The sequence below is a fragment of the Gordionus sp. m RMFG-2023 genome, chromosome 1 (assembly GCF_954871325.1).
Source record: "Gordionus sp. m RMFG-2023 chromosome 1, tfGorSpeb1-WG-v2, whole genome shotgun sequence".
Taxonomy (NCBI): Eukaryota; Metazoa; Nematomorpha; class Gordioida; order Chordodea; family Parachordodidae; genus Gordionus; species Gordionus sp. m RMFG-2023.
The window spans coordinates 40,527,606-40,671,784 of NC_088775.1; the positions used below are offsets into that span (position 1 = coordinate 40,527,606).

The window sequence follows — 144,179 nt, forward strand, 5'->3', positions numbered from 1 at the left end:
GTTTTAATATATATTTCAATTAATCTATTTTTGAAGACAATGATTTAAATTTTTAATATATTTATAAAAACTTCATGGAAAATGAATTATTAATAATTTGTGTAAAAATAAATATTTTTTTATAATAATATTTTTTTTAAATTAAAATTTGATTTTCAATAATAATATCTAATAGTAGCTGATAGGATTTAATTTCGTTGATTTTCTCGAAAATTTAACATATTTTATTTAGGGATTTTTTTTCCTACTTTGTTAATTTTCTAAAAATAATTTAATATTTTATAAGGAACAAAAACTAAGGGAATTTTTTCCGGGGAATAATTTTTTAAGAATTATTTTCCTGTGATTTTTTTGGGGGGAATTATTTTACGCAACCTCTGCTTGCGCTATAATTATCGAATGTATATTACAAATAGTAAATAACTAACAAAAATAAATTTATATAATATACAACTATAATAACGAAAAAGAAATTTAGAAACAAAAAAATATATATATTGACAATAGGTACGTCGTTTACTTTTGCATAGAAATATTTGTATTTGTGCCCAAGTCTGGTGCTTAAAAAATTTAAGGCTGGGGTTCGTCCCGATGTATTAGTGTAATTACTATATATATTTACATTATTTATATTTTATGTAATATATCACGACTTTATTATAATACAGGAACACAAAAACATTGATATATGAAATATTTACTATTTTAATATGATTTTAAAAAATATTTTTACATTATCCTTAGGAAAAATTCTCCGAGATTATGTCGTCAGACTCAAGTGACGACGGCGAAGATAATGTCAAAGTAAAAAAGGATATATTTGAAATTTCTATGACAGGGGAAGAATGGAATCAAATATATCCGAATGCGGATAACCCAAATCGGTTAAAAATGGGTTGGACCCATGTGCTTGAAAAAATAATTTCTAGTCAATTGAAAATACCCTGTTTATGGGTATTTTCTAATAATTATGTACCTCTAAATTCAATATATTTAATAAAAATTAAGGCTTTTTGTAAACAATGTTCAGCTGTGTTATTAATTAAAAAATTAAATACTTTAAATAATATATATATAAAATTTATATGTGAAATATATAATTATAAAACAGAATTGCATAATAATATTTATAAAAGACCATTAAGTGGGATAAAAAGGGAAGAGGTTGCTAATGAATTACAAAAAGATTTAGCCATAAACTGGCGTGAAAAAAGCAAATGAAACCATGGAATATGGTGAATTGGAACCTAGAACTTTATATTCCTTGGATGTCCTACGTAAATGCAAACAATCCATTTCTAATAAATATAACATTAAATCGGATAGCGTAATCAATCAGTTATTATATCTAAAATATACTCAACCATATTTACCCAGTATAATCAATATATCCTGTGACAAATTTTTTATGCACTACTGGTTACCAGAACAAATGATAATTTTAATAAATATTGCCAAGATACTAACGTATCCACACTACAAATAGATGCCACAGGGACCTTAGTAAAAAAATTAAGTCGACCTTATGATCAAACATCTGGGCATATTTTTCTATACATAGGAGTAATCGATTTAAAAGTAAAATCTGGGCAAATACCAGTAGTTCAGATGTTATCAGAAGCCCATGATATTAACCACATTTCACACTGGCTGAATGTATGGGTGCATAGAGGTGCTAAAATATCTAAAATTGTTGTAACTGATCATTCATTAGCTTTATTGGGGGCTGTTGCCAGATCGCTAGCAAATTTTATTGATCTTAAGTCATATATTGAATATTCATTTAATATAATATTAGGTCAAAAATTGCTGACCCCTAGGATATTTATTAGAATAGATTATGCTCATTGTATCAAACTAATAAGTAGATGGCCTAGTTTATATAAAAAGCCTCGTTTATTTAGAGAATTTTATATACGTTCCGTTGCAATGCTAATAAAATCCGCTTCCTTTAAAGAGGCGGAAATATTAATAGAATCCATCCTCATTGTATGTAATAGTGAATTTTGTGGGATCGAAACTTGTCCTGACATTACGCTGAATGCTAAAAAATATCTAAAAAATATAATCTCTGGAATAGAAGATATAGACATTAATATATTAGATGAACTCGAGGATGAAATATTCATTGACTTAAATGTATCTAGTAATATAAATTACTGGATAGAAAGTATTAAAAATAAAGCCATATCTAAATGTATCATATCATATAAAGAAGAAAATTATTTCTATAACCCAGAAATAACTATAAATTTATGTAATTTTTTAAAGACCTATCCTTTATGGTCTAGTATTATGCAACCACATTATAATTATGGACAAGTTACATCTTCTACATCAAATGTTGAAAGTTATTTTAATAATTTGAAAAATAGAACATTTAAATCCGTAATGTTACCTATTATTATTGATAAATTTTTCTGTAAACATTTTGATGAGATAAGAGGATTGCTTACTATAGCTGAAGCGTCCCGAATCTCTAATATAATTAAGGAAAAGGATACTGTAGAAATTATTATACCACAAGAAACAGACAATTCACAAATTTCTAAATTTAGTAGTTTAAATGAGGGAGAGTGTCTGATGATGAATATCAGTTAATTGAAAATTGGAAAGGTTTAGTAGATCAACCATCCATAAAAAAGAAACGTACTTCATATTATGGAGCACATTGCCCTGAAATATTACATGTAATTGAAGGGACCAAGATTAAATTAGGCATGTTGAAAAATGGGAATCCTACCACAATAAAGAGACCTTTAAAACTTGGATCTAATAGATATATAATCAGTAATACATGCCCTATTGATATTTTATCACAAGCAGTAGCAGTAGCCTACTGCGATAGCAAATTATATAAAGCTTTTTTTGACAATTTAGAAAATAGTATATTTAAAGAGTTTATAGAATATTTTGTTTCGCATGGGGCCAATAATAATACATATAAGATAAGGTGTGATTTATTATTAAAATTATTCGATAAAACTAAGATTAGTAATAGTTTCTATAGATTGTCTTGCGAATCAACAATATATTATATTATAGAAAAATGCTATAAAGATATATATAGTGTAACCGATATTTTTAAATGTAATAATAAAGAATGTTTACGACCGGAAAATTTCTTAGAAATAATATGTTTACCAATAAATTTAAATATAATAAATAATACAGGTTTTGAAAGTTTGGATATTGCAATCCAAGATGCTTTACCTCTTTTAACATACTGTAAATCCTGTAAAATGCCGGACCCTTTATCTTTAGTCCATAAGTACCAATTTCATGAACAAGTTATAATTGACACTAGCTGTCAAAGTTCTAAATTAAATAATTTCCCTAGATTTATAAATTTAGGAGATACATTATATTTTTTAAGAGCTCTTATAGTATTTATACCTCCTGCTGTTTCTTCAGGGATTGGTCATTATATATGTTATTCCAAGCGGTTAGATGGAACATGGGAAATATATAATGATCTCTCAAAATCAATTATATATAAAAATAATGATTGCCAAGATGATGTTATATGTCATGCTATTTTATATACCATATGAATCATTCATAACATATCATCCATTGTTGGCATTCATTACTAATATATTTATCATGTTAAATTTAACCTTCTGGAATAACATATTTAATGACCTATTTGTGATGAAGCAGGAAATATAAAAAATTAAACAACTAGATATCCCGTTAATTTATTTAATTTTGAACTTCCATCACACCTACTATTTTTATTTATAACTTATGTATTAGGGATATGGGATACAGCATTTTAAGTAATTTACACAATTCTGAGATTATGCATCTTGAATTAAATATTCAATCTTTATAAACATCACATTGGTAAGAATATGATTTATAAGAAATTCTCCAGTCGTTAAATTTAAAAAATCGGTACAGTATAAGTATGTTTATAATATAATTCTATAATATTGTTGATTCATAAGACAATATAAATAAATCATTACTCCTTAGGTTTATCAAACAATTTTACTATTAAATCACAATTTTGCGAAAAATAATATTCTATCTTTGAATATATTATTTCCTAAATTATCAATAAACATTTTATATGATTTGCTACAGCAGGCAATTGCTTCTGCTTGTTATTAACTATTAATAGGACATGTATTGATGATTATATCTATGATTTGTGGTAAGATTTTTATTTTCAACAAATTAATTTAATCTTGGTACCTTTAATTAAACGTAATATTTAAGAACAATATGCACTTAGGTTTTTTTATGGATTAATTATCTGCCAACCCTTCCCATTTTTTATTAATACAAATTCATCGACACCTTTATCCTGAATAAAATTTCATTGCTATATTTAAAAATTTGTAATATTTCTATTTCTTGTGGTACATATTTTTTCTATCTCCTTAATTATATAAGAGATGCGAGATGTCTCAGCGACAGTAAAAATCCCTATTATTTAATCTAACGGTTAATTTTATCAATTGTCATGCATAAGCAACAATTATGAATTTAAATCATCTAATTTTAAAATTAATAATAACTTCCAGCATTTGATGGCTGTAGTTTCTTCTTAATAATAATGTGATTGCATTATCTGGATCAAGGACAGATCTTTAAAAAATTACATAAAATACGAGGTTATAGAAATATATTTCTTCTTTTCATATGATACATTTAAATATAGCTTTATTTTTAATAAATCAATTATTCTTTCATCATCAGGTTCATCTAATATATTAAAGTCTCCAGAGATTACATTTTTAAAATATTTATTAGCATTCAGTCAGGACAAATCTTAATATAACAAAATTCACTATTCAATAAGGAAAGATTCTATTAACATCCTTAAGTTTAGCAACGTAAAATTCTCTAATTAAATATTACTTTTTATATAAATAGGGTAATATATTTATTAATTTGATACATCGAGATTTTTTTATCTAATAAAAATCCTAGGAGTATGTTGTCATAATATTATATTTTATAAATATACACTATATGACTTTAGATCAATAAAATTTTCTGGAGGTCTAGAGACAATCTCCAATAAAGTTAAAGGATCATCAGTTCAATTTTTTGTAATTTACCTCCAAAATGTACCCTTTCATTCAGCTTTTTGGAAGTATGGTTATTATCATGGCTTTTGATAATACTTGCACTGTGGCACATGCCCTGATTTTTATTTTAAATCTATTATATATATGTATACGAAAATATTCCTAGATGTTTAATAATATGGTCAATTTATTTTTACTAAGGTATAAGAAATCTATTTGTATGAGCAATATTTATTTAAAGTTATCATCTGTTTTTGTAACCAATAATATATAAATAATTTATCATAGCAAAAATTGATTATAATGGGTAAATATAGTTTGTGTATATTTTAGATATAATAATTGGTATAATTGTAATCCGATTTAATGATAGTTTTGCCTGCGTATTCATATGACTTCTAAGAAATATAGATTACTGGTTTCGAATTCAATATTTCATGGTTTGATTTGTTTAACACATCAGTTTCGAATTAAATCTGACTTAGCACTTAGTTCATTTTTATCTCAATAAGCGGTCTATTATAACGATAATTATGCAACATTTTAAAACAATAATTCACACATAAATTATATATATACAGTATAAATTTTTTTAATCCTTAACACCTCTGAACTGAACACTGTTTACAAAAAAGTTTTAAAAAAAGCAAAAAAATAAGCAAATAAAAAAAAGCAAAAAAAAATAAGCAAAAAAAAAAAAAGCAAAAAAAAAAAGCAAAAAAAAAAGCAAAAAAAAAATCAAAAAAAAAAGCAAAAAAAAGCAAAAAAAAAAATCAAAAAAAAGCAAAAAAAAATAATAAAAAAGCAAAAAAAATAAAACAAAAAAGATAAAAAAATTATAAAAAATACGAAAATAAAACCACTAAATCGCCAAATTTAAAATCGCCAAAACATCATTCACACCTTGCAGATTCGCCCTCAGATAGCCTGTTTGCTGACAACTGAGGGTAAATAAATTATTCATAATAAATCATTTTATTTTAAATTTTCAAGCTGCAACAATACCAAATCTAACTTCCTATTCCATTATAATGTAATTAAATAATTTTTTGGAAGCAATTTAATTTTTTTATAGCCGATCCCATTTACACCATGCAGATTCGCCCTTAGATAGGGTCAAGGCCTGTTTGCTGACAACTGAGGGTAAATAAATTATTCATAATAAATCATTTTATTTTAAATTTTCAAGCTGCAACAATACCAAATCTAACTTCCTATTCCATTAAAATGTAATTAAATAATTTTTTGGAAGCAATTAAATTTTTGGTTATTACATAAAGGGGTATATTATTTTTTTTTATTTTATTTTTTTTGTTATTTTTTTTATTTATTTGGTGATAATGTATTTTTTCTTTTAAGATATTTTAAAATATTTTTTTCTTTTTTAAAAATATTTCTTAATTCCTAGGGGAGGGGAGGAGGGTAGAAGAATTGTGATGAGTCAATTTTATTCATTAAATTGAAATATAGTCTGATAATCTAAGCAATTTTAGGAAAATTAGCATAAAATCTTAAATTTTGTATTTATTAGGGGTAAAATAGACCCCATCTTTAAATTCTAAGTGATTTTTTTAACCTTTGTTGGGAAGGGTTAATTCGAAATAAATTGAAATATATTATTGAAATTTATACAAAATAAAAATATCGAAATATAGTAATAAACGAGTCAATTTTATTCATTAAATTGAAAAATTGTATTAAAATGTATACAGTCATTTATAAATAGAATAAAAAGATCAAAGCGATTTAATAATTTATGTTTTCTAAAATATCTATATTCAAGTAAATATTCATGAATATTCTCTCGATCCCCATGTCTTTTATAGTTTTCCTTAAGATCCCGCCACAGTCTTTCGACTTTTTGGGTGTGAATGAGTATGGAAGGAATCATATTATATATATACATAATCTAATAATAATCGGAACTACGAATTATTTCTTTAAAAAAACAATTTTTTAAAAAAATATGTAGACACAATTCTTTTACCTACCTCCCCTCCCTAGGAATTAAGAAATATTTTTAAAAAAGAAAAATGTATTTTAAAATATCTTAAAAGAAAAAATATATATTAATTTATAAATTTATCACCAAATAATAAAAATATGCTACATTATTTTAAAAATTTATCACAAAAAAAAATTATCACTAAATAATAAAAATATGCAACAATATTTTAAAAATTTATCACAAAAAAAATTATCACCAAATAATACTATATTAATTTAAAATAACATTTAAAAAAAACATAAAAAAAATAACATAAAAAAAATAACAAAAAAAATAACATAAAAAAAATAACAAAAAAAAATATACCCCTCGACTTAAGCAATAACCAAATTTTTTTATAGCCGATCTCTCATTTACACCTAGCACGTTTGCCCTCAGAACATATTAAAAAATTGATAAAACAAAAAAGAAAAAAACAAATAAAAAAACACAAAAAGAAAAAAAATGATAAAAAAATAACAAATGAAAAAAGAAAAAATGATAGAAATAAATGATAAATCAAAAAAAGAAAAATATGAAAAAAAGGGAAAAAAAAATATAGAAATAAACAAAAAAAGAAAAAAAATTAAAAAGAAAATACAAAAAAATACATTATGATAAATGGAAAACAAAACTGAAAATGAAAACGTAAGCTTCCTAGATGATTTTAAACACGGAATGAGAATTTAAGAATAAAGTATTATATAGTTAAAATAATTTATAATCTTTTTAGATAGCTTTCTAACGGATATTACACAATATCTGTAAATCGAAATGAATAACCAGGGATATTACACAATATCTGTACATCGAATTGAATAACTGAGAACCAAGTATTATATAGTTAAAATAATTTATAATCTTTATAGATAGCTTTCTAACGGATATTACACAATATCTGTAAATCGAAATGAATAACCAGGGATATTACACAATATCTGTACATCAAATTGAATAACTGAAAACCAAGTATTATATAGTTAAAATAATTTATAATCTTTATGGATAGCTTTCTAACGGATATTACACAATATCTGTAAATCGAATTGAATAACCAGGGATATTACACAATATCTGTACATCGAATTTAATAACTGAGAACCAAGTATTATATAGTTAAAATAATTTATAATCTTTATAGATAGCTTTCTAACGGATATTACACAATATCTGTAAATCGAAATGAATAACCAGGGATATTACACAATATCTGTACATCAAATTGAATAACTGAAAACCAAGTATTATATAGTTAAAATAATTTATAATCTTTATGGATAGCTTTCTAACGGATATTACACAATATCTGTAAATCGAATTGAATAACCAGGGATATTACACAATATCTGTACATCGAATTGAATAACTGAGAACCAAGTATTATATAATTAAAATAATTTATAATCTTTATAGATAGCTTTCTCAGGGATATTAGATAATGTTATTTCCCTGATCTCGGGCCTGCCCGTACCTACAACAACAAATTGACTATTGGATGAAATCTCAATCAATTCCACATATCTCCTATGAAATATCCAAGGGTACTCAAGCCGAATAATTTAAACAACATTAATTAGAACACAACGCCCCCACGCTTATAATAAATATATATCGTGATTATAACAAATTATACTGTTGTTGCGTTTTCTGATTAATATATTACTATTCGTACATAATATTATTCACCATTCCTTCCCTTATATTATATAAAAAATCTTCGACTTAGATTAAAATATAACGACAAGTACAAAAGCCATAAAGGCCGATATACTTGGCTAAATTAAATAATACATAATTCTTCTAGATAGCTACTTGTAATTCAAGTTTATTGATACATTCTTCTAATATTTTTTAAAATAGTTAAGATCTATCAATAAAAAAGGAATATACTTTTATAAGAGTAATATAATAGGCTTTCGAGCTTTATCATTGGCCTTTTAAACGATAAAATTTAATAGGACAGTGCATATATAATTTCAGTGGAATAAATTTGACCTTGAAACATTTAGTAAGCTCATAAAAAAATTTACAATGATTAAATAATGGCAAAATTAATAGAATGTCTGTCGCTGCACTAGATTTTGTTTTAGTGTACCGTAATTTGTTTTTATTAATTTTGTTATTAACTTTTACATTTTAATTTCGGCTATTAAACTTCTTAAGGATTTGTTATCAACGGAGAACTAAAAAATGATATAAGTTTCATATCCATAATTTGTCAGGTCGAAATTTGACCTTGAAATATTTATTGTTGATAAACTCACTTTCCTTTAATTTTTTTGACATTCCGTTTGAAGAATACGGAGGATCAATTAAGGTACTAAATATTGGCTATAACTAAAAAAATGCAAATTTTTAATTTTGGCAAGGTGCCAAAACCTTTCTATTTTGCTTATAACTCAAGAACGGTTCATTCTGTTGATATGCGGTTTAAAGATTCTGGAGGATCAATTAACGCACCACACTTTGGCATAATTTTTGGTAATTGATCCTCACTTTTTAAAAAAATTCTTACAACTTCACGCTATAAAAACAGGTCATAACTCAGTTGCGGTTAGTGATATCGATATCCGGTTTAGATATTATTAACGCACAAATTAAAGCCTAAATAATTGCCAAGTTTCAGATCGTGATCTTTTTTATTTTCGGTTTTGGCAAAGTGCCAATACTTTTTTGTTTTGCTTATGCTTATAACTCACGAACGGTTCATTCTGTTGATATGCGGTTTAAAGATTCTGGAGGATCAATTAACGCACCACACTTTGGCATATATTTTGGTAATTGATCCTCACTTTTTAAAAAAATTCTTACGCTATAAAAACAGGTCATAACTCAGTTGCGGTTAGTGATATCGATATCCGGTTTGGATATTATTAACGCACAAATTAAAGCTTAAATAATTGCCAAGTTTCAGATCGTGATCTTTTATATTTTCGGTTTTGGCAAAATGCCAACACTTTCTTATTTTGCTCATAACTCAGTAACGGTTTATTCCGCTGCTTTCCGGATAGAAGATCAATTAGGATCAATTAACGGGCTATACAATGATATAAGTTTCGGTAATTGATCCTCAAATCATTCTTACAGCTACAAATCTTCGCACTTTCATTATTTTGCTTATAACTCAATAGCCTTTAATTTTTTTGACATTCCGTTTAAATAATATGGAGGATCAATTAAGGTACTAAATATTGGCTATAACTAAAAAAATGATTGCTCAAATTCTTAATTTTGGCAAGGTGTCAAAACCTTTCTATTTTGCTTATAACTCACGAACGGTTCATTCTGTTGATATGCGGTTTAAAGATTCTGGAGGATCAATTAACGCACCACACTTTGGCATAATTTTTGGTAATTGATCCTCACTTTTTAAAAAAATTCTTACAACTTCATGCTATAAAAATAGGTCATAACTCAGTTGCGGTTAATGATATCGATATCCGGTTTGGATATTATTAACGCACAAATTAAAGCCTAAATAATTGCCAAGTTTCAGATCGTGATCTTTTATATTTTCGGTTTTGGCAAAGTGCCAATACTTTCTTATTTTGCTCATAACTCAGTAACGGTTCATTCCGCTGCTTTCCGGATAGAAGATCAATTAGGATCAATTAACGGGCTATACAATGATATAAGTTTCGGTAATTGATCCTCAAATCATTCTTACAGCTGCAAATCTTCGCACTTTCATTATTTTGCTTATAACCCAATAACCTTTAATTCTGCTTATGTCTGGTTTGAAGATCAATTAGGATCAATTAAGACTCTAAATATTGGCATAGGTTTTGTTAATTGATCCTTACATCGTTCTTACAACTTCACGGACCTATTTTGCTATGCCCAACAAATTTTAATTTAAAGTGAGTAATAATCATAAAAAAAAATAACTTATAATAATCAAAAGTTGGTTCCAAAGCTAATATGTCATCTATGATTATTAGCCTAGGTTTCTCAATATTAATTTTAAACATCTATCATATATTGGTAAAAAAATATTGCCAACACAATTTTGATTTTTTCACTTTGAAGGATATCGACTTAAATTTATAGTTTTAAAAAAAAACATTTATATTTTAATCTATAATTTTAATATGTTTATTAATTATAAAATATATCATTTATAATTAAGGCAATATAATATTTATAAGTAAAGCAATATAATATTTATAATTAAATCAATATAATATTTATATTTTAAATAATCGCTTTTTATTTGTAAATAACTTCTAAAAGTATATTAAATTGAAACGTATATCAATAAAATTATGTCAATGTGTTATTTTAATTAAAATTAGTGGTTAATGGCTCAATTTTAGCCGATATAGCTAACTCGATATATTAGCCAGAAAATTATGTAAGCCCGCTCATGGAGATACAAGTTTTATACTATTCGTAAAATCTCTAGGCTTGAACAATATTTTTTGGCTAAAATATTCAGTTAGCTGTTTATAAAAATCAGCTCAAGTCGAGCCGTTTAACAACACTGTTGTAATTGTTAAACCAAATTACAAAGCCGAAGAATATTCAAATCTACTCAAGAAAAAAGAATTAAATTTCGAATGCAAATGATTTAAAGAAAGATGAATAAAAAAGAATGATTATTCAAATTAAAGAAAGTTCAAGATTTTTTTCAGTTTGTTTGTAAAACATTATGTAAATGAATTATAGAAAAGTATATATATATTCGAGGATATTTGTATAAGGAGAGATCATGATTTTACGAACTTAATTATAATTTTAATTTTTTTATATTATTTTAATTTTTTTAAATTAATTTAGTTTGATTATTTTTTATCATATTATTTAATAAAGATTTAGTATCATTTTAGTTCTAACGTTTATTATTGGACGAATATTATAGAAAAGTATATATAATCGAGGATATTAGTCTGATTTAGTATCATTTTAGTTATAACGAGGATATTAGTCTGATTTAGTATCATTTTATTCTAACCTTTCTTTATTTGACAACGGTTCTAATCTCTCAATCTTATTCTAATTCTTCAAAATGTTACAATGATGTTGGAGAGTGGAGGCGACAGGGCAATTTCAACAATTCAGTCTAATTAACTCTCCCACTAGCCTCAGCAATATAAATATCAATACCATATTGGTTCAGTGGTGTCTTACAGCGATTGATCCAGGCTTTAGAAGATCAAAAGTCAGTCTAATTAACTCTGAAAAGAGATTCTAAATAAAGGGGGAAGGGGATGTATGAGATGACTATCGACACTAAGACAAAGAATGAGAGCAATAAAACAATGGTATCATATCAATATTAATGGTCGTATTTCGGAGAATTAGTCGTTTAGCTAAAAAGAATGCGGCACAAGAGATCGTTATACGTACAAGTGATCGATGTAGCTAAAAGAATGTCGTTATAAATTTTTATTAAAGATATACGGTTGACTGTTATTTAAGTTGATAATATTTAGCAAAATATCAGGTTGTTGATTAACCAAAAAATCTTCATAAAGAGAAACGGCTTTTCGTCATTAGAAAATTTATGCCGCAATCGAGCTCAATTAGAGATCGGATTTTTATTTTGGATCAAAAGATACAAGAAATCATTATCGTATAAGAGATCTTAAGGCAAAGTGGATATATTGACAAGAAGACCAGGATGCTATCGTTAATCATTGACAAATTATAGCCAATTGCTTATCAAAAATTTAGTATAGGATAAAAAATCGAACAAGAAGTCGTGGAAACCATCGTTACTCGCAGACAAATTATCGTCAGAGATTTACCGTCATTAGTTACTAGAAACCGTTAGAAACAAGCAAAGACTAGGTTAATGTGGGAGTAAAACGAGATATAATTAAAAGAGCTAGAATCGGGAACCATGCCTATACTCGCAGAATGGTGGGACTAATCTAAGTGGAAGGGTGTTGTAATTGTTAAACCAAATTACAAAGCCGAAGGATATTCAAATCTACTCAAGAAAAAAGAATTAAATTTCGAATGCAAATGATTTAAAGAAAGATGAATAAAAAAGAATGATTATTCAAATTAAAGAAAGTTTAAGATTTTTTTCAGTTTGTTTGTAAAACATTATGTAAATGAATTATAGAAAAGTATATATATATTCGAGGATATTTGTATAAGGAGAGATCATGATTTTACGAACTTAATTATAATTTTTAATTTTAATTTTTTTATATTATTTTAATTTTTTTTAATTAATTTAGTTTGATTATATTTTTATCATATTATTTAATAAAGATTTAGTATCATTTAAAAAAAAAAAAATTCGAGGATATTTGTATATGGAGAGATCATGATTTTACAAACTTAATTATAATTTTTAATTTTAATTTTTTATTATTTTAATTTTTTTTTAATTAATTTAGATTGATTATATTTTTAACTTATTATTTAATAAAGAGTTAGTATCATTTTAGTTCTAACTTTTCTGATTTGACGAATATTATAGAAAAATATATATAATCGAGGATATTAGTCTGATTTAGTATCATTTTAGTTCTAACGAGGATATTAGTCTGATTTAGTATCATTTTTTTCTAACCTTTCTTATTTGACAACGATTATAATCTTCCAATTCTTATTCTAATTTTTCAAAATGTTACAAACACTAATTAAAATAATTAATAATTCTAGGACTTTTATATTATAAGAAAAACCAATATGATTTTTAAGATAAACCCCGAAGGCCCGTTAAAGGGGGTCTGGGGGGCGAAGCCCCCAGGCTTTTATATGTGGACCTCCTCTAAGGAAAATTCCTAGATAATCCATTGCCTCCTTGTTAAGGATTCCTTTAATTTTGGCAATGTCACCGGTTACCCCGGCAACAAAATACCCCCACACCATAACAGATTCTCCCCCTAATTTGACTGTAGGAATAATGCAGTTTTCGCTCTTTAGCTGAGCTGCGGATATATTGCCTTCTTTTAGAACCGAAGATTTCGAATTTTGACTCATCACTCCATAATACCTGGTACCAGTTGGCAGATGTTCAAAATTGATATTTTCGTGTCTAGTCTAATCGCTTGAGTTTATTTTTTTTGCTCAAGAGTGACTTTTTGACCGCTATCCTAATATAAAGTTCAAAGCTCTTAAGGCGCCTCTTCACAGTTGTGACACTTATTAGGTTTTCCCGAGTCAGATTAATCTCCGCAGCTATCTCTGAGGCGATAAGGAGTCGATTACGTTTACTGATTCTTGTTATATACCTATCATCGCTTAAAGTCGTTTTGCGGGGCCTTCCAGGCCTCTTTGGATTCGATATTGTATTATTGTTGCGTAATCATTTAAGCATAAGATCGACTGTTTGTCGAGCTAGGGAATTCTCTGGCAATTCGGCGAGATTACTTTTACCCAGAGTTGTACAAAAGATCTTCTTTGAAGATTTTTGAGCGAGATCTAGCTCAAAAATTTGAGCAAGATCTTTGAAGATCGTAAAATTTGAAGATCTTTTATTTATAAAAAAATTTGAGCAACGATCTTAAAAGATCTAGATCTTTAAAGATCGTAAAATTTGAAGATCCTTTATTTTTTAAAAATTTTATGATATTTATTTTTTTACCCCTTTATCCAGATGTTTTTCAATTTTATTAATATAATATTTCTTTTATGTTTTATACCTCTTCTCCTGCCTTGATGAAAGAAAAAAATAAATTTTTTTAAAAAAAAAATATTGACACAGCATGTTTCTAAAATTTTTGATGGCTTTATTATTAGATTGCAAAATATTAAAAAAAGAGTGCCTACAAGAATATTTATTTTGATTGATATAAGAGTTTTTAATATTATCATTGAAAAGTGAAATAATTTTTTAAAAATATTTAAAAATTTATTGAAAAGCTTCCTTTTCTTCCGAAATTTAAAAAAAAAAATAAAATTATAACTGTTTCCAATGAGAGTGTAGGTAGTGTTGCATATTATATAATAGTAAAGATGTGCTAAACCCATATTTTAAAAAAATAGGGTTTGGGCTTTGTCGGTTCTAAAAAAAATTTTAAAAATTCCGGCCAGGTCGGGTAGTGCCTTGGAAATTTTTTAAAATAAATATATGAATAATTATAAAAAATTAATTTTTGCTGGCTGTGCTGGTAAAATTTTTTTAATCGGGTTCGAGCCGGAAAACATTTTTTAAAAATTTTGGGTTGAGCTTGATAAATTAGGCCTTATGCAGATCACTATAATACATTATTATAATATATTTTCCTCTCGCTAATTAATAAGTAATTACTATGTTTAAGATAACACATTTGCATTAATAAATTTTTATTTCATTTTTTTTTAAATCAAAATATAAATCTTTTTTTTTTGTGAGTTTTAAAAATAATTTCCGGTATTGAAAAAAAGGAATAAAAAAAACAGACCGGTCTATGGGTCTTGGAAACTTTCTTAGAAAGTGTGTCAGCATACCCTGGCTTAATAAATTAGTATCGCTATGCCAATTCCCCTTACTACTAGTTCAGAATGAGGTACTAACTTTCTTTTAATTTCATCGCTATTTTTTAATATTGATTTTTTAAATAATTTTAGAAATGTATCTATTGGACATATATATTTGATAACATTAGTTCCTAAATTTGATTGAGATAATTAGAATACTTTTGGATATTCGTATTATTTAAGGGGGGGGGGGATGTGCCTATTCTAAAGTCAAAATATAGTATAATTTATAATATCAATTTATACTTTTTATCTTTTATTAATTAATAAAGTTTAATAATTATTATTAAGGATAATTTATCTTAATGAGGGTCTGAACCCCGGGTCTGTGCTCAGAGCTGGTTTGGTCGATTTTTTAGACCCAAACCCCGGGTCTGGTTTTATACAACCAACCAATTAACAACACTTTAATATTAAGTAAAAGTCATGCTTTTACTATTTACAACGATATAAAATAGCAAGTTGCTATTTTAAAAATAAAAGTAAAACAAAATTAACACTTTCCCAAGATGTCTAGGAAATGTCATAAAACCACCAATAAAATCAGAATGATATAATATATTTGTCATTAGTTATTTTTTAAAATAATTTACCAAAGAATTTTTTCTTCTAAGAGATATACTTCAAAATTTATGAATAATTTACCTCTTATTTGATAATTAATTTTTTTTACTTTATATACTCTAACTCAATACATTTTTAAATCTTTCTATTTCTTTTAAAAATATTTTAAAAACGGCAAATCCAGTCAATTATATAGATGGCACAAAAGTTTGGACATCTATCAGCGAATTGGCGAGGTTTAGGTTAGGTTATATTAATAATAGCATGCCGAGCCAAAGTGTTTATCAAATTCGTATATACTATAATTATATTTTTTGTGTATTATATTTTGATGTTTATAAAATGAGATTATTGTACATTTTTAAAAAATTTTAATAAAATTTGAATATTAGATTGAAGAAATAATTTAAATATTTTTTATAAGCATTTCTAATTCTAAAATCGGACGTTTTTGGCCAATTTGTTTGGATAGCGTTATATGAAATCACTAGGTTATATTTCGTTTATTTTCTGTAAATTGTTATATGCTAATGAAAATTAGTTTCCTTAAAAGTGTCATCTTGAAACATTATATCTGTTTATAATTTTTTTTGCAAAAAATTATATATTTTTTTTATAAGCTTTAGCAAAATTTTCGAATCGAATCGAAACGAATAATGATTTTATTATTCGTACGAATACTAATAACGCAATTATTCGATTCGTATTTTCGAATCGAATACGAATAATAGTATTATTCGATTCGTATTTTCGATCGAATACGAATTCAATTTGTTTTTTGTAGGCCTACTTAAAACAAGTATGTGTCTAAAGTAAAATTAATTTTGATTTTTTTCAGTATTTCAAAAGTTTTGGTTAAGCCTTACATCCTATATATATAAATATTTTATTTTGTGTTTAAATTAATTGTCATTTTAAAATTAGTATCCCTTCACCTTTTTTTTTATTTTTTCAAATAACAAATAAGACATGATATAATATTTTTAATTACAAATATTCAAATAAATATTTTATATAAATAAAAATTAAAATATAACGTTGTTTAATAAATTTTTATTAAGCTTGATTAATAAAATATCGTTTAAAGTAGATTTGTCCAATCTGGTTCGTAAAGGCGTTACGATCAATCCTAGGGCACTGAAGGATCTTTCAACCGACACTTGAGAACAAGGAGCAGCTAGAACTACTCGAGAGAGGGTATATAATTCAGGATCTTGATATTTTTTGGATTGCCAATACTGCAAAATATTTTGATCAGATGGCAATTTTTGGCCATATATTAAACCATTTATTTTGGTCTTCATATCGATACTTTCAATATTTTGGTATATTGGAGCATTCGCGCTTTCTCGCTCCAAATATAAATCCAGCCTGGTTTTTTTAGAACATAGGAATAACAGGAGAGCCAATCAGAGATTGATTGTCTTTTGGCTTATTAAAGATTTGAATTTGTCTCCACGTAGACATCAGATGGTCCTAAAATAAATTTTTTTATATTTAATTTAAAGTCAAATATTATAAATTTACCCTAGCCTGTAATTTATCGTATTCAGATGGATAGATTCCATTTTGATAATTAAATCTGGGATCCACGTAGATCCCACTTCTAAATACATTATTATCGAATAAATATTTCTGACGGTTATCCAAACATTTTATCAAATCATTAGAGAATTCGTTATTGATTTCCTCTAAATCTAATTTGCATTCCAGCCAGAGTTTAAAAAAATCCCCTATGGTACAAGATTTTTCTTGTAATTTTATTGTACATGTATTAGCCGGCGATAATACTGTGAGATATGTTTCATTTCTATCCCACAGTCGCGAATTAATAAATGTTTCAGAATATATTTGCCCCATTTTAATGTAAAAAATTATATTATCATTCAAATTTTTTAGCATTCTATAGGTGCTATTCCCCCTAGTGACAGTGTCCAACACTGGTTTATTAACTTTTTCTAGTGTATATAAATTTTTATATTTTTGTGATTTAAATAATTTAAGAATCGATCTTATTTCATCTAGGTCCTCCTTAATAAATTTTTTTATAAAATCATTAACCCCTAATTGAATTGTATGGGCACAACAACGCACACAAATCAGCCCAAATGATTTTCTTAGATCATTTATTAAATTTTCCAAGTCATCATTTATTTCATCTTCATCATCGTGTTGAAGATCATCTTGATTTTGATTATGTATAATATACTCCTCAGACGAATCACTATCATTTATATTTGAAATAGGGCTGTCATTTGCCTGGGCGATCTCTTTATCATTTAGAGAATCGTTAATTATTTGCGATGAAGACTCATTATCATTCATTTGGGACAAAGGCATCTTCATAAAGATCAAGATGAGTAATTAGCCTTTCTTCGGCTATCATTTCAACGGTTTTAACCATATTAGCACCATTGTCAACTGTTATACTGTATATTTGGCTCAAACATATATTATACTGTTTTAATAAATTATCTATTTCTTCCTTTAAATTAGACGCCGTGTGCGCCTTTACAATTTCTAACATACCCAAAGTTCGAATTTCGATCTTATCATCCATAAAAAATTGGGCATTAACCCCCAACACTGATTTTTGAAATCTTGTGGCAGTATCTATCTTCAAAGAAATGAGCTTATTTTTTAGTTGTTGCATTATCTGGCATCTTATTTCTGACGCAGCATATTTTATTTTATCAATTACGATATGTTTGTTTATAGTCATATTCAACGATTGGACTATTGGATCTAATAATAGCCTGAATGATTCATATGTTACTAAATTAATTGGCATGTTGTTAATGGCAATTAATCCCACAACCGATTCGTAAGCCTAATTTATTTTTTAAAAAAATAATAAAATATTTAAAATTAATAATTATTTTAGAACCCTGCAAAATTCAACTTTCAGGTCAAATCAGATTCAAAAATACCTTTTATATTTTATTTGGTAATCAATCAGATAGATTTTTATAGAATAGATGAAAATTATAGGTTTAATTTAATTTAAAATTGAAAAAAAAAGTGAAAACAAATTTTTTCCTAGAAAGAGGGATATTATATCCATAATCTACTTTTTATCTAGATTTCAATAATTAATATTAATTAACCATATTATAATTACCAGAGACCTGCAGGCCCGGCCCTAAGCTTGGGCCGTATTTTAATTTTTTTAAATATACTCGGGCCGGGCCAGAAATTTTTTTTTTAAAAAAAACCCAAATATATATTATCGCCATTATTAGCCATAAAAATCAAAAATAAATAGAATATATTTTTAAAAAATAAGGGCCAGGCTGAAAATTTTTTTTTAAACAAAGCCGGTCCAGGCAGGGTCTGAAAATATAAAATCCGGGCCGGGCCATGCCGAAAATAATTTCTGAAAAAAAATCCGGGCCGGGCCGAAAATTTTTTTAAAATAAAATCCGGGCTGGACCTGGCCGTACAAATGGCACCTCTGCAGGTCTCTAATATTTACCATGAAGAGGGGGGGGTATTTCTAACCTAAACGCCACTAAGGTAAAAATGATTTATATACCATTAAATAAGAATAACAGAATACTATTCTGTTCCGTACGTTTATATCAGTCTGAATCCCGGTTAAAAATAACAAAATGGATGTTTTTTATGTTAATTTAATACAATACTATTGATTTTAAAATTTATATCTGATTATAAATTTTTAAAAAAGTATATATCCAAATAAATGATTACAAGGGCTTATTTTAAAAATGGTTTTTTTCCGGTGATTTTTTTTACTATTTTGTTAATTTTCTAAAAATAATTTAATATTATATAGGAATCAAAAAATGGAAATTATTTTCCGGATTTTCTGTGGGATTTTTTTTTCAGGGGAATTATTTTCATAGGGAATTTTTTTCAGGGGAGTAATCTTCCGGAGATTTTTCTTCACAGGGAATTATTTTCCTAGATTCCTTAAAAATAAATTAAACCCGAGTTAAAAATTATTTTAAAAAATTAAATTCTACGGTTTAACAACAAAAAGTTGATTATATTATAATGATTTATTGTTTAATGTATGTAATAAAATACTTTCGATTTGCTCATGACGATTTTAATTGTTTGGGTTGTCTTCTCGTTTGACTGCGAACTTGCTGTTGACGTATCACAAATGTTAACTTCATCTGATTTCAAATTAGCTGCAATATTAGGATCTTGACTTAAAATATGTCTTTTAAGATTAGCTGTAAAATGCAAATATATTTGAATTATAAGGTTATTAAATCATTTTTAAACTAGGTAGGCTGTGTAAAAATAAAACAATTGGAGGTTGTTATAAAAGTATATATATTCGGTATCGGATTAATTTTAATTTCGCTATAAATCATTTGTTAACTAGGTTTGGTGAATGACTATAAAAATAGAAGAAAAATTATAAGCCTCTTTTTAATTGTCCTTTAATTCATAAGATTTTGTTGGATTAACTAATGAGAGTTGGGCGAAAACAACGGACTAGGAAAAAAAAATTACTTGTGAAGATATTTTTCTACAGGTATAGCCAGAAATTTGAAAAAATTTTTAATTGGCCAAAGTCTTTTAGCTTAAATATAAATTACGTTACACACCCTAATTGTTCTAAAATTTAAATGACGAAAATATAAAAATTTGGTAGTTGTAACTTTAAAAAGAAGAACCAATAATAAAAATAAAATATATTTAAAATATCTTACATGGAATTGATTTGAGCTTTTTATGGCATGAGCTGCATGTCGCAAAAATATTGTCGTTGTCAAATAAAAAAAAATTAGAATTTACAGAATTTTTTTTCATAATTATAATTTAAAAAATTTATTTTATTTAATAAAGAAAAAAATTTAATTAATGATTAAGTTTACGTGTTTTAATCTTTAAAAAAGTATATATCCAAAAATAAAAAAACGAAACGAAATAATTTTTTTTTCTTTCAGGCAGGGCAGGGGAGGTATAAAAGAAAAGAAATTATAAAAATTGAAAACTATTTGGGCTTTTAATAAAGGGGGATATATTTGAATCAAGGAATGATTTGATTTGAAATATTTATATACGTGGGTTGAATTATAAAAGATGAGGTACAAAAAAGGTATATGCGCAAGAATTTATTATAATTATATTGAGATGAATTGTAAAATCAGAGATACAAAGAGGTATTTGAAATTTGCGTAAAAGTTTAATATATTGGGATGAAGAAGTATGAGTTGAATTTTAAAAGGAGAGATACTAAAGAGAATATAGGATAATTAATTTGATGTTAATATTGAACTATTTCCCTAAGTTTAAAATAAAGAATCATAATTACAACTGTATTTCGCGACTCGAGTTGGTAGAGTAAAATTAAAATATATAAAATATTTTCAGAATAAAAAAACCAGAATTGACCCATTTTAATTAGTTGGGTCTAGAATTTAACAACCCATAATTATATCAGAAACATGGATAGGGTATAGACCTAAATATATATTTTCTAGCGGGCCTAGGCCGGGTTTGGGTTCTTTAGAAATTTTATGCAATATGACTTGGGCTGGGCTTGGGCTTATTTTTTTTATTAAAATTTAGCTTATTTTAAGGATATATAATATGACAAATATATCATATCATTCTGATTTTATTGGTGGTTTTTATGACATTTCCTAGACATCTTGGGAAAGTGTTAATTTTGTTTTACTTTTATTTTTAAAATCGCAACTTGCTATTTTATATCGTTGTAAATAGTAAAAGCATGACTTTTACTTAATATTAAAGTGTTGTTAATTGGTTAGTTGTATAAAACCAGACCCGAGGTTTGGGTCTAAAAAATCGACCAAACCAGCTCTGAGCACAGACCCGGAGTCCAGACCCTGAGTCCAGACCCGGGGTTCAGACCCTCATTAAGATAAATTATCCTTAATAATAATTATTAAACTTTATTAATTAATAAAAGATAAAAAGTATAAATTGATATTATAAATTATACTATATTTTGACTTTAGAATAGGCACATCCCCCCCCCCCCTTAAATAATACGAATATCCAAAAGTATTCTAATTATCTCAATCAAATTTAGGAACTAATGTTATCAAATATATATGTCCAATAGATACATTTCTAAAATTATTTAAAAAATCAATATTAAAAAATAGCGATGAAATTAAAAGAAAGTTAGCACCTCATTCTGAACTAGTAGTAAGGGGAATTGGCATAGCGATACTAATTTATTAAGCCAGGGTATGCTGACACACTTTCTAAGAAAGTTTCCAAGACCCATAGACCGGTCTGTTTTTTTTATTCCTTTTTTTCAATACCGGAAATTATTTTTAAAACTCACAAAAAAAAAAGATTTATATTTTGATTTAAAAAAAAATGAAATAAAAATTTATTAATGCAAATGTGTTATCTTAAACATAGTAATTACTTATTAATTAGCGAGAGGAAAATATATTATAATAATGTATTATAGTGATCTGCATAAGGCCTAATTTTTCAAGCTCAACCCAAAATTTTTAAAAAATGTTTTCCGGCTCGAACCCGATTAAAAAAATTTTACCAGCACAGCCAGCAAAAATTAATTTTTTATAATTATTCATATATTTATATTTATTTTAAAAAATTTCCAAGGCACTACCCGACCTGGCCGGAATTTAAAAAATTTTTTTTTAGAACCGACAAAGCCCAAACCCAATTTTTTAAAATATGGGTTTAGCACATCTTTACTATTATATAATATGTAACACTACCTACACTCTCATTGGAAACAAATAAAATTTTATTATTTTTAAAAAATTTCGGAAGAAAAGGAAGCTTTTCAATAAATTTTTAAATATTTTTTTTACAATTCAAATAAATAAAAATTATTTCACTTTTCAATGATAATATTAAAAACTCTCATATCAATCAAAAAAAATATTCTTGTAGGCACTCTTTTTTTAATATTTTGCAATCTAATAATAAAACCATCAAAAATTATGCTGTGTCAATATTTTTTTTTAAAAAAAAATTAATTTTTTTCTTTCATCAAGGCAGGAGGAGAGGTATAAAACATAAAAGAAATATTATATTAATAAAATTGAAAAACATCTGGATAAAGGGGTAAAAAAATAAATATCATGAAGATCGTTACACAAAATTTTTAAAAAATGATCTTCAAATTTTACGAGATCCTCAAATTTTTTTATAAATAAAAGATCTTCAAATTTTACGATATTCAAAGATCTATTTATTTTGAGCAAATGTACAACTCTGCTTTTACCACTATGCGTAAATTAATTATTTAGCATATAGTTGGAATAGAAATTTATTTTCTTTTAATCATCTTGGTCGAATGTTCGTTAAGATTTATAAAGACTAAAAGTTTCTTTAAACAATAATTTAAAACAAAAAAAATCTAGGAATTTTTTTTAAAATAATTAAAAATGGGTATTAATAAGCAGGTTAGAATGTGATTAATGACTTTCTTCCAAAAAACAATGGGCAACTTAAAATTGTTGCTGAAATAAACTAATCAACCCTATTTTAACAAATACGTCATTGACATGTTGTTTTCAAAAGCTAAAATTTCATAGAAAAATTTATAGAAATTCCGAGTTTTTTATTTCTAAAAGACATCTTAAATTAATTAATCAATTTGCTTATACTCAAATAAGTTGAAAAGTTTTAAGTTATTAATATGTAAAAATTTAAGGTGGCCAGTCATTTATGGCCAGTAGCATATATATATTATAATATATTAACTGGAAAGATGTAAAAAAATAATTTAAAAAAATTTTATTCTTTTGAAAAAGCAGAATTAATCACGCATGCATTTATATTATTGCTAGGCGGTTTGAATTTAAATGTTTAAAAAAGAACGTAATCAGGTTAATAAATATGCAAATTCTATATGCTTATACTTATATTTAGTATAAAGGTGTGCATAGCAAACACAAATATATTAAATCAACTAGTATTCATTTAAATAAAAATGGCAAATCCCAAATTCAAAAAGTCAAAGAGTCAATATCAACATTTATTAAAAATTGTGGAAATGTCACTTCTTTTACAAAAGTTAGTAATATTTTAAGTTTATGTTTTAGAGCGTAATATAAACGAACAGGATTTTGAATGAAACTAAATAAATATGATTTAAGGATAAAATAAAACAAGTAGCTAGAAATATTTAACATCAAATAAAAGTTATTTATATTGAATTATTTATTTAACATTTAGCACAATGATCATGTAATTGTTAACAAAGATAATTTTGACAAATATGCTAAAAAGCCATTATTGCTACGAGAAATAGTAATATAAAATTTCTAAATTTTGTTTGATGTTTTTAATATAGTTAAAATGTAATATTGTTCTTGATACAAATATATTGCTGTCAAACTTTGGATCATCCTTATGTTCATTTCTATCTCCATTAATAACTCAATATGACAAGGGGAAAGAACTTGAGACTGGCATTACACATGGTAATTTTTTTTTATATATCACAATTTCATGGGCATAACCAGGCCTTAGCTAAGACTCATGGTAGGTCAAGGTGAATAAAGTTGATTGCCCTTTAAAATAATTTACTTAAACTCTAGAAAAAAATCCAAATCAAAATTAACCAAAAAAGAATTCATATCAAAATTAGTAATAAGAAGCAATTCAAATTAGAATAAATAGATAATTAAACTAAAAATTAGTATAAAAAAATAATTTAAAATAAGATTGAAAAAATTGAAATCAAAATCAATATAAAAGAACCAATAATTTATGAATCCAAATATTGTATAATTTTGGTGCCCACCCCACTACTGCCCACTTTTTCCACTTTCACCAGCCTGTGCATTACTGCCACCATTTAAAAAATGAAGTTCTTGTAAATATTATTTTAAGCTAATATAAAATTACCCCCCCCCCCCCCCACCCCCCTTACTATACACACCTCTCTACCAAAAGTTAATGTTGTTAAATGGCTCATTTTGAGCTGATTTTTAAAAACGGCTAACTCAATATTTTATTAAGAAATATATTATGCAAGCCTTAAGATTTTGCTCATAGGTGGCACAAAGGTTTGAACATCTATTAACAAAATCTCGAGGCTTAGACAATATTTTTTTGGCTAAAATATTGAGTTAGCTATTTTTAAAAATGGTTTTATACCAAAAATGAATGAATAAATAATTTTCTAAAATAATGAGTAAAATTAAAAATTTTTAGAAAAAAAGTATTTTAATTAAAAATGGCATAAAATCAAAATTATTTAAAAAATATTTAACTTAAACAAAGGCCTGAAAAATAATAAGTCAAACACCCTACAATAAATGCATGGGGAGAAAGTCATCATAAATTGCCCTATCAAAATCCTGACTATGCCTATCAGATTCACCATATCATCTTATTCTATTAATGGAAATTATTTATATTGTTATCTTATATTATAAAAAAGAATGCAAATTATATTATCTAATATTTAGAGATATCATTTATTATACCTTGGATTGTGATGCAAGAATTGAATGATATAAAAGAAAGTAGAACTGGGAAACATGCTTTGGAAGTTTATACCTTACTTCATTATATAATTGCTTTAATTTTTTTATAATCAGATTGTTTTATATGCTCCATAACCCTGCCCCCCCCTACCCCATTGAGTAAGACCTTCCCATTGAAGCTTCATCCTTAAATATCCATTTTCCACCAATTTACATATAAAATACAAAAATCAATTGTAAAAGATCAATGTTGGATGATATTAATTAGGTAATTTTTTTTTAGTTAAAATCTTGAGGTCACAACACTTATTATTAAATATATCATATGATTATTGTCACACACTCTTATACAATGAAACAATACTACTAATCAGTTATATTATGTGTGTCTGCTAAATACACCTTAATGCATCTGTCTTAATCCTAAAAAAAACGAATATAACAAAAAATACAGACATTTCTAGTAGTAAAATCTGGCAAAGAACAGTTAAAATGACAATCATTTACTCATTTTAGGGGACAATTTTTATAAGTATCTACATCTGACATTTCGATTTTTATTTCATCATAAATTCTGACCTAATAAAAAAGAAAATACTTTAGCATAAAATGTTTTGTCAATGAGAGTACTAAAACAACTTAAAATATGATGAAATGTTTGCAAACGCTACCTTCTCAAGCAATACGTTTTACATCATTGAAATTCCTTATTAATAAAAAAAACAATTGATATATATTTTGGAAATTTTGGGATGATAGTTCTATTTAATCCACATATCTCAGTTTTTAAAATAAACACATGATAGCTCAGCATCATCATGAGCAGTTGTCCTTACATTTTCTGAGCTATGGAAGCAGAATACTTCCTGAAAAGTACCTCCATTCCCTCCAAATAATAATTTTTTGACACCGTTTTGGCAAAATTGATAAATTAGAGCAGAAAATTTTTAAAATAAACGATATGGTATAAACTAACAATTTTCCAATCTGAATCATAAGTCTCAGAATCATTATCATCATCAGAAGAAGTTAAATAATGTATTAATATATATATTTTATTAAAATAAACTTACAATTCTTAGTATCTGACAAATCTTTAGAATCTTCTCCAGGTCATGTATAATAATTACACCACTCGTTTTTGCCAGAATATAAATATTTCGAAACTTGGACATTTTTTCAAAAACTTGACTTGAATTTAAATGGTAAAATTCACAGATATTCTCAATATCATCCTTATCAAATGCCTATTTTGCTATTCTTTTTGGTGTAAAAAAATAATGTTTGATATAAAAATTTCATAGATTCGTCATTGAATCTTAAATTAAACTGCATATAATGTCAAATCAAGTGCAGCATAAACTTGCTTTATAGACAAAATAAAATATTTTATTTATTAAAAGTATATATACGTCTCCTTTTTGGATTGTAATTCAAAATCAAAAGACAGATTTCTACCCTTCATAAAATCTTGTGCCATTAAAAAAACATGCACAAATTCAATTTTTATTATCTATGGATTAAAAAATAATACAAGACAATAATTTAAATAAAACTTCTCAAATTAATCAGGCAATCTTTTGCCAATTAAATTTGATTTATTGCAAACCTTATATCCTTCGAAATGGTTTGAAATTTTGTACAAGCCAAACTTGTTATCAACAATATTTTATCCAAAACACAAAGATATAAAATAAAATAAATTTTTTTCTATTCTAAAGACTATAGCACTAGCCATAGTGGAATGGCGATCTTCAGAATCCTTTAAATTTGTTAAAGCCGCCCTCAAGGCATAATAAAGTAGAAAAAATTTACAATAGCTTTATATGACGATAGTCAGCTTCTATCTAAAACAAATAAGATAATATTACCGAGTGGTTCTTGATGCGGAAATTTTGCTATTTTGTCAGTGCATTACTCTGACATGCTTTGAGCACCTCATATCTTTTAACACCATTAAAAAATATATAAATCTAGTCCAATATTCAAAAACATTTCGCAATTCATTTATTGATTGACATAATTGAACAATGATTAAATTTAATCGATGACAATAGCACCAAATAAAAGCTACCTTTGGCGCTTCCGCTCTAATCAAAGCCTGCACTCCATTGATTCTTACACTCATGTTTGAGACGCCATCATAGCTTTGCTCAATTAGGAATTCAAGAGGTAAATTCATGGAGCCAAGTTTGAATATTATGTTCTTTTTAATATCGAGACCAGTTGTGTTCCCATACAATATATGTCTATCAGTCCTTCAATGGGCTTAGGAGTCTCAATATTTTTAACATATCTTACTATCAAAGCTATTGCTTTTGATTTCGAAACATCATATGTGCCATCAACTATGATTGAAAAGCACCTGTTAAATTCAATCTCATTTTGATTTTTTTTTATAACCATATTTTTCATAGTTTAATGAGAATATTTATGTTATTATATGTTAATAGATTTGCATATAATTTCGTTTTTAATCCCTTATTGTTTTTCTCCCAGTACAGGTTCAGAATCTGCAATGAGTTTAATAAGGCCCATCATATTACCTTCAGTTCCCCCATTTAAATTTAACAATTGCTTCGACCCCCCCCCCCCCCGTTATAGCGGTCACTGATCATGAGAAGGAGCAATTTGCTTCCAATCCAATTTTTTTTAAAGGGGAATAGTGGTAAGCATCTAAAGGACGTATGAGGTAGGTACCTAAAGGGGTTGGGTAAATTTATTGGGGTGGGGGGATTACTAATTAAATTTTAGATGAAATAGGGCATAATATTTTGCTGTAAAAATTTATTTAGTACTTTTATTAGACTTTTTAATACATATACATAGATTTCTAAACGTCCTCAAATCGATATATTTCATACAATACAATCTTTAGTCATTGAATTTACAAAAAAACTTATTTTTGGATAATTTTCTGCCATATTTTTAAATGTACTTTAAAAGGGAGCTTAAATTTATGCCAAATAATACATCATCGTATATGATTAGAAGGTTTTAAATTAATTCATATTCTGAATTATAACTCTTTTGAATTCACAATTTTTTGATAGTTTTTAGTAGTGATAATTTTAGATGATTATCTCTGAAAGCACCTATCGTTGAATGAGTAGTTTGGATTTATCCAAGAGAAATAAGAGATAATATCTTAAATGAATTTTGTATAAAAAATTAAAAAAATTTAAATATACTTAAGCCGTTAGCTATAATAAGGGGTTAATAGATTTTTACCCAAGTAAAAAATAAGAACCATCTTTATAAGGGTATATTATTCAATAAATTTTGTGATATAATAAAGGAACTAATTTCTGCAGTGTGATATTCAAACCATTTAGTTATTATATTTATGATAATTTTTCCATATGAAAGTGATATCTTGATAAGCATATTTTATGAAATATGGTATAATCGATAAACATTAATCAGATATGTCGATATCAGGCTGGTGGAAGGGATTTTGCAGGTGGCAAAGTCATTGTAACCTTCTAAGTTCAACTTTTTTTAAAAAATGAAGTTCTTTTAGAGTATAATATTCATAAAAAGAACCGAAATCGGTTAAAAACTCTGACTATGGGAAATTAATTATAAAATAAATAACATGATTTTATAAAAATTTAAAAGTAAATAAAAATAACTCGGTTGAATCTGCAAAAGACTACAACAGAGTAAATGGAACATTAGTTTTAGAATAAATCTAGCAAATATCATTAAATTTAATTATATCCATTAATTTATGAACATATTTTATATATTTACTAAATAGTAAATATTATATTATACTAAATAGAGTTATAATCGTCATAAAAAGTCAAATATTGGTCAATTCGTCAAATTATATTTGAACCCAACTATAAATTTACTCGATTTATTACATATTAACATTAAGTTTATGAAGATAACTAAGAAATATTTCTTACCTATTGATCTTTTTTTTCTTATTTTTAAAAATTTATTTATTTTGAACTTACAATTTTGTTTTATATTAGAATATCTAGCATTTATTATTTAAAATAAATCTTCAATAATATTTAAAAGAGGGGCCTAATTTTTTTATCCAAGAGTTTACACACTTCATGGCTTTATTTTATTATTAGAAGCCCCTTTCTTTTTTTATGACAAAATCTTCTACGTTGGAAAATATTTGTTTTGTTACTCTGGGTATAGTTGTTGCTTGTTTTGAGCCATAAATAATTTTTCTTGATAAACTTTTAAGTTTCATGGAGAAATATATGAATGAGAGTTACCCTAAAAAAGAAATTAAGAATAAATATTAAAAATAATAATTTGTAAATGCTAAACGCTATTACGGTCGATATTTAATTATTTAATGAGTTAGTTAAAATATTTATAGAAAGATTGGCCCGGACTGGACTGCTACCAGAATCCAGACTTTTACCATCATTATAATCAAGCAATAAAGAAAGAATAAGGAGGAAATATAACATCAATATTTATATAGTTGAGCCTATATTTTATTGACGATGTTATTCTCGAGCCAGGCTGACGAGTCATCCCTGCTAGTCTTTAATTACATTGGAATAAAAAAACGAATTAATTTAACACCCTTCATCCTTTTAAATTTATTCATTATTCGTTACCTTATATTTTAATCATTTTTATTTTATTTTATTATTTTATATTTAGATTTAAATTTAATATATCGTCGGCCTAGAATTGGACTGCTCCACTTGCGCAAATGTTTAAATTGCTCAATTTAATTAAAAATTTCAGAGATAATTTATCATTTTGTTAGTTAATTATAGCCTAAAAATTTTTGCTCAAAAAATTTAAATATAAAATTTATTTAATAAAATCAAAATGCAAGTGGAGCAAATATAACACTTTATGATTTTTTTTAATGTTCAAAATGCTCTATTTACATTTTATTAATGTAATTTAATAAATAAATTAACTATATCTTTTTTTTCTTTTCTATTTTATTCATACAATAAATAAAAATTAATATAAAATAAAATTAATATTTAATTAATTTTTTCCATATATTCTCTATCAGCTCTGGGCATAAACTCTAACATTGTTCTAATATCTTTTTTAGTCTCATCGTTAATTTTACCATTCGTTCTCGGGATCAATTTAATATTTGAAAAATTTATTGTAACTAATTCTTGGTCAAAATTTGATCTACGTGTTTTCGAATCCTGTAAAATGATACTTTAATCATATTATTGGATTTAAATGACAATCTATATTGCAAATAAAAAGGTTCAGTTTTTGAGATTTTTATTGACTTTAATTTAGTGAATGGTGTATGGTTAAATTTTAATTTTTTTGATAAAGAATGGAAATCGAAATAATTATTTGGGGTCATTTCAATCACCTCAAATGGGTTTTTGCGATTTGCACCTCTTATTAATCTATAAAGAGTTAGAGGGCTATGGATTTCATGTTTTCTTAAACATCTTTCAATTTGACTATGTATTGAATCGACCTCTTATAAAATCGAATGGCCAGGAGCACCATATTTGATTTGAATTGTTTTGATTTGACTTGTCATATTATTAGCTAAATAATGTTTTAAAGCATAAATGGAATTTTTATTTTGGGCCACACAGGAATCAGCCCATAGAATTAGATGAGGGATAGTTGGAAATTTTTTTAATATCACGTCTACTAATGTTATCACACTGCAAGCAATATCATTACCAGTTCTTCCAGTTTGGCCTTGATGCCAAATAGCACAATACCCACATTAATCTTGACTACAATATGCAGTTTCATTATAAACAGACAATTTTCTTTTATAATATGAAGATGCAACCTCAGATCTTGGTAATGTTATAACATTTTGAAGGTTAAATGATATGACTAAAATTTTTTTTGACTTACCTATAATTCTATCCATACCTCTTTCAATACTAGTTTCAACATAATCTACATGATGTTTATTGTAATTACAAATATCCTGTTCATTCATATATTCTTTATTAATTAAATATCGTTCACATTTATCACATTTATCTTTAACTGGTTTAGCAAATCCAATATTAAAATTATTTTTAAATTTGTTGTGTAATAATGAGCTTTAACAGGAATTCTTGATAATTCCTCACATTTTTTAGAATATAAATCATAAAGTATTTTATAATTGACACTTCTTTTAAAGTATTCCTTTGAAGAATCTTTTCGCCTATAATGCAAATGCACCTTTGGAATGGTATTTATGTGATCAATGATGAAATCTTTATCCTGATCAGAAATAACTTTTTTTAGTATTTTTACCTTTTCTAGGAGCCAAATAAGTTCCAGTATTTTGGTATAAATGTTTAAAAAAATAACTAATTCGTTTATTACTTATATCAAGTGTTTGTAAAAAAAATTGTCTGCAAACTCTAACTTTAACATTCTCCACTTCAAAAAAATATAAATATGAATAGTTTTTATAATTTAAAGAATCTTTTACCCTTCTTTTACATGGAGACCTAACAATAAATTTGCTATAGAAAGATCCCTTAGCTCAGTTAAGCTCCAAAAAACTTCATGAATAATTTTTCTCTGATCTGCATTAACTTTTAGATGACATTGAAAAATACATTTATTAGAATGATCATTCTGAACCATCCTTGCTCTTTTCAAATCACCTTTGATATTGATATAGGCCTCACCACATTCCCTTAGTCTTTTTCTTTCATTTGCTTTGCTTCTAGAATATTAAAAAATTGTTAAACTTCATTATAAATATTAAAATTTTCAATTTTTATGAGCAAGTAATGCTTAATAATTTATTTAAATTATGAAAGTAAATTATTAAAAAATTGTTAAATTTCATTATAAAGATTGTATTTTCAATTTTTATATGAGCAAGTAATGCTTAATAATTTATTTAAATAATGAAAGTAAATTATTAAAAAATTGTTAAATTTCATTATAAAGATTTTATTTTTAATTTTTATATGAGCAAGTAATGCTTAATAATTTATTTAAATTATGAAAGTAAATTATTAAAAAATTGTTAAATTTCATTATAAAGATTGTATTTTCAATTTTTATATGAGCAAGTAATGCTTAATAATTTATTTAAATTATGAAAGTAAATTATTAAAAAATTGTTAAATTTCATTATAAAGATTGTATTTTTAATTTTTATATGAGCAAGAAATGCTTAATAATTTATTTAAATTATGAGCAAGTTAATTATTAAAAAATTGTTAAATTTCATTAAAATTTAATTTTCAATTTTTATATGAGCATGTAATGCATAATAATTTACTTAAATTATAAGCATAATTTAAAAAATTGTTTAATTTCATTATTGTATATAATAAAAAATTTACTTGACATTAAATTTGGAATAGAGATATGGAATGAAAATATTTTATGATTCAATATAGAAAAAAAAATAAAAATAGGAGGGAAAACAACACGTGATTAAATAACATAATAGGATAGGCCATGAAGCAAAAAATACATCGTTATATGCAAATAGCGCAAAATTGACAGAGCTATAACTTTGGCAAAAATTAAGATTTTTTAATCTAGTTTTTATTTTTATATATATTGGGAATAAATTAGTAAATATCTTCTAACTCAAAAGTTTTGAAAATGTCGAGTGGAGTACTCCAATTCTAGACCGACGATATATTAGAGTACCGATACTACATTTTGAAGGCCAATTCGATTCTATCCGATATTATGTTGATATCGGACGATTACCTATCCTATATCATTAATCTGATTTTGTTATACATATTATATTTTGATTCTTCAATGTACTATCTACTTTTTAAAAATAATACATTACCATCTATGTCTATTCCATAACCATAACATAAGTCATTTAAATTATACTAATGATATTCTCAAATTTTATTTAACCTATTATTTTAGGCAATTCAGTAAATGAATATTTAGTTTTAAAATCATGGACATTTTTATAAAAATTAATAATGTATTTTTATTATTTTTTAAACTATTTTTAATTATTAAGTTCGTTTTTTAAATTTATTACTTCAACTATATTAGAATGTTCTAAACTTAATTATATTTCTTTATTAAAAATTTAATATCAATGTTAAATTTTTAAATTAAGATACTTATATAATCGTAAATTTAATAATATCGGCCGATAGCCAATATTTAATAAAAGACGAATTCGACTCGATCCCATATAAAAAATATTGGTACATCCCTAATATTTATATAAGGCTATATCAAAAATGTTATTCGAAAAACGAAAAATAAGCCCTTTTTAAAAGAAAAATATAGCCAAAATATATTTGCGAATTTTTGAAAACTTTATCATTAGGTTTTAGTTTTATAACTTAAAATTTTCAAACAAATGTTGGGCGCAACCTAAAAATTTTATAAATATTACACGTATCTCATTTTTCTTTATGCTCATATTTTTATTGGTATATTAGATGTTTTCAATTATATTAGAGGGCTAGCAGTGTTTTTAACCGGTACTTTTGAAAGGAGCTCGTTTTCGCGCTACTTGACAAATAAGTTGCATGCTATTAGCTACCTTTTTAAAATACTTTTTATTTAGCTAATCTATGTTCATAAATTGACATTTCAAATTCGAAAATGAAAAAAATATTGGTATAAAAATATGACTTAAACTTAAAATAAAATATATATTATATTTTTGTTGCCCCCCTAATTTTAGGGTGATGATCAGAAAGTATAAGCTTTGCCTACTAGATACAACACTAGCACTTGAAGACAGTGCAGTATTTAATTTTATATCCATATTTTTAATATAAATGAGTTTTTTTAGATTAAAATAAGTTTCTAGAGGATTTTTTAATGTATATAAGATTATTTATTGATACCATTAGCCTATATAGTTATCTTTTGGATCCTGTAAAATTAATATAAAAACAATTCAACTTAAAATTAGGGAGAATAATGGCAGCTAGCACGTTATCATCATCAACTTAGTTCTTTTAAAAATATGAATGTCTAAAATAATATTTGCAATTGCATCATATATAGGTAACCATTTATACATTTTAGAGCTAATACAGCAGATTTTCGTTTCAGTGTCTTAGATTCTAATTTTTTAAAAAATTAATATTTTATAAATCTGAAAATAAATACCTTATTTTACATTCTTTTATGAGTTTCACATGCTATTTCACAGATATAAGAGACATCTGATAGATTTAATATTAAAATCCTCTTTTATTTCTTGAAAATGAGCCAGACCATTAATTCTCTGAAAAACTATTTTGGTACCTGAAAATAATCTGACCAAGGAAATTGGCTAAACTCTATCAATTATAAGATTGTTTACGACTTGATCAGCCAAATTTTGAGAAACATTCAATATTGAAGTTTTAATAATTAACCACTTTAATTTGAATTAAATATGATTTGGATGCAGCCTCTTCCAGTAAACCAAAGAGAAGCTTGATTTATTGGATGATAGATCCTACGATATTTTATACATCAAAATTTAAATCCTATACTAATTTATTTTTATATATTTAATTTTTTTTAAAATAAGTAATCAATACCACATTAAAAATATCCTTCATAACCTTACTAGATTGATATTTCTTTCCTCATTTAAAAAAATGAAGATATAGATCATAATATATTTCTCAAATAATCAATATATCCCATTAAAAATATCTTTCATAACCTTAATGAATTGATATTTCTTTCATCATCAAAAATGAAGATTCCTATATAATAATATCTTTTCTCAAATTATCAATATACCCCATTAAAGATATCTCATAATTGGATTATTATTTCTTTCATCACAGGGGCGGACTGGGAGACTAAAGGCCCCGTGGGAGATTTCTAAGAGAGGCTCCATAGACCCCTAATACAAAATTTTGTAGAAAAAACTTTTTAAAATATCCTAAATAAAAATTTGTAGAAAAACTTTTTTAAAATATCTAAAATTTGATATATTAATTTTTAAAAAAATAACAAAAAAAATAACATACCCCCCAAAAGTGGCAATAACCAAATTCTAGTTTTATACCTCAAAGACTTTTCCACAGCAATCTATATTGGCTTCATTTTATTTGATTACCTGATAAATTAGATTTATAATGGAGATTTTGAAATGTAAATTATTAGGGCGGTGCCGATCCACATATTTTCACCGATCCTATATGATATTTCCCGATATTGCTTCAACACCGATCCGATATTTATACTGATTTTTAATCATCCCCGTTTGAACCAATTGTAATTAAGAAATCAATATTTTTTATGCAAAAAATCTAATTATGAATTTAATTTAATTTTTTTATTTCTACAATTAAGACTATAATTATCCATTTTATGTTGGTATGAATTATAAAATTGTAATATTTAATATATAATATTATAATATATTAGATTTTTTTAATATATATGAGAGCCCTCCAGATTTTCTGGGAATAAGCTTCTAAGATATGGACTATCTATATCTCCTGCCGTATTGAAGGCAGACTCAGATGATTCCGCAGATAACACATTTTGCAAAATTATATTTGTCTTTTGTAAAATATTTTATATAATTCAGATACCATATTTAAAAAAATTCTTTAAAATACTTATAAATCTATTTTAAAAAAGAAATAAAATTTAAAAAAATTATTTAGAAAATATTATAATAATGTAAAATAAATATACATAACATAAAATAGAATAACAAAAAAAGAAAAGTAAAAAGATCGGATCGGGTTTTTACAGGTATCGGCCCGATCCGTTATTTTCGGAAAACGCTAAATATCGGTACCGATCCGATATTTAATATCGGCACAGCCCAATAAATTATGATTTTAAAATTATTTATAAAATTATAAATAAATTTTAGTAATTTTCATAGTATTTCATTATATATGAAAGAAAATACCAAGCTACTTACTTTCAATATTTTTTTTAACGTAGTGCTCTATCTCTATTGAAAAAAATAACGAACTATTTTAACAACCCTAAATATTAGATATATACATCTAATTATTGTGTAAAATAGATATTAATGTATATGAGCCATGTATAGGCACCTTATTTATTTATAAAAGTATTAGCGTTTATGTTTATATTTTTGTTATTTTTCAAAAAAAAATTTTTAACCTTATTTTTATTAAGCGATTAGAGAGAAAAAATAAAAAAATATCTACGCATATACTTAAATGAATACCTATTTTTTTTTTACTAGTCAAAATTTAATAACAAATAATAATTAACATTACCAAAAAGTGGATGGCATGTATTTAAAATGAATGCTTAATTGTTTGATATTAATATCAAAATTTAATAGCAAATAATAATTAAATCATTACCAAAAAGTGAATGGCATGTATTTAAATGAATGCTTAATTGTTTGTTATTAATATCAAAAATTACAAGTAAAAAATAATCGTTACCAAAAAGTGAAAGTAAAGATAACTAAAAAAATATCATATCTAAATAAAAATTTAAAAGCAATAATTACTGTCTAAAATTAATGGTAACATTTTGTTATTCTTGTTTAATTAATTAATTAAAAATTGAATGGGTAGGACAACATTTTCAAAAAATTTTTTAAATCAAATATAAGCGGTTTTTGCTTTGGAAATGAACTAGAACCTTCGGAATTGGGACAAATTTGGGAATTAGAACCAGAATCTGGAACTTCCTTTAAAAAGGAATGTTGGAAAGTTTGTTCCAATTGTATTGCAATGAAAATTGAAACATTGGAAAAATAAAATTCCTAAAATAAAAATAATTTAATATAAAATTAAATACTTTTAGTAATCAATCACATCCCTTTTATTTCATGATATAACAAAATTAAAAGCGAAGTAAAACCATATTTAAAAACATAAAAATATAATCTAAAATTAAAAGTAAAAAAATACTCTGATAGTCTATATTCTTCTATTAATAGCATTCAAATTAAATCATATAATAAATTTAATGTGACTCCCAAAATATAATTATACTATTCGCTAAATACAAATTCTCTACAAAAGTTTATTCATCGATCACAACAGGAATCAGAATTGGAACTAGGATTTGTTTTATCAGATACCAGATTGGAAGCCAAGCAACCTCTTTCTCACTCTTATTTTACTAAAACTTTTTTAAAATAACTTTTTTGCAGTTTTCAAAAAGATTATTATTATGGATGTACTGATATTTTTATCGGATCAAGCCGACATTTCATCTTTTTTAACATATCGGTTATCGGCCAAAATGTTTAAATTTTCGGATCCGATAAAATAGCACCTTAATAAATTTTTTTTTCATAATGTGATTTATCAATAAAGATATTTTATATACTTTTAGATTCGTGAATATAAACTATAATTGACATTATAATATATTTTGGGCGATTTATAAAAACGGCTAATTCAATATTTTAACCAAAAATATATTGTCTAAGCCTCGAGATTTCGTTAAAAAATGTCTGAACCTTTATGTCAGCTCAGAGAAATTTCTGGATAAAATAGTAAGTTAGCCGTTTTTAAAAAGCTAAAAACATAATTTAAATTTTATTAAATAGCTGTAGAATAGCCCTTTAATATGATATAAAGTTTATTTTATTGAAAATAAATCTATTACCAAAAGGAAGAAATAGAACCGGTAGCTATTAAAAGAAAAATGCTTTTCCCCCTTCAATTTTTTTATAGATGACATTATATTTATTTTTGCACAAAACCTTAGACTGGGGCACACACTAATCCAAGAGATTTCATACCTTAAATATTGGTTATATGGCTATAATCGTATATAAATATATCATTTATATTTAAATATGTAGAAATTTTTTCAAAATAAAAAGAAAACATAAAATTCAGACATGTAAAAAAATAGATCGGTTGACATTGGAGATCTCTTGATTGGGCCTAATATTTAAAAAAAAAATCAGACTGGGCCTGCCTTAAATTTTGAAATTAAATAAATATATTAAAATTTTTGTAAGAAATATAGCCAATATTTTTTTTGTTTGTAGAATGATCATAAACTCGATTATTTTTAGTGTAATTTAAAATTCTATTTTTTTATATTTAAATAAATTCTAACCGGGAAAAATAGTTCTTATTTCGGGCAGACTTTTCTGGACAGATATAAAAAAAATTATCTGGATGCAGATCACTATGGATATTATGTCATATTTAACCCCCCCCCCCTTCCCATGTCACTGAATTTAACATAAGTTTAGCTATTTTATTTAAAGAAAAAAAAATAGAAATTTTTTTTTATAACTTTATTTAACTAATTATTTATATTACATGAATATCAATGGGAAATTAATATTATAATAAACATTAAATAATATACATGCAGTTTAATGAATTTGAATAAAATTTGACTATTTGTCTTTCATTTTTTATGGAATAAATGCATGAAAATTTTATTCCTGGAATTCGTTTGCATGTAAAAAATCTATTTTCGAAATTGGTTTTCCATGCTTATGCATTCAATGTTTCAATGAATATATAATGAATTCCAGGGATATTAATTCTTTCGTAATTGCATAAATCCATAGGTGGTAGTGTATGATTATCATCAGGATATTGTGGGCTTGATCAAGCCCTTAATCGCAAGGAGTTTTGCCATGTGCAGTGGCAAAAATCATTTTCAAGTTTTTTTGTTTTTATACTGGGTTCGGAAAAGTAAAAAATTATTGAAATTTTTTCGGCAAGAACTATATTTTTTGATCAATCGATATGTTAGAATTAATTTGTATCATCCACGGAATAACCCATCTAAGATCATAATATATTAATTGTGATTTTAACTGAAAGGGGTTGCAGCACAATTACTGGATTTGAAATAACTTTTTTTTGAGAAATATAAGACGCTTATTAATTTTATAAAATTATGACAGTTGCTAAAATAAATAAATTGCCTATATCGTAGAAAAATGCTGATGTAAAATTTATCAATAATGACGATGGTTGCTCTTAGAATTTATCTTCAATATGACTATGGCAAATATAATTATTTTGTTTTATTATTTAAGAAGATTAAACTTTGAGAGATTTATTTTGATATATATGAGATTTATTTGCCATAATAAACCGAAATTCTATAAATAATATTTAAAATGAGAATATATTTCTGACGATCACAAAGATTATATCCGGCAAAAAAATAAATTACATAGCTTACTCACCGAGTTGTCACGTCAAAAATGTCAAATCTAAAAAAAAAAATTTTTTGCTGGGTGAACGTCCATTTTTGGGTAGGGTGAAAAGATTATTAGCGTTGATTTACTTTTTATTACTATGGTTGATACTTTATTACTCTTTACAAAATCATTATTTATTTCTTATAATGTTGCGTTTTTATAATAATATAGTACAATTTGGTAAACGTTTTTTTTTGCTTTTTTAATATTAAAAAAATGCATATTTTTTTTGTATATTGACCACATTTTTAAAGATAAGCTACTATATATTTGGTTTAATATAGGATTTAAGCCATTCAACTTATTTTTAAAATGAAATAACTCTTGCCCCAGTATTCGATCCAGTTTAGGATTTTATATAAATATTCAGGAGTATATTATCTATCTAAAAAATTGAAAAAAAAAAATAATATTTTTCTTTTATTTCCAGTTTTTGGTAATAGATTTATTTTCAATAATAAATTTTATATCATATTAAAGGGCTATTCTAGAGCGATTTTATATCATATTAAAGGCTATTCTAGAGCGATTTAATAAAATTTAAATTATGTTTTTAGCTTGATTGTGTTTTGAGATAGGTAAAATTAAATGAAGTGTATTTTCAACATTGGCTTTTTTAAATATGGGCATATATCTAAAAGTAAACCTATTTGAAAAGTAAAAGTTTTACTTTTTATTAGTTAATGTATATCAGAGACCAGAGGTGCCATTTACACTGCCCGTCTGGATTTTTTAAAAATATATTATATTTATTTTTAATTTTTATAGATTATAATAGCTATTTAAAATATTCGATTTTAAGATACGGCCCTCCCGGCCCGGGTATTTTTATAAAAGATTTTTTAGGCCCGGCCCGAGTTTATTTAAAAATATAAAATACGATTGGAGTTTAAAAAAGTTGTTCTCTGGTTTATATATTACCAACATAATTTTTAAAAAATCGAAGGGAGTCTTGAGAAACGAGTTTTTTTTGGTTGATTTAATATATATTTATTTTTTTCCTATAATATAAGTTTTAATATATATTTTAGACTTTTGGAATATTTGAAATTGAAAATATAATAAAAAATTATTTAAATTTTTTAAAAAAAATGAATATTTGAAAATAAATTGTAGGAAGAAATAGATAGCTATAGAAAGAAATAAATAGCTATAAAGGAGAAATTTAAGCACCTTAATTGACATTGTGAAAAAATTAGACATAGATATCAATGTAATAACCGGAAAATGGTACATAAGATTTACCGGAACGGGCGCACTTTTCCTAAAATTTTTGGCCGGACAATTTAAAAAGATTTTATAACGGACCTTGTCATTATGTTAACAGATAAAAATGAATTCTATGTGGTTTTAAAAGGTGCACCATTTTTTTTAAAATTTATATCGTAGGGAAATTATTTATTATACAAAATTATAGGCCATTTAGGATTTGATGTTTTTATTTGAACATTCTGTATAGATGTTATATTATTTAATATGTAGTTTTTTTTGAAATTAATCGATTATTTAGATCAAGTACCAATCCCGGAAAATAGCGAATCATCTCTTTAATATTATGAAGCGCCAAAAATTAAAAGACTTTTGCATTTATATATCCAAGTACAAGATTAGTATCAAAGGACAACCATACGTAATTTAAAAAATTTTTTTTTTAACTTGAATAATAAATAAACTATATCACCCAACAGATAAACAAAGTAAATAATCTTCTGTTCCCATCCAAGTGCGCTGACGATGATATTCTTCATTTTTGTCTTCTGTTAAAAGAAAAAAGGAAAGGTTGGCCTAATAAATAAATTTGCCAATCACTTAACTATTATATAAGGATTTGAGTCATCAAGAAACGTGATCTGCTATCTGATAATAAGATAAGAATTTAGAAGAACATTTGAGACCAAAAAGTGGAATCCTTTAGTAATTAAGCAATGGCTTATTAGAGTTTACTTAGAAAAAAAATACTATTTATTTTATTATAAAGTAATTTATTTTTTCCCCTTGGAACAACGCATTTAGACCAAAAAATAATACTGTTGACTAACGATAATATATTAGGAATCAAATCGTTGTCTCAACATATACCTGCCTACACATCCAACGTAAATTTTAGTTATTATATTACTTAAAAATTATTATTTCATGATCTAGGTTTATAATGTTATATTCATCATGTAATTTTATAATTATATCTAGTTACTTTGTTAAGGTAGGGCAAAAGCATGCTCAGAATTTAATTTGAATAGACTAAAAATATTATGATGTTTTTTGTTATATTACACTTAAATAGTAAGAGCTCTATATGATGATTGATAGATTGTATTAATTTATTTTAAATTTAAGGATATGCTCGAAGCTTCCGACATCAAGTCATCCAGTATAAATGGTGAGTTACTTCTTATTCTCAATTTAATACATATTTTATAACAATCATGATATTGGGTGAGCTCTGATGGGGAAATTTTCAAATTAATTTAAATGCAAAATACTTTTTTTTTAAAAAAAATAATGAATTCTTTTCAGAACACTTTATTATGTACACCCTCTTAAGTAATACATTCGAAAAATTTTAATAACTCAGAACTACAAAATGACACATAATTTCATTTTTTAGCAAGATTATTTTTTAAATTATATCTCAATTTTTAAAAAATTTATTTTTTGAAATTGGTATCTCAAGAACTATTAAGTACTAAGGGGCTAAAATGTTAGATTCGATGACATCTAATAATGTTTTCTCAGTGTGCAAAATTTTACCAAAATTAAAAAAGGTTGGCCTGAAAAGCTTGATTTGAGATGGAATTACTCAATTTTATTTCATTTAAATTAAATTGTTATATATAATAAAAAGATTATATTTAAAATGTTGAGTTATATAAATTTAAAGTAACTAATTAATTTTACTATATAGCTGTATAGTTAAAGTTACCTATAAAAATTAACCATCAAAACTAGTGTTGTTCTAATTCAATATTAGCCAGAAAAATATTTCTTAAGTCTCGGGAATTCGCTAATAAATATCCATACCTTTGTGTCATCTCTGAGCAAAATCTTTAGACTTGCATAATATTTTTCTGAATAAAACGTTGAATATAATAAAATAATATTTATTTAAATTTATGAAACTTTAATTATATTAAATATTAAACCGCGTTGCTATATATATTTTTTCATTTTCATAATTTTTAAACTCAAATTAGAAAACATAAAAACTATGGAAGACTATTAATAAAATGGAATAAACTAAAATTTCCATTTGTATCCTACAAGAAATATTTTTCACTTCTAAAAGAAGTTGAATGTTTGAGGATAAAAGTTTTGAAATAAATGAAGATTTTCAACTTTGGACAATATCCTAATCAACAGAGCAGAAAGATCAATTTAGTGGCCACAGTTGATGCGGAGAAAGCTTCAGAAAATAGAAGAATTAAAATTATATCCCAACGCTCAATTTAAAAGTGTCAACTTAATATAATAACTAAGCGAAATATGTTCACATATATGGTAGAAAAAGAATTGGGAAGTTATTTGATAGGTCCAACATAAGATGGAATTTATATCATAAATAATGTTGCGTAATCGGCTAAAAACTACGCCTATATCTAAAATTAAATTAGTCAAAATTCTGCATCGATGCTTAGCATTAATTATTATTTATTTATTTTAATAAAATAATTTATTTTATTTATATTTAATGTAAATATTTTATTATTATCAACAAATAAACATGATATGATTTAATATTTTTTATTTATATTATATATTGTAATGAAAATAAATTTATTTATTTGATGTTTTTTTAATAAAAAAAGTAATATGCTGCTATATTGTAAAAATGTAATATTCTTTTTAATATAATTTATTAGTGATTATATCACATTCTTTGTAAATACATCTTTTATTGAGGAATTATATTGTAAATTTTATTAGATAAATAAACAATCTTTTAGGTGAAATCTTTTATAATTTTTTTATCATTTTTTTAAAATTATCTATTTTTTATTAAATGAGGTGGATTTTATGAAACTTTGATGTTATTTTATATGATCTTTTTAAGGATAATATTTTAATGTGACAATTGAATCGTTTTATAAGTTTTTTGAAGAAAATATGTTAAAATAAGTATTAATAACATGTGTAAATATAAATTTAGTGAAGATGTACCAATGAAAAGTGAAAATTGTCATAATCGTTATTTTCTAAAGTTTTTTGAATTTTTTTGACGACAATATGTTAAAATAAGTATTAATAACATGTTTAAATAAAAAAAATATAGATTGTAAAATTAAAATTGCCTGAGTATGTGCCATAGAAAAAACATATGGTAATAATAGAATCTTCCCCAAAAATAGGAGCTAATTGGCATTTTATTACATCCGTTCATCGGGTCAGAAATTAATATTCAAAATTTATATCATAATATCTAATCCTAAGTTAGAAATTATTATTTTTTGCCAATTTTCATCAGACAATCTTGTTTAAAATTTGGGTAAACTTTTTTTCTTATTTTAAAATCAACATCGATGCAAATTAACTATTTTCGTCAACAAAAATCAAAAAACTTTAAAAATAACGATTATGACAATTGTCGCTTATCTAGAATACATCTTCACTAAATTTTTATTTAAACATGTTATCATTACTTATTTTAAAATATTTTTGTCAATAAAATTCAAAAAACTTTAAAAATAACGATTATGACAATTGTCACTTTTCTACTGTACATCTTCACTAAATTTTATTTAGACATGTTATTAATACTTATTTTAACATATTTTCGTCAAAAAAATTCAAAAAACTTATAAAATAACGATTATGACAATTGTCACTTTTCTATGGTACATCTTCACTAAATTTTTATTAAAACATGTTTTTAATACTTATTTTAACATATTTTCTTCAAAAAACTTTAAAAATAACGATTATGACAATTGTCACTTTTCATTGGTACATCTTCACTAAATTTATATTTACACATGTTATTAATACTTATTTTAACATATTTTCGTCAAAAAAATTCAAAAGACTTTAAAAATAACGATTATGACAATTGTCACATTAAAATATTATTATTAAAAAGATCATATAAAATAACATCAAAAAAGTTTCATAAAATCCACCTCATTTAATAAAAAATAGATAATTTAAAAAAAATGATAAAAAAAATTATAAAAGATTTCACCTAAAAGATTGTTTATTTATCTAATAAAATTTACAATATAATTCCTCAATAAAAAAGTGTATTTACAAAGAAGATTGTGAAAATCACTAATAAATTATATTAAAAAGAATATTACATTTTTACAATATAGCAGTATATTATTTTTTTTATTAAAAAAACATCAAATAAATTTATTTTCATTTAAAACAATATAAATAAAAAATATTAAATCATATCTTTATTATTTGTTGATAATAATAAAATATTTACATTAAATATAAATAAAATAAATTATTACTAAAATAAATAAATAATAATTAATGCTAGGCATCGGTGCAGAATTTTTGACAAATTTATTTTTGCCAATTTTTAGGCTTAGTCCATTTTTAGGCTTTACCTAAGCCTAGCCGATTTTTTCACCTAAAATCTCGGCTAAGCCGTTTTGTAGTCGGTTAAAATTAGCCGATTACGCAACACTAATCATAAATCCATGGTATTTTTAGATAACATATTAAGTGAAAAACTCTAAAACTTTGACTTTAACTTTTAGTAATGTAGATTTAATTTAGTATAGTTAAACGGCTCGATTTTTTAAAAACGGCTAACTCAATATTTTAGCCAGAAAAATATTATCTAACCCTCGAGATTTATTTAAAAGATGTTCAACTCTTTGTGCCACCTATGAACAAAATCTTAAGTGAATAATATTTTTCCTAATAAAATATTGAGTTATCGTTTTTAAAAATCGGCTCAAAATGACCCGTTTAACAACACTATGTATATTTATTAAAGACAAAAAAATATTAATATAATCGTTATTTTTTCGAAATTTGAAGTTGAGCATCATGCTTATATGGGTTTTCTAACTCCAAATGTTTTTTAATATTGACCATATTTTGTCGGAAATTTTTTTTATATAAAAAATAGCGAAAAATTACTTTAATTTCATCGAAAATACCTTCCTATGATTTAGTAAATTTTTTGGATTCAATCAAATTGATTATCAAAGAGATATTATACTAAAAAAATTTTTCTTAACAAACAATATGATAATAAATATATTTGATAATTATAACTAGTGTTGCGTAATCGGCTAAAAACTATGCATAAGCCTAATAAGGCTAAGCCTAAAAATCGGCTAAGCCTAAAAATCGTCTAAGCCTAAAAATCGTCTAACTAAGCCTATATAAATCTGCTAAAATTAAATTAGTCAAAATTCTGCATCGAATCTTAGTATTAATTATTATTTATTTATTTTAGTAAAATAATTTATTTTATTTATATTTAATGTAAATATTTTATTATTATCAACAAATAAACATGATATGATTTAATATTTTTTATTAATATTATTATATTTTGAAATGAAAATAAATTTATTTATTTGATGTTATTTTAATAAAAAAAAATAATATGCTGCTATATTGTAAAAATGTAATATTCTTTTTAATATAATTTATTAGTGATTTTCACAATCTTCTTTGTAAATACATCTTTTATTGAGGAATTATATTGTAAATTTTATTAGATAAATAAACAATCTTTTAGGTGAAATCTTTTATAATTTTTTTATCATTTTTTTAAAATTATCTATTTTTTATTAAATGAGGTGGATTTTATGAAACTTTTTTGATGATTTTATATGATCTTTTTAAGGATAATGTTTTAATGTGACAATTGTCATAATCGTTATTTTATAAGTTTTTTGAATTTTTTTGAAGAAAATAAGTATTAATAAGATGTTTAAATTAAAATTTAGTGAAGATGCACCATAGAAAAGTGACAATTGTCATAATCGTTATTTTATAAGTTTTTTGAATTTTTTAATAAGTATTAAAAACATGTTTAAAAAATTTAGTGAAGATGTACCATAGAAAAGTGACAATTGTCATAATCGTTATTTTATAAGTTTTTTGAATTTTTTGAAGAAAATATGTTAAAATAAGTATTGATAACATGTTTAAATAAAATTTAGTGAAGATGTACCATAGAATATTGACATTGTCATAATCGTTATTTTTAAAGTTTTTTGAATTTTTTTGACGAAAATATGTTAAAATAAGTATTAATAACTAGTTTAAATATAAATTTAGTGAAAACAATGAAAAGTTACAATTGTCATAATCGTTATTTTTAAAGTCTTTTGAATTTTTTTGACGAAAATATGTTAAAATAAGTATTAATAACATGTGTAAATATAAATTTAGTGAAGATGTACCAATGAAAAGTGACATTTGTCATAATCGTTATTTTGAATTTTTTTGAAGAAAATATTTTAAAATAAGTATTAAAAACATGTTTAAATAAAAATTTAGTGAAGATGTACCATAGAAAAGTGACAATTGTCATAATCGTTATTTTATAAGTTTTTTGAATTTTTTTGACGACAAAATAAATATTAATAACATGTGTAAATAAAAATTTAGTGAAGATGTACCATAGAAAAGTGACAATTGTTATAATCGTTATTTTATAAGTTTTTTGAATTTTTTTGAAGAAAATATATTAAAATAAGTATTGATAACATGTTTATTTAGTGAAGATGTACCATAGAAAATTGACATTGTCATAATGATTATTTTTATAGTTTTTTGAATTTTTTTGACGAAAATATGTTAAAATAAGTATTAATAACATGTGTAAATATAAATTTAGTGAAGATGTACCAATGAAAAGTGACATTTGTCATAATCGTTATTTTTAAAGTTTTTGAATTTTTTTGAAGAAAATATGTTAAAATAAGTATTAAAAACATGTTTAAATAAAAATTTAGTGAAGATGTACCATAGAAAAGTGACAATTGTCATAATCGTTATTTTATAATTTTTTTGACGACAAAATAAATATATTTAACATGTGTAAATAAAAATTTAGTGAAGATGTACCATAGAAAAGTGACAATTGTTATAATCGTTATTTTATAAGTTTTTTGAATTTTTTTGAAGAAAATATGTTAAAATAAGTATTGATAACATGTTTATTTAGTGAAGATGTACCATAGAAAATTGACATTGTCATAATGATTATTTTTATAGTTTTTTGAATTTTTTTGACGAAAATATGTTAAAATAAGTATTAATAACATGTGTAAATATAAATTTAGTGAAGATGTACCATAGAAAATTGACAATTTTCATATCGTTATTTTATAAGTTTTTTGAATTTTTTTGAAGAAAATATGTTAAAATAAGTATTAATAAGATGTTTAAATAAAAATTTAGTGAAGATGTACCATAGAAAAGTGACAATTGTCATAATCGTTATTTTATAAGTTTTTTGAAGAAAATATGTTAAAATAAGTATTAAAAACATGTTTAAATAAAAATTTAGTGAAGATATACCATTGAAAAGTGACAATTGTCATAATCGTTTTTTTATAAGTTTTTTGAATTTTTTTGAAGAAAATATGTTAAAATAAGTATTGATAACATGTTTAAATAAAATTTAGTGAAGATGTACCATAGAAAATTGACATTGTCATAATGGTTATTTTTATAGTATTTTGAATTTTTTTGACGAAAATATATAAAATAAGTATTAATAACATGTGTAAATGTAAATTTAGTGAATACAATGAAAAGTGACAATTTTCATAATCGTTATTTTTAAAGTTTTTTGAATTTTTTTGACGAAAATATGTTAAAATAATTAATAACATGTATAAATATATATTTAGTGAAGATGTACTAATGAAAAGTGACAATTGTCATAATCGTTATTCTTAAAATTTTTTGAATTTTTTTGACGAAAATATTTTAAAATTTTTATTTATAACATGTTTAAATAAAAATTTAGTGAAGATGTACTCTAGATAAGCGACAATTGTCATAATCATTATTTTTAAAGTTTTTTGATTTTCGTTGACGAAAATATGTTAAAATGAGTTATAATAACATGTTTAAATAAAAATATAGTGAAGATGTACCATATAAAAGTGACAATTGTCATAATCGTTATTTTTAAAATTTCTTTGATGTAAATGGGTAAAAATATAGATTCTAAAATTAAAATTGCCTGAGTATATGCCATAGAAAAAACATATGGTAATAATAGATTCTTCCCCAAAAACAAAAGCAAATTGGCATTTTATTACATCCGTTCATAGGGTCAGAAATTAATATACAAAATTTATATCATAATATCTAATCCTTAGTTAGAAATTATTATTTTTTTGCCAATTTTCACCAGACAATCTTGTTTAAAATTTGGGTAAACTTTTTTTTCTATTATAAAATCAATATCGATGCAAGTTAACTATTTTCGTTAAAAAACTTTAAAAATAACGATTATGATAATTTACGCTTATCTAGAGTACATCTTCACTAAATTTTTATTTAAACATGTTATCAATACTTATTTTAAAATATCTTTGTCAATAAAATTCAAAAAACTTTAAAAATAACGATTATGACAATTGTCACTTTTCTACGGTACATCTTCACTAAATTTATATTTACACATGTTATTAATACTTATTTTAACATATTTTCGTCAAAAAACTTTAAAAATAACGATTATGACAATTGTCACTTTTCTATGGTACATCTTCACTAAATTTTTATTTAAACATGTTTTTAATATTTATTTTAACATATTTTCTTCAAAAAAATTCAAAAAACTTTAAAAATAACGATTATGACAAATGTCACTTTTCATCGGTACATCTTCACTAAATTTATATTTACACATGTTATTAATACTTATTTTAACATATTTTCGTCAAAAAAATTCAAAAAACTTTAAAAATAACGATTTTGACAATTGTCACTTTTCATTGGTAAATCTTCATTAAATTTATATTTACACATGTTATTAATACTTATTCTAACATATTTTCGTCAAAAAAATTCAAAAAACTTTAAAATTAACGATTATGACATGTTACTTTTCATTGGTACATCTTCACTAAATTTATATTTACACATGTTATTAATAGTTATTTTAACATACTTTCTTCAAAAAAATTTAAAAAACTTATAAAAGAACGATTATGACAATTGTCACATTAAAATATTATTCATAAAAAGATCATATAAAATAACATCAAAAAAGTTTCATAAAATCCACCTCATTTAATAATAAATAGATAATTTTAAAAAAATGATAAAAGATTTTACCTAAAAAATTGTTTATTTATCTAATAAAATAATATAATTCCTCAATAAAAGATGTATTTACAAAGAAGATTGTGAAAATCACTAATAAATTATATTAAAAAGAATATTACATTTTTACAATATAGCAGCATATTATTTTTTTTATTAAAAAAACATCAAATAAACAAATTTATTTTCATTTCAAAATATAATAATATAAATAAAAAATATTAAATCATATCATGTTTATTTGTTGATAATAATAAAATATTTACATTAAATATAATAAAATAAATAAGTAATAATTAATGCTGAACATCGATGCAGAATTTTGACTAATTTATTTTAGCCAATTTTTAGGCTTAGCCCATTTTTAGGCTTAGCCGATTTTTAGGCTTAGCCTAATTAGGTTTAGCCTGTTTTTAGGCTTAGCCTAATTAGGTTTAGCCGATTTTTAGGCTTTACCTAATTAGGCTTAGCCGATTTTTAGGCTTTACCTAATTAGGCTTAGCCGATTTTTCCACCTAAAATCTCGGCTAAGCCGTTTTGTAGTCGTCTAAAATTAGCCGATTACGCAACACTAATTATAACAATTTAAAGAATTATTTATAAAATACAATACCCTCCTATTCCTCTAGTGCTTTTGTTGAATGTATGTTTCATATTGCGTAATAGGTTTTAGGCGAGAGGGGTAGCTGCCTGTCAGATTCAAATTTAGAATTTGCTACTTTTAAAAGCAAAAGATTAAAAAAATTTTTGCTGCATAATTAATTTTTTTTGATATGAATATATATAGATAAAACAATGTTGTTTTATATACTTTATAATTTGAATATAAAATCAAAGAAGCGGTGCTCTTTTTTTTAAAGTTGGAGCGGGAACACACTTCTTTTATAAACTCTGGATCGGGAGCTAGCTCCTTTTTAAATGGTAGGAGCGCTAGCTGACCTCCTTTTTTAAAAAAAGATGTTAACAACTCTGAAGTGAGGATATTTTACACTAAAAAATGTATTCGTTATTTTGTTTCTTTCAAAAATTATTAATATTTTCCAAAAAATTTTAAATTTTACGTACCGAGGAAATTAAATAAATATATGGCTTAAGGGGCAAAGTAGGAGAGAAAGAGTGACTAAAAAAACTCTTATAATTTTCATCTTTTATACAATTCTATTCTCAATTGGCATTAAGAATTGAATTCAGAATTTCCCTTAATTAGCTTATCATTTAAAGTTACCAATTTAATAGAGAGCTAATTACCTCATTCTTTGTTTTGTTAGGTTTATGAGAAACTCTTGTTTAAGAATAGACTTGGGTATCTCATAAGCTCTTTGTTCTAGTTTTGAAAGGCCTAAAACGAATTATTTGTTATTCGAAATATTCCGAATCGAATAATTGTGCTATTCATATTATTCGAAATATTTATTTATAAATATTCTTAATTTTTCGTAAATATTTTATTGTAAGTATAATTAAAATGAAGTAATTAAATTTTCTTTGGATATCATTTCGTTTTATTTTATTTTATTTCTTACCAAATCATACATAATTTATATTTTCTGATAAAGTTATAAAAAGGGAAACGTCCCAACAAAGTAAACTAAAATTTAATTATTTTATTTTATATGGTTTCTTTTTAATAATTTTTGGTGTTATGAACAAGTCGTCAATGGCCCCTACACTTTTAGGGATGGAAGCAGAATACCCCCTTGGAAAGTCCCCCTCCCCCCATCTCGAAAAAATGGCCAATTATTTTTTGACACCCATAAATTTTAACAATAATTTTTATTGCATCTTTAATATATAATATAAATAAAATGTAAAAAAAAATTATATTTAAATTAATAATTTAGGTAAATTGGGGGAAGAGAAAGCGAAAGAATTTATAATTATATCAATATTTATTGCAGAGACCTTCATGGGCCTTAATTTTTTGACACCTTACCCAGGCCCTCAGTAAAAAAATTTTTTTAGGCCCAAGCCCGGTCCGGCCTTTATCTAATGTTAAAAAAAACTCCGAGCCCAGCCCAAGCCCATGATAAGTTTCAAAAAAATTTCCCAAACCCGGCCAAACCCATATCCAAAAGTTTAATTTTTTTTTATTTAATGAAAATAAACAATATTTAAATATATAGGCAATCATTTTATTTACAATACTGAAATATATTATTATTAGAAGAAAAAAAGGCAATATTTCTTTAAATTAGCAACTGTTTTAAATAATCTAAATTTAATAATTTTAGGCTCAAACCAAGCCCAAGCCCGTTAAGAAAAATTTTTTAAAATCCAGGCCCGCTAGAAAATATAATATTAGACCTAAACATGAAGTTGTTTAACTAATTTTTTTTCAATGATAAAATTAGATTTCTCTCCTTCATAAAATACTGTGCTTTAAAAAAACATCCAAAAATTCAGTGTTATTATCTATTAGGATTAAAAAATAATTAAAGACAATAATTAAAATTATACTTCTCAAATTAATCAGGCAATCTCTTGTCAATTGAATTTGATTTATTGCAAACCTTATATCCTTCGAAATGGTTTGAAATTTTGTACAAGCCAAACTTGTTATCAACAATATTTTATCCAAAACACAAAGTGATAAAATAAAATAAAATTTTATTTTAGAGACTATAGCACTAGCCATAGTGGAAGTGGCAGTATCTTCAGAATTTTTTAAATTTGTTAAAGCTGCCTTCAAGGCATCATAAAGTAGAAAAAATTTACAATAGCTTTATAAGACTATAGCCAGCTTCTATCTAAACAAATAAGATAATATTACCGAGTGGTATTCTTGATGCGTAGAAATCGTTACTATTTTGTCAGTGCATTACTCTAACATGCTTTGAGCACCTCATATCTTTTAACACCATTAAAATATATATAATCTCGTCTAATATTCAAAAACATTTCGCAATTCATTTATTGATTGACATAATTTAACAATGATTTAATTTAATCGATGACAATAGGACCAAATAAAAGCTGCCTTTGGCGCCTCCGCTCTAATCAAAGCCTGCACTTCATTGATTCTTCCACTCATGTTTGAGACGGAATTCAAGAGGTAAATTCATGAAGCCAAGTTTGGATATTATATTCTTTTTAATATCGAGACCAGTTGTATTTCCCATACAATATATGTCTATCAGTCCTTCAATGGGCTTAGGAGTCTCACTAATTTTAACATATCTTACTATCAAAGCTATTGCTTCTGATTTCGAAATATCAAATGTGCCATCAACTATGATTGAAAAGCACCTGTTAATTTCAATCTCATTTTAAATTTTTTTTATAACCATATTCATGGTTTCAATGAGAATATTTATGTTATTATATAATAATAGATTTGAATATAATTTCGTTTTTAATCCCTTATTTTGTTTTCTCTCAGTACAGGTTCAGAATCTGCAATGAGTTTAATAAGGCTCATCATATTGCCTTATTGTTGCCTGTTTCCCCAGAAGGCTTGGTTACGAGATAATAAATAACCTAGACATCTTATAAATATTCTTATGATAGAACGGTTATTATTCACACATTTTTTCTGGGGTATTATAAATTGTAATATGGAATTTTTGTTGTGTGAAAGCCTTCCATAATCGGCCATCATATGTGCCTGTGAAGATTCATGCACAATAATATTACTATTAAATTTAGTGATCATTAAAAGAGTTAGATATTATATTTTCTTCTAACACATTTTATTTTTTTGGTTAATATTTTTGGATAACAACCTAATTTACTAAACATCAATCTAAAATTTCCGTCAATACATATTAAATTAAATAATAAGGGGGGGGGGATCTTATTATTACATACATAAACCAGAAATCAATTGGTTATGGATGGATGTTTAAAAAAAAATATTAAAATAAAAAATTTAAAAAAAAATTTTTTTTTGTACCCCCTCTCAAATTTTTTGAAGCAGTTGCTTCGGACCCACTCCCCCACCCCTCGTTGTAGGGTCCACTGCAAGTCGTTAATCGAACAGCCAAATTCATTTGATCTCGTGCGATTGAGAAAATAGAAAATTATTATAACTTAACAAATATTCATACTATAATATCAACAATATTAAATTCTAAACTAAAAATGGAATTTTTGGAACAACTACCAACATCATATAACATAGATACAACAACTCTATTAGAAAAATTTAAGGATGTATATAATGAAGACTAAGTGAAGTATAATATCAATACAACATCAGTTAGCGCAATAGTACAGTAGAACATGGATAAAATTTTCAAACAAAATAACATCTCATCAATATGTGAGGTGGAAACATATCTTAATGAATTAAGAATCAGTTCTAATAAAAGTCCGCTAGAATGGTGGAGATTGCATGGGGATCGTTTTCCTGTGTTATCGAAAATGGCAACTGATATATTGTCAATTCAGGGATCTTCGGCTTCTTGTGAGCCGTTGTTCTCAGATAATGAAAAATAGAATGTCTTTGAAGGAGGAAACTATTAGAAAGATTTTATGGTTAAAAAACTGGTTATCAAATTCGGATCTAGCATAATTATATTTTTTGTGTATTATATTTTGATGTTTATAAAATGAGATTATTGTACATTTTTAGAAAATTTAATAAATTGATTAGATTGAAGAAATAATTTAAATATTTTTTATAAGCAATTCTAATTCTAAAAATCGTATATGAAATCATTGGGTTTTATATCGTTTATTTTCTGTAAATTTTTATATGCTAATGACAATTAGTTTAGAGAATCCTAAAAAGTGTCATCTTAAAACATTACATCTGTTTATAATTTTTTTTGCTAAAAATTATACATTTTTTATAAGCTTTAGAAAAATTTTCGAATCGAATCGAATAATGATTTTATTGTATGAATACGATTAATAAATTATTCGATTCAGTGTCATCTTAAAACATTACATCTGTTTATAATTTTTTTTGCTAAAAATTATATATTTTTTATAAGCTTTAGAAAAATTTTCGAATCGAATCGAATAATGATTTTATTGTATGAATACGATTAATAAATTATTCGATTCGTACGAATACGAATAGCTTCGAATCGAATACGAATAATATTATTATTCGATTCTATTCGTTTTTTTGTAAGTCTAGTTTTGATAAATTGGTTTAGATTTAGGTTCTCAAAAAGGTTCAGTTTGAAGCCCTGATATTGGGAATAAGATTTTTTAAAAATTATGTTTTTAAATCAAAATATTTACTTATATATATTTTCTTTATTTTAAATTTATGATACTTTAGTTAACTATATAACATGAAATCTCTTCTTGGGTTCAATTTTTTTTAAACACATATTAATTTTGTAGTTAGTTTCAACAATGATTTTAAAAGTGCAAGAGTTTTGTACCAACATTTTATAATTTTATGCAATAATTTACAAAACTGTTTTCATCCATAATACCAGAAACTTCCCTTCTTCGACTGATCAGGACTATCATAGATTTGGCATCGAATCTCAATATCACTGAAAGCTCTCTAGTCACTCCTGAATCAGATGAAACACTACTTAGCCCTTGCCCTGATGTGGGCATGATCGATCTTCCATCCAGCAATTTAAACCGGGTAAACGATATGGATCATGTATTTAATAAATTGAACATCGCGAATAATCCGGGATCAAAAAATTCCGAGAATGACGAAAACCCAGCTACATCATACAATATGAATCATTCTAAATCATATAATCATGGCCCCTCTGAAAAAGTCAAGATAATACCCATTTTACAAAATTGGACCCATCATGCCAAGATTAGAAAATATGGGGCTCTAGCCAAGGAATCTAGTAAAAAGCACAAGAAAATTAAAAGCCAGCGCCACACAACTTGCGAGCCCATCAAAACGAACCTTCAGAGATCAAGTTCCAATAAGCACTATGCAGATTACAATGATCCAGGCAGGTACGTCAAAGGTGGTTATTATCTATACGATCCTAGCTCTAGCAGTCAAAATATTCAGGCAGGTTATGACCATAATGGCGATGTACACTATGATGGTATAAGAGGTCATTTTTCGTCTAATGCCTATTACGGGATCCAGAACAATATGAGAAATATCTGCATGATGAATCAACCTTTTATAATAAATAATATTAACAACTACCACCCATCTGTTAACAACTCAAGCAATACCAATAATTATAGAGTAAATCAATATTCCGGAAATTATAATGGCTTCACTGCAAATATGACGGAAATAAATCCTAAGTCCATTCAATCTTGGCAAAAAGTATTTTTTTATATGTCTGAAAAAAGGTATGATATTTTTAAGTTGTTTGAATATATCGTATTTCTTTTCAAAAACAAAGCTCATAAGAAGTATAAATAATTACCAACTAAGGTAAACCAATCTAAGTCACCAAACTAATATATTGGGAAGATGTTGATACCCAAAAAGATGCAATTTTATAATAAAATTTGGTAATGGAATTGCTCTAATAAAGGAAAAAATATATGACCCAGTGATTAGTTAAGGTCCGAACTGTGGATGGTCTAAACTGAAACACAAAGACTATATTGGTTCCTTGGGAAAAACATCTCCCCATAGCATGGCCCTTAATAAAGAGACTGGTTATTATTAGTCCTATTTTTTAAATGTATTTAAAAAAGGGATATGTTTGCATTCTATGTCTTCCAAGTTAGAATCCCACCTACTCTAAACTAAAATGTTTTTTATTTTCATATAAGTTTCTTATCGTGATATAACCTTTGAGGATAAACTATAGAGATACACAGAATTTTTTAGCCGATACAGGCACTACCATTGATAATAAGAAACAGATCGATTATTTTGACTCGAACCTTCCCGCATTTTTTAGAACGAGACCTGGCCTGTGTCACATTGAATTTTTATGTAATCATATATGGGAAAAATCTCAAACTCAAAATATTTTATTCTCTACTTTAATGTTATATAATATTTAGTTTAAATATTCATGTATATGAAATATTTTCTTCTGATTTTTTAAACATTTTTTACAAAAAACAAGGAATATAAAGGAAATATAACATTAATATTTTTTCGGATCATGGGCTTGGCCTATATTTTATTGACGGTGTTACTACTATAAAAAGTTGAACCATTGGATTAAATAAAATTAAGAAACGGAAATAGAACTAATTAAAAACCAAATTATAATGCCCATTGAAAACCATTTTAAAAAGAATTCATTGTCCTTATTTATATACTACGATACATAATTATAAAAATTTAACAAACACGTATTAAAATTATTAAAACTAAATTTAAAGTCATAAATAAAAAAGTTAAAGTTTTAATCGCAAAATTCTAGTGCCATTGAGAGTAAGGGGTGGGGATGAGGGCAGGCATCAGATTTAGCGCGCAGGCTAGCTCAGGGTTCATATTATGGGGAGTAGCTTTAACCATGATGGACGGGGGTGGTTGAGGACCTAAAATAAAATGGCACACAGAATTTGATACAAGTCAGATTATATATAGCTTTTATTATTTTATGAGCAATCCACTATATAGGGTCAAGTCAATTTTTATTATTAACATAATTAGTTTAAAAAATAAATATTATCCAAAATAAAACAAAGACTTCGTCAAAATGGGTAAGAAAATAAAATCCTGTCCTATTATAGGTTTTTTATCGATTGTATATACTCGTATTTTTAAGCCAATCATAATATTTAAAACCTGGCGGGAGTGTTATATGTATATGTTTTTTTCAAATAACCAATCCGGCGTCTTTTATTCATCATTTTAATGTGGTAATTGTTAAAAAGTTATCGATATAAGAAAGTTATATTTTATTGAACAAAATTGTTGTCTTTTTTATAATCGTTGATCTATATTATATATGTCTAAAAACAATCTAGATTAATACAAAGTGATACTTTAGGCATTTAAAATAACAAAATCACGATTTATTTTATTTTTTCTCTTAAGCTTTCACCTTTTCTGGTGGTAAGCTCCTTCAACATCTCTCTCCACTTTATGTTATTCATACAATCTCTTTTATCTAATTTATACTTCTTTATATTGGCTCTAACTTTATGGCCCCATTGAAGTTTTGGCCTTCCTCTTTTACGTTTGCCCATCACTTCCAAACTCACAGCCTTATTTCCTATGTAGTTCATAGGCATTCTCATTGTGTGCCCATACCACCTAAGTCTGTTTACCGTTTAGTCTTAATGGGCACTACCTTTAAATTACTTAGTATTCTTGTACTGTGCACTTTATCCTTTCTTGTTACCCCAGCAATCATCCTCAGCATTCTCATCTTCATACTTTGTAGACTTCTCTCGTCTGATTCTTTGGTTGGCCATGTTTCCGAACTATATAGAATAGTTGGTTGTACTATGGAACTGTAAATTTTTCCCTTTGATTTGTGTGGGATTCTTTTGTCAAATAGCACTCCAGATAAAGATCTCCACTTTAACTACCCTTGATTAATTTTACTCTTTGTCTCTTTTTCTATTGTGCTGTTTGTTTGTATAGTGGAGCCCATTGCAGCTTTCAATTGCCGATATCTGCCATTCATTTATATCAATACTCTCTGTTTCATCTCCTCCTATCACCATATTCTCCATCTTTTCTCTATTTACTTTTAGTCCGTGCTTTTCTAGGATATTTATCCAACTCAGTAATCTGAAGATAAGTGGGCTGAGAACCGACCCTTGATGATGACCATTGTTTTATGGCCCATATATATATCCTGTATTATTCTTATATATTTTTCGGGAACCTTTTTGTGGCGTAGCGCCCACCAGATAAGTTTTCTTGGGATTCTATCGAAGGCCTTTTCTAGATCGAGAAAGACCATATGTAGCTTTTTGTTCTTTTCCCTGTATTTTTCACTCATTTGCCTAATTGCGTGGATAGCATCAGTTGTTGATCTTCCAGGCATAAAGCCAAACTGAGTCTCTCCTATTTCGATTTCTATTATTTTTTCGTATAGTTTTAGACAGTGTGACATTAGTTTTATGCCCCTGTAATTTTGACAATCTTTTTTTTGAAGATAGGAACTAGATAGCTCTGCCTCCATTTTTGGGGAACCACTTCATTTCCAAGTATTTTATATAGATTTGTGAGATGTATTCCATCATCTCTTAGTGTTTTAAGGCTTTCTATTGGAATATCGTCTGGACCCTTAGTTTTGTTGTTTTTCATATGCTTGAAGCATGTGATTATTTCTTGTTCTGTTATTGGTTGTACAAGGTTTTGACATTCCACCACCATAGTTCTTTGTATGATTTGTTACCTCCCCTTGTCAAGCCTTTTTCACTGACTTATGAGGAATCTATTGTTTCAATGTTTGCATTGATCGCAAAGGCATCTGTCATTGTTTTTAATTTGCCCCATTTGATGCATGGTTCCAGTTTTATCTTGTTTTGAGTGGATTTATTTGAGATGTATTATGACTAGTAGCTTGTGTTGCGCGGCTATATCTTCTTCTGGAATGACTTTGCAGTCTATTACATCTTTTAATCTTCTGCGAGAGATTAGCATGTAATCTATCTGTGTTTTCCTTGTACCACTTTCATATGTTATTAGATTGACTGTCTTTTTTCCTATAGTAGATGTTGGTTAAGGTAAGGTCGAAGGCTTGCGCAAATTTCAGTACATGCTCTCCTTGATCATTTTTTTCTCCATATCCAAAATCACCATGATTCCTTTTGTAGCTATCTCTTGCTTTCCCCACATGCGCATTTAAGTCACCACCAATTATGTACAGCTTCATCAAGGATAGCTGTAAAGTCATCTTTCTCTTCTTCCTTGCAACTCTTTTGAGGAGCATATACTGAAAGGATGTGTAGTATAATGCAGAGTTTTATCTTCATTAGTCTATCAGAGATCCTGTTGACTTTTACTACTGAGGAGGTTAGATCTTGACTGAGGATGATGCCGACACCGTTCCTATTGCTAACAATTCCATTATAGTACAATTTATACCCATCTCCAATCATCAAAGGCTTCTGTCCCTTCCATTTCGTCTCTTGTATGCACGCTATATCAACTTCTCTCTTGTTCAACATTGATGCCAATTCTCTCGTCTTACCTTTAAGCGTCCCAATATTCAAACTTGCTAATCTTGTCTTCTTTGCTTTGACCTTTACTTTACTTTTCACAGGATGGAGGTCTACACCCTGCGCGTCGCTTGGAGGGAACACCCTAGCTTTCATATTCATATTTTCATTTGTTTCCTTCATTTTGTTTATTGGACAGGTATCCTTAGCACCCGGCTGTCCAGGTCTGTCGGTGACCGGGGTGTCATCTCTAAGCTCCGAAATTCATCTTACCATATGGCTTTACACATCAGTCATTGAATAAAAACTTGAAAGTTTTTATGCTCCTTACCAGAATTGAACCTGCGTCCTTCTGTTTCTAAGCATACATCTAACCCATTAGCCCCCCCCCCCCGGCGATAACAAAATCACAAATTATACAAATTTATAATTAAACGTATTGTAACAATAACCAATGAAATAAATAATAATTTTATCCACCAGGTTTACTAAGTATTTAAGAGATTACGATGAAATTAATAATAATGGCTTACTAATTATCAGAGTTGTTGATCGTTAATTTTAAAAGTAGCGCTACCGCTATCGCTATTTGTCAAATAAATTAGCGCGCTACCTCTATCGCTATTTGTCAAAAAAAGTAGCTCGCTATTAGCTACTATTTTTAAAAAGTAGCTTTGGCTACTTTTTATAAAAAAAATTTAGAAACAATTTTTTTTTTTATTTTGCATATAATGTTAATGTATAGTAAATTTAAATAATATAAAATCAACATTTATAAATATTCAAATATAGTTAATTTTGATTATAAAAAAATTTATGTAATAAATTTTAAATATTTATGGTAATTTGTTGAATTTTAATAATAAAATCATTTCAATATTATCATCCCCAAGTCTAGAGCGACGATCAGAAAGTATCAGTTTTGCCTTACTAAATAATCTCTCGACACTAGAACTTGAGGGCAAGAGATTATTTAATCTTATATACATTGTTGTGTCCAACTATCAGCCGTGGTACATATATGAGATATCTCTGATAATTCTACTATTAAAGCATCTTTCATCACTTTAAACTTATTTGCTATTTTATTCACAAGTGTCTGGCGACATAAAATAGTTGTACCAGGTGATAAAGTTTTAATCATCATAACAAATGATGGATTATCAACCATGGACATTGGCTGAACTGTATCAATTATAAAATCCACAATAACTTTATCAGTTAATTTCTGAGAAATATTGGCATTTGTATTATTAATTAATTTTGTCTGAATGGAATTAATCTTTTTGGATGTAGATTCACCTATGCCAAAGTTATTTAAATGTTGTTCAATTTCCTTAAAACTATTAGCATGAACAGTCTTTTAAAATAAATATTATTATTTTATATAAAAAGGATAATTTACCTTTAGGTGTTTCTTGAGGTTATAGCTACTGGATTGATTTGAGGAAATATTTTTTTTACATTTTAAACATAAATTTGAAGCCAGTTTTTGTTTTAATATTTATCTTGAAAAATTTTTGAAATCTGGGGAATGGGAAAGTATTGCTATGAATCTTTTTTTCCCTGGTATCTTCCATTTTATTAATATCATTGTCTAACTCTGAATCACTTTCAACGATTTGGATATCCATATGCTATGCCATTTTAAATTATTAACAGGTGATTTAGGTTTATAATACAAATTGGAAATATATTTCAATTTCAAAATTAAATAATAAATCATAAAAATTATAATTAATTATGATATTTTTAAATTTTCGTGCTTATACTTACATTCATTATATTTTTTAAAAGTAGCAGTAGCGCGCTAAAAAATTAAATAATTTCAAAAAAAGTAGCCGCTATTAGCTATAGCTACCAAAAAAGATAGTGCGCTACTTTAACAACTCTGCTAATTATTTACGATAAATAAGGCATGTTAACGTATTACATACAGTTGAAACGAGTGTTAAAAATAAACTTACAATAAAAGGGGGTAAACATAATAAGATTTTATTTTAATTTAATACATATTGAAATTAAATATGGACAAGCAATTAATCAACAAGATTAATCGTTGAAAAGAAATATGTTAGAAATTTAATTTAAAATAAAAATGTGTTTTAGTAAAATATTTAATAATTTTTCTTACATTAATATTTAAAAAAATGTTTAATATAGAATCTTTATTATCCAATAGTAATACAAATTTTTCCAATTTAAATGAAAACTCCCAATTTTCGACGAGAATTCAAAGACCAAAAAGAATACACAAATATTGGAATTAAGAAAAAAATAGATATAGTTACTAAATTGTTATCAATGCTTGAAAAAGAACAAATGAAAATTAAAGACATCGCAAAATACGTCAAAATGTCTACTACATCGGCCCATTAATTTACACGGGACACATTACCAGATATAAATGGAGATCCTTTGAAAGAATATAATCAAAAAAGTGGAAGTAAGAAAAAAGATTCTTCCATAATTGAAAGATACATCATGAGCTTATTAATGGAAAATAACACTCTTACTAACTAGGAGATAATAGATAATTTACCCCCTGGTAGTCCAAAAACGAAAACAACAAATAGTAAATATATCAAAAATATAGGTTTGTCGAAAAAAAGACCTGACAAGTTGCCTGATAGAAGAAATTCTCCCGGGAAAATTAATATTCGTCAAATCTATTGTGTAAAGATCTTAAATATCCAAAGAAAAAAATTATATTTCTTAGATAAAACTGGAATAAACTTGCATGCTGTACCAATCTACGCATGGGCGCCATACAATGTTCGTCTAATAATAAAAATCCCATCCTCTAAGGGTAAAAATGTAAGCATTCTTTGTACAATTGGAATTGGAGAAGTAATCCATTATAAAATAATCGAAAGAGCTTATAATGGGTTATTATTCCGTGATTTTATGACAGAGCTTATCTGTGTATTACCACCAGATGCAATTATTGTAATAACTAATGCATCTATCCATAGAAGCCATCTTATCGATGCTTATAAAGATAGGATGGAATACCACCATATTAACCTCAGCTAAATCCCATTGAAAATTTTTTTGGAGTCTTGAAAAATAAATATTGAGCAATCAATCTGCGCCCTAATTCAAGAGATGAAATTGTTGGAATATTATTCAGCTCTTACACGGATTTATTCCTTATGATTTTACTAACTTTTACAATCACATGCAAAGTTATTTGGAGTGGAGTTGGGTTATCGCGGGTAATTAGGTAATCCTTATAATTGATTTATATTAATAATTATAATAGCTCTTAATTTTTAAAAAGGTACCACATCAAATTCATGGAACAATGGAATATTTTGATAAATTATAATATTAATTATTTATTTTATCGAAGTTATTATAAAAATTATAGTATTATCATATTTTTATCGAAATAAATGAATACAAAATTACAAAATAGATTATATTTAAGAAATTCTATCTAAAATATTTTCAAATATTTAAAAGACTTTTTATTAGAATTTTTAGATGAAATTTAATCAAAAATCTTATTTGAGCATTCTCAAAGAAGATCAAAAAAAATTTCATTTTTTATCACAAATTTTATATTTACAATATAATTTTTAATTATTTGCTTGTCCATATTTAATTTCAATATGTATTAAATTAAAATAAAATCTTATTATGTTTACTAGAGGTCTGCATTGAGCGGGATTTCGGCCCGCCCGCCCATATAAGTGGGGGGCAAAAATTTTTTCGAAAGCAGGCGGGCGGGTTAAGAAATTAAACAATGGGTTGGTGGGTTAAAGATATTTAAAATTTTTGTTTAAAAACAAACCAAAATAATCATAATTATTTAAATGATCAATGACAATATTTCTTTTTTTATTATACCAATCGTTTTTTTTAAAGTGAAGAACACTTACCTAACTATATTATGTAATAAACACAACTTTTTTCTTAAAATAAATAAACTTTTTTGTGTATTAAAATTTCCTTGGAATATAATAAAATTTTTCTCTTAAAATAAATAATCATTTTTGGATATTGAAAATTATAATTTCCTTTTTTGGGTCTGCAATCTGCATTGTATTATTTTATTTTACTAATAATTGTTTATCTTTATATTTGCCCTTTTCATAATTTTTTTTATTATAACATAATTTTTAATAAAAAAATATTTTTTATTTTTAAATTATATTATGAATAAAGAATATTTATCTAAAAAAATAATAAATAATTTTAACAAGTTAAAAGATACTGAATTAGACAATAAACTCAAATCTTCAATGTGGAAACAATTTAAAATCATTTTCGATGAAAATGACAAAAAGCTAGATTGGATTCGCTGCAATGATTGCGAATCTATCTATAAATATAATAACAAAAGTGGTACACCCTTCTTCCTTCGGCATCAATGTTCACCTGTAAATTATGAAGATTTGATAGATAATAAAAGAATAACTGGATATTTTCAAAAAAACAATTCTCAATTAAACAAAACGATAAAATCGGGTCTAATTGCCAATTTGTAGAGGTGTAATGCTGAAATTTTTTTTATTAGATGCTTAAAAAATTGAAATAATGACCTAATTAAATTTTATAAGCGAGCTTGGGTTAAAATTTTTATATAAAGAATTGGCGGACGGGTAAAATTTTTTAGACTAATGGTCGGGCAGGTAAGGAATTTTAGACCAATGGGCAGGGCGAGCGGGTATATATTTTCTGAAAACTAAGGGCAGGCTATGCGGGCGGGTTAAATATTTTTAAAACATTGGGTTGGCGGGCTTTTAGTCCAAAAATCCGCCCAATGCATACCTCTGAATGTTTAACCTCTTTTATTGTAAGTTTATCAATAACACTCGTTTCAATGTATATGTGTTATATACAATAATAGCCTTTGCTTTTACAAAAAGTAAAAGTGAATACTTGTTTATCACTTTCAAATTTTTGTAAGGCTATAATAACAAAAATGAGGGCAATTAAAATTTATAAGATACTTTTGATAACAAAAAAGAGGTAATTTATTCATAAAGAAATGTTAAAAAAAACTTTCTTTAAAAATTAATAATTTCTTGTTTATATTATATAAATACTTGTCTGTGCATAATTAACAATTTCAAATACTATAATAAATCTCAGATGAACTACAATTAATAACATGAAAGAAAAAAACTTTATAATATTAATATAAATACTACACATCCTGTATCTAGATATAAAAATGTGGTATCTGTATCTAGATAGATTTTTGATTAAATAATCTGTATCTAGATATTATTTTAGACGTTGTATCTGTATCTAGATCCATTTAAAAAGTATCTTTTAACAACTCTGTTTTTCATATGAATACTGAAAGATTTTTTTAAAATTTTTTCTGCTGCTCAATATTTTATAAATATTTTTTTTTCCTGGTCATAGGTTATTTTATTTGAATAATGATATTGCCCAAATTATTTATTAAATGCTACCTAAAATTTGCTGGCAATTTACTACCTATTTTGATTAATTTATTTTTTAAAAAATCAGCTAATTATTAGTTTGACTAGCCTACAAATGCTTAGGTAAAATTTTTTGATATATTCTCTATTAATTGGAGTGAGATTCATTTTCTTATGATATAAATAACTTATATAAATTAAATTATTAGATATATCTATTATAATAATCCTCAAAAAACGTCGATCAAATTTAATCAATAGTGTTCTTTTAAAAAATATTTGTCCAATGATAATTATCATAGCAATTACACAATATCCATACCAAATTTGCCACTGCAGGTAAAATATTTTTTTTTTTTACAAATTTTATTTAGATAATGTTTTTAAAATATTTATTGCTGAACACCAAAGTAAACACTATTTATTTCAGTATATCCTATTTTATTTTTGATGTGTAAACTTTCATATGCCCTATTTAAATCATTTGCAAAAAAATTTCTGATAATTGCTGGATTCAAGAAATTGTTGGACACAAGGAAATAAAGAAGGCCACTGTGAAGTGTATATATGGAGGAAATTAATTCATTTTTTTAGCATAAATAATATTACTAATGTGCTTGGGACTGGGTTTTAATAAATTTCAGTACTGCTGACCTGGGCTGGGGCTGATGAATAAATCAAGGCCCATGAAGGTCTCTAATTTTAATAATTGAATTATTTCATTTCCCATCTAACTTTATTTGAACTTAAATGGGCAAACCATAGTTATTTAAATCATTGCAAAAAAATTTCTGATAATTGCTGGATTCAAGTAATTGTTGGACACAAGGAAATAAAGAAAGCCATTGTGAAGTGTATATATGGAGGAAATATTAATCCATTTTTTTTAGCATAAATAACAAAAAAAAATAATGCCTGTTGTGACCTTGTCTTAAATTTACATATATTTTAAGGATTTTTTAAAAATCCGTTATCAAAAATATAAGTTACTAACTGATATCCCGTCAAGAATGAAATGGAATCAGAATCTTCTTCTTTATTCACTGATGAATGAATAATTAATTTTACCTTTATTTGATGATGAATGAATCAGAAATTTTCCCATATTATGAGATGTGATTCAGAAATTTATATTTATTTAGATGAGGGGTTATTCTAAAATTTTCCACTATTTTTTATAAAATATGTTTATGAAGTATATCGTTAGTAATTTTAATTTATGTGCACAATAAAAAATCTTTTAAACTAAATTTTTATTCATTTGTATTTTTATTTGTAATTTATAATATAAAAAATATATTACTGCTAGAATCTCATATGATAGAAAAATTTTTGATTCATTCATCATCAAATAAAGGTAGAATTTATAATTTATTCATCATTGAATAAAGAAGAAAATTCTTATTTCCCGTCATTCTTGACGGGCTTTTCAAAAATCTATAAAAATTATTTATCTGCTCAATCTATCTATTATAATAATCCTCAAAAACCCTTAGGACAGCAATTCTTGGATCTACCATCTGAGAGTTTTTCCAAAAAAAAATCATAGAGTAAAGAAGAAAAATCTGATTCCCCATCATTCTTGACAGGTTATCATCTAGGTCAATAATAAAGGAATATACATTATTAGTTGTATTTCCTTTTATCTCATAATAAAATAATTTAAATCCTTTAATATAATTATATTAAAAATTATTATAATTACATTTTAAATTTCAATGATATTAACCACATCTCTCTTTATTTAATAAAGTAAATATCAAAAATTTTGGTTAATGATAGTCACTATCAAATTTGTATTTGTTTATTTTTCATTTTGGATAGGCACTACCAAATTTATAATATATAAATGAAAAATCGTGATTTTTGGAAAATCTCTCTGCGGCAAGAGCGTCGCTTACCAATCCGATGGTTATGGGTTCGAATCCCAGCAATGATCATGTTTTTTTTCTAATCTAACTTGGTGGTTCCATCCTTGGGGAATGATATATAGGAGGCCGGACTTTACCAAGTGATTCCGTTATAATATATGTTAAATAATAAGGGTCTTATTACATTTTAATAAATTTTAGTCGGTATTTAGCAAATTTGGTTGGTATTTAGAAAATTGCTATACGTTGACTTGGTAATGTCTATCATTAACCAAAAATTTTTACCTAGAATTTGCAGTTTAGTCAAACACCTTTTTAAGTAATAATATAATATGATTTTAAAGGGATAGGTTCTAAATCGCTAAAACAAAAATCGCTAAAAATTGGGAACAAGGCTTATATCTCCTAGAAAATTTTTAAAGTAAATTTGAAATTAATATTAATAGATACTAGGGGACTAAACACTTGTATTTAAATTGAAAATTTAAAAAAAATCGCTAAAATGGAAGAAATATCATCCAAATTCCCAATTTAAGTATTAAACCTATCACTCTCAAATTAATTACATATATTTTATTTTTTAAAAGATTTGAACATATATATGAAGATCAATATGTTCTTTCTGCAATTATACTTCCAATATTCAAGTTTCAATGGCCATGATAAATCTTCCTCAGAACGAACCTATAAAAAATAAACTTATAGCGTTATTGAAAAAATGCATTGAAAACCCTAGAAATGATAATGCAAGAACTGTTAATTTCGAGATATCCTTTTTTTGTCGAGGAAGTAAAGAATGGATTGGAGGAGGATAACTTATCTCAATTTTTTGAAGCAAAGAATAAAACAATAAATGTTTTTAATAAATTCCCCACGTTAAAAGAGTTGTTAATCAATTATTATACCGCAACCCCCTCATCTGCCATTGTAGAGCGCGTTATTAGTATAGCTAATGCCGTATTAACTCCAAGCGTCCCTCTCTATCAGATGAAAATTTTGAAAAATAATTCTTATTAAAAATTAATAAGAAAATTTTTTTATGAATGCTATATTATATGGTATTTATAATTATATTATCAAGATAAAACTATATTATTTTTTAACAAGGCTAATATGGGCCATTCCACGTCAAATCGATAACAATTCTCCCGACCCCTTTTAAAATTGTTAAAAATTTCAGGAATTATTTAGATAGGTAAATAAATGAGAAAGCCGTTTATTTTAGCTTGCTAGCACACCTGGTTCTCGAGATATAGGGGCTAATAGGTTCAAAAAAGAGCCTTTTTGGAATCTGTAAAATTTTTAAAATGATTATATCTCAAAAACTATTTATAGTAAAAAAATATATCATATTGTAGGTCAAAAAAATCTCTAAAGGGTTATTAAAAAATATAAAATTGGCGCCAAGAAGAAATTATGGATTATGGTTAAAATTTAGCTGCTAACTTATCAATAACTGGATATTTACACTTTTTATACTAAAAAATTTGGAATTTCTATTAAATATACTAATTAAACTGAGGGGTGTGGGCTAATGCCCATTAGACACTTAATAATGTAACAAATTTTCAATAATAAATTTCTTTCATAATGAATATATAGAAATATAGATAAAATCATATTCATTCCATAATTTAAAATATATTTGAAACAAAATTTAATTAGTCCAATTTTAATATATGAATGAATATCTTTAAATTTAAGATATGGCTCTCGTAAATTAATTAAAATTAATCTTTTTTGGACTTGAATCTTTTCACCAGTTTTTATTATATAAACAAAATCCCTTTTCCCTAGCATCGATCTACTATATTCAACATTGCTACAAAAAGTTTTGACAACAGCAAAGGTGGTGGCATCTATTGTCTTGCCTGGTTTAGGATTCGGCGTTCCCTTTTCTTTTATTAAACCTTTTGATTTTAACGCCATATGATATGAAATATTAAATTCTTTTACAATATTTCTTACTGTCTAATTTGATGGTAATAATATAAATAATCTATATTTATTTGTAATTGACAGCTGTGGGAAATTGATTTTTAAGGTATCTAGAATTTCATCGAATTTTTCATCACTTGATGAAGATAATGGTATAATTTTAGTCGTTAAAACTTTTTTTTACACTAGATATTTTTTTCTTCGAATATTTCTTTTTACAAAAGCGTTTTCTTATAATGGAATGGGCGTATTGATTGTAGATATATTAATGTTGTCAATAGCCTCTTGATTAATTATATGAGGGGGAGAATCAATATCTACATTGTCATTTGAAGTTTTAGGAATGTTTGCTAATTTTTGTCGGCATGAAAAGCATATTAACATATCTAAATTGAATGGTAATTTTGAGTCATCCAGGATAGAATCTTTCTTAGATTTTTGCGATAATAAGCATGTCTTTGTAGATTAAATGGGTTGCAACATTTTAATATTTGGTTCATCCATCTGTGATATAGAATAAAATTTTAATTTATCTGCACCTAGAATATATGTTTTTGCACTCCAAATCCCGGATGTTATTGGTAGACAGACGATAAAATAATAAGCTGCAGACGGTTTGAATTATTTTAGAATAATCTGAACGGACAAGTTAAAAATATTACTCAGAAAGAGAGATTGCTTTAAACAGTTTATTTTGTAAAATAATATCCTTAAAATATAATCGATAATATGCCTAATAAAATAGTCGTTTTTACTGCAGCTGTTATACATTTTCGAGCTAATAAGTCATTCGCTATCGTAGCAAAGTAGATATCAAAAAATGTAAAACTTTTTAAGGATGGTGTAAGCATTTTAAAAATTTTACAGATTCCAAAGTGGCTCTTTTTTGTACCTATGAGCTCCTATATCCTGAGTAGTGTTGCTAAACGGCTAAGCCGAGTCGACTTAGCTGCGACTCGAGCCTAGTTTCTAGTCGATAAAACGACTTTGACTCGAGTCGACTAAATGAGCCGCATTGGTCGGCTCGTGTAGTTGGCTCACTTAGTCGGCTCGTGTAGTCAGCTCACTTAGTCGACTCGCTGGGTCTGCTCAATTTTTTTGTTTTTTTCTAAAATTTTATTTAAACATGTTAGCAATGCTTATTTGAGCCCATTTACGTCAAAAAAATTCAAAAAACTTTAAAAACAACGATTATGACAATTGTCACTTATCTAGGGTTCATCTTCACTAAAATTTTATTTAAACATGTTAGCAATGCTTATTTTAGCCCATTTACGTCAAAAAAAATCGAAAAACTTTAAAAACAACGATTATGACAATTTTCACTTATCCAGGGTACATCTTCACTAAAATTTTATTTAAACATGTTAGCAAGGCTTATTTTAGCCCATTTACGTCAAAAAAATTCGTAAAAACTTTAAAAACAACGATTATGATAATTGTCACTTATCTAGGGTTCATCTTCACTAAAATTTTATTTAAACATGTTAGCAATGCTTATTTTAGCCCATTTACGTCAAAAAAATTCGAAAAACTTTAAAAACAACGATTATGACAATTTTCACTTATCCAGGGTACATCTTCACTAAAATTTTATTTAAACATGTTAGCAAGGCTTATTTTAGCCCATTTACGTCAAAAAAATTCGTAAAAACTTTAAAAACAACGATTATGACAATTGTCACTTATCTATGGTACATCTTTACAATATAAATTATATTTTTATGTTATAAAATTAGGTATATAACCCTTGAAGCCGAATTCGGGCCCTGAACCATTTTTAGTTACGACATGAATATTCTTATTATAATTTTGTACTCATTAATCAGTAACCCAAAATTTAATTTACCAGATTTTATAAAAAAACAAAAAAATTGAGCAGACCCAGCGAGTCGACTATACGAGCCGACTAAGTGAGTAGGCTCATGCGGCTCCTTGATCGGCTTGAGTCAGAGCCGTTTTCTACGACTCGAGTCGCAAGTCGTAAGAACTCGACTTTTTAACAACACTAATCTCGAGAACCAGGTGTGCTAGCGAGCTAAAATAAATGGCTTTCTCATTTATTTACCTATCTATATAAATCCAGAAATTTTTAACAATTTTAAAAGGGGTCGGCTGAAAGTGTGCCTTTTTTGATCGATTTGACATTGTTAAAAAATATTAGACATTTATTTATATTAGATTAAATTTAAAAAAAAAGTTTTTCATAAAATTTTATGAACGTGAACGCGTTCCTTTTTTTTGAAAGTGAACGTGAACGCGTCTAATTTTTTTAGAAATGGTTCACTATAAAATAATCATACATCAACTTTGGGATTTAATATTATTGAAACTTAAAATGTAATTATAATTATTTTTAATATAATTAAATTTATGGATTTTATTATTAGATAAAAATAAATACAATAATAATGTATTCCTTTATTATTGAATATATCTAATAATTTAATTTATATAAGTTATTTATATCATAAGAAAATGAATCTCACTTCAATTAATAGAGTATACATCAAAAAACTTTACCTAAGCATTTGCAGTTTAGTCAAACCCATGATTAAATATTTAAAATAATTTCTGGTTAAAATTTAACATAATTTTAGGTTATAAAAAATAATAATCTAATAGGGAATCTTTATAGATCAGTATTAATATCGCATTGCTCCTGATAAATATAAAATTATGTCAATTAATATGAACATTTTCATTAGACATATAATACAATATTTATACTAATTATTAAAGGGTTAAATATAAAATGATTTGGGCTGTACCACACTAAAAGACCGCCTCAAGTCAAGAACTGATAATCAGTCTGATATCGATCGAATATAAATAAGATTGGAGGATTGGCTTTCTTTAAAAATGATCATTTATTCCAAATCCTAAAACCATCTTAACTCCCAAACCGTTGATCACCTATGATATGGAACTCCTCTTATGAGTTCTGTTGCCTAAAGAATGTTTTACTACCATTAGTGTTTAACACAAATAACCTAACTTTGTTTAAATGTCATATATATATTAATGAATTTATATATCTTTATAATCAAATTCACTTTATCAATCAGTCCATCATAAGTTCACTCAACCCAATAATATTTATACTACTTGGCAATTTTCTGTTGGAAACCTATCGAGTGTCTTTCGGATCCAATTGGCTCGTCAAGGCTAGAGAACCCATATTCCCGTGGCTAAATATTACGCATTTATGGGATTCGTTTCGCAGGTATATATATATATGCAAACATACCTTTATTATATATTAACTTGATTATTAACGATGGGTATATTACATTTTATTTATTCACGATTATTGTAAAACTTGTCTTTATAATCTACTATGGCTATGTAATTTGTTCTATATTTTTATTGGGGCACAACAGTATATTTTTTTAAACTTTTTATTATTATTTTATCTATATAATTTTTATAAAAAAACGCGAATGATAATTCATAAAGGATCAAAAATAAAGCATAATTTTTAAATATTTTTTACGCGAAAATAAAAATGTTAGTTTTCTTCTTTTTCATATAAAAATATAATACATCCTTGAAAACATTGCAAATAAAAATCAATTAGCCCCAAAAAATATAAATATTCAGCAAAATTAAGTAATAAGAATCAAAAATCCAGGCCAAAATGATACATTTTAAGCTTAACTATAAAAAAATCAATCAGCGTATAAAAACTTAATAAATTACTCACATATAGTCCAAGAATTATTTTTATGTTCCTTCTTTTTCTCACTTCATACACCCTCTCTGATCTTCAGTGATAGCCGTTGCAGTATTGTTACAGTTGAATCAGAGTGACGATTATAACATTGCTGTCCACTTTTTTTCGCGCCTTTTGTAGTACCAGTAATAGATTTGTTGTTATCTTGATATTGCGTCGTTCCAATTTTACGTTATCGGACAGACAATGTTCGTGGCTGATAGTTTGATATTGATTACACGATTGTTTACATCCGTTATATTGGTTGTTGATTATCGGTGAGATTTGATTCTGGTTGAGTTTGTAGACCTGTATTGAAATCTACGCCTTCATTAACAATGAACTTTTATTCTAGGCTTATTATTTAAATTTACAATTCTTACCCAAAAAATTAATTACAAAAACTTTTATAATTTAAAATTATTTTAAAAAAACCGATTCAAAACAAAAATTTTTAACTAATTATTTCATTTTACTTTATCCTTTTATTATTTCTAACCTTTTTTCATTAAAAAAAATGAATAGGTGAACCATTAATCATTATTTCCACATATTCAATTCTAAACCCAATTGTTGATTAACCTATTTACTGATTTTTTTTAAAAAAAAACTAGCGATAGCGCTAGCACATTACTTTTTAAAGTAGGGCTTAACAACTCTGGTTCATTCTAATTGGTATTTATCATAATAACATATAAATATGATTTTTACGTTTATTGAAAAAAATTATAAAAAATTAATTAAAACTTTTATTAAAAATATTAGTTAGGCAATAAATATAAAAGAGCGAATACGGTCATAATTCGTCTGTCTAGAATTGGAGTGCTCCACTTGCGCAATTGTTTGAAATGAGAAAATCAACATTAAAGTTTAAAATCAAATATAGGAAAAACTTGTCAATCAATTTAATTAAAACTTTCACAAATAATTTATCATATTTATTAATTAATTATAATCTCAAAAATTTAAATATAAAATTTATTTGATAAAATCAAAATGCAAGTGAAGAAATATAATGCTTTATGATTTTTTTTATTTAAAATGCTCCAATTACATTTTTTTATTAGAATTTAATAAACTCAAAATAATCAAATCATCAAATTAACACTATTTCTTTATTTTTTCTAATTTATTCTAACAATTAATAAAAATGAATATGAAATAAAATAAATATTTAATTAATAATTTTTTCCATACATTCTCTATCAGCTGCATACTATAACATTGTATTAGCTAAATAATGTTTTAAAGCATAAATTATAATTGAATTTTTATTTTGGGCCACACAGGAATCAGCCCACTGGAAAATTTTTTAATATCACAATGCTACCATACTGCAAGCAATATCATTACCAGTTCTTCCAGCTTGGTCTTGATGCTAAATGGCACAATACCCACATTTGTCTTGACTACAATATAGTTTCACTATAAACAGGCAATTTTCTTTTATAATATGAAGACCCATCAGATCTTGGTAATGTTATAACATTTTGAAGGTCAAATGATATGACTAAAATTTTTTGACTTGTCTATAATTTTATCCATACCTCTTTCAACACTAGTTTAAACATAATCTTTATGGTGTTTATTGTAATTACAAATATCTTGTTCATTCATCTTTATTAATTAAATTATCCTTTTTCATAAAAAATAAAATTATTATCATATCAAAGAAAAAAAAAGGATGTCAGTCATAATGCTACCAACTTTTCACCATAATAAAAATATTGATAAAAATGATTCAAGCAAGCCTGAAATGATAACATTTTATAATATGACTAAAGGTAGGTTAGATATAGTGTATTGAATGACAAAAAATGATACAATTTTAAGAAGGTCTTACACACTTCTTAATAATATCAATTAATTCACATAATATAACAAACACAAAAATATCCACTACAAGGAATAATTTCGTATATAAAATTATTAATTAAACTTATAAAGCCGTATTTAGAAGTATAACAAAAATTATCAGATTGTCCTGACTTTTGAAGTAATCCATATGCAATATATTAGGAAATGAAAAAATGAAATATATTTTTCAAATATGGGGAAAAAAATTATGTTTGGAGCATATTAATGCTTTATGTGATACGTCAAAATTAACTATCTCAATGTCCTATATTTTTTTATGTTTGAATGTATAAATCTTGTTTTATATTGAAGAATAAATATCAAAATAATGAATTATAATAACTTTTAAAAACAATTATTAATAAAAAATTTACCTTGACATTAAAATAATTTAGGATAGATATGGAATGAAAATATTTTACAATTCAATATGAAATGGCAAAAAATTAAAAAAGGAGAGAAATACAACTCATGATTTAATAAGATAATAGGATAGGCCATGCATATGAAGCAAAAATTACATCGTTATATGCAAATAGCATAAAATTGACAGTGCTATAACTTTGGCAAAAATTAATATTTTTTAATTTAGTTTATATATATATTGGGAATAAATAAGTTATTATCCACTTTTAACTCAAAATTTTGAAAATGTCGAATGGAGTACTCCAATTCTAGACCGACGAATTATTGTTATATAAAAGTAAATTTTTAAAAAAAGTTTAAATATATATTTTACTTTTATCCTCTGAATTTTACTTTAAAAAAAATTTAGATCGTTAGGGTAGTAATTAGTTGAGCTGCCTAACCCTCTTTTTTTGATTTCTTTAAAGGACGCCACTAATTATTGTAAAACAAGTTTGTCTTTATAATCTACTATATGACTATGTACTATATTTTAAATAGGACGCAACAGTATTTTTTTAAAACTTTTTATTTATAATTTTTATCAATAAAAACGCGAATGATAATTCAAATGGGAACAAAAATAATATATAATTTTTAAATATTTTTTACGCGAAAATAAAAATGATTTAGTTTTCTTCTTTTTCATATAAAAATAAAATACATCCATGAAAAGCAAATAAAAATCAATTAACCCCCCCAAAAAAAATAATCAACAAAATTAAGTAGTATTATGAGATTACAACAATGATTAGGAATGAATAATAATGATTTAATTGCGATTTATTTTTAAAATTAATCTTAGTCTTTAAAAATAACTCAGTGCCTTAGATTTGTAGATTATTTAAGGCTATTTACACGATAGTTTAAGCTTTTTTAAAACAATATATTTTTACATTTATTTATACATTTTAGAAATTCTCAGTTTTTATACAGTATCATGTCACGCGAAGACAAATTTGTCATGTACGAATTGTTAAGTAAAAAATAAAAATTATAATATATTTTTTTTTGTAAACTTGATTTTTTAAATTTTCATCATTTTGAATGACGAATTTTTAAAATTATGCTATCATTTAAATTGATATAGATTATATTTGTATTTAAAGAAAAATATATTAGACGACTGATTCGAACAGGGACTATATAATTTATATTTATTGACTAAATAATTAGCAATTTTAAGGTCAATTATTTATTAAAGAATCGTTATAATTACTTTATGACACACACTGACAGAAATGGGCCATTCTTCCTACTCTTGGAATTGTGGTCATTATAGATTTTATTGTAAAAGAGTATAGTTGGTCATTATAGATTGCAAAAGCTAGTATAGTTTCCTAAGTAAATGCCAATTTTTTTAATCTTAAAAAAATAGACCTTACCTCTTATTTCCCCCCTACTCAAAAATCAGTTTACTCATTTAATATAAAATGATATATATCTATAAAATTTTATAAGCCATTAATGTGTCCTTTACAATTACAAATATCCAAATATTGTGATTTAATACCTGGTTAAGATAAAAAAAATTTTATACGAACATCACACTTTATATGATAAATTTTAATGTTTATTAACTCTTAAATGTTATATAAAATTTTTAATTTGCTGTAGATATGGTTACTTGATTTATTAAAAATTTTATTTATTTAACGATACTAAATTAGGGCTGTCCCAATTTTTTTTTCATTGATCCGATTGAAAATATTTTATAAAAACCTATCATCCGATATTTTGAGTAAAAAATATTTGTGGATTTATTTTTTTAATTTTTAGCCTTTTCATTTTATTTATAGATTGTTCTCTATTAGTTTCTCTTAAAAAATAGTATCTAAGGATTTTTATAATTTAATTTTAAAATGTTTTCTTCTTAAATCTAGTAGGTCAAGGTTTATGTTATAAGAAAAAAGTAAAAAAAATTTTTTGGATATTTTATACAGTATTGATTCAATCTTCTGTAAACATTATATAATCCAATATTAAGATTAATCCATAAGTATGATCTTGAATATTTTATTTAAATTATATAAAACAAGTTAACCATTTTTTTTGGAAAAAAAACAAACCTTATTTTTTGATAAATATATTGTCTTTAATATAATTTAATATTTCCAATTCAATTTCATTAGCCTAATTATTTTTTAGAATATATATTATTAAAACTAAAATAATTATCCTCTTCAATAAAAGAGCGTGAATATGTAGGCGTGCCAAATGCATTCTTTAGCGGCACTATAGGTATGGGGGCACAGTGGCTCAAGCCCCTGAAAATTTTGAAATATTTTTACAAATACCTTTAAAAAAGAAGCTATTTTGAAATTATTAGCTAAAGGAAAGTTATTTTCAAAGATATTATTTTAAGAAAAAATTCTGAACCCCACATAATTGTAAAGGCTAGTAATGCCACGGGCTTTCCCTTAAAAATAGCATGCGCTTTATCAAGCAACCTATTTTACAAATATATTTTTCTATCATCATTATCAACTTATTTAATTTAGAACATTTGAAATGGTGGCTAAAAAGAAATTTTCATAATTAAATTATATTTCCAATCGTTTATTCAATTCAATTTCGATAAGTTGTTGAAAAAACTTAATTCCATTTGAAGTAAATCATGTATACTTGTTTTTATAACAAAATTAAAATCCAATTCCTAATTTATTAAATATTAATATTAATAACCTTAAAATAATTTGATTATTATGTGTGGAAGATATCATTAGGACGTTATTAATTATTGGTGAAGAAATTGAAAAGAATGTTTAATAGTTTAACTCGGATTTACATTAAATTAGAGGTGTACCGCTACCACTTTTTGGTGGCTGATCCTATCCGATATTGAAATGATATCGGCCGATTACCGATTCGATATCACAATTCTGTAACATGTTAAACATTTTAATTTTTAATGCATGCATCTAGTGATGCAAAATCTTTCCATTTGAGTTGATTTTTTAACCAGAAAAGTATTATGTAAACCTGAAGATTTACCTCATAGATGGCAGAAAGTTTTGGACATTTATTAGCGAAATCTCTAGGCCTAGGCAACATTTTTTGGCTAAAATATTGAGTTAGCCATTTTTAAAAATTGGCTCAAATGGAGCCATTTTTACTCATCTCATATTTAATCGTATTACACCTATAATTTAACTGTACCATAATATAAGTCATTTAAATATTATAATGAACAGTTATAGTTTAATATAAAATATTTTTATAGATAAATCATCACCTATTTAGATAATAACATTAATCCATTTACATAAATATATTATGAAATTTGAAATAGACTTTTTAAAATATCGATTATCTATCACTATATAATCGATATTTTAAAAAGATGAAATATCGGCCCAATCTGATCTGATAAAAAATATCGGTACTTCCCTACATTAAATATTTAAATTTTTAAAATAAATAAGCATTTGAATATATCAAAAAGTAATTTTTACAAATAGTTTAAGATAAGATACTCATTTTTAAAAATGTATTTAAAGATATAGATACAAGATACTACTTTCAAAATTCACCAAAATATATTTAAGATACAAGTATTTGCGATACTACCCAACCCTGAATATAGTGAATAAAAAATATTTTTATTTATTATATCAATATAAATTTATAATATTCTAAATTGTGTTCAAAAACCCTTGATATAAATTTTAAAATAATAGTAATTAGATTATAATTTCAAAGAATCACATTAAAAATAAATAAATTAAAAAAGATAGTAACTATTTTATATCTATTAGGGGTATACCGATACCACTTTTTGGAGGCCGATCAGATCCGATATTCCCGATATTAAATTGATATCGGCCGATTACCGATCCCATATCATATCTAATTTTGTATTCTGTAAAGATACCAATAGTTTTAATTTTTAATATATTTTTTATTAGTATAACATCTATAATTTAATTATACCATAACATATGTCATTTAAATATAATAATGATCAGTTATAGTTTATATACAATTCATTTGCAATTCTAAAAGTATATAAAATATATTTATTGATAAATCACTTATTTATATAATAAGTAATAACAATAATCTATTTACATAATAAGTGATAAACAAATATATTATGAAATTTGAAATAAATATTTAAATTAATATTTAAAATTAATATATCAAAGATTTCTTTTTAGAAATACCAAAATTTTTAATTTATCAGAGGTCAGTCTGTGGTGGTGGGGACTGTCAATATCACTAGCTTCACTAAAAACCAGAGATGTGAACCCGACTGAACCCTAGTATTTTGGCTGAACCCGGACCCTTTTTAAAAGTGGAGGGTCCAAGGGTTCTAGGTGTCATAAAAATATTTTTTTAAAAAATAATATAAATTTTATTAACTTTTTTTGTGGAATCATTTATTTTATCTTCGCGTTTTTCTTTCACTTTTCTTCCTGGACTTCCATTTTATTTAGAGATTGATATCATAAATTATTTTCCAGTGTAATAATATTTTATTATGTAAATTTATTAATATGCTATGTTATAGAAATACGTTGATTATTTTGAAAGTGAATTATTTTGTAGTACAAGTAATAATATTTTAATTTAAATGATAATGCACAACACGATGATCCTCAATTTATATGATATGAAGCTAGATCGATTATTAAGTTTGAAAGATTTCTGTAATGATTTTATTATAGGCATGTAAAGTCATTTTGTCGGAAGATGATTGGTGCCAAATAGGGGACCTTACTAATGTATTAGTTCCTTTAAAAATAACAATAATAAGATTACAATCAGAACAATTATGTTTATTTGATTTTAGGCATATGGATTAGATGCCGATTAGATTTAGAAAACAGTCCTTATACGAAATATTAGAAAACATTAAAATTCGAGTTCAACGATATTTACAAAATAGTGTTGTATACTTCTATATATTTAGACCCTCGATATCAAGTTTTATTGAGTATTGAGCAATAACAAATGGTTAAAGACCATCTTAAGGATTTATTGCATAAGCAACTCCATTATATACAATATATTGGAGGGTACGACAATACCTATTGGTTGTAGTGTTAATAATAATGATAGCAACATTGATGATCTTGAAATTTTACTTTTAGATATAGAAAAAAAAATCAAATTATCATCAGATAGAAAGGAGGATCAAAAAATGCCTATTGCATCTTTAATAGTAAAGTTCTCAGAAGTTAAGAGAATAGGGATATAAATATTTTAATATTCTGGGAAGAAAATTCTTCAATATATCCAGAATTATATATTTTATCTAGAATCTTCATGAATGTACCGGCGACACAAGTACAATAATTTTATAAAGATAATCATCTATTTTAGGTATGGGTAGAACGTGAATTTTCATCTTTGAAATATATATTGTGGAAATCTCAAGGATGATATTTGAGGATATTATGATTGTGCGACAATAAAACATTCAAAATATAAATTATTTCATTTGTAAATTACGAATATGTATGTCGTATTGGGATATGGAATCTCGTGGGATTCGGAATCCCAACGTGGGGATTCGAGATCTTGAATCCCCACGTTTTTTTTGGAATCTTTTTTTTAAATAAAAAAAATATTTAAATATTTTAGCTTTATATAAAAATTTTAATATTTGGAGAATTTAATAAAATCTTTCTTTTCTTTCTTTCTTAATACTTTAAGTGATCTTTCTTTTCTTTCTTTCATTACTTTCCTAATTTTTTATTTTAATATTTGGAGAATTTCTTATGAATTTAATAATCATCTGTATACATTTTAATACAATATTTCAATTTAATGAATAAAATTGACTCGTTTATTACTATATTTCGATATTTTTATTTTGTATAAATTTCAATAATATATTTCAATTTATTTCGAATTAACCCTTCCCAACAAAGGTTAAAAAAATCACTTAAACTTTAAAGATGAAAATTTAAGATTTTATGCTAATTTTCCTAAAATTGCTTAGATTTTAAGACTATATTTCAATTTAATGAATAAAATTGACTCATTTAATACTATATTTCGATATAATAAAAATATGCTACATTATTTTAAAAAATTATCACCAAATAATACTATATTAATTTAAAATAACATAAAAAAAATAACAAAAAAAATAATATACCCGACTTAAGCAATAACCCATATTTTAATTTTTCTTTCTTTCTTATTACTTTCCTAAAATTTTTGAAAAAAAAAAATTGAAAAAACGAAAAAAACAACACCAATTTTTTTTTAAATCTAGCTATTTTTTTTATATAAAAAAATAAAATTAAACTCTATTCATTTTTTTTCATCGTTTTTAAAAATTATTAAATTATATTTTTTTAAATATTCCGAATCTCCCTAATTGGCTAAGCAAATCTAATTAAAAATAAACTTAGTACTCTATTCATAAACTAAATAATATAATTTTCAAAAAGGCTAAAATAAGGGATTCAAATTAAAGCAATAATGAATGAAAAGGGATAAGATTGACATTTTTGTTTTTGTAAGTTTATATAAAATCAATCACTTGACAAACCATAATATTTTTAAAAATTCTATATTTTGAAAAATTTGCTAAGTCTATTTTTATAACACTTATTTTTTATGGAATAAAATAACTCCAGTCTTCCGTATTAGATTGAAACAATCTAAGTTTTATATGATCAGATTAGCTTCTGCTTATAGTTATTCCACACATAGCCCTTACAAAAACAAATTTCCAAACTTTTTAAATCGTCTAAAATTAATTAAAAACAGATAGGATGTACACCATAAACTAGGTTTTGAAGATGATTTTTGAATACTTTTTATCAGGGTTGGCAATTCGGTCAATTGACCGGTCAAATTCAGTCAATTGACCGGAGGAGTATTTGACCTGGTCAAATACGGTCAAATACTCCAAAATATTTTAAGTGATAAAATTAATTTCAAAAGTATAAACGGCATGTTTAATAGTTAATTATGTGGAAAGCAGTAATTTCTATAAGAAACAATCAATTCCCACCTAAAGTTAGTGGAATAAACTTTGCCCACCATGCCCATTAAGACTAATAATTACTAGTTATACTTTTTCTTTAGAAAGAAATATGTCGATTTGGGATATTCTTAGGAAAACAGAAATCGATTGAAGATTTCGACATCGGGAAAGATGGAGAGGATTTAATACCTTTGTCTAGATATTTTTTTGGAAAAATGTTTACCCCCACCCTCTCATGATTTAAACCACCAGAAGACATAGATTATAGTTAAAATTGAAGGAAAATGAAAGAAAAATGTTAACAACTCTACGTATGATTATTAAATTCATAAGAAATTCTCCAAATATTAAAATAAAAAATTTTAGGAAAGTAATGAAAGAAAGAAAAGAAAGATCATTTAAAGTAATAAAAAAGAAAGATAAGAAAGATTTTATTAAATTCTTAAGAAATTCTCCAAATATTAAAATTTTTATATAAAGCTAAAATATTTAATAAAAAATATAATAAAAATATTTTTTTTAATTTAAAAAAAAGATTCCAAAAAAAACGTGGGGATTCAAGATCTCGAATCCCCACGTTGGGATTCCGAATCCCACGAGATTCCATATCCCAATACGACATATTGAAGTATAATAATAAATGAATAAAAAAAATCTTATTTTGAGTCTTTATTTTTATGTTCCCTGGACCCGGGTCCTTTCAAATTTTATTCCTGTACCCTTTTTTTTGTCGAAGGGTTCACATCCCTGCTAAAAACAGATTCTGAAGAGATTATTGCATACTTTTATAAACAGAATGCGGAAAAAAATAACATATGGCAGAATGTTTATTAACTAATTATTACTATTAAAAAAATTAAACATAAAAATGGATTTCGATTTTATTTATAAAAATATATGGTTTTATAGATATAACTTTTTTTTAAAATTTTATAATATTTGCCAATAACCGATATTTAAAATGGGTGAAATATCGGCCCGATCTGATATAAAATATCGGTACATCATACATCCATAATATCTATGTATATAATATATAACATTTAATGATTTTTACTTTATACATCTATAATAATAAGCCATACAACAAATAAAATTATAAATATTACAATCAAAAGTGTCTCTTTAAATTTTAAGTTAGAACTTGAAGATTTGAAACTGATATTATACCTTTTGGATACATTTTACATTTGCTTACGATAGAATTACTTCCTTGAATATAGGATACTGCATAGTATTTATTATATTTGGGTCATGGTATAGTGTTATTTCACCTTATTCAGAATCAGATATTGATATAAAAACATCCATACTTATGCTAATTTATAAAATATAAATAATAATATACAAATTAATAAACTATACTATAGGACAAATAGTGGCGGAAAAGATTCAAATGTGATATAAATGATTAAAAATAACCCGTTTTCCTTAAAAAATTCTGATTTATATTTTTTGTTTTCAATGAATAAAAATAATATTTTTAAAAACTGAACAAACGTAAAACACAAAAGGGTTCTTCAAAAAAAAGGAACACGTTCAAAAGTTCTCAAAAATAAAAGGGCCATATTTTTTAAAGAAAAAAACGAACTTCTTTACAACATGAATATTTAGTTTAAAAGTATATTTGATCTAATTGCCTTTTTTAGACCATATATCTGCATCTGAATACATTCAAAATATATACTGATTTACATCGACTTAAGAAAAATAGAAAATAAGAGCCCATGTCAATTAACATCAGCCTAAATTTTATTTTTATCAAATATAAAGTGGTGCTTATATAAACAAAAATCAAAATTTTTATTTATGAGAAATGGTATGGCACTCAAGTTTTTTGATTTTTTTGTTGCTAGAATTGATGATAGACGAATTTTTAAATTACCCCTCCTCCACATCAGTGAATTAAATGTGCTGGAGCTCTCAATTGCAATAAAGTTACATGATTTAATCTATTTTGAAGGGATTAATTGAACCCAAACATTGAAATATGTTTTCGATATATTAAAAATCTTCCAAAAATATGATTATAATCATTTTAACGATGAGCGTTCATTTTTAATACCGGGCAAAACAGAATTGATTAAGTTATTATACTTACTACCTTTTTTTTAAATTTCATTTTAAGTTTTCTTTTCTTTATCATTTGATTTTTAACGAATCTAACAAAAGCAAAACTATTATAAAGGATTGATTGCTTTATGGCCCCTATTAAAATATAATCCTTAAAGTTTATTCAAATTTTTTTATTTATATATTACTCGATTTAATAAAAAATCTCACGACAGGAACGACTGTTCAACACGCCAATTATAACAGCCCGACTCCTACGGATCCCTCCCCCCAGTGCCTGATGGCCAACGACTCCTACATTGAAACCACGTTCAAAACTCTCGTCACTTTTTTTAACCGCATTGCTTCCTCTTCTCCGCATTTTTCCCCACCCCCTTACTCCTGCAAGGATACGCTAAACCAAATATTATTAACATTTCAGGAGTATCGGCGCGTTAAACGGGAACATTCAATTAAATTTTTTTAATGCTCATTTCGAATCAATTTTTTTTATAAATAATTTATAAATTTTGTTTTAAAATGAATCATCATACCACTATCATTTTCTATTTCACTAACTTGTTATTTACTCAGATCATGTTAATCAAACTTTTTAGGAAGAGTTTCTTAATCATGGCTTTTAAAAACTAGTCCCTTTTTAAAAAATTCTTTGAATTTTATTTTAAGAGGTTACATTGATCTCTTGCGCTTAAAGTAGATTTATACTTTATTTTTAATCATAATTTGATACACAACACAAAATTTACTGATAATTATTGATACAAAAAAAGTATAGTAAAAATATCACAGTATTTAATATACTATTTAAATGCAATTAGTAATCTTATAAATATACTTCTCATATTACCATTTTTTAAAGTTCAATTATATTTATAAATACTTTCCCTATTATTTAAATTTTATGGTTTTTTATAAAAGATTTATATAAAATATAATATCTTAATGGCGTAAGGCTCTTTTTTAAGATTTATAAAACACGTTTTTTGAATACATAAGATTATAGAATTATAAATATTGTTTAATGATATTAAAGATACATTCTGATATATTAATTTCTTTACTGTTATTTTTTACCAAACAATGAAAATTTGTTACTACTCAAAATATACAATGTAATATTAATATCATATACCCAATTTGTTAATTGTTTTTTTATTATTTTAATATGGCATTTCTTTATGGAAATAGTTATTAACAATAAAAGGCATTCAGAATTTAGCAAATCGAAAATTTTTAAACAATAGCTATAAATTTAACTATTTTTAAAGACTCCTATTTAATTACTCAGGTATATGTTTAGATAATTTCTAAAGACTCAGAATAAATATTTAGAAAAAAACACCTAATGATCAGAATATTTCTTAATGTTCAGATTAAAAACTAAATTTCCCAGAATTTGTTCAGATATAAAAAAAAATAAGATGCTCAGAAAAATATATGAAACGCTCATAATTATTCACTTAATTGCTATGAAATATTTTTTAAAAACTATTTATTTTAAGAATTTGTATATGATTGAATTTTTCAAGAAAAATATGGGCCCACATAAATTACTGGTTTATGAGAGCCTATTTTAAAAACTATAAAAACGGCTAGCCCAATATTTTTGCTAAAAAATATTACGCAAGCCTGGAGATTTAGCTCATAGATGGCAGAAATGTTTGGACATCTAAATCTCTAAGTATGCACAATATTATTTTGGGTAAAATTTTAATTTAAAATTGGTGAAATCCATTTATTTAACAGCACTACTTTTGAAAACTTTTTTGAAATATATATAAAAAAATTTACTAACATAATCTTCGATTAAGCTTTATTTAAAATTTATCAAAAAAATATATCAACATTTAGATTTTTTTAAATAATATTTAATTAAATCCATAGAAAAAGTTATTTTCGCCAATTTTGTTATTAATTTCTAGATATATGGTCTTATATAAAAGATAAACATTCAATATATATTATTTATTTTTTTAAATATATTAGTGTTGTTAAAAGCTGCTTTTAAAAGAAGCGCGCTATCGCTACCTCCAAAAGCGCTATTAGATACTTTTTACGTTACTTTAGATTTTTTTAAAAAATATTTTTTACTATCTACTTTCACAAATAAAAATAATGACTAAAATTTCAAATATATATATTATTTATTTATTTTTTATTACAACTCAATAATAACATTTCCATACTATCATATCCACGTCTAGAGCTACGATAAGGAAGTATAAGCGACTAAATAATCTTCAATACTAGTACGCAATGCAGTATTGAATTGAATATTACTGCTATAAAGTAGTAATGGCGTTACCTTTTTGAAGAAGATGCAACGAGAACGCGTTTCTTTATTTTGAGTAACGGTGACACAAAACGTTACTCGTTACTTTAAATTTTTCCTAAAAGATATGGAAAAATTTTATATTATAAAACTTTAATTTCGGGCTACTTCGTTACTTTCTAAAATAGAAGCGAACTATCGCTATATTTTATAAAAAGTAGCGTGCTAAAGCTACCGCTAAAAGAAAAAAGTAGCGCGCTACTTTAAGAACACTATATTAGTTGCTTTCATTAATGACTGTTAGAATATTTTATAATCCCAGAAACTTCTACCACACTAAGGGGGGGGGGGTGTATGATTCATTCTCATTGAAATTGGAGGAAATAGGTTATGGCGCTATATTTATTTAATAAAATTGGAGGGGTGGTAGGTTAGTAGCATTGATTTTCCAATTTTGATTTGGTGCGTGGGGGTAGTTAGTGGAATAGGAGACATTAACTTAGGGGTGGAGGTGTTTCTGACCCTACCCCCTAGACCGATCTGCTTTGAACGCATAAGGTTTAAAGTTGATGTCTAAAAGGTGTGCTAATTTTTCTCCAAAAATAGACTTCACTAGACTAGACAAACTTTTTAAGATATATATTATTATATGATATAATCCGTTACTTATTTTTTTAAATTATTTCCCAAAAGTAACCATACGTATTGAATTAGATTGATATATATAAAAAACCATTTTAGGTCGTAAAATATCTTCAAAATCTGGAGATCCAAATGAATGTTTTTATTAAAAACATCAGATTTCAATGATAGTTTGCAAATCAAATCTAGTTTCTTCATGGTTTAATGCCTGCCATGATCTAAAAAAATTTTTAATTATTTTAAGATCCTGTTATTGTTATTTTTTGCTTTTTGGATATGTTTTTAATGATACTTCATTTTTTTTAATAATTGATTCTATCAATTTTTAAAAAATATTTTATTCTAATTTTCATTTTATATATAATAAATATATATATGCTTTTATATTATAATAATTATACATAAAATATATTTATTTATAAAATATAAATTAATAGGCTGCATATCGACAAAAAATACGCGATTTTGCGACAATCCCTTTTAAAATGAATTAAACTCGATATGTTGGTTATATATTGTATTAATTTTATATGAATCCTAATTTTAAGCTCTACTTAAATTCATAAATTATATATCATTTGCAACTCTTAGAATTTTCCCAATATAGATATATTGATAATAAACATCTGATGAGTTACAGAATGAGGGCTTAGCTGAAAATATTTTTTAAGAAAATTTTAGGGCTAGAAATGTTATACAATTTATATTTCTCCACTAAATATTTATTGGTAATTTGAGATTCCTAAAACCTAGGCGATGCCCGTACTAGATGGTCCATAATTTGGATTTTTTTGAGCTAGTAATGTTCAAGAGTAATCAAATATTTTTTAGCATTAAAATATTTATGTGAATTACATTTTGGGAAGCATTTAGATGGTTGGCAATAATTGATCATCTCCATATTTTCAAATGTATCACAAATATGATAACAGGAAAAAAGTAGGCGAAAAAAACTCGATCACCAAAATTTCGGGGGAAAAAACTTGATAATAAAAATCTGTAGGAAGATAATATTAAAGATCAAGAATTAATCTTACATTTTTAAGTGCATGTATATCCATTATTTAAGTACATGTATATCCATTACATCGATTCAAGGGGGACGGGGAAAATTGTGACCTCGACAGAGTTCAGAAAATTGGCCTTATTAGATGGGACTTGGCATATGCTTAAAAAATTTAGGAAATCGAGTAGGGCTAGACTGGGGCTTAAAATATTTTTGAAAAAATTCGAGCCGCGCCATTATAATAGAAAAGGATGTTTTCGTTTGCTAAAAATGGTATTTAGAAACAAATCAATTTGTTATTTTATTTAGCTTCATAAAAATGCTTATAATTTTGAAAGAAAATAAATTAAAATAAAAAGTTAATTTATTTTGTGATTAAAAAGAAATATCCCAAAAATGCAAAATCTCTGCCATATAATCCCGGTCTCCCCTCACAAAAAATATTCGTCCTCAATAGCCTTGCCTATGGTGAATAATGCACTGAAAAATTGCTAGAATATCTTAAAGGAATCCAATTCAAACCTTATTTTAGAAGTTATAAAAAATGAATATATATTTTTTAATGGGCATTTTAGCTAATTTTGAGAAATGCCACATTGGTGGAGACTCTTGAGGTGGAATATTAATTTTAAAAAAACTTATAAATATGGTTTTAAAACATGTGTCTTTACTATAATATGAATTTCCCTGATACATTATAATGGTGCAATTTAACTTATGTTACTGATCTTTGATTAATTTTATATAATAAATTGAAATTAATTATATTTCGGACCACTTTTTACCAGAATGTTGGTGAGCTCGCTATCATCTATCATTTCTATTTGGCGATACGAATAAAAATTTAATAAAGAAGATTTTAACATGGAATTTTAAAAAAGAAGATAATCTCAAAATAATTATTGTAACTTTTATCTTTTTTGCATTCTTCATAATTTTGATTTTCATCATTTATTTCTACAGGAACGTCTCCCGAACCTTTTTAGAATTATATTTAAATTAAAATTAAATGTCATAATAATTTTTTTTTAAAATTATCTGTCAAATCAATCAACGAGATATTTACTAGGGATGTTGTTTGAATTATCATCAACGTCTGTTATATTTACAATAATGTGAAAGTTGTTTAAATTTTGGTCATGATTATTTAAATATCTTCTTGGCCTAGAATACATAGGTTCATCTATTTCCAAATCAATATGGTAAACATATAGATCATTATTTCCTAAGGAAGGATTTATTTTTAAATATAGCTATTACAAATTACTTTTTAGGTGTCCATTGTCATCAAACATTTTAGAAAAAGGAACATCTTGAGTTTGATCATAGTAATTGTAATTGTCATCTCTTTCAAGCTTTCGCTTATATTCGGAATGGTATATTTTAAAAATATCTGGAATATCCTCTGTCCAAATATTGACAGTTTTAGAAGTGTTTCGGTTGGTTTTTATTATTATGTTCGAACTCAATACTACTGGGTTCTCGTTATAATATTCATTAGATCTTATCGGATTGGCTACACTGTGTAATAATTTTAAACCTTGGGTTATTATACCATTTGGATACAAATTTTCGCGTCTAGACAAAAATTTTTCATATTTTTTTTCAACCTCTGCAGCATATTTATTTATCCTATTCTCGGTCATTAAAAGCTCTGTGATGTATTTAATAAAATAAAAATTTATAATCTACATATATCTTGTGATGGTTACGATAATTTATTCAAAGAGAATATTAAGTTTTTTTTTGACCCCTCCTTAAACATTAATTTATTATTTATAATTAGCAACAGATTACACTTGCTCAAAATTTGTTTAGGTGAATAATGAAAATGAAAAAAATAAATAATACTTTACCTAAATTGAATGCCATAAATAATAACAGAATAAGTTCCATGAATTATTTAATATTTATCTTATATAAAAACAAGATTGGAATTCGATCCATGGTTTTAAATGTAAATTATTTAATATTCAATCTTATATATTAAATATATATTTTATGTTATGTTCTAAGGAGTTATAAAAAAAATTATTTTTTTAAAAATGATATAGAATTGCTATAAAATACGTAAAAATTTGGCGTATTTTTTTATATTAATTTTGTAATATTATATTAAATTAAATAATGTAAGGTAAAAATAGTAATTATTCAGTGAAATGCGGAAATTGTCAAGTTTATGTTATATATATTTTTTAAATAATAAAAAATTTTTTTTAAATATCATTAAGAATATTTTTAATAGTTTTCAAGGAGTATCAACAATTCTTCTCCAAGAATCGGAGTGCTCCACTCGACATTTAAAATATCTTTAGATAAGAGTCTATTTTAATTTATAATTAATAAATAAAAACAATGTACAAAAATATTAATTTTTGACTTTGTTAGATCACTGTAAATTATGTGCAATTTTCATAATTTTATGCTCTATAATATTTCCCTGTTGTGCACCTTTTTTAAATTTTCTAAAGAAAATTATGATAAAGAATGTAGTAAAGAAATTAACAGTTAAATAGTCGCATGATTTTTTATTCAATTATTATTTATATAAATAAATTAAAATTAATTATAGATTGTTAATTATTTATAAGTAGTAACCCTATTTATTTCCAATTTATAATAAATAAAATTGAAATATAGCATTTTAAGCAAAAAATAACTAACAAATTTAATTTAAATTGCTCATATAAATTTTTTTATGCAATCATTAGGAGGTAGTATATTCAGGGTTGGCAAATCGGTCAATTGACCGGTCAAATTCAGTCAACTAACCGGGGAGTATTTACCCTTGTCAAATACTCTAAACTGCTTATTTATTAAGTCCCCAATATCAAGAGGAGGGGCATCACTAGTAGTGAATTTAATAAAGTATGTTATAATACAAGAATTGGGCATTTTAGAAGGTATTGATGGTCAAAACGTTTAAAGTGATATCATAAATTTCAGAAGTAAAAGTGGCATGTTTAATAGCAAATTATGTAGAAAGCAGTAACTTCTATATGGAAAAAAATTTCGGCCTCTAGTTAGAGAAATGAGCTATGCCCACTATGCCCATTAAGAGAATTAACATTTTACTAACAATTCTTAATTCTACTTCTTCTTTAGAAAGAAATTGATTGATTTCGGTAATAATCTTAATAAAATAGTAATTGATTGAAGATCTTAACAACAATAAAATGATTAAAAAATATGAAAGAAAATGATAATATTGAATATGAAGGAATCAGAACAAGACTGCAACGGGGAGCGAAACATTAGTTATTGAGTGACAATGAATTTAAAAAATATTATAAAATTAATATAAGTTAATATTGTTTAAAATAATATTTATTTGAATTTGACCGTATCGTATTTGACCGGTCAATTACACAACCCTGATATTATTATCTCTCAATATTTTTCACTTAAAAATTAAATAAGTTTTTCATATATTTGAATCTAAATCTTAAATTTTTTTCCCAGTTTCAACAATTTTTCACGTGGAGCAAGCACTCTAATTTTGGATGACAAATAAATAATATTAAAAACCGTTATTTATATGAATGTAGTATCATTTTTCGAAGTTTCATATATTAACTTATAAAATTATAAATCTAATTTGCATTTAATTACAAAAGGAAAGCAGGTAAGGTTAAGGGATAGGGTCTTAATGACTGGAAGGGGCGGTATTTAGAGGTTAGCCCCCCCCCCCACAAAAATTTCCTAGCCTCCAAACGAAAAATTGCAGATTTTACATTTTTGCTATTTTATACATTTAAAATCGAGTTGTAAAAGTATAAATATTACGTAAATTAGCTTAATGTTTTAGGCATTTTAAGGGTCTAGTTAGACAAGAATTAAGCATATTTAAGTAAGTGGTAATAAAATAATGATCCTTAGAACATTTTATAAATATATTTATATATAACTTTCGTAAAAGTTAATTCGATATAAAAAACATTCGAATATTATTTCAACAATAAATAAATTAACTTTTACTATCGAAACTTTAAATATTTGATCATAGCCACAAATCAATAAACAAGCAGATAATATAATATTTTATAGATAAAAGACCATTAAAATATAAAGTATAATATATATAAAATATTACTACAATGTTAATATTACAATAATTATCAGGGATCCAAACTCTGAATAGACCCGTTAAACAGGTATTATCTATTATTATTTGCAGGACCGAACCTAAACAGTCCAAAAACTTGTCCCCCAAACCTGAAACTAACCTCTAATACTGTAAAACAATTTCAATCATTTGGATATCTTAATTGTTTTAAAGAGAATTATCAATTTAGCATACAAAAATGTTTTCAACCATAAGATTTATTTTTTCTCCTTTCAGATACAATTTGACAGAAGTGAATCTTGAAAATATTTTAATTATGATTTTTTTTAGGGAATATTAATAATATTTAAAAAATATTTTCTCTATAAATCTAATCATATTTTAGGGTTAAATATGTTCAAAGAAAACCAGAACAACATAAGAAAATATTTGCAGTAATAATTTATTAAAGAGGACAAAATCCTTTCTAGCACCTTTTCGCTTATAGACAGATTGAATTGAAGTGAGAGAGTTTGATTTCGGCTGGAATTGTTTAAACTACAACAGGGAATTATAATGGTCGACACTAGTGTTGTTAAACAGCTCGATTTGAGCAGATTTTTTAAAATGGTTAACTCAATAATTTATCCAGAAAAAATAGTACTCAAGCAGCGTCTACATGACAGGATTTTCACAGGATGAAAACCCCTTTCAAAAACCTGTGCCTATCCCCCTAAAAAAATTCACCGTCTTCGGCGCCGATGTTTTCCTATTTTTTATTTCACCTTTATTATAATGATACTCTATCAAAAAATTTAAAAAGAATAATTTAAATTATTTTATCTCTACTACCAACTATCGATATTTTGTGATTATAAAGGAGTTATTTTTTAGATAATAATATCAATTACCCCACCATATACAATGAATTCATTATTATAGCATTATGAGCTTGCTGAAAATGTCTAAACCTTTTAAATTAAAGGATAGCAGAAAGTTTTATTTGAAAAATAATGTCTATGATTGTTTGCAATATATAGATTTGGTTGATGAATTGTATTATAATAATTCTTAAATAAAACATTAATTTTTACAGTATAATAGATAACCCACCAAAAAATGTATCCTACCCCCATTAAAGCCGCCTACTCCCCTCAAAAAAATAGGATGCGAACTGCTCCTACCCCCCCCCCCCCCGTTTATGTAGACATGTGCTCAAGTCTGAAGATTTTGCTCATAGATGGAAAAGGCTTTGACATCTATCAGAGAAATCTCAAGGCTTAGGGCAATATATTTCTGCCTAAAATTATTTAAGCCGTTTTTAAAAAATAGGCTCAAATCGATCCGTTTAACCATATTAATCGACACTAACACTAAGCATGAATGTTGGTAAGAGTAATAGAGAAATTTGCATTTGCGCCGGCTTTAAAACTATTTTAAGTCTTTGTATTTTTTATGATCACCCACCTTGTATTCCTTTGTTAAATAATTTATTAGAAAAGGTGGAAGGAGGAAAAAAAATAACGGTCGTAAATCTAAGGGATACTTACATTCGAGTGGAGGGAGAGCTGGCATCGCAGGATCTAATGATTGCAATGCATTTCTTTAGGTGCATTCCAGCATTTTAATGAACTACTGAAAGACTATTTGATATCTGAGACATATTTAGACATGTAATTGTAACGGGAAATGATGATGAAAATCATTTTCGCATTCTTAGATCAAAAATCATGATGAAAGGTATGTTTTTTACAGGAATCTGTTTCTTTTTTCATACAATTGAGAAATAAGGGATACACCCGACGCTAGGAAATAAAGCAATTCGGGATCCGCCAAGTCAAACCAAAGAACGTGTAGCAATTATGAGCTTTCTTGGGCTTTATCTAACAAACGAATTATACGGTATCCTCAATTCTCCGTACCGCTCTATAAGTTTCGCATAATGTTAGCATGGCAATGGCCTCCTCAAGATAAAAGTTATATCAAATAAAGTTAAAACGCTTTCGTCTACGGAGAAAATTTTTTATTCTTATCTGTCAACCCTTATTTGAATGCAGCGTGTTAATATAAGATTAAGAGTGGTCGTCCTGTTACGCAAATTACAGGGTAAAGAAGGTATAAAGCCAATCATATATACTTCTCGCACGTTATTGAATTTCGAGAATCCGTCGACAAAGAGGCGTGTGTGATGAAGAAGTTCATCCATATATATATGGTTGAAAATTCATAGTAAGATAAGAATTGATCAATATCGACTATAAAGACTTTTTGGAGAAGGGTTATTTGCTCAAGGTTTCCAATAGTTTTGGCATCTTGAGCAAAAACGTTTACTTATTGATTATACAATAATAGAGTATCAACTAGGTTAAGATGAATGTTCTAACGGACGCGTTTTGAAAACCGGTAGCAGGAATATATAAACCCAACATGTGGACAACTAGGGATTAATGAAAAAAAACTATTTATAAAATGCATTGCTGGTGGCACAGAAATGATATTTCAGAGAACTATGTTAAAGAATGTATTGTGTTACAAATCCTTATATGAATTGTAATCAAATTGTCGAAGGCTCGTGGGAGAGACTTGAATTTAATTGAATCTAGTATTAATAAAAAAGAATATATATAAAAATTAAATAATTCGATCAAATCTTGAAATTTATACCACAAAAATAAGTTTCTTGAATTATAAAACCATACACTGACTTTTATTTTAAAATTTTTTCATTTATATACATTTTTTTTAATATGCAAAAACACTACAATTATATTAAAAATTCATAAAAATAATAAAAATTACAAGCATTCATAAAAATAATTAAAATTACAGGTCTATTCAAGTTCATAAAAAAAAAAAATTCCTAGACTGCATATTCAAATTAATATTTAACAATCGTCGATCATATATTCACAAACTAACAAATTATATAAAAATATAATTTATATTCAAATTAATACTTAACAATCGTCGATCACATATTCACAAAGCGAATATAACATATTGTTTGCCAAAAGAAGCCAATGTCATTGAAGTGCGTTTATATTTGTATAATGTTAGTAAAGGAGCCTTGGGAGAGAAAGTATTGATCTCGATAATTAGACAATGGTAGATAGGATACTCTTGTGGACATATGTAGATTTGATTAAGACTTCTTAGCAGAAGGCATGATTAAGAGAGATGTGGTTTTCTAGATGCGGAATTCCTAGATATATTGTTTCAGACAATAACCCAAAGTTTTTTATAATTTTTTCCTTCTATTTTTATTAAGTGTTTTTAGGAAGTTATTTTCTTCTTCTTTGAAAAACAGTTTTGATTTAAATTTTTTAATACGTTAATACTTTGATATTATTACAAACTACAATTATTTTAAGACTTAATATACCAACTAGAGGTGGTGCGATAATAATATATAAATTCTGTTGCTTTCATCATTGGTCCTTATTTTATAGTTTCAAAATGTTTCATTTCTAACATGGCATCCTTGCCGTGTATAACTCAAGGCTTCAATATATTTGCATAATTATTTCTTCTAAAGATTTTTAGTGTTTTTGTTTTGTCATTTTATATAACATAATAAATTATAATATGAGCTTACATCGTTAGTGGCATGACTATGATTGCAAATTAATCAACATCTTTGTGTTGCAATGTAATTTAAGATTAATCCCATTGCTGCTGAGATCATATGATTGCATAATTTAAATGAGCAATAACTGTCTAGTCGTTTATATATAATAATGGAAGATAATCTTTTAGAAATTTAATATCTCACAATAATTTTATCGATTACTTAAGCTTCCATCATGTCATCTAAGAGGAAGCTCTAACCACCATATAGTTGTATGATTTGGATTGTTTGTTTATATTCTCTTCTTCAAGAATTGTTGATTTGGTTAGGCCTATAAATTTTTCCTTATTAGTCCATTCTATAAAACATTTAAAATGGTAAGATTTATATTAGTTTCATGAACTTTATGTCAATGTAAGTTGCTAAGAATTATATTATATTATGTGGTTTTTTAAAACCATTATTAATTGAGGCATATGTATGAATTAATTAACCTTTTTTTTAACTTGTAATCTATAGACGCAAAATCTTTTATATCAGTAATCGAAAATATGTTATATTGTAATAAATAAATTTTGTATTAAAAAATATTATTTTTAGAAATGTCTAGTATTGTTTTAATTATTTATATACTCGTTTATTTGTGTGCATAATAGAATAAATGACAAAGTATGAAATTCAGAATAATTGTTCAGATAGCAAATTTAAAAAATATAATATATTAATATAAAACCCGGCCGAAGGCCGGGCAAAAGCGGGCTACCCCCATAAAATTTTTTTTTTAAGCCCCCTGAGATTGTAAAAGCTAGCGACGCCCCTGTTAGTTTGTACATGAATAGATTTAAGGAGCCATTTTGTGGGTATGGCGATTTTGACTGCAATTGCCATATTTCTTTTGTGGTTGAGGATAGATATCAGAATTAACCATTTTTTTTTGAATTGGAAAAGAATTATATTTGTTAAGTCAAATAAAGCTGAATGTGAAATATTTTGAGAATAAGATGGTTCTTCTTCCTATGAGGAAAAGTCTAAAAAAATATATATAATAAACAATATAATGTTAAATGTTACAAACCTGTAGATGTATAAAAATCTATGCGGGAGATAGTGAAATTATTTATTATAAATAAGTTAAGAAATTTTTTTAAAAAAAGAAGATTGTTTTAAATTTTTTTATACGTTCAATTATTTTTAATAAATTACAAATGTGTTTTTTTAAATTATTTTTGCAAGCAAAATACTTTTATCTAGATGGGTTTTATTTGAATTAGAATATTTTTTCTGTTGGGCGAATCGAAAGTGAAAATATTACTACTTTTTATAATTAAGTGTAAAAAAATTTTTATATTTAAGTGTAAAAAAATATTTAATAAAATAATATTAAAAAAATTAATATTGTAATTTTTGTTATATTAAAAAAATTATATTGATATTATTTTTTTTGAAGGTTAAGCGATATTTTTCTTGAAGAAAACGTCGATAATACAGTATAATTAGTAGGCAATGGTAAGGGGAATGCGTAAAACTTTCTCCATTTTAATATATATTTTTTATTAAATTTGCTCCAAAGAGGGAGACGTAGAACAACTTTAAAATTGAACTATTTTGAAACAGAAAATAACAACTCCTTTGGCATATTCCAATGAGTTAATAAGAAGAAACACATTTAACTTTAAATTAAAATATATTAACATTTATTTTATTATATCACTCAAAAAATAAAATTAAATACTTCAAGCTTTTTTGTCTATTTTATTAAAATTAATCAAAATTTGGTTAGATTTTTTTAAAAGTTTGTACATATCTTAGAAAAGAATTTCTCTCCCATAGACATTTTTTTTTCTTTATTGTTATAATTAATATATAATTTATAAAAATCACTCTTCCTAATAAAAATAACACAAAATAGATAATTCCTGGCACAAATATGATATTCCATTCAGGACAATAAATGCACTATATCAAATCTTGGCACTATTTACTAATGATTTTGCATTCTTAACCAATAAATATTTGTTTAACTATCCCCTAAATATTTTTAGTAAAATAAGAAATCGAAACCAACAAAATTTTTAGAAAAATCTTACCTCCCTCCTTTCACCTCAATTTTCTCCTCTCCCATTCACTCATATTATATTTCAATGATGATTTTGAGTCATACCTTCTTCATATGGTGGAAGCAGACTGATATCAAGATTAGATAGTCAACCGGCTATAGACTCATAATAGTAAGGATTTAAATTAGCATTTTAATATCACTAGGAATAATTTAATCCCATTCTTTAGAACAATCATTGGAAATTAAAAATCTTAGGGTTTAGTGGTACAAAAAGATCTTAGGCACATCTATCACTTTAAGAAGATCTGAAATTTTTTGATAATTGTAACTATAAATTTTCTTTATCTTTTTTGAAAGAGCATACCGTTATATTTAGGGAGGCTTTCTAAGGATTCTATACATTAAACAGAGTTACTAAAACTCATTTAATATGGAAGCATAAATCAAAGATCATAAAACGCAATAATATAATTATTATCCAAATATACTTTACTAGAACACAGTTATTCGTAATACACTAAGTTTTATTTGATTTATTAAGCTGAAGAACTTGGTTTATCAATTTATGAATATCATTAACAACATGTAATGTTTTATATTATAATCGTTATTTTTTTTAAAAAATTTAACAAATAAAATTGACAACAAAAATAATATAATTTCGAAATTTTATTAATTAATATATTACACATAAAAAACAAACCAAAAAAATATAATATAATAATTATCAATCAACAAAATAAAAGATTAATTTAAAAGAAAATTCCATTCACTAACAATCTTCATTTAAAAAAATTAATTAAAAAGAATGTTGAAAAATTTTAAAAAATATGTATTAGTAAAATTAACGACCACAAACAACACAATTAATTTCTCTGCCATCAGGATACTTTTCACAATTTAAACTACCGCACTGAGATTCCACAACATATAATTGGCTACCAGGAGCATCGGTGGCATTGCTACCATTTGGATAGATGTCGACCTTGGAATGAACGCATATGTATTCGGTTCTAGCGTACAATTCATTGGATGACATAATGTAACCTTGATACATGACTAAAAAGGTATTCGGGCACATGCTTTGACCAGGGATCATGATTTGAATGGTCTTTTGAGTGTCCAGGCAAACCGCGCAAGCACTTTTATTTATTTTTTAAAATGTAAGGTAATATAATATTTTAAATGAATGGAATCAATAAAAAAATGTAAAAGATGACTTAATTTTACTTACGCATTTTGATTGTGAACTTCTTGATGTTGTTTATCCAGTACCACAACAGTTTTTAATATACTGTACCTAACGCCGAATATCAAAGCTTCCGAATCCAAGCCATCTTGGTATTTAGCAAATTTAGGAGAGTCCGGCATGCACAAATAATTACCACCACTTCCGACATAATGATAATGACCACTCGCCATTTGTCCTAAATAAAAATATATTATTGTTTCATAAAATTAAAGTCAACCGTAGTATAGAAGTTCCTCGTTTCTATTACAAGTCAATGAGCCCCATATCGTATAAGGTAATCCTTTCATCGTGCTCATTTCTAAAGTATACATTAAATAATATAAATTCTAAATCGATTTATATGTATTTTTTTAGTTACATAAGTTATAGTATATCTTCTTTAATGTAATTGTTGATGTTGTTAAACGCTCAATTTGAGCTGATTTTTAATTGTCAAAGCCTCGGTTCCGCCAATGGATGTCTATGCCATCTATGAGTAAAATCTTTAGACTTGCGTAATATTTATCTGGATAAAATATTGAGTTAGCCGTTTTTAAAAATCAGCTCAAATCGAACGGTTTAACAAGACTGGTAATTATAATATTATTGTAATGCTTAATAATACTATTAAAATTATTATATAATTAAACACCACCTACCCCTCCCCCTCTTCCCAATTATATCATTCCAGATTAGGAAACACTTAAACAAACATGATATGAATCAGATAACTCCCAAACTCAAATAATGTTACCAGTTCTAAGAGCAGATTTCGCAATATTTTGACAATCTTGAGCACAGACTCCATCCTCGCCTCTGTCCCCTTTAGGGCCAGACGGACCTATGGGACCTAATGGACCTCTCGAACCATCTTCTCCGGGTATGCCGTCGACTCCTGGCAGACCTCTTGGGCCATCTAATCCATCCCTTCCTGGTGGGCCTGAAGGTCCGGTCAAACCAGATGGTCCTGTATACCCTGGATTTCCAGGTTCACCCTGAGTTCCGGGTTGTCCGTCTCTTCCTGGAAGCCCTGGTTCTCCTGGTGTGCCATCTTGGCCCGGCTCTCCCTTAACTAATGATTCCATCACGGTCCCTGGAGGTCCGGGTAAACCATTAGAGCCCTGTTTGATAGTTATAAAGAGTTAAATCATTTTTAATGGGGAAGTGAAGTTATACAAAAATAGTTCTAACTATCGATTAGGTATATTTTATAAGAATTGTGCAATTATTTTCATAATTTTGATTAAATATATAAGCTTGGATATTTTAATTAAACATCTTTGTAATTTTTCTAAAAGAATTTAATTCTAATTTAATTATTAAAAAGTAAACATAAAACACATTTTTATAACTTCTATGTTAAACTAAAATTTCAAATTTACTGGGGCTCCTGGAGTGCCAGGAGGTCCTTTTGGACCTGCAGGACCTATCATTCCTTTCATTCCTGTTGGGCCTTCTTTTCCATCTGTACCATCTCTACCTGGCTCACCGGGCAGGCCATCTTTGCCTGGTCTCCCATCTAAACCAGGTTGTCCATCTTGACCATCTCTGCCTGGAGTACCATCTCTCCCTAGATAGGTGAGTAACAGATACTGCATTATTTGAATAGATTCAACCAATGTATATTGAATTACTTAAATAGATCGAGTATATTAATTAATAAAAAGCTACAAGAGTTCACTGTTGGGCCACCTGTTAAATTTTAAAATAGCAAATTTAAAATTAAAAAAGATTATATTGAAAAGCCTACAAGAAATCAGATGCGTCCAAAAGGAGAGGTTTTATTTACGGCAAAAAATAACTATCAAAATTTGCCGATCTAACTTTATATCTATTTATGGATCTTTAAGTCATTTATTGACTTAACTTAAATAATACAGTATTGTGATGATTTTATGAAACATGTTTACAATTAAAAAGCCCATCCAGATAAAAGTATTTTGCTTGCAAAAATAATAAAAAAAACACATTTCAATTTATAAAAATTAAAAAAATTTATAACTATCTTCTTTTTTTTCTTTAAAATTTTTTTTAAAACTTATACATTATTTTTTAAAACATTTAACTTTATAATAAATAATTTCATTATCTCCCGCATTTTAGATTTTCAACATCTATAGGTTTTTAACATTTAACATTATATTGTTTTATATAATTTTTCTACGATAAATTCTGATACCTATCCTCAACCACACAAAAATATGGCAACAGGAGCAGGAAAAAATCGTCATAGCAAAAAATGGCTTAGTAAACCTATACATGAACAAACGAGTATAAAAATAATGCGTAACAATTTATCCATTGGCTCGGTATACCGATTCAAAAGGATCACCTTCCTGAATACTACGATGACCCCTTGGTAGATTATATAATCAATCAAAGAGGGAGAGAATAAAAAGGGATGATTCAGAATAGATATCTAAAATTATGCAGCTATTAGAATATAATAATTGATTGTCGATAAAAGATTTAGTGGAAAATTTACTACCTAATCTCAAAATGAGTGATTCGAATATCTAGATGCTTTAAATCAATGAGATGGAGCCTGAAAAGAGTTGTAAAAGAACCCGATAGATAGAATTTCCCAGATGTTATCAATATTTAAGAATTGCCTAAAAATGATTGCGCCATTTCAAAATATATTTAGATTGAAACAGGCTTCAATTCCGACGTCATTTCACACTATGGATGGGCACTTCTGGATTTTTCGTTATATTATGTGTATAAATATATTTTGATCTTTTATTTAAATAAAATAAATATACATTAAATAAAGATTTCACAAGTTATATCGAAAATATAATATAAGAAAGGTAAATTTAATAGAAAATAAAATACACAAATAAAAAATATATTAAAAATAATGATAATTTGACCTTAAGTTTTACCCAAAAAGAAATTGTATATTTTTTACCTCATTCAAAAAATCTTCCAATTTATATATAAAAATTAATTTTAAAAAAAAACCTCAGTCATATAAACAAATTTTAAAGAAAAACAAAGAAGATTATTTTAAATTTTTTTATAAGTTTAAATATTTTTGATAATTTCCAAATGAGTTTTTAAATTATTTTTAAAGCAAAATACTTTTATCTGGATAAGTTTTAATTTATACGTTAACGTGTTTCATAAAATAATTATAATAATACTGTAGTTTGTATTTTTGATTGTATTTTATTGAATATTTTTTTAGGTTTTTAATTTAAAATATTTTATAAATTAAAATTTGGTATGTTAAGGTATAAATATTATTTTTTTCAAAAAAGGAGTATAAAAGTGAAAATTTAATAAAGATATATTTAAACAAATAAAAATAAGGGTTTAAGGTTCAGGTTCGGTTTCAATACTTTTGTATACATACCTACATTCGAATTATATGTAAAGATCATTAAAATAAAAAACACATATATAAAACCAGGGCCGTAGCCAGAAAATTCCAGCTGGGGGGGGGGGGTCAGCTGCTTACTTAAGGGGCCACTATTTTTTTTAAATAAAACAAAAAATTAAGCCCTCATAGAAATTTTTTACTATTTTTATTAAAAATTTATAAATTTTATATGAATAAAAAATAATATTACGACAATTTTTATTTTTTTTAACATAATTGAATTAAAAGATAAATTCCGTGTTATTCTTTTTTCATAAGCCATTAATACTAAATTTTGTTAACGTTGATCTTTCATCGATTCTCTAGTGCTCGATAGATCTCTTTAGTGTAAAGAATGAGGTCTCACAAGAAGACGTTGATACCCCAATGATGATGGCTGCTGAATAGTATTTATACAATTCTTTAAATGCAGGATGAAATTTTTTTTATACATAATTTTTAGGATATTTTTAAAATTATGTGTTACTTTAACTTCTGCAGATAATAAACCTTTTATTATTTTCATTTCATATAATACTTCACCAATAGCCTCAAAATTCTCATAAATGATGCGAGATGTTTCTAAATGACCAGTCTACCTCTCTTAAGAGTATGACCTGTATATTTACAGGATACGTTAAAATGTCTAAAAAAAATATTTGCATTAAATTAGAAATGATAACAATATACCAATTTTGAACCACAAGTTAGCAATGTATAAAAGGAACTTTTTTATTAAATTTTTTTTGAAGTAGGATTTACACTCATCCATTTCGATCAGACATGACGTTTGCACCATCTTATGCCTTGCTTATTATATTCGTTGATTTAGTATTTAACTAATAGTTGCCTTAAAATGCAAATCAGTAATGCTTTTTGTAGAAAGACACTGTAAATTAATTATTCCTATTTAATTTTCTTGTCTCTAGAAAAAATAGCGACTAATTATGCTCAGATTTTTCAATCTGATGAATCTTTTGCCTCATCAGCCTTTAGACAAAAAAATAAGCACTCACTTTTGTTTATTTATCTGAGATATTTTAAGCATCATATCTGCCTTTTGAATCTGGGGTGATGTATATTATGCATTTTTTGGTATTAATTTTATAATTTAATTTGATTTGGGATCTTTTTGGATGGTTTATGAAAACATTGCTATAAATAGTCCAGAAGAATAAATTATGTTTTCATCTTTTGCAGCATCCTTAATTTGGTTGAACCAGTCCCACGAAAAGGTAGCTTCTGTATATTAAGAAATACCATCAAATCAATTATTGATTTAAGATATTAACGATTATGGTTAATTTGTTGACTTACCAAAATTGTTGATATTTCCATATCCTTATTTATATAATAATTTTTTTTATCATGCCAAATTTTTATTGAATTTAAATGAGCTTTTGAGCTTTCATGTCTTAGCAGTCCATTTTTTTTTAAATTTGGGGGGTCGGAAAAATTTTTGGGGCATTGATGGCTTTGGAGCCATTTATCTTCAAGATATAATTAAACCAACTTACACCTATATCAAAATACCCTTACACAATTTACCATATTGCTCAATCATATCTTTCATAATAATATAGCTATTTCCATTCAGCCCATCATTCTTGGAGCCCGTTTATCCTTAAATAACACCAATGGGGACATCAGACCTATTGCAATAGGGTCACTCTTCTGGCAAATAATTTCCAAAATAATTTTCTCCCGTATAAAATCTAACCTATCCAATCTACTACAACCAAACCAGCTTGGTTTTAATGTTCCTGGAGGGAGGCTGCATCCCACTCGACACGGGTCATCCTCCATAATGCACATGATCAATGCATTTTCAAAATTGATTTACATAATGCCTTCAATTCCCTTAGAAGGGAACATTTTATACCCTCTTTATGTGAAATATTCCCAGATTATAATTATACAACATACATCGCTGCATGTTACAACCAACCCACCTTTTTAAAATTTAATGGTTCTATCATTCTCTCTAAACAAGGTATCTAACAAGGAGATCCTTTAGGTAATCCATTATTCTGTCAAGCATTCAATTAATTATAAAAGAGATCTCTTTAGATCGCTGAGGATTAAAGACTAAAATATTGACAATTTATAATGCACAAATTTAAATATAAATTAATGAGTAAATGTATATAATCGGCATACGAATCACTATAAAATAAATGTATGGGAAAAGAACTTTGTAAAAAAAAATATAAATTTTTTAAGCATTTAAAAATTGTTATATAAATATACATATTTTAAAAAAATAAATGTTGGAAATATTGATTAATGCACAAAAATATTCGTAAGAATTATTGCAAGTATAGAAACTCACAAAGATTTCATGAAAAAAATAAGTTTCGAAACCTCTTTGGGATCTAATTTTTCAATGATTTCATCATTGTTTGGTGTAACCTAAAAAGGGTTAATAACCATTCAATCGAAATTCAGAATACTTCTCAATTATGTTGTTATACGGCTCTTTGAGCTAATTTTTAAAATTCTAACTCAATATTTTCGCAAGGCTTAGCAAATATTTTTCTGGCTAAAATAATAGGTTATCAGTTATTAAAATTTGGCTCAAATCAAGCCATTTAACAATACTACTTCTCATATATTTTTATTCTAGGTAAAGATGAAAATACTCTTTCATTAAAAGGACTACCGGGTAGTTTCCAAAATATATAATAATTTTTATATATTGGGAAAATAGTCTAAAATATGTTTGAAATTATGTGAAGCATCTATATCATTTTTTGGAACATTATCAACCATGTTTAACCTTTTCTACCACACTCTGCATCCAGCTAGTAATGGATTATGGAATACGTTAACATCCCCTCACAATAATAATCTACCAAATATTTAATTTTTTCGCTATCATGATTTAAAATAGATTTGGAAGGATATGCGGTAATAATATTTAAAGATAAAAAAATGCTGCCTGAATAATTAAGCACCTTCCATTCACTTTAAGTAATAAAAGTATCCAAGTGAAGATAAATAGATTTATTTTATAGTATTCTTCAACTGACTATATATTAATATTGGAACAATGGGCTTGTCTTGCTGGTCGAGGTAAACAAATATTAAATCCATCGAGCTTTGCTTTTGACTCAACCATGACATATAATTTAGAAAATTCGTCATCTTAATTTACCTTAATTTTCTTAAGTTTCAATATAACGCTTTCTCATAATTTCAATCAAATCAAATGTCATTTTTTTTGAAATATTTTACTTTAGTTTTGCATTGAAAATTTTAAATTATTTGGTGGGAAATATTAAAATGGTAATTAAATATAACGCCAAGGAAAATTTGAAATGATTTAATTCATAGAAATTAGCAGCGTATATATTTCTATTATGAATGTGACAAAATAAATTGAAAAATATATGCCATAAGGTAGAAATCAGTCATATTTTTAAAAAATTGGGCGGAGGGCTACTTGCGATATAAATCTACCAATATTGCATATTTTTTAATATCACATTTATCACAAATATATTCTGCCAATATTTAACTATAAATTTTTCATATTCACAATCATTTTATAATTTACTTATTTTGTTAGATTTGAGTTTATAAGACAATTATAAGAAATTAATTTTTAAATTTAATGAATGATTCAAAATTTCGCTAAAATTATTTTTGGCCACGTTTTTTATGTTTTTCGTTTTTTTCCTCCGTTTTTTGTATGAAGTTAAAAATTGTCTTCTAATTTATATTTCTTAATTTATAAAATAAGGAAAATATTTTAAATTTAACCTGTAAGTAAGTTAAAAATGGTTTAACCTTTGAGCAAAGTATTTTGACTCTCGGGGTATATGATTAGTATTGTATCATTAGTTTATAAATACATTATTAAAAACCTTGATCACCATTTTTTCCATCAAAGCCATTAGATCCGTCCCTGCCAGTTGGGCCTTGCAGACCAGGTTGGCCAATTGGTCCATCATTACCTGGCTGCCCTGGAGTTCCATTATCACCTGTCATGCCCTTCATTCCTATACTTCCAGGAGATCCCTTTCAAAATGCAATTTACATTATATGTTAATTTATGATATATTACCATGAAAAAATTATTTAAGGCGATAAATTTGATAATGATAATGTAACAATAACATTATTATCTCCTAATATGTTTTATTACATAAATATAACATTTTAATCAATTAAATTTTAAGAAACTTAGCCTTTTGTGGGAAATATAATTTAGGATAATTTAAAAGTAAAAACCGGTGGCCCTTGAGGTCCGGGGAGTCCATTTTGGCCTGGTGCACCACTGGAACCAATCTCACCTCTACCACCTGGAGGACCTTGAAATCCAGTTTCCCCTCTAGGACCAGGTTCCCCAGTTCTTCCTTCTGGTCCTGGTTCGCATTGACAAGCTTATTTTAGGAGAATAGTAATAATTTATATAGCTAAATTACTAAATTTAAATATTTTTATAAAAATTATAGTTCATGTTAGTGTTGTTAATAGCTAAATGGCCCGATAATATTTCAAACAAAATATCTCAGAAATTTATTATTTATATTATATAATTATAATTGCATTAGTAATTTATAGTTTCTTGACTTATAAACTACAATAATTTCCTTTTAGATTTTAAAAATATATATATATCGGAAAAATAGTGTGTATGACTTTTACGACCAGATAATATTCGATATCAAACAATTTGATGAATCGATGAATAAAAGTAGAGTGAATAGTTATTTAAAATTCAAAACTTCAATACTCTCCCTTTAGTATTGTAAATCAATTTTCTAATTTATTATCTTAATTTATATAATATAATAATTATTTTAGACTATTCAAGTTTCATCAGAAATTTTCTTAGACAGATATATGTCCTGCGATATCAGCAATTAGTCGTTTCATAGTGTATTGAACATTTAAAAACCTTACGCCATGGTACTCGTCTGAATTGAATCAAATAAACTAGTTATGAAATGCGCAGAGAAATAAGGATTGGAAATCAATCGACAGACAGGTTACTTTAAATAAATCTCAGGAAGGGAGAATAGCTATGTGATATAAAAATAGGAGAATGAAATTTGTAGGCCAAGAGTGTGTAAATATTTAAGTTAGTTGTTGCAAAATGATGATTGGGGTAGAGAAGAGAGAACAATATTTTCTTGGCTAAAATAGAGAGAAATGAGTAGTATGAATGGAGCTGCATTGCAGCCAAAATTGAAATCCAAGAGGATAAAGTTGAAATTGGCGTTTTTGTATGATTCAGCTGACTCTAAGAAGAGTGAGGAAAAAATATTGCAAATAACTAAGAATCTAATCTTATGATTCATGGCAAGTATAAGGTAAGAATGGTAAATATTATAAAGATCGGGTATTTCTGAAATTAAGAAAAACTTAGCCCGAAAAGTAGTTTGATATCTGGAATAGATAAGAAAAAGTTTGGAGGCATTGATTGTTAAATGGGAGAAAATGTGAAGACCACGAAGAATTGGAGGGATTTACTAAAGCTAAAAATGATATTAGAACAGGAATGATTAGAAAAGGAAATTGAAATGATGGAAGGAGTTTTCTAACTATTCTTAAATGGGCGATAGCAGAACCATATAAACAAGAATAATAAAATAGATGCATTTTTTTGACCGAAGGCGGAAGAGTAGAGCAAAAAAATCACTTATTTTAGTTTCTGTAACAAGTGTGTCAGATAAATTTAAAAAAACTTTAAAGCTCTATCTATTTTAACATTTAATTATTCATTTATAACATAATATGAGGATGTAGTGCAAAAATTTACAAAGGTTATCCACTAGGGGTCACTTAAGTATTTTAGATGAGAGAAGTTTATATCCTAGACTGATTATATAAATTCCTCTTAACATCTTATAAAAAAAATTTCCACAAAGTGAACCTCGCATAGAGGCCTACTGGCTGTTCGGAGCCAGACCCAACTCGAGGGGCTCGGTTTAGGTTTGGACATTATTGACTTTTTCCTTTGGCTCGGGTCTGGCTGTAAGAGGTGTCACCATACTCTACTCGATAAATAAAAATTAAGAATGGAAATATTCTCTATAATCATTTTGTTTCAAAAAAATGTCAATCAGAATAACATGTCAAACTTCATTTGGCACATGCCAATTATTATTTTAAATAATATCCATTTACCAAATTAATTATTATTTTATGATTATATTTATCATCTTTTTTCGACATCAATCGTCTAAATTATTTTTATATAATCACAATAATTTTTAAATTCGCTTGTATTATCTGAATAAAATTTCTATGTATATATATATTAAATTAAATGCTACTTTATATAAATCTTAATTAGATTATAGGGGTTAAATATACTTTTATTTAAAGTGGCAATATGTGAATAAATACACATTAAAGGTGCAACTTTGCAGGGTTCTAACATCTCATAATGCGAAATGTCATTTGTTATATAATTTTGTTGTGAAAAACAGAGTGATAATTTTGTTGTGAAAAACAGAGTGGGATACTAATAAATAAGAGTTCAATTTCTCCCTTCCTCTTGCTTTCAGTTTGCTGTGACAGAAAATTTAAAAAAATTAATTACAACAGGTGGTTTTGGCATGCATGAACAGGCGGCAATTTTTTAAAATTTGAATATGTAAAAAATATCTTTTTAAATAATGGAATGGTTTGAAATATTTTATACATATTTATATTTATTAAATTCCTTATTTCAGATATTGTATATTTTATAAGTTTGAGTAAAAATATTTTAAAATAAATAAAGAATTAAACAATCACATAACTTTTAAACATCGGGTACTTTCAAAAATAATAGGCAGACAGATTAAATTGAAGCAGTGGAAGTATTTTAAAATTTTTGTAAAAATAAAATATAATACTCTGTTATAAATATAAATTATAATTATAATCAAAATTAATTAAAATGCGAAAACAATATTTTTTTATATTAAGTCTGTTTAATTTGACATTAAGAAAGCCTACAATAAAAATTGTATTTTATATATTTATTCTTAAATCACATATAAAACCATTTGAAATTCACAATTATATATAATTTAATTCAAATGTTAAAATTGTGCCACTGTAGACTTACTATTCCAACAAAGATACAAAGAAAATGTTATCATTTAATATGTAACCTATTTAAACAAATATATCCATAATGCAAATGAGAATTAATTATGGCTGTATGAGAATTATTTGTGACCTTTAAAAAAAATATTATCCATTATCACGTATATAAAATATACAAATATTATCTTTTATATAAAATGACTTATAGAGTGTACATATATAATGTAACTAGTAACTTCTAGATATATTAGTATTATAATATTCAATTATTCTTTAGAATTTTATCTTAAAAATTTGATGATAGCTTTAGGTATTATATTTAAATATAGCTATATTCTTTTAAAAAAATTGTAATGTAAAAAAAATATATTACAGACATTCTTGTTGTTATCATCAAACATTTTCCACGAATTTATACATTTGTAAATTTTACAGACTATGGTAATATTTATAAATATATAAAAAATTAATAATTACATTTTTATAAAAAAATTGAGAATAAGTTATTTAAATTCTCGACAAAATAAGTTATGAATTTACTTTTAACCGTGAGAAATTATTTTTTACTAAGGCTACCTTATGTTTTATTATATTATATAATATATAAATATGCCCCATCATGATAATTTTTTTATTCGAAATTGTAAATAATGAAAATCAGAAATATATAACTTAGTAAGAAATCTGTAACAGAATCAAAAGGGTTATTTAGGATTTTTTAAATTTAAATCATTAATTATTTCCATAATCAGGTGAGGGTTAAGAAGCGGATATTCAAATCTTAATAGGAATAATTTTTTTACCGCTATTTAACAGTTTCTAATATTTTTTGTTTCTAAATTATCAAATTCTTTTGTAACATTTCTTAACTTCAACGATAGAAATAATCATTATGCGAAAAAAAATAATATGGGAGAAGGGGGAAGCAACGGTATCCTAGAAAATTTATGTCATCTTAATGGGAGGGAGGGGGTGTTTGCATTATTTCACTGGCTAAAAAATATAGGAGTTAGGGATAAAAAGATCATAATAAAATTATTAATATTGGGATTGTAGGTCTTTAATAGGCGGGATTTTAGCCCGCCTATGCCCGCCCATATTTCGGGTGGGCATGATCGAGGTCTTAAAAATATTTTCAATATTGGGCGGGTTGATGGTTAAATTTTAATATCTTTCAGGCAAAATCGCAGAACAAACTTCAATTTATTAAAAATAATAGTTTTATTTCATAATATTGCATATTATATATGTTAGTTAAAAATATATTAAAATAAATAAATAAAGAGCCAAACCAGCCATTAAGAAAATTTTTAAATATTAGGCGGGTGGGTAAACAAAATTTATAGATATATGGGTGGATGAGAGGGTAAATTTTTTTTTAAAGTTATAATTAGGTGGGTGGTCTAAAATAAAACAATGAGTGGGCGGGCTTTTTGGCTAAAACCCGCCCATTACAGACCTCTAATTGGGATAGTTGAAAAGTATTTAATTAAATTATAAAAAGTACAAAAAGAAAATTAGGAAGTAATGCTATGTTTTGGGCGTAATAAATAAACTTTATTTGAGAAAAAGGCTTTAAAAAAAATCATCTCATAACTGATGCCCAATATTTTTATCCTTGAAGTTTATAAATTATTGGAAAATACTTTGACAAGAATCTCTTCTTTAGTTTTTTCACATCGGAGCCAGAAAGTGAAAATAAAAATTTATTCAAATATATGCAGAGAAGAATCTTTAACTAGACGTTACACAAAGAACAAGCAATCTTAGATATGTCTATATGATATGTTGCGAATAGCATAAATTTACCTATAGTAATTACTTCTTATATGTTTAGTATACAAATATCTTCTTATATTATTTTTTCAGGTTTACAAGTGGTGAACAAACTTTCAGTGAATTGAAATAAACTTATAGCAAATATTGGGCAGAATTATTTAGAAACTTTTTAATAATGTCAGCTAAATAAGAATTATGAGAACAAATAAAATTATTAAATAAGATTCTTGATAATTTAAGCAAATGTTTTTTATCAATGCGCAAATAATACTAAAATTATATTATTGTTATAATAAAAAATAAGAAACTACATAAAAAAGGAAAAACTTTAATAAAGAAATATAAAAAGGTAAGTATAGTATCATAAAAAAGAAGAATAAAAACTCAAAGCCGGGAGAGACTGTAGAGTCCACATCAAATCTTTTATCGCAATAGGACTTCCGCCTCAAATAATCGAAGTTATATAGATAGCCTGGAAACACTTTCCCATAGTATAAGGGAGTTCTAGGCATAACATGACCAAGGATGCTGGCTATTATGCAGCGTTATTGCGAGGTAAATCAGAATATATTAATTTTTTTAAATCTCTTGCCGTAAAACCATTGTAATTAATAAAAATTTATTTGATTTAAAAATAGGGCGCCTTAAACCCTACTCATAAGCATACAAGCCAGATATATTTAGACCTCAAAAATAATGGTCTAAAAAATTATTATTCACATATTTTTCTAAAATTTGTTTGCGTGTACTTTTTATCAATATAAATTGAACAGCGTCTACATGAGCGGATGGAGAGGGAGGGAGGGGGGGGGGGGTATTTGCATCCAATAAAGAGAATTTATTGTGATGTTATCTATTAAATTTTTGATGAAATAGGACAAAATAATTGCTGTAAAAATTAATACTTTTATTATAATACAATGATATTGCTTATCATCGACCAAATCTATACATTTGCAAACATTTTCAAAATAAAATTTTCTGCCATACTTTTAAATGGATAAAAGGGTTAGATATATGATATTATAATTCGGTTTAATTGAATTCATGATCTAAAAAATAACTCTTTTATATTCACAATAATTTGATAGTTGGTAATAGAGCTAAAATAATTTAAGTCATTCATTTTAATTTATAAATGGAGTACCGTTATTATTAAATAGCTGATCATTTAGGAGAGTAGGCATAGATTTTTGAGGGGGCGGGGTTTACATCCAGTGAAAATCATGTCATGTAGACACTGGAATTGAATAATACATTATCCATATTATTTGTTTTAAAAAAAAAAAAATTTTATAAAGTTTGACAGGTGCCAGTTAAATGTTAAAAATAAATCTGTGGTAGGATATTTATAATATTATGGGATTAAAAAAAACGGGATATAAATTTAATAATTGTGCCCTACCAATCCTGTCAATTAAATCTATCTACCACATCTAAGCAGGTAATTTTTTAAACATAAAGCTATCTAAATTTCCTAAATTAAACTTGCATTTGTGCAAAGTCTTCATTTGTCAATTCCTTTCAAATCTATCATTTGAATCAAAGAATACAATTTGAAATCTCAATGGAGCTTTATTTATTATACCTACACTCCTCCCATTATATTTATAATTTTTTTTAAATATAATTTTTTAAATATTTTAGTAATTTTTATAGAAAAACAAAGAAAAGTATATATATAAATAATTACCCTCGGCACCTATGTTGCCAGATACCCCATGTAAAACGGCTTTTCCATTCCCATTTGTCCTGGAGGCTCCTGGAATTCGGTGTCCCACATTGTAATATCCTGTAAAACCGCTTTCCCGATTGACCTGTCTCTTAGACCTTTTATTCATCTTGCGCTGAGGTAATGTGCTAACACCCTTACTATTAGTGGTTATATTTTCTTTGTTGATATTGGAAGTTTGGGAATTTTTAAAGGAGTCTTTGATAACATTCTCTTCTTCATCGACCAGGGCTGCCATATCTTCCTCAAATGGGGAAGGGGTGATGGCTTCGAGAGTTAATACATTGAGATTATCAGTATTTGGGGCATATTGTCTTGAGGAAGTTATTGCCAATTCCTTCTGCGATCATAATTTTGAATTTACATTTATTTATTAATTTTTAAATGTTACTTTTACTTATTAAATACAACGAATATTTTAATTATTATTCTATCGTATTTTGTTTGATTTGATTATACATTATTATTTTAAAAGTAATTTTTTTTATATATAATTCATCGAAACTTTATAATAAAAAAAAGAAAGAATACTTTTAATCCCCTGATTTCCTTGTGTAAGCCGTCCATTTCCTCCATCAACATAGTGATTCTCCATTCGTCCCGACTTTGATCATTAAAGAATCCAAATCTGGAGTTCAGTATAAAAAAGAGCACAAATAAAAAGCCCGACAGTATTAGGGTCAATATTATGGTCAACAAATAAAAGGATTTTGGCTTCTTATTGTAGTATTGGGCGAATCCATCTCTTCCATTGAATAAGTCTTCCTTTGTTTCGATCATATTTTTAATCTGTACTTGTTCAAATTGTAAATAATATTTAATTGATATAGTTCAAAATAAGAAAAATGTAAAATTTTATTACTCAATACTTGACTATGAAAAATAAGCATCAAAAAATAATTATAAATATTTGATATATATTCATATTTAAGGAATCAATATTGTGACAAAGAGGGTTGCTATATGTTTTTAAATCGAGGTAATCACTCGCACCCTTAATAAATATCTTTTACTCTGGCCAGTTAAGTTGGCACTATCCCCTTTTCTCTTACCAATAACGCAGTAGTCTATGTTCTTAAAAATTTTAGAGGTTTTGGAGGGAATATGTCAAGTTTTATAATCCTTCTAGTACTAACATGGAATTATAATTTTACCACAGAACACTCCCTTAAGAATGAGAGGGAAAGAGGTGAATAGGGTTTTTGTAGGTATTAAAATTGCAATATAAAAACTTATCTATGTTAGCAGCAATGTGCGTTACAGGCAATACCTATAATATCTTATAAAATTGTCAGAAATAAATAGGATAAGTATTTTACACTTTCCGGCTCTATCCGATTATTCGGATTAAAACGCGCTAAATAAATTATTATAAGTATGAAAATAGGAAAATAATTTGTTGAGCTTTTTTTTAAAATTAAAAATCTAAGTTCGCAGCGATTATATTCCAAAATTTCAATTATTTTTAATATAAAATTGCATGGATTCACTGAAATATTTATCAGGTATGTACTGATTACATATATACAAGTAACATATTCATCGGTTAAAAATAAATACTATTCTTACAATTTATAAGATATCTGGACAGACTTGGTCTTTGTCACGTCGCTTCCTTTTTATTTTCTCGAAAAATGGTAATATCAGTCAAAAAGGACAATGGATCCAATAAAATAAAAGCAAAATTATTTCGGTTTTTCGGGGGAATAAAAGAAATAAGTTATTTAATAGAAAGAAGTCAGTTATAAAGTGAACTTACTTATAAAAAAAATAAAAGGGGAAAAAAAATTTAATAAAAGTTATACAAAATTCTTTTTATTATATAATTATTTTTCGAATAGGATTTAATTATTTTAAGATTATTTTGTCTTTTCTTGTTTATAAAAAAAACTAATAAATCTCTGTTGTTGTTTTTTTTCTTCTCGTTACAAATAAATATTTCAACAATTTTTTGTTAGAAAAGGAAAGAAAAGAGTTGCCAACCCTATCACCTTTACCCCCCCCCCCCCCCACACATATCGTCTCTTAATAAGCGAAAAGGTATGTATGTTTAATTTATACGATATTTTAATTTTATACTTCTTTTTATAAGGGGGTTTCAAATAAAAGGATCAAAAAAAATAAATAAAAAAAAAATTGCCAAATTATGCGATTTACCTTAAGGCCTTCAATTATCTTCCTTTTTTAAAATATTTTTTTATCTGTCTCCTTTTTTTCCGAATTTATTTTACCTTATAATATCTTTTTAAAGCTACACCAATCTAACCCCCCCCCCCCATTATTTAACAATATTCAAAAAAAAATTTGTATCATATAGCAAATAATGGATGAAAGATGAAGAGAAGGTATTATTGGAAAGGAGAAGGGTGGATATGGCAGACAGGTAACAATGCCAAAAATGAATTTCAGTGTTTTTGCCAGAATGTTTTGAATTTCGGCAAGAGTACTCTTCTAAGAGGTCGTTAGATGATATCTTTTAATTTCCTATCTTTCTCTATATAATTTACAAATGTAAGAAAGGTATTTATAATAAAAAAATTCCTAAATTTTTGAAATATTTTCCTATAAATAAGTAATTTTTATTTTATTTTTTTTTAGAAATTTTTTTTAATGATTGTTTCTTTAAAAATAAAAAGAGATAAAATGAAATTATAAATTTCACAATTATTTTTAAAATTTGATATGAAATAAAATTGCGAAATTGGAATATTTTGTTTAATATTTTGAATAATTTTTTTTCCGAGTAAATTATTTGGAAGAAGAATATTTTTATATTAATTGTCAATACATCCACAAAACCCTATTTTAAAAATAAAAATCATTGCGAAAATACATGAATAAATTAATTCCATACATCAAGATAATTAGGGTGACTAATAGATCCCTGTATATCTACAAAAATACAAATCGAATATTTGCATTTTCGTATTCGATTCATATTTTAAATAAATAATTGCATTATTCGTATGAATTGAATAATTCCTTATTTGTATTAGTACGAATAATAATAAAAAAATCGATTTGATTCGTAGTTCGAAAATTAAATTAACGTATTTTTAAAAATGAAAAAAGTCAGAGTATGAAAAAATCTTCATAAATTTTTTCGAATAAATCTTTGATTTTTTAAAATAAAATAGTGATTTCATCTTGAAAGATTACTTATGTATAAAAATTATAAAAATTTACTTATAAAATATATTTTACTAAATATATATGAAATTTTAGGTAAAACTTGATCAAAAAATAGGATTATTAAAATTTAAAAATATGGAAATAAAGTAAAAAAATAAAATGTTCCACAACTAACATGTTAAATATTATTAATTTTAAATATTTATAAATAAGTTTTAACATTTACGAATAGTTTCTAATATTTATAAATAAGTTTTAACATTTACGAATAGTTTCTAATATTTATAATAAATTTTAAATAATATAAAAAATTTCCGAATAATTTCGAATAATTCAATCGAATAATGGATAAAAAATCATTTGACGAATAATATATTTTCCTTATTTATATACGATTCGTTTCCGATCTTGTCATTCGTATTCGTGAAATATGAATCGAATATTGAATAATGAATAATTTGTTTTAAGCATAGATCCCTGCATCCTATCTTGGTCCGGCCTGCTCAAAAAATTATTTTAAAGATTGTTTTACCTCTTAGTCCGGCTAATTAAAATTTTAAAAATAGATCTATTCGGCCTAACTAGGACAGTTCGGTGCATGGTTTTAATGACTAATGCAACTATTATATTTTATCTACTTTTATAAACGTACCCAAGTACCCCTACACCGACACCCAGATCTTGATGATTAAGATATAAAATGATTTATTATAAACTGAATATTAATTATATATTATGACTAAGATGGTACCCCTCCCCTCCTCCCCCTTGAGCTATCCTCCTGAAATTAGAAGGTCCTGAGTAAAGACACTATATTTATAAACAAACAATGTGTTTAAGGGACAGAACGATAAAAATAGTAGCGAGGGAGGATTTAGATTTTATAATATTTTAAGAATTATTTGGCAGGGCGCACCAGTAAATTTTACAGGTGGGAGTGAGCACAAGAAATATTTTTCTAATACAATAAAATTCAATAGTTTTGCAAGAAATCCAATTTTTTTTATCACTTTTGTCATTTTGCGTGCTTTTTGCATCATTTCGCGTGTTTTTTGCTTATTTTTAATTATGTTTCATGTATATTTTTATTTTGTGCCATTTTTGCATATTGTGCATCTTTTTCTTGCTTTTCTGTGATTTTACCTCCTTTTACATATTTTTGCTTATTTTTTGCTTGATTTTCGTGATATTACGCCATTCACCTCTTTGAATACTTTCCGAGCTTCGTAAAAATTTTGCATCCTTCTGAGCTCAGCATATTGCTTTTTGCATATTTTTGCATATTTTGCGTCTGCATGCTTTATACAAGTTTTAATCCATTTTTGCAAGTTGTTTGCATATTTGAATTTTTTAGTTTACTTTCTGCTATTGCCTCATTTTATATAATTTGACACAGGGAGAGGGAATCATTCAAGCTCTAAAAATAAATGTCAAATATAATCATGACACTGATAAAACATTGCTTTATTTTGTACATCTTACATACTTTTACATTATGATAAATATTATAATAAAAATCATAATATTAATTTTTCCGATTTTTAAAAAAAAAATTCAGGGAAGGATAAGCCATACCCGAGGAAGATTATAACTATGCCTGGGAATGTGAGAATTTATAATTTTTACATAATATTTATATCATTTATGAGAGATTTGTTCATTTATAAATTATATTTCAAAATTTTAAATATATAATTTAGGGTCATATCATAATTTTTAAAATTGATGAATATGGCTCATATAAACCTCTGAATTTTACTTTTAAGTTTTTAGATATCAAATATGATAATTCACGTTACATATTTAAATCAAAATTTTTATTTGAAAAGGAAAAGGAAAAATGTCAATATATTTTTATTTTAGTTGGGTTTGTCTTTCCATATAATAAACGATCATTGGTAAAATTTGAATAATTTATTCAAATTTTTTTGTTAAATTTATCAAAGTTCTTGAATTTTGTATAAAAATAAAAATTCAAGTTTTTAACATAGTAAAAAAAAACAAGTTTAAAAATTAAATTTTTCATTGAATGCCTCAAAATTTTTATCATGCCTAATCACGCCCTGAAATTCAAAATTTATTCAACTTCCATTTTAACCCGCAGATTTACAGACGAGCCCCTCTAATTTGAATAAAAAAGAAACTTTTTTTTTCCTATTTTGTGAATCTGATTTTACCATAAGGGACAATAATTTTCTAGAAAATTAAAAGATTTTATAAAATTACTTTTATTATTTAAAGACTTCATACTTATAAAAATCTAAAATTTTTAAATAATTTAAGGTATCAATATATGTAATATTTTGCCCAATTTATGAATCAAAGACCTGCAGCCCCGACCCTAAGCCCGGTCCGTTTTAATTTTTTTAAATATAACCGAGCCTGGCCTAAAAAAATTTTTTTAAAATATTCCCAAGCCGGGTCATATTTTAAATCGCCATTATTATCTATAAAAATAAAAAATATATTATATATTATATATTTTTAAAAAATCCGAGCGGGGCCTGAAAACTTTTTTTTAAAAAAAATCCTAACCGGTTCGGGTCTAAAAATACAAAATCCGGGCCAGGCCGTTAAATTTATCTTAGAAAATTCAGAATGGGCCGTGCAAATGGTCCTTGTGCATGTCTCTGATTTAAATAATAGAATATATAATTTATAAAATATGATGTAAAAAAAATTTGTACGGTTCTTTTATACCAAGTGTATTATACAATTTGAAAAAAAATGTTTAAATTAATATTATCTTGTCATTTTAGCCACTCCCCCCCCCCCATATTTATTAATTAGGGTCTAGTTAGGCCACTTGGGCATGAGTTAAACTAATATAAAAAAAATAGTATATTCTTGTAATCTTTGCAATTGCAAATATAATATACGGTTATAATATATCTTTTTACACAAATTAAATTTTCTTTTTTTTTCTTTCCTTCTTTCTCTTTAATAAGGGACTGTGCTGGGTGGTTTCGGGGTTGAATTCAATTGGCTTAGTGGAATTGAATGCAGAAATCTTCTCTTTTATGTATATGAATAAGTTATCTACTTTGGTAATAGGAGCTTGTAAAATATGAAAAGTTAAAGGAAAGATATATTTAAAGTTTAGATGATTTATATTATTTAGACGAATTATATTAAAGGTTCATAATTTACATGGATGACTCCTCCAATATTATGACTGTGCTATCGTTTTGCATTACTCTTGCATCCATCGTCAGAGACTCTACACTCTGTAATCCAATGACTACCCCATTTACTTTCTCCTACTCCCTTCTTACAATCCTTTCTTACTCCATACCCTACCAAAAAGGAAATCTACATCGAAATTAGCAAAATAAGCAATTCAAATCAAAATTATCCAAAAAAAATCGAAACTACCCCTTACTAGTGCCCATCACCCTCCTTCTGCTCATAACTTTATGACCTCCTAGGGAGTACCCTATAGCAGGAACCCCCCCCCCCCGATCCTAAAAATAATGTTCTTTTAATATTTAAAGCTCTAGTTTCGACTAATTTTTATTACTAATAACCCTTTCGGCTGTTCACATTGATGGGGTAGTTAGGTATTTATATAAAATTAATATATACGACAGAAAATTAAGAGCTATAAGGTAAAATAAAAGAATAGTTAGTTCGATTTGCGTATCATCTTCACATTCACTACGATCAGATGCTAAATGGTATATAATTAGTGATCTGCATCGGGCCTAATTTTTCAAACCCGGCCCGGCCCGTAATTTTTTTTACAAAAGTTTTTCCGGCCCGGCCGGAACCTGAATTTTTTTTAAAAAATATTTACCGGCCCGACTCGCCCCGAATTTATTTAAATATAGAAATTGATTTTTATAATTACTCAAAATAAAAGGCATATATTATATGGTTCTATGAATAAAATCAAATATTTTTATTTTAAATAAAAAATTAAATATAAAATTGATAAATTTAGATATATTTAAAAAAAATTCCAAGACCCGACCCGGCCCTAATTTTTTAAAAAAATATTAGGCCCGCCCCGGCCCGAACCCGATTTTTTTAAAAAAATTAGGCCCAGGCCTACTTTTGCAGATCTCCAATATAAATATCGTTATAATATTTATATTTATGTAAATGAAATAATTTGTGCTCTCAATTAGAGATGGGTATGGGCCGTTAAAATCCCCGTTATCTATCGAGTCATATCGGGAGTTTAAATACATTTTGAATTTTGAAGGGTGATCAGGCGTTACGGGTTTTTCCAAAAAATCACCGGGCGTGACTGGGCCTGATAGTAATATCTTTAAAAAACTAACCTCTTTTCTTGCACATTTAATAACCGTATTTTCACCAAGAAATTACTTATGGGAACTATAGTTTATCCAAAACAAGATTTTTTTTTTAATCTAAGAACTTTCACAAATTTTTTGTTTCCGGAATGATTATTTTTTTTATAGCCAATAATCGTTTAGTAGAGGAAGGACGAACGCAACTTAAATAAAATATTGACATTTTTGATTTTTTAAAATAAAGATTTAAATTTATAAAAGTGACTTGCTTAGTAAATTCTTAATTACTGAAAAATATAAACGACACTTTTATTTCATGATTATGGATATAAATAAGGCTAAATTGTAATATTTTTAAAAACAATCGGCACGGGCGTGATTAAGATTCTGCTATTCGTGATTGGCTGGGTGCGGATCAGGCTAAATATAATTGAACATCAGAGGGTGATTGGGCGCAAAATTTTTTTAGTGTAAGCATGAGTGGGCGGGTGCTAGATAAAAAAAAAATTAGGCCCTTAATCTCAATTAATAGAATATATTACTTGTTGTAATATATTTATACTCTTTATTTGCAATACGTTTTTTAATTGTCTTAGATGAGAATTGTCGTGATTGTCGTAATTAAAATACTTATAAACTGTAAATTTAATTATAATTGAAGGATTTTTTAGTATGCAAATTTTAATTGTTTAAAATTAATATAAATGGCAGTGACCTGCAGAGATACCATGCCTGTATTTTTTTTTAAGAAAGATTTTTGCCCCAGCCAGGCCTGAGTTTTATATTTTAAGACCCGGCCGATATTTATTTTTTTAATTTTTTATAGCTAATAATGACGATTTAAAATATTCGGTTTTAAAATATACAGCCCGGCCCGGATATTTAAAAAAAACAGTTTAAGACCTGCCCCTGCGCGTATATTAAAAAAAATTAAAATACGCCCGACCCGTGTGGGTATATTTAAAAAAAATTGAAATACGATGCAGGTCTTTGATAAAGGTAATATCAAAAATGTAAAAATCGATCAATCGTAAATTATGATTAAAAGTTTTGATAATAAAATTTTTATGTTTTTTGCAAGATTTAATTAATTCTTTAAGTTAATATTTAAAATTCTTATATTTTTACTTGACACTACATAGTTTTTACACAAATGCTATTATATTTACTAATTTTACAATCACTATTATTTCAACAATAATTATCTGGGGTTTCAATAGTAGTATATATTTCAGTTGGTTAGGGGTAAAAATAAATATTTTCGGTGACAAGAAGGTGGGTTAAAATTAGTGTTATCAAACGGCTCGATTTAGCCGATTTTTAAAAGCGACTAACTCAAAATTTTATTCAGAAAAATATTACGCAAATTTGAAGATTTTGATCATTGGCATAAATGTTAGGACATCTATGAAATTTCAAGGATTAGGCAATATTGTCTGGCTAAAATATTGAGTTAGCCTTTTTATAAATCGGCTCAAATCGAGCCATTTAGCAACACTAATAATAAAATTAAGAAAGTTGGCAACAATAGATCTATTCAAAAAAGAATCGAATACGGATAGTATAAAAAATTATTTGATTAGAATAAAACAAATATTTCTAATATTTGGTGAATTATTTAAATTGCTTATTTGACAAATTACTCATTTATTTTTTTTATTTAAATCGAATTATTCGAATAATTTGATCGAATACTTGGATTATTCAGAATAATAATAATATATTTTTAAATAATATTTAATCATTTATCATTTCGAATGATGTAATTAACATGGTTATCATCAACTGTTTGTGAATGACTTTTTTAGTTGGAACTCTTGTCAAAAAATCTAATGTTTTATAAATAAAAAACAATATGGAAAACATGTAGTGCTGATAAGTAGCGATGAAAGTAACGTTGTTAATAATCGCGTTACTGTTTAAGAAAAGGAATGCCATTCGTTATTTGTTTAAAAAGTTAACGTGCAACGAGTAATGCGTTTTTTTTTTGAGTAATGGTAACGTAAAACATTACTCGTTACTTACAATTTTTTCTTAAAAAACATGGAAAAAATATTTTATATTTTATTTTCTTAAATTTTAGAAATAATCTAATCCGAGTTTCTAAGTAAGTTTAATCTCTGCACCAGTTGAACGTGTTTATAATACAGCGAAAGAGCTGTGTTGTTTAACTGATATAAATTTTGAAAATCAAATTATAAAGAACTTATAATATATTATTTTTGTATAATTTTATTTTTATTATCTATGGAGAAAAAAATAAAAAATAACTAAAAAGAGATACTTTTTTGAATACCCGGCAACGCGTTACTTTTCTTAAATAGCGAGTAATGCGTCCTTTTTTCACAAGGTAACAGCAATGCGTTCCTTTTTTCTAACGTAACGATTAACTCATTTTTATTTGAAGTAACGTTTACAGCACTATGTAAAACTCTTTTCTAATAAAATCATCTTGATATTATAAATTAAATTAGCATGTTAATTTCTTTACTTTAACTCTATGTTCTTTCTCATCAGATTATATAATTTTTTTCTGTTTAAAATTAGATGTACAATAAATAAATACTGTCGATATATTTTCGTATGAACTATTTTATGATATTGTTAAAAAATTATTCAAATCGAATACAAATATTATTCTTACGAATATGAATAGTAAATAATTCGATTCTTTTAAACGAACGTTTAAATGAATTGAATAAGAATGATGCATGATTTAATTCGTATTTGATCTTGATTGATCCTATAAGGTGGGAAAACAGGTTATCCCCCCCCGTGATAGAAATCTCTATTCAATGCGCTTACTATATTTATTAATATTTTATTAGTCATCATCGTTTTCGTCTATTTTTAGAATCATGTTATTTGCATGTCTAGATTATTATATACTACTAATATTTGCTTAATCCAAAAATTGTATTTAAATTAAATTTTATAGAATATTAATATATATAATATGTAATCCTGTCATAATGTTTCAAAACAACTATATAATACATATCGCTAGAATTTTACACTCTTATCAATCTTATAAAAAAATTATTTTAAGACGGTAATTTCCCCGTTGGCCTTATTAACATAAAAAAATAGAATGTATCTGAATTTATTTTTAAAATTATAACTTTAGGATTATTTTTAAAAATTGTCTTAGTTCCTTTTATATATTTATATTATACAAACGCCTGCAATCAAATACTAGTTCTTAATAGTTCTACTTTTTTATGTTGAGCAACTTCTCCGCAAGCGACACCATTTATATGGTTTTTTTTTAAATGTAAATAATTATAACTTACCATCACACCACTATTTTAAATCAATTTAAAAAATAGATTAAATGTAAAATAAAAACATATTTTGAATCCAAAACAGAATAAATCAAATTGGATCATAATTCTGAACCCAATTTTAAATGAATAACCGTATCTGTTTCCAAACCTTGATCTAAATATTTGCATGAACACAAGGAAAAAATGTATTGGTTTTTAAGCAGGTCATTAAATTTTCCTTACATTTATTAGATATGATCAGGGTTGGCAAGTCGGTCAATTGACAACGGAGAACTTGACCTGGTCAATACAATCAAATACTCTAAAAAATCTAAAGAAAAAATATATATAATAAGTTTAAAAAAGAAACGATATAAATACCATGTGATCTCAACACTGATCATTTATTGGATACCTAATATCAAGGGGAGAATCTTACTGTAATGAATTTAATGAAGAATGTGATATCAAGAATTAAGCATTTTACAAGGTGGGAATGATCAAAATATTTCAAGGATATTATAAATCTCTAAAGTAAAAGCGGCATATTTGATAGGAAAATATGTGGATACAGAAACTTCCAAAAGAAACAAGCGGATTTCAGCCTCAAGTTAGTGGATTGGCTTTGTCCACTTTGCCCATTAAGGGAAGACATTTTATTAACAATTTCTAGTTCTATTTTTTCTTTAGAAAGAAATTGGTCGATATAAAGTATGAATCAAAAATACACAATATGTTACGTAAAATTTCAATACTCTTTAGATATTTTTAATAATTTTCGAACACTTTGGGAAATAATTTGTTAATAATAACAAATACATCTATATTAAAAATAACAATTCATATTATATAAATTATTTACAAATTAACATCAACACTAAATATTATTACTTGTTTTATTTTAGTGGAAGGCAACGGGAGAACTCTTCTTTGATTTTAAAATCCAATTTTATCATATATATCTATATACAAAATTCTTGTCATTATATACATTTTTTATAATAGCGTATTTACATGTTAACAAAGTACATTTGTCCTTCAATTTCATTTTTCGTTACCGATTTTTTCTAATCTTTTATTACACTGACCTTTTAAACTAAAAAATATAATATTCAATTTTGGTCATATTTAACATATTTAACATTTCCCCTTCTTTTTAAATTTCTCCCTTCGAAAGCTCGAGTGTTCTTTCCTATCATTGAGAGTACATCGTTTAGATCGATCCATTTCCTAGATAACCAATTTTGTGCTTTTGTGGCTTGTTATTTCCTTCGATCTATCGTGTTTTTATTTCGTCTAATGGTTTACCTTTTAAAAAAAACTTTATTTATAATTATAAATCTTTTTAGGTCTCAAAAAATATTTTCGCTCTTGATCTTGACTTTGGGCTTGATCTTGATCTTTGATCTGATTTTGAACTTGAAACTCATTTTATATTTTATCTTGAACTTGATTTTCTTTTTGTTCTCTCCAACTCTTCCCCCTCTAAAATTTGGTGTCGAGTCGTCTTTTTCAAGTAAATATGTTGATCTTTTCTTTATTTGATCTAAATATCTTCTGATGATTTTATTTCCGTTTTCTATTTTGTATGATAAATTTCCTTCTTTATGTGTTATTATTCCTTTGTCCCAAATGTTTTCTTAAACGTTTTGTACCAAATTTTATCTCCCTTTTCTATAGTTCTATTTATTGATATTTTGCGATTAATTTCGTTGTTTATGTCTATGTTTGGTTTAACTAAGTCCCATTTTGTTCTAATATCTCTTGAAAACATTAATTTGTTCGGAGTTATATTGATTGTAGCGTTAGGTGTGTTTCTATAATTAAACAAAAACTTTTCCAAAGCTATGTATAAATCTATTTTTTTGTTGGTTTTCATCTTCCTTATCATGTTCATTTTCATTGATCTTATCATTCTTTCACATTGTCCATTTGACTGTTGATGATGTGGTGCTGTAAGTATGTGTTTGATACCATGATCTTCACAGAATTTTTTAAACAAATATGTAAAGTTCGTTCCATTGTCGGTCACGATTATGTGTGGTATTCCAAATAAGCTAATTATTTTCATTAATTCTATTACTGTCAATTCTGTTGTTATATTTTTTATTCTTTTGATTATGGGAAATTTGCTGTAAGCATCGACGATTACCATGTAATTATTGTCTTCAAATTGAGCTATATCTATGTGTATTCTTTCGAAATTTTTCGTAGCTGTTTGCCATGGATTTTGTATGTTGTGTGGATTATCTGCCCATTTGTTGCATGTTCACAATTTTTTATTTCTTGATCAATTTCGGTATTGATTCCAGACCACCATACATAATCTCTTGCTAACATTTTGGTTTTGCCAGCTCCTAAATGTCCTTTATGAAGTTCCTCTAATATCTCTTTTCTCATTTTGTGTGGTATGATGATTCGGTTATCTTTAAAAAGACAATCTTTTATTAAACTTATTTCTACTTCCATATTTTTGTATGTTTTATTCTTTATGTATTCTCCATTCCTGATGTTATTTATTATTTCCATTAATTCCTTATCATTATTTGTTTCTTTCGATATTCTTTTGAAGTTTATTGGTATGTCCCATAAATCATTATTTATCCTCATTTTCTATATTTTGTACAGTGTCTTTGGAGTTAATTTGTGGTAATCTAGATAAGCAATCTGGTACTATATTGTATTTTCCCGGTCTGTGAATTATTGTAAAATCATGAGCTCCCATTGCTAAGTTCCATTTTTGAAGTCTCATTGATATCGTGTTGTTATCTTTTAGTCCCTTCGTAAATATGTATATGAGTGGTTTGTGATCGGTGTAGATTTTAAAGTCTATTAAGTATTCCTGAAATTTTTTTTATTGCATATATTATTGCTAATACTTCTCTTTCGATGTTCGTATAATTTATTTCCGCTTTTAATAGAGTTCGTGACGCGAAAGCTATGGATTTTTCTTTACCATCTTTCTCTATATGAAATAACACGGCTCCTAAGCCTTTTTTCGAAGCGTCTGTTGCTATGCCTATTGGTAATTCTGGATTATAGAAATTTAATGTTGGCGGAGAGCTTATTAATTTTATATCATCGAAACTCTTTTGATGTGTTTCTTCCCATATCCATTTATCTTTGTTGACTATTTTGTACAAGGAATCTGCTTTGTCTGCGAAGTCATGTAAAAATTTTCGGTAATAACTGGCCATGCCCAGAAATGCCCATATTTGGTAATTCGGTCAAAAACTTTTTTATATTTTATATTGTTTAAATGATCTTGATCGTTATCACCCTTAATAAATCATCAATGTAGAACATAACATTTTTCATATCACCAAATATTTTGTCCATTGTTTATTGAAAAATTGCCGATGAAGTTTTTAATCCGAGTAGTATCCTTAGTGTGTCGATATTGTAAGTAAATCACGCGATGTTTTGTGTATAGGGATCTTAAGGAACGCTTGCTTGAAGTCTATTTTTGAAAACTTCATCCCTTTAGATAATTTTGCAATCAAGTCGTTGATACGTGGTATAGGGGATTTAAAATCTTCCAATGCTGGATTTATCGTATTTTTGAAATCTGCATAGAGTCTTAGCGAACCATCTTTTTTGAAAACTGGTGTAAGTGGACTTGCCCATCACACATCATCCACCGGTTCTATTATTTTATCGTCAATCCAATTTTGTAATTCCTTTGTAATTAAATCATAACGTTTATACGGGACACGTCTTGGTGCTATAATTTTTGGTATTGCATTTTGTTTCAAATGTAGTTTGACGTAGCTGCGATTTATCGGTTTCATATTTTTTTTGATTTACATTCGTATATCAGTTTTTGAATGTCGTTGTTGTTATCATCGTATTTGGCTTTTACATTGGCATTGCCCATCACATTTATTGTTATTCCATCATATCCAGTTAATTTAGTATCCGATTTATTTAAGATCTTTATCCCAATCTTTCTTGCAATATTTATCGGTAATATTGTAAATCGTGATCCTGTATCTATTTGCATGTAGTAGGTATGTCGTTTAAATATAACGTTTTTATTTTCTCAACTTCTCTGTTTTCTGATTTGACGTTATTTTCCTCGTTTATTTCTTCTATGTTCACTGTATTAACTTTATTCGTGTATCTTTGTTCATCGTTTTCATAGTTTTGATATCGATTGTTACGTGATTGATCGAAATTCTGATGACGATAATGTTGATATTCATTGTATCTAGGTCTAAACCTGATCTCATCATAATATTTATTAAAATTGTAATTATTATTATTATAATTATTTTTAAATCTCGAAAATCTATTATACGATCTTGGTGTGTAATATCCTCTGTCGTTGTAAAATCTATTATTAAAATTATTTTGACAATGATTGGTTCATAATTATTCTGATGTCTTGGATAGTAATTACCTTGATATCTGTAATTGTAATTATTTTGCCATTGTTGATGATTGTTGTATCTAGGTGTGTTCGAATTGTATTTTATTATTTGTTTATTTGATTCTCTCTTTTCATCTTTTTCTCCTTGTACTAACTTTATCGTCGAAGTTGATGCTGCTTCACCTTCTATTTTTATATTATCCATTTTAATATTTATATTTTCATAATCATACCCATCATTTATCTCTCTCCCAATTCTTAATATGTCTGTAATAGTTATATTTTCTAATTTCGATATCTGCTCCCTAATTTTTTTATTATTTGACGATATTTTTATCTTCTCAATTATTCTCTCTTGATCCTTAAAATTGCATTTATTATTCAACTTACATAGTCTAGTTACCCATTTACCGAATGTTTCCCCTTTATCTTGAATGGCTGCGTTAAATTCAGTTTTGTACGTGTCTATTGATTTATCGGGATGTATTAGCCTGTATTTTTCCAGTAAAGTTTTCAAATCGTTGTAATCAGATGGCACAAATGGATTCCAGGTCCAAATAGTCTTCTTCTGATAATCTTTGAATGAACGCATTAGCTTTTTCTGCCTCGGGAACCTGCTTAATAAATTTTCAAACTTTTTAATGTATGTATCTATATTGTTGTTGAATGTAGGATATTCTATATTACTTTTTATATTTGGTAACGATTTTGTCATGATAAATTTATAAAATATTTTATTGTTACCTTTATTTAATTTATATAATTTACAATTATTGTTCTGTAATGATTAAAATTTTTCATATCTTTTAGCATTTATAATAAATTTGTTTCCTTCATCATCTTCGGCTTGTTGACCATTTATTGAGTCGTAAACCTCTTGCATGTCTTCAATATCGTCATTATAAGCAACGTGAACGTAATTTGTTTGATGTATGTATGGTATATTTTTTATAATCTGATAGTATATTTGGACGGTGTTAAAAAAATAATCATATATCTGGCTCTTTGGAACGACGCTGCCACCATTTTATTTTAGTGGAAGGCACGGGAGAACTCTTCTTTGATTTTAAAATCCAATTTTATTATATATATATCTATATACAAAATTCTTGTCATTTTATACATTTTTTATAATAGCGTATTTACATGTTAACAAAGTACATTTGTCCTTCACAATTTCATTTTTGTTACCGATTTTTTCTTATCTTTTATTACACTGACCTTTTAAACTAAAAAATATAATATTCAATTTTGGTCATATTTAACATATTTAACAATTTGATTTTAAAACATTTACGTTTTCATCAAGAAGAAATCCCATCCTAGCAGTAAAAACGGTTTTAGCGATATTGAATACAACTGGTATTTATAAATAATTTAATTATATTTTGGAAAATTATCAAAAATGGTTAAATCTTTACTTCTCTACGCTAAAAAAAATTATCAAGGTTTTATTTACGGTTATTTTTTCATTATGAAATTATTTAATAAATAACTTTTGAAATTCTTCATTATTTAAAAATAAAGATTATTTTACTCTTAATATCAAAGAAAAGAAAACATTTGTGTTCAATTTGGGGAAATTAATTTAATTTTATAAGGTTATAATGTTTTTGATTGACTAAAAATAAAAATTATAATAATTATTTGTTATATTTTAAATTATTTTCAAATGAAATTTAGAAATTTATATAAAAAATTACTGTAGTATTAGGGATTTGGTTATTATATTAGGGGAAACTGGGGTTATGCTTGATGGGGTAACAATGGTAACGCAAATAGCTTTTTAGCCTTTGAGCCTAAAGACTTTAAATTTGTTGTGAAGATATATTTTTATGTCTAATTTCTTACCAATGTTCATCTTAGAAAATATATCTGATTTGACATATTAAAAACTGTTCTACCAAATATTAAAAATTAGCCTCTAGTTTATTTGCTCTTAGCAAAATTTAATACTTATATTTTGAAAATATGTTTACATGTTCCTTAAAGTCTTAGCTATAAAATAAAATTATCGAAAGTTTATAGCTTATCTATAAATCACGCAATAACGATTTGCATTATTCACCTGGGTAAAGCTGTTATTGGTAAAATGGTTGTTAAAATTTCGGTCTGATTAAGACTGTAGAATGATCATTTTTAAATATTTACGTCTACACCATCATAAAAGATATTTTTGAGCAAAAAGGAACATAAATCAGTTATGTTATTTGGAATAAAAATTTTAAAAATAGTCGGTAGGGGGAACAATTGAAATGTACTATGTGCGCTAAATTGGGCATACTCAAGATGTGCTATTATAATAATATCTACATTTTCTTATTTTATTGATTAGTTTAGTTTATACTTAAAATCAAGTTATTTTATGTTTTAGGTAAAATTAGAAATGTAATTTAAAAAATGGATAATCTATTTATTTTCTTTGCTACTAAGTCACCTGTTTGGATAATAATTGCTCACCAAAAACTGAAATTGATTGATAGAATTGTTCATTTGATATATAAAAACATTATATCAAAAATATATCTTTACTTTTGAAACCGATCTCCGAACCATGGAACTAATTCTAAAGACTACAGTGGTCTGGTTTAAATCAGAGAAACTAGAGGGTTAACTTTTCTCTTTAATTAATAAGATCTTCTTCTCTAAATATTTTTTCTCAAATGGTTTGGACTGTTTAAATTATTTTGAGATAAATTTTCTCTATTTATAATACAATTGAGTGAAATGTGTCGATGATTCCAGAGTTTTTCAAAAATTTATAAAACTCGTAACGCCATAGAAATGCCTATCCAATCCAACCGAACACGATCATATATTCTCTCCGATAAGTTAGGATTCGGATCTTAATCTTAAAATCTTTTCCGAATTGGACCGAACACGGATTTCAAGAAAATTTTAAATTATTTTGTTCTTCTTGTATTTATTTTGAATATTATTTTCAAGGATAACACCAAAATATTTTATTATCATCCTTCAAGGCTTCAAATTTTTACGCTTTAGTTGAAGTATCGTAATATTTTTCAACAATTCTAGAGAAAAATAATAGGATAGGATTCAAATCTTTAAAAAAACAATTCGGATTGGATCGGTCAGACAAAATAATTTACAAATTTTCTTAAACCGGATCAGACTCTAAAAAATAAATCCGATTCAGGACTCTAATTTACGGTAATAATTTTTATGAGACTTGTCAAATCATTAGATGTAATATTTAGACTTATATATTTTTTTTTGAAGTTCCTCTAAATTTGGTAAATGATTTTCAGATATTCCTGCTTAATACTCGTGGCACTCTGATTTATTTTGTACTCCATAGAGAGTAAAATTCACTTATATGATTTTACTGTGTAATAGTTTAATAAATTTAGGAGAGTATATTAACTACGAAGGGGGGGGGGGGGGTATGCCCTAAAATTTATTCTCCACCCCCCCCCCCCCTTTATATGTAAAATGCAAAAAATTTTAAATTGCTCGTAAAAATACAAAATGCTTCTTTTTAAATAATTTGTATATAAAAAAGGCTAAATTGGAAATTTTAAAATTAAAACTAATTTATGTACAGAGTTTTAGTGATTCTTGAAATGAATCGCGAAAAGCAAAGGTTGATACTAAATTATTTTACTAATTTTTCAAATCTATTTTTCCAAAAGAATGTTTACAAATTTACGTGTTTTACATTATAGATATAATAATATTATTTTGTAAAACAGGCAATTTTTGACTTATTATTCCAGAATTATATTTCATACTCTAACCCTATTATTGAATTGATTTATTATAAAAATTGTCATAAAAATTAATTTTGTGCATTTTTGGTAGGCAAAATGTTAGTTTTTATTTTAGGCCATTTATAAGTGTGTTCTAATTTACCCCTCCCCTCACCCCCCCCCCCCCTAATTTTTTTGGTCAAGTTAAGCCAATAATTTAGAAACACATTGAACTTTCTAAAAATGTTTTAAAAAACCTCAATGCAGCTTTCAAAGCAGGTAGTTTCCATTCATTTACATGAATAAAATCTGTTTCATCTCCATCTATTACCATATATTCTATTTTTTCCTTGTTGACTTTTATCCCATGATTTTCTAGGATATTAATTCAACTCATTAATTTTTCTTTTATTTCATCATTTGTTTTGGCACTAGATTATCAGTAATATCATATTCCATACTACTAATTATAAGTTTATTCGTGATGGTACATTAATTTATTACGAACATCAGTGGGCTGAGAGTCGACCTTTACTCAAATCTCTCAGCTATTGGAAATAATCAATGTGATATTTGTGCTCAGAATATTGTGTTATGGTTCTAATATTTTTCAGGCATCTTTTTGATGCGTAAGCCCAACAGATAAGTCTTCCTGGAATTCTATCGATAGCTTTCTAAAGATCGAAAAAATGTCTTTCCTTGTATTTTTCACTCAATTGTCTAATTGCGTGAATTACGTCAATCGCTAATCTTCCAGGCATGAAGATAAACTGAGTATCACTTATTTCGACTTTGTCTCTTAGACTTTTTTCTATTATTTAATTTAATGCCTATGTCATATTAATAATTATGTGGATAATTTTTATAGGAGCTAAATAGCTTTGCCTCCATTTTTGAGAGATTTTATTACTTTCTAGTATTTTTTTTGTAGAATTTTATGAGGAAATTTATTCCCCTATCTCCTACGTGATATAAAACTTTCTATTAGAAGACCATTATGGTCTCTTGACTCGTATTTAAAGGCTACAAATTATTTTTTGTTCTGTTATTGGTGGAATGACATCTTAGCAAGGTGTTCATCTAGATGTAGTGTATAAGGTAGGTTGAGAAGCTCTTGAAAATACTTTTCCAATCAATTCATTATATCTTTTCTTTTTATTATATATCTTCTTCCTTTATTTTTGATTACTTTTGAATCTCCATTTATATTCCTTATTTTCTCTCATTGTTTGGCTAATCTGCAAATTTTATTTTACGTCTCTGTGTACAGTTGCTCGTATATGTGTCGTATACTAATGCTTTGGCACAAGCCAAAACCTTTGTCGCCATTCTCTTGGATTTTTTTATATTTTTGTTTGTCTTTTGTGTTTTTGGATTATATAATATTTTAGTGAAAGTCGGTCCGGTCTTTGACCAGGTCCTAACTCATAAACGAGACCGATATCCATAAACCAGATTATAATGGAGTGGACCACTGTGCTCAAATAAAAGACCTTTCTAGGACCGGTTTTATAATTTTTTTTTGCCTAATTTAATTCTTGTTTTATCATTTTATTAAATATAAAAGTATTTTATTTTAACAATAACAAATCAAATTTGAATAATATAATAAATAATAAAAATATTTAAATTAATAGTAATATTCTTTTTTTGTCAAACTTTTTGTTTTCATATAATATATTGGAAAACTAGAAAACTAAATTCACAAAAGTCACTTTTCTAGCAAAATAATATAAAATTAAATATACAAGTAAAAAAGTTTAAGAATTGAATAAAGGCAAATTTAAATATCAATAAAAGACCGGTTCGGATCACGATCCTTAAAAAAAGACCTATCAGTAAAACAGTCTTGCTCGGTCCTGGTCTAAGACCTACAGGATCGTACCATTGACCTTCACTAGATTTTAATGAGTACTTTTTTATACATTATGGCAGCCCATGCTTTTTCATTTCACTACTAGATTTGTTTGCTAGATTTGGTTCCCTCTTTGTCAAACCGAGAATGAGGTGTAGCAGTATCTATTATTCTAGATGAGAGATCAATTCCACCTTTTTCATTAGTCTATGATGGATCGATTATGTCAATATTTGCATTTATTATGAAAAAACATCGATCATTAATTATTTTTTTCTCACAGAGATCCAAACATTAACGAATATCGGGTCGGTTCAAGCTTTGGTTTGGATTTAGTTAAAAATAATAGTTCATGGTTCAAGTTCGGGTATAAAATAATTTTATCAGTTTAGTTTGAACCTTTAAAGTTCAAACTTTTCTCTTATAAGCATTTAGAATTATGCAACGAAAATCATTTTTTTAAATTTTATCACTATTCTTTAGAAAAATAACAATGGGCCATATACAATTACAATATTTCTTCTGTAAAATTATATCTATAAAGAGGAATAATAAATTTTATGTCATAAAACACTGCTACATGCTAACTACTTTAGCTGGCACTGTCAAATAGCAATATACAAAAAAATCTAAAAATAATTATAGATACTTATCAGTCCAAACTGATTATATAGAATCATGTGTGTAATTTTAATTTCAATTCATAAAATAAATATTAAACTTTTTATATTTAAAACATTTCTCAGGTAAAATTGGATTATCTACTATATACTCGTTTGATTTATCATTATTGATTGATTCTAATTTATTTAACAGGGCATACTCACTTGTAGAGGAATATTTTAGCTTGCATGTTGGTCACAGTATTGAGTATAAGTATAATAATAGTTAATTCATTCAGTCAACAATTAGTTTTTAGGAATATTTTTAATTTAAGATACATTTAACTCTCAGAATTTCTTAATAATATAGGATCCACAAGCCTATCCTTAACAGACTAAACATTATTATTAATGAACCTTGCGTTTAACGACATTATCTTTAGATTTCCAACGATTAAAATAAAAATGCTTAATTTCTAATTTTGAAGAAAAGGAACGCCATTCGCCACCTTCTTCTAGAGGGAACGAGTAACGGTAACGCGTTTCTTTTTTTTTGAGTAACGGTAAAAACGTTACTCGTTACTTTAAATTTTTTCTTAAAAAATATTTAAAAAAGAAAAACATATTTTATTGTACAATAAAATTACCTTTATATTTATTTTTTAATATAAATAAAATGTCCATAGTACTTACTTCTTCAGAAGAAGATTTAAAATCCCTGGCCCCAATTTGAAACATATTTTACATCAATAAAGAAAATTAAGGGTACAAAGTCTACACTTTGTACATGTAAATGATGTCCTAATGCAAATATTTCAACCTCATTGTCCAGTAGTTCAAACAAAAAGCATATGAAGGTAAAAAGATGAATTAATATTATTATTTTAAACATTACTTTAATAATAGAATATTAAAACATGGGTATTATAAAATACCATTAAAAAAAGTATTCTTTCATAATATTTTGAAAATCTTAATCATGAAATTAAAATATAAGCAATTAAATTTTACTATAGTATAGGGCTGGGAACCAACATTAAAAACCCAAAATTAATAAAATATTGGTATTGGTTCAAAATATTTAATTTGGTTTAAACAATATCTTCTATTTCTTGTTTTAGTATTGCTATTGGTTTAGTTTCAAATTGTTAATAAATTTAAAGAATAAAATAGTGATTTTAAAAAACTTTGTTTAAATAAATATGTATTTTTAAATAAATAAATATGAATAAAACTATAAGCAATATTGTTTTAGAGAACTGAACGTAGATATTTTTCTTGATTCCTTTTTAAATGATAATTCTAAATTCTGAAAAAGATAAGAAATTTAAAAATTATCTTTGGCAATCATAATTAATTTTTAATGTTTTCCTTGACAATAAGCTTAGCTAGGGATTAAAAAATGCAATTAAATTTTTAAAAGATTTATCTCAATTATTGAAAAAGCTAAGTTAATTTTAATAAAAAAATCAGGAATTAATAGTATTTTATTCCTCAAAAATGAAAGAGATTATTGAACATTTGAATAAAAAAAAATTGAAGCCAGTCACCTACATCAAAGATAAAAATAGCACAATCAGCTGTTGATGAATTAATTTTTAATTTCGTAATTGAAGAATTGTAGAAAACATTTGCATTTATTAATATTATCAAAAAATTGCAGCCACTAAAAATATGATGACTAGGCCTACCCTCGTATTAAAAATTAACAAAGCATATTTAGTGGATTTATTGTGTATCCCAAAAATTGTTTGTAGATAGTCTTATTAAGGAGAATTGAAAATTTGACGAATCTTGTGATAAATCTGAATTATAGAGATTTTCAGATAACGACAAGTCGTTAATGGGTGAATATTGTAGGTTAGTGCTAATTAAGAAATATGTATATATATATGATTTTATAGGTTATGGAACCGATTGCTACGATTCTTTCAATCTTAGAGAGGGAAGAAAATGGGATATCTCACTCCCACCATAACTATTCTAATAGTAAAACTTTAAAAAAATGGCTTTAAATAATTTCAAGTTTTGTAAGCCGCTTATTAATTTAATCCTAGAGGGTATAGATAAAAAATATAGTTTAAATATTGCTTACAATTTATATTTAGATTATCTTTTATTTTCAATAGATCCATACATATATATATAATGAATATATACTGTCTGCAATAATTTACCGCTATCTAAATTGAATTGGGCTAAAATTAGAGGTCAACAAAGGGAGAATGTTAGAAATTATTTCCAGTTTGAGAAAAGATCTTGATAAAGAAAGAGCAGACTTAATTCCTTTATCCGACACACATACCAGAATATTTTCTGATAAAGATAAATATTTTTTTGACGAGGAAATGAATGAAGATCCTTGAGAAGATGAGCTATTAAGCTTTTTTCAAAATAAAGATAATTTTTTATTTAATTTTAATAAATTCCCCGAAATAAAACTTTTATTTATTAAATATAATTCAACTTTACCATCCTCTGCGGCAATTGAACATGTATTTAGCACTGCGAAAGCTGTGTTGAGCACAAAGCTTTCTTGTTTATCTGATCAAGATTTTGAAAATCAAAAGTTGCTAAAAATAAATAAAAAATTGTTACAAAAATAAATATTTTTTTGTATATAATATTTAATTTTTTAAGTAACGATCAATAATTTATTTATTAAAAATCAGTTGTGTTTTTTATAAAAATATTTATTATATATATTTTTTTTAAGTATATAAACCATCAAACTTTGTAATAAATACAATTTTTAGTTAATATATATTTAAATTTGAATAAGTTTTATAACTAATAAAAAACATAAATTTAAAAATTTATCTGGCCTGGTATGTTTAAATATGAATTTTATTTTTCCCACGTAAATATATTTTAAATACTAGGATTATTGGAGAATAATTATAATAAATATACTACTTTGATTAAATTTCATATATTATAAAATAATAAAGATATTCAATTTATTTTCTTCATTCTTTGTTGATTTTTTTTAAATATCAGTGGCCAATTAAGAAAACATAAATATTAAAAAGCAGGCCAGGCCTGAAAATATAAGTTTATTAAATGGGTTTTGTTTTAATTCACATGATATTAGATTTGAAAATATTTTGCTGTATACATCATATTATATAATAATAATTTTTTGTTACTTATAAAAAATATTTTGTGATAAGAGTTATCAAAGACTTGATGGTTAATTATTTTTTATTATGTTCTCTAACTTACTTAGTGAATCCCGTTCCCTTGGATTGTCTGTGCCTATTCAAAAAAGATATATAAATAGCTTTATTTTTTTGGATTAAATTATCAGATTTCTAGATTCCCTTCATCATTTTAGAGCTTTCATTGCCTTCTACAAAATAAACTAATCTTTTTAAAAAAAATTAATGAATTATAATAATATAAATATAAATGTATTAACAGGCCATGCTGGAACGAATGTTTATTAAGGCTTTGTTAACACAATATTTTGTTTGAACTTATTTTATTATACATGCATCACAATTATTATAAAATAATGTAAGATTTAATAAAAATATTTTGTGATAAGAGTTTGAATAGACTCTGGAGTAAATAATTCTTTTTCTACTATATTCTCTAGCTTTCTGTGTGAATCTTGGTCCCTTAGATGATCATGAGCATAATCAAGAGAAGTATAATAACCATTAAAAGTCTGATTTTTTGTTATTAAATGATCAGATGTTCTAGATTTCCTTCCTCATTCTTAGAGCTTTCATAACCTTCTATAAAAAAAAATAATTTTAAATAAAATTTTTGAAGTTCGAATCTTATATGATTTGAAACATGACATTTATAAATTAACGCAATTGTGTTTTTGAAGTAGTGCTTAATTTTTCAATGATTTTCCCTTTTGCTTGATAGTTAACGTTTGGAATGATGTTTATTCTAAAAATAATTTTAATATGATTATATATTGTTGTATATTTAAATAGATATTTGAATATTGGAATAGGATTTTATTTGTTTTGTATAGCTAAATAATTTGAATACTTATGTTAATGAAATTTTTGATTATTATTGTATAGTAATTTAATATTAGTTTTATATTTTATTATAATTATCATGTATATGATTATATTTGAATATTTAATTATTTTTGTTAGATTAAATTATTATATTACGAACTTCGAAGGTTTTAATTTATGAATATTCATTCTTATAATATTTAGAAATTATATAAAATCTAAAACTTTTATAAAATCATTATCACTATTTTTTTTGATAATTTTTGGTGTAGTTTTTTTGGAATTAATAAAGTCGTAAAAATTTGGTGCTGAAGTATTTAGTTAATGGTAAAATATTATTTAAATTTTTATTTTTATTTTTAGATTTAAATTCTTCAACATATTATATTGCTAGTAATCTCTGCAATTTCTCTTGGAATATCGGTCAAATTTCTCTTAAGCCATAAAATAAATGTATTACGAAAACACCGATCGCAACAGTGGTGCCGGATTTATAGTATCCAATCTTTAGAAGGTTCAGTCTAATAATTATACTATTCGATAAAAATTTGGAACTAAGGTTAAAAAAAATAATTTTTTTTTATATATGATATATATATTTTACATTTTATTAATAGTTTTACTTATAATTTTATATTCAATTAATTTTTTAAGATTAGTAAGATAGTTTTAATTAAGTGGATATTGAGTACGTTATAATGTATATTACACAAATAAATTTCTTAAGTTTAATACTTGAAAATATAAGTATAATTATATACTTGTTTCTAATTTTAAGTTTTACTTTAGGATTGATAGTAGGAAGAAACACATCTTTTATAAAATTAGAAAATAAAGAGCTAGAAAAGTTTAGGAATGTTATAAGAAATGAAAATAGGATAAGTCAGTTAGATAATGTTAGGTCAGTTAAGTGTTACAGTTGTGGAAAATATGGGCGGCACATTTCGAGGCAATGTGAATTAACCGAACATCTCAATTGCGAGAGATGTGAACGTAAGGGCCACGTAGTTACCAATTGTAGAAGTTTCTTGGACAATAGTTTCAAATGTGGTCAAAGAGGACATGCTCAAGAAACGTGTAATAAATGACTATAAAAAGATGAGAATGTTATAGGTTATAAAATTAATAGTATATCTGATTTTTATAATTTTAATAATAATTTAGGAATAAATGATAAAAATATAAATGCTTTAAAATATATGAATAAATATAATTTTGATGATAAAAATTTTTTTTAAAAAAAGTTGAAATAGAAGACTACGTAAAATTGAATTAGAAAAGATAATAAGGAAAAGTAAATGTCCTAGGATTAAGATAAAAATAGGTGAAATTGAAATATGATTGTTATTGGATACAGGAACCGAGATTAATTTAAATGTGTGTAAAAGAATTTTATAAATATTTTCCAAAAGAAAGATTCATTGTAAAAAGAATAAGAGCTAGACAATTAGATGGTAGCATGGTTAAAATTCTAGGTTTATATGTGATAAAACTGTTGGTACAGATTAAGGTTAATGAGAACACAAGTAGAATGTTAACAATTACAACTCATATAGGATTATTTGCTTTTTGTCGTTTACCATTTGGGTTGAATCGGTTCCAATATTTCAAAGAACTATGGCGGCGATATTTCAAGGGATTAAAAGGAATAATGTATTATTTAGATGATGTTTTAATATCAGGTAGAACAGAAGAAGAACATAATACTAGATTAGTTAAAGTGTTAGATATAATATTAAAAAATGGTTTAAGAGCTAATATGAAGAAGAGTGTTTTTGGAGTAAGAGAAATAAAGTATTTAGGACATAAAAGGAAATGAAATTTCTCCGATTGCAAAGAATATAGATAAGATAATGAACATGAGAGCACCAAATAATAAAACTGAAGTTACAGGCATTTTTAGGAGCTACCAATTATTATCATCCGTTTATAAAAAATTTTGCAGAAATTGTCATACCGTTGTATGATTTATTAAAGAAAAATAAAAGGTTTGAATGGGGGAGAAGCACAGAAGGAAGGTTTCGAAAAATTGAAAATAAAGATGGTAGAAAAACCGATTTTGAATTGTTTTAATGAGAATTTAGATATTATATTACTAGATGCATCTAATGAAGGTATAGGAGGAGCTTTATTACAAATGACAGATAATGCTGAGAAACCTATTTTATTCTTATCGAGACGGTTTAGTAGCACTGAAAAAAATTATTCAACTATTGAGAAGAAGGCTCTTGCAGTTAAGTTTAGGTTATACAAATGCAAAGAATATCTGATTGGAAGAAGGTTTGTATTATATACCGATCATAAACAGTTAGAGAATTTATTTAAGAAAGAAAATAAAGAATTAATGATGTCACCCAGGCTTCAAAAATTGGTAGGTGATTTTGATTTTGAAATAAGATACAGAGAATGTAAACTAAATTGTTTATCAGATATTTTATTAAGATTGTTCATAAAATTAATAGTTTAGAGAGATTTTTCGCAGAAGAGGAAGTAAATAATATTATTATAAGATCTTTGAAAAGAGATACAAGAGAGAAACCAATAACTTTAGAACTAGTAGATAACGTATCTAAACAAGATGAAGAATTAATAAGAATTAAAGCATGTTTGAAAGGAGACATAGAATGGAAAAGTGAAGACAAATCATTCAAAAAAGTTAGAAATGAATTAAACGTGGTAGACAATTGTCTAATGAGAGGATATCGTTTAGTTAATTCGTTGGTATTAAGAAAAGAAGTTTTAGCAGCAGTACATGCTAGACAAAAAGATATAGAGAGAATGAAAAATAATGCCCGAAAATATATTTGGTGGCCCAAAATGAATAGCTAAATAGAAGAAGAGGCTAAGAGCTGTGATACTTGTAACATGTGGGCTAATGTACCAACAAAAAATAAAGAAGATAAATGGCCAGAAACGAACATTCCAGCTAAAAGAATACATGTTGGTTTTTTAGAATATAAAAAAAGAAAATATCTTATTATGGTAGATGCTGGTTCGAAATGGATAGATTGTCAACAGGTAGGTTTAACGACAAAGGTAGCATTGACGAAAATAAAAGATTTTGTGTAAATATGGATTAATGGAAACTTTGGTATCGGATGGAGGCCCAGCGTTTAAAGGTAGAGTTTTTGACAAATTTTGTGTACCCGAGAAGTAATGGGCAAGCCGAGAGAATAGTGCTATTGTTAAAAGCTGTATAGAGAAAGAAAAATATGGAGAAGGAAAATGGTGGTTATTGTTATTAGCTTACAACAACTCTAAGACAGCCAAAGGAAAGTCACCTGCTGAGATATTTTTAGGTAGGAAAACAAGAACTGAATTAGATTTTTTGAAGGATAGAGCAGAAAGAAAGTCTAAATAACAATAAATTTAAAATCGGAAGCTTAGTGTGGATACTTATGTTTGATGGTCCAATTAAATGGGGGAAGGGTGTAGTAAAGAAAAATTTAGGAAGAAATGGAGTAGAGGTAAAGATTGAAGGAAAAAGGAACCTGGACAAGGCACATTAAACAGGTAAGACTTAGAAGCATAGGGCAATAGATGGATATTAGATATAATTATTTTTGAATTATCAGAAGGAATAAGTTGATGATAGACACAATTATGAAAATCATAATTCTGATGGAATGAAATTGATGATAGACATAATTATGAGAATCATAATTTATAAAGGAATAAATTGATGATAGATACAATTATGAGAATCATAATTTATGATGGAATGAAATTGATGATAGACATAATTATGGGAATCATAATTTCTGATGAAATGAAATTAATGATAGACATAATTATGAGAATCATAATTTATAAAGTAATAAAATGATGTTAAACATAATTACGAGAATTATAATTTTGATAGAATAAAATGGATTATAAAAGGGTTATTGAGAAATATAAATATATTTATATAGTAATTCTTTTATAGATGGCATCCTATTTTAGAATAGGAAATAAGATTCTAAAGGTTGAGATCCGGGAAGTAGATGGATCCTTGGAGTCAAGAAGATGGATAGAAGTGGCTCGAATGGAAGCTCAACAACAGAGGTACTGAGAATTACTTCAAGAAAGGCTAAAAAGACAACCGTACGAAAGAAATACCGAGCAATTTTGGGTAAAGAAAAGCAGATTAGAATGTTGGTCTTGTGGAGGAATGCACAAATTGAAATATTATCCCGCCGTGATTGTAACATCAGATAATAGCGCAACTTTATTGGTACGGGAAAATGGGGAACATGCTAAAAACGATGTAGAAAGATAAGGGGGGGGGGGGTGATGTTGTATATTTAAATAGATATTTGAATATTGAAATAGGATTTTATTTGTTTTGTATAGCTAAATAATTTGAATAGTTATGTTATTAAAATTTTTGATTATTATTGTATAGTAATTTAATATTAGTTTAATATGTTATTATAATTATGTATATGATTATATTTGAATATTTAATTTTTTTTGTTAGATTAAATTATTAAATTACGAACTTTGGTGCTGAAGAGTTTAATTAATGGTAAAATATTATTTAAATTTTTATTTTTAGATTTAAATTCTTCAACATATTACACTGCTAATAATCTCTGCAATTTCTTTTGGAATATCGGTCAAATTTCTCTTAAGCCATAAAATAAATATATTACAAAAACACCGATCGCAACATATATAATATAAAATAAAATTTAGAGAAATCTATATTCGAAAAAAAATCGCTTCTTTTAGATTTTCCAAAAGTTGTTCTATTCTCAGTAAAGTAATCTTACTGAAATAACCCAAGGATTTAGCGAAATTTATAATCTCTGCATAACCTTAAGCTATTATCTGGTTTTCTTACGGGGACTAACGGTGTCGCCCAGTCGCTTTGCACTATTGGTCGTATTATACCTTCTTTTAACCATTTATTTAATTCCTTATCAATCTCTTCTATCCAAGAAAACGGTAATCTTCTTGCTCCACAAAATTTAGCCTGGTAATTTCCTAATAACTTATCAATTTCAACATCTTTTAGAGTACCTAACTCTTCTCTAAAAACATCTTTGTATCTAATCAATATATTATTTATTTCCTTGATGAACTTGTCCTCAACAACATTAGATTCTATCTTACTCTTAATATCTTGTTGCCTAATTTAACTGGCTTTACCTCTAATGATTTTATATATCTTAATAACTTATCTTATTCTCTTCTATATCATTTTTATATTTGATCAAAAAATCTGGAGTTCGATTTTTAAGTTTATCGAGAACTAACTCAGGTAACTCAGTATTATATTGCTTTGTCTTATTTCTCCAATTATTTTATTGTTCTCATAGACAGTTTCAAACAAGGACCACCAATTATAATCGGGACCTATATTTTTAATGTTATTTCAACCTAAAATGTAAACCATAATTAATTAAAAAAAGTTAAAGGTGCAGTTCATGTAAAAAAAATCACGAATAATATTTTTCGAAATTTTTTTTTTATTTTTTCACTTTCATATTAAATTAACGTTATTCTCATTTAAATGGAACCTGAAAATTTTCGCAATTATCCGATATTTTGCAATTAACCGATTCGCAATTATAAATGTAATTTAACATTATGCCATATAAATTTTTATCAAAATCGTGGGGTTTTTCGCATTTAAAAGTGTTTACACTTAATCGATATGCCATTAAACGGTTACTGTTATTATGTTTAATAATATAAATCGTTTATTAATTTTACACCGAATTTAATATTATAGAATATATATTAGATTAAATATTGTATTATATATTATTAATAACAACACAAAATTGGCTTATATATAATAAATAATTAGAATTTAGTCTTAAAATTGCGAAAAATCAGATAAGTTCGGAAAAATTAGAGGATTTTAATATATAAATAGCTATTTTATCTTCCTCCACTGTATTAAAAACACATTTGTGATTTGAATATCCCATTGTGGGTATTTATTTTCATTTTTACTCTTTTTTGATAAATATCTTGCTATATTAGATTTTGGAATGCCTAAAAAATATATATAATAATATAAATAATCTTACCTGTAAGTAATGATGACTTTCTGACTGAGGCTGTTGGATATAAAATTAAGGGGTTTTGATAATCTTCTGTACAAAAGATTTTTCTTTCCTTTTTATTGTAATTCCGCATCACTAGTAAATGATAAAATAGCTAAAATGGCGTGTCCCAACTACACTATGACCAACTATGACCGAGCCCACTAACTTTATAAATATCATCCAAAATTATATTAATTCATGTTTATTGATTCTG

General features: G+C 25.9%; 2 protein-coding genes and 3 long non-coding RNA genes across 7 annotated transcripts; 4 read left to right on the top strand and 1 right to left on the bottom strand.

The window, feature by feature from the left end:
* The first annotated feature begins 5,826 nt into the window (after positions 1-5,826).
* On the top strand, positions 5,827-6,609 carry LOC135932030 (uncharacterized). The gene is made up of 4 exons (XR_010573256.1): positions 5,827-5,992; positions 6,039-6,078; positions 6,121-6,188; positions 6,235-6,609. It is a non-coding gene; the product is annotated as an uncharacterized LOC135932030 (long non-coding RNA).
* A 900-nt stretch (positions 6,610-7,509) lies between these two features.
* On the top strand, positions 7,510-8,137 carry LOC135932031 (uncharacterized). 2 transcript variants are annotated; one of them, XR_010573257.1, is made up of 4 exons: positions 7,510-7,729; positions 7,766-7,865; positions 7,906-8,001; positions 8,042-8,137. It is a non-coding gene; the product is annotated as an uncharacterized LOC135932031 (long non-coding RNA). The 2 variants fall into 2 exon arrangements; XR_010573258.1 differs by having other exon boundaries at positions 7,770-7,865.
* A 35-nt stretch (positions 8,138-8,172) lies between these two features.
* Positions 8,173-8,718, top strand: LOC135922434 (uncharacterized). 2 transcript variants are annotated; one of them, XR_010570902.1, is made up of 3 exons: positions 8,173-8,273; positions 8,314-8,409; positions 8,446-8,718. It is a non-coding gene; the product is annotated as an uncharacterized LOC135922434 (long non-coding RNA). The 2 variants fall into 2 exon arrangements; XR_010570903.1 differs by having other exon boundaries at positions 8,450-8,718.
* Positions 8,719-24,401: 15,683 nt separating this feature from the next.
* On the top strand, positions 24,402-84,454 carry LOC135925497 (uncharacterized). Its single transcript, XM_065460859.1, has 9 exons — positions 24,402-24,440; positions 41,048-41,167; positions 41,226-41,316; positions 41,551-41,633; positions 41,875-41,917; positions 55,194-56,014; positions 72,058-72,215; positions 75,882-75,946; positions 84,204-84,454. Exons 1-9 carry the CDS (start codon positions 24,402-24,404, stop codon positions 84,452-84,454), a joined length of 1,671 nt encoding a protein of 556 aa, XP_065316931.1.
* A 4,164-nt stretch (positions 84,455-88,618) lies between these two features.
* Positions 88,619-113,519, bottom strand: LOC135925505 (uncharacterized). The gene is made up of 14 exons (XM_065460872.1): positions 113,271-113,519; positions 112,701-113,079; positions 106,415-106,566; positions 106,048-106,201; positions 100,194-100,381; positions 99,566-99,932; positions 99,050-99,130; positions 98,815-99,007; positions 98,490-98,722; positions 89,176-89,562; positions 88,975-89,133; positions 88,818-88,886; positions 88,694-88,728; positions 88,619-88,636 (listed from the first exon to the last, which is right to left on the bottom strand). Exons 1-14 carry the CDS (start codon positions 113,517-113,519, stop codon positions 88,619-88,621), a joined length of 2,664 nt encoding a protein of 887 aa, XP_065316944.1.
* Positions 113,520-144,179: the final 30,660 nt, after the last annotated feature.

What these genes read in the sequence shown, in the direction of transcription:
- LOC135925497 (XM_065460859.1), top strand. Translation starts at nt 24,402, where the DNA reads ATGACAAGGGGAAAGAACTTGAGACTGGCATTACACATG. An exon ending in TGAGACTGGCATTACACATG is followed by an intron (nt 24,441 to 41,047) that starts GTAATTTTTTTT and finishes TCGATTATTTAG; the next exon opens with ATCAAGTACCAATCCCGGAA. An exon ending in TGTCATGTACGAATTGTTAA is followed by an intron (nt 75,947 to 84,203) that starts GTAAAAAATAAA and finishes ATCTCACGACAG; the next exon opens with GAACGACTGTTCAACACGCC.
- LOC135925505 (XM_065460872.1), bottom strand. Translation starts at nt 113,519, where the DNA reads ATGATCGAAACAAAGGAAGACTTATTCAATGGAAGAGATGGATTCGCC. An exon ending in CGAGGAACTTCTATACTACG is followed by an intron (nt 99,008 to 99,049) that starts GTTGACTTTAAT and finishes ATTTTTATTTAG; the next exon opens with GACAAATGGCGAGTGGTCAT. An exon ending in TAATTCAAACAACATCCCTA is followed by an intron (nt 88,887 to 88,974) that starts GTAAATATCTCG and finishes AATTCTAAAAAG; the next exon opens with GTTCGGGAGACGTTCCTGTA.